The following is a 144,179-nucleotide window of genomic DNA, read 5'->3' on the forward strand; positions in this document are numbered from 1 at the left end:
CTTAATTCCTTATATTACAGGGCAAACATTTTTCAATTAATCTAGTCCCTGCCTCCTGGGGCCAGTAATTTAAATTTTTGTTACCTTGCTGAGTATACTTTTAAACATAAATTCTAGGATATGTGATCTTCATTACATACATTGCAGGGCAAGCATTTCATCTAAGCCAATCACTGAACTCTTTTTAGACACTGTAAAAGCTAAAATATTTCTACTTTTACAAATACCTTCTAAAGATGCCAAATAACCTTTTAATTGGTATATTAAATAATTTTCATTTTTGCTGCAATTTTTAAATGTTATTCTAATTTACTATGAATGAATTTTAAGTTATGAGCTTTTAAAAATTATTCTTGCAACTGAAATTATTATCTTGCCTTAAAGTATCCTTGATCAATTATACACATGGATGTGAAATGGGCTTATATGTTAACTAGGGAAACAAAATTGGAAGTATAATTTTGATCTTCCTGTTAGCTTACCAAAACTAGATATATCCAAATGAAACCACAGACTTTAAAGATCCCCCATGGACTGCCTCACCCTTCCTGGGGAACAGATAGGAAATGGGATAAGGGGTCAATGGAGGGTAGGGGGGGAGTGGACCAAGAGGGAACTGGGATTGATAAGAAAACCAAGCTTGTTTCTAATTTAAATTAAAAAAGAAAAAACTAGATATAATGCATTTGCTAACCACAAAACACTCATGAATTTATATAGTGCAATGCTTCTCAAAAAAGTCAACATTAAAGATTTTAGAGTATGTTGATAAAATCATTTATTTGATGTCAAAATAAGAATGGAAACAATGTAGGAGAAGCATGTGTAGGTATAGCATTTGGAGAATAATGAATTTACACACTTTAATTAGCAGAACATTTTAACAGTCTTCCAAGCGACTTGCATATGAATACAGCATCCCTTTTCTTAACTCCTACTGCTTCATTCCTTTTCTTTATTGAACATTATAGCAAGATGCTTGAATTTAGAGAAAATTCCAGCTGATTTTTAAAGTATTATTTATGGATACTATTTCTCCTCTTCATTTGTGAAGGAGATATTCATTGGACAGGCAGTAGAGGGCCTGACAACTCTCTGAATAGTTTCACACTCAAGAGACAAGAAGGATGCTAATGACTCAACTGTGGACAACTGAGACTTATATACACAGAAGGAGCGACAGGTCCTGTCCCCAGTAGAGTAGAGACTACTCTTAGCAACATAATAAGTCCTTAAAGACTTGTGAAAGCCAGGTCTTTTATAGCAGATGGGTAGTTCACTGGAGCTTTGATAACCTGTAAGTAAGGAAGAGCTATTTCTATTTCAAGATTTTGATATTTTGTTATTTCCTGAACACTAACTGAAGCTCACTGCAAATTATCCAAGTGTAGTATCACAATCAACAATTTAGAATATTATAAATTATGGGTTATATATCTTTCAATATAACACATGTAATAGTCAATAGAATTATTTATATGATGCTTACAAATTTACACTATGATTATATTAATTTTTTTTGTATAAGGAAAGTCAAGTATGTCTTTATTAAATACTATGTTCATATAGCACCTTATAGATATTTTCTACACTTACGCAAATTTAAAAACTAAAATATTTTAGAATTGTAAATATTATATAATACATATGATTTTCCATTATAATAAAACAATAGTACCTTAAAACAATTTAGAGTTATATTTCTTTAAGGATTTTAATAGAGAATTTTAATAATTATTTTATGTTTTGCTTCCATTTGTTTTCCATGCTTATGCATGTTTGTATCTTAAGTTCTGATTTTAACAGTGCTAGCCTTAGCAGTTCAATCCTTCACTATGACATGCTGATTTTAAAGTAGAATATCTAATTGGTAGTTTTGTCTCATGTGCTTTGTGCTATTGATGTTGATTGCAGTGTTTAAATATAGTTTTATTCTAAGTGTCAAATTTAATAATTCCATAAATGTTTTGTGATATTTTGCTTCATTTGTCTTTAATTTTTTAAATTACAAACTAGCTAATGAGTACTGTCTTAAAGTATATGTGCATCTATAAACATAATTTGAATAATTTTGAATATATATAGAACATTTCCTTTACAATAATATAGCATTTTATTCATGACTAAAACATTAACAATACATTAATAATACATACATGTATTCATTTAAATTCAATTCCTTTTAAAGGTTTTTTTCTTCTCTCATATATGACATACCCAATGACAGTTCGTCCTGTTCCCTCCTGCTCCACCTCTCCTCTCACTGCTGCCTATCCTTTCAGAAAAGGGCAGTCCTCCAAGGTATATCAACCAAACATGACATATTGAGTTGCAATGAAACTAAGTACCTTCCCTCATATTAAGGCTGGAAGAGACCATCCAAGTAGGAGAAAATGGTTCCTAAGAGCAGAAAAAAAAGAGTCCAAAACAGTCCCCATTGCCACTCTTAGGAGTTCCACAAGAAGACCATACTACACAACCATAACATATATGCAGAGGGCATAGGTCATAACCATGCAATCTCCCTGGTTGTTGGGTCAGTCTCTGGGAGCCACTATGGCTCCAGGTTAGTTGATCCTGTGGTTTATTTTGTGTTGTTCTTGACCCTGTTGGCTCACACAATCCTTCTTCAAACTCTTCTGCAGAATTTCCAAAGCTCCACCTGATCTTTGGCTGTGGATCTCTGCATCTGTTTCCATCAGTTGCTGGATGAAACCTCTCTGATAACAATTATGTGAGGTTCCTGTCTACAAGTATAGCAGAATATCATTAGGAATTATTTCATTGACATTTTTTCCTATTGTGGTTGATTTGTCATAGGTCTTTGGGCTATCCAGCCTCTGTTGTCTGACCCTCCAGACAATGCCAGAGGTGGGGTCCCTCTTGTGACATGAGTATCTTTGAGGTGATGTGTTTCTTTTCTTGAACATCTCTTTGCTGTGTATGAAGTTAGCAAATATTTGATAATTATTAACTCATTTGATATGCTTTTGTTGAATTTCTTTTTCAAGTATGATAAAAACATTTAAAAATTCTAAGTACTCTCATTTTATATCTGTTCATTGATGACCATTCATTATGATTGCTGTCCTGGGATCATGATATGACTTCAGAAGAGTTTTCTATTCATTTGAACAGGTTGATATGTGATGATACATAAACCTCATTATATGGAGGAAGCAAAATAAAATCTGAATGTCTTGAGGAATAACAGTTTTTTGAGGGCAGAATACTTACAGTAGTTAGTATTGTAAATCAGCCTCTTATTTCCATCTGGATAGCAATCATAAGTGCAGAAAAAGAGTGAATTTAATCTCTAATACACTTATATTAAAGTTACAACTCTAACATCATAGATGTGAAGCATATGTTAACAAGAGATGGTACTTTTCTGTATTTATCTTTTTCTACTGTGTGCTTGGTGAATAAGACCACAAATGTAACTGAATCTTACTTTCATCACACTTGTTTCTATCCTTTCCTTTCCTCATCCATTTGATCACCAGTGAAATCATGATTTAAGCACAATTTGAAAACCCAGAGACAATAAAACTGGCCATCAATTTATATATTTCCATTAAATTGGAACATTATGCAAACTCTGATATTTTAGATCTATATTTGGAGGTATTGTTCCAGGCAAATTTTGTAGCTTTTCAAAAGAGGGAGTGTAAATTTATATAGATTGAATAGGTTGTATATATGTTTTTAGGAAAATATTTATTTGGGCATATCTAACAAATATGAATATAATGACAATCAATGAAAAGAGAAACCACGGATTTGAAAAATAGCAAACATGAGTATGTAGGAGAGTTTGGAGGGAGTAAGGGAAGAGGAAATGATGAAATTACATTGTAATATTAAAAATTAAGAAATATTTTTTAAAAATAATGGATGATTTCAAATGGACATGTCCTTTGAATGCTAAAGAGATTGTAAAATACTGTACTCAATTAGTATTTATGTTGCATAAAAACCAGAGGGTTATGTTAACATAAAATTCAATATACAAGTAAATTAGATCAGTGATAGAAAAGAGAACAAGATTCACTTTATGTAAAACTACTTCTGTGTAATCAATAAAAATGTAAAATGCTAAAATGAAAGTGGTGAAAAATAGTAAATACTTTAGTAAGACTGAAATGTAGAATTCATGTACTGTGATATCTCATAAAAATATTTTGCCCATCTCACTGACAGTTTTCAACCACATTTCAGTGGCCACAGAAATCAATATATGTTATTCTTGAGCATTCACTTTTGATTTTCTTAACATTTAGGAATATTTAGAAGACTTACTATCACAAGCAATTCTATCCTTACGTTTTGAATATGCTACATACTTTTCTTGGTACACTCTTTTTTACAAACCCACATTATCTGTTTAAACTACTTGATCATTTTATACTGATAGTGAAATTTATATAGAGTCCTTCACTGAACATCTCACATGAAACAGACTGAATGACCACTCCTAGTGCTACTTAAATCTGAATCTCTGCATCCATAATATTACCTATTATGGGACAACAGAATGTTCTCACGTAAATCAGAATAGACCATGAGAGACAAATAATACCTTAGATTATGGAAGAAGGAACTACATGTATTTCAAGTGCTCTTTCACCTGAGAAAGAAGGAAGCCACAGTGATGAAATATAAAAGTACTACATTACTGTATTAGGAAAAAAGGATCAGATCCTGTAGGCTCACAAGGGGTCGTTGGATGACAAAGCGCTTCCTCTCTTAAAGCTTCTATTAGGAATGTGACCTCGTACCTGTGTTGATTCCACCCAGAAATTCAGATACTGTCATTCTTCTGACTTGCAAACTGTAAGTGAATGAATCTTAATCATTTTAAGTCACCAAATTTTCAGTAAATTGTTTTAGTAACTGCATTAGAAATGGGAAATTAATTCCATCTATACTACAGCAATAACCATTTCCTCGTATTCTCTGTCCTACTTTAATTTTTATATGCTAGTTATAATAGTTGCTTATATCAACTAACAGGACATCATCTGCTTGGAAACATCAAGTAGCTGATTTAAGTGATTTTCCATTTCAAAAGAAACATACAGGCTCATAATTGTAAGTGATAAATATTTGTAATCTGTGTTACAAAGAATGTATATAATTTAATTCTGTGATATTTAACTTAACTATTACTAAATAGAAAAAGTATCTTTCAAAAGAAATTAAGTGAAATTATCACTCATCATTTTGTAAAGAAAATATGTGGACAATTTCAGCTTTAATATTTCTCAAAGTTCATTTCTTTTTAGTGAATATTCTGCATTTTTAATTATTTTTAAAACTGAGAACAACACTAATAGAATGCAAATAGAAATTTAAAAAATGTGAAGGCAAAAATTGTCATTTAAAATGACACTTGTAATACTTAAATAAATCTTAAAGCAAAAAACAGATGAAAACTTTTATCTTCCTTTATGCCCTAGCTCAGATTCCCTGTGCAAAATGGCATTGATCCAGTATTTCAGAGATCCATGCTGAAGGTAAGAACATATTTGAGGTGAGGTATTTGGAAAGGAGGGTGGGGGATAGTACTGAATGAAGTAGGTATTTTTAGGTAACTGGTAGTCAAATACTTTCAAATGGCTATTAACAGGATGTTGAAATTTCCCTTGTGACAAGATTGAAGCAAGGTTATATCAATCTATGCAGAAGTGTGATGAATATTAGAGAATAGCACAGGGGTTGGGTACCACCCTCTAAATTTCACACTCAGTTCTATGAACTGATAGCTTTGTAGAATATGAGAGTTTTTCTTATAAATTCCTGTTCTGTGATAATTGATATCATGAAATAAACCATTGTGAGTTGCCGTCATTTGACTCTCAGTGTACAGACATTGTAGCACTCTTATGGGCTATTGCTAAGGTTTCTTCTTCTTTTTCTTTTTTTTTTTTTTCTTCATATACCACAGGTTGACCTCTCAGTGTCTTACACCATGATGGCTATCAGATCCTGGAGGAAATCCTTTTGTTTATTTTTTATTCATTTAAAACTCATGATACTGTTTTTGTAAAAAGGAGCTATAGACTACTGAACAATGGCAATTTGGAATCATACACGTGTGAAGGAATTCATACTGGTCGGCTTAACAGAAAATCCTAATTGGGAGGTTCCCCTATTCTTGCTTTTTAGTCTAATCTATCTTGTTATTCTTGTGGGTAATTGGGGGATGATTATCTTGATCTGGCTGAATGCCCAACTTCATACTCCAATGTACTTCTTCCTTAGTAATCTTTCTTTCTGTGACATCTGCTACTCTACTGTCTTTGCTCCTAAGATGTTGGTCAATTTCTTATCAGAATGCAAATCTAGTACATTCCTTGCTTGTGTCCTGCAGAGTTTCTTTTTTGCGGTTTATGTAACTACAGAAGGCATCCTCCTATCTATGATGGCTTATGATCGATATGTGGCAATCACAAACCCCTTAATGTACACAGTTATTATGACTCACAGTATCTGCACTCAGATGGTTCTCGCATGTTACTTGGGTGGCCTCATTAATTCCCTGACTCACACAATAGGTCTACTCAGACTGGACTTCTGTGGTCCAAACATTGTGAATCACTTCTTCTGTGACATCCCTCCTCTTTTAAAGCTTTCATGCTCTGATGCACACATCAATGAGATGCTGCTTTTGATCTTCTCAGGAGTGATTGCTATTTTCACTTTCATCATTATCATTGTGTCCTATAGCCATATTATCATTGCCATTCTGAGAATCCGCTCAGTAGAAGGGAGGCACAAAGCCTTCTCTACTTGTGCCTCACACCTGACAGCTGTGACATTATTTTATGGTTCAGTAGCTTTTAGCTATATCCAGCCAAGCTCACAGTACTCCATGGAACAGGAGAAAGTCTCTGCTGTGTTTTACACCTTGATCATCCCCATGCTGAACCCTCTGATTTATAGCTTGAGGAACAAAGATGTGAAGGAAGCAGCAAAGAGGTCAATTTGTATGTCGAGGAGCACCTCTTGACCCTGTCCTTTCTTGGATTCTGGAAAATTGATGTGAATTTTCAGACTTATGGAAATTATTATTCATTTATAGAGTCAGATAAAGTTTTACACCAAAATATTTTAGTGGTTTTTATTAATGTATACTGTATTATCTCAGAGAAGACATTAAAATGTCCCTAATGGCAAGACTTTCATGAATCCTTTCAGATGGATCTTTACAAAATCTCTGTAAATGCAGAAATGATTATCTCCCATTTTGTATACAATTTTAATAGTATTTTAAATGGCTGAATAAAAATGTAGTTGATGACTTAATATTTTAAATAATCAAACTTATATGAATTACCTGCATTGTGACAATTCGTGTGGCTTGTAAATTTAATTGAAGAATTGAAACTAAATTATTAGACAAGGAAGGAAGGAAAGAATTCCTCAGCATGAGAAAATTTAGAAGTTTGGCTATTAAATGTGGCTTTTATAAAAAATTCAACTGATGGCATGACACTGCCTACTTGGCCAAGCATATGAGACTGGATAGCACAGTGGCCTAGTGCAAAAACAATACTAATTATCTATTAAAAGAATGTGGAAGAAACATGCTTCCTAATGACATGTTGCTATACTCATAGATGACCAGCTTCTTGCTCAGACATCATCAGAGAACTTTCCTTCTGAAGTAGATGGGAACAAATACAGAGGCTCACAGATAAACAATATGTAGACAAAGGAAACCTTTGAAAACTCAGCCTTAAACAATATGTCTACATCAAATACCTCCCTTCAGGGATAAAGAAACCCTGAAGAAGAGGAAACTAAAAGAGTGTAAAAGCCAGAGGGTACTGAGGACATACAAAAATAAGGCCCTCTATATCAACAAGACAGATACTCATGAACTCAGAGTCTGAACCAAATGGAGTCTTACAGTTGAAAAAAGAACTAGACACATGTCCCCATCCCTAACCCCAAAATACATCCAATTGATAACCATTTGGAAATGAAAATTGAGTATTCTCCAAGGAAGTCTCAATGGCAAAATCTACTACTCTTAAGGGTATGCCACATGTCAAGGGGGAGATGTCCAATAGAAAACAAACTCAACTCATAAGTTCCTTGTCTCATAATTTTATGTCAGGGCATTTTTTTTTGTTTTGGTTTGAAATAAGGTAATCTATTTTAGAGTTGGTGACATTAGAGTGAATTGAATAGTGAAAAGAAATGTAAGAAGTTATGAAATTATAATTCAATCAAATTAATTAAACATAAAATAATAATTTGTCAAAGAAAATAGTTTAAACTTAAAAATGGAAATTAAAATTGGAAAAGACAATCTTATACTTGAGAAAGTGAAAGTATGCTATAAAAGTTCCATGAATTAAACAGTAGATACATAAATATTTTATAAAAATTTCATCTATAGACTGTGTTGGTTTCACAGTTTGGAGGAGTGCTGGGAGAGTCTCATGAAGAAAACAGCAGCTTGAATTGTAGATAGGTCTTCTATATCCCTTTAATTCTAGTGCTTCTTTTTAGTATTCAATAAAAATGTAATTATGAAAGCATAAAGAGGTATTATAAAAGGAAATTGGTTGAATTATGCCAGTGGCATTTGCGTTTGGTGGATAGGCATGTTACAATTTTTGTTTTGTTTGTTTTGGTTTCTCCAGAAAGTTTTTTTTTTTTTTTTCTGTGTAACAGTCTTGGCTCTTTTGGAACTCACTTTGTACACTATGCTGGCCATAAAATCTCTAAGATCACTTCCTTCCTCCTCTGCCTGCCCAACCTCTCCTGAGGTGAATGTACCCTCTACCCCTGTCCTACTCCTACTCAAGGCCCCAATTATGTCAGGATCTCTCTGGCAAGTGCCTGCAGAGAGTCAACCTGCCCAGACAGGGAGAACCTCCCTGAGTCTGGAAATGTCTCATTCTTCCTTCCCCCTACTGGCCTGGCCTCTCTTGAGTGAGGAGACTACCAGGAGAGGCAAAACCAACCTGAGATGCAGACATTGATGTCTTGGTCCACACACACTCCCGGGTGACAAGAGAAGATAGAGAGACCCCACCTACACCCACTGGAAGAAGAGATGGGAAGAAGGCAGAATAAGAACACACTCAACAACATAAAGAGCAACATGACACCACCAGAATCTAGGGACTCCACACCAACAAGATCTGAAAAGCACAAAACAGAGGAAGAAGAGATAGCTGAAAAATCTACTTTATGAAGATGTTCGAGACACTTAAAGAGGAAACAAGAAAATCTCTTAAAGAAATAGAATATAAAACAAACAAAATTCAAGAAATAACTAATTCTCTTAAAGAATCTAAAAAAAAAAAAAAAACCAAACAAACAAATGAAGGAAGTACTCGAAACAGTTCAAGGCATGAAAGCTAAAATGAAACACTGAAGAACACACAGAATGAGTGGATGCTGGAAATAGAAAGGCTGGATGAACGATCAGGATCTAAGGATGTGAGTATAACCAATAGAATACAAAGGATGGAAGACAGAATGTCAGTTGTTGAAGACTTGCTAGAGGATATACAGTCATCTATCAAAGAAAATTTCAAGTCCAACAAATCCTTAACACAACATATCCAGGAAATATGGGAAACCATGAAAAGGCCAAACCTAAGAATAATAGGTATAGAAGAAAGTGAAGAAATACAGCTCAAAGGAACAGAAAACATATCCAACAGAATCATAGAAGAAAATTTCCCCAACCTACAGAAGAACAAGCCTATGAAAGTACAAGAAGCTTACAGAGCCCAAAACAGACTGGGCCACAAAAAGAAGTCCCCCTACACATAATAATAAAAACACCTAACCTACAGAATAAAGAGTAAATATTAAGAGCAGCAAAGGAAAAAGTCCAAGTAACATATAAAGGCAGACCTATCACATCAGAAATCACATCAGACTTCTCAAAGGAAACTTTGAAAGACAGAAGGTCCTGGATAGATATCCTACAAACACTAAGGGAGCATGGATGCCAACCCAGACTACTGTACCCAGCAAAGCTTTCACTCACTATAGATGGAGATAACAATATGTTCCATGACAAAAACAGACTTAAACAATACATATCGACAAATCCAGCACTACAGAAAGTTCTGGAAGGGAAACTCCAACCCAATGAAGATAACTACACTCACAAAAACATAGGCAATTGTTAAGATAAATCTTTCTGCCAAAAGCTGCCCAAGCCCTACCACCATGTGGGCAGTCTCTGCCATCCATCCGAGTTCTGCGCACCGAGTTAGGGCCCAAATTAATGCACAGAGACTTATGTACAAATGCTGCATGGCCAATGACCTGGATTCTCATTTGTTAGCTCCGTCTTAATTATCATAAATCTATATAGTTTATAAGACTTATCTTTTGGATGCCTTCCATTGGCGTCCCCCCTTGCTGGAGGATTACATCATGCCACTGGAGGAAGAGCAGAGGGGAAAAAATGAGACGCTTCCTGTTTGTCCTTGCTTAAATGAGTCTCCCTGCTATGTAACTTCCTGCCTGGATCACCACTTCTTACTTCATTTCCCAGAATCCTCCTTGACTCCTAGTCCTGCCTAACTTGCTGCCTCATTGGCCAAACAGTACTTTAGTTATCCAGTAAGACAAATACATACACAGAAGCACTTCCCCCATCAGGCAATAGATAATCCAAGTTTACCAAACAGGAAAAGAAACAGGAGGGTCACACAATGACACCACCAACAATAAATCCAAAACAAACAAGAAGCAACAATCAATGGACATTAATATCCCTCAATGTCAATGGTCTTCACATGCCTATAAAGAGATACAGGCTAACAGGATGGATAGCAAGACAGAATCCATCCTTCTGCAGTAAACAAGAAACACACCTCAACTTCAAAGACAGGTGTTACCTCAGAGTAAAGGGTTGGAAAAATATTTTCAATCAAATGGACCCAAGAAATAAGCTGGTATAGCAATCATAATACTTAACAAATTAGACTTCAAACTAAAAGCAATCAAAAGAGATGAAGAAGGGCATTTCATACTCATCACTAGAAAAGTCCATCAAGATGAAGTCTCAATCATGAACAGTTATGCTGCAAATACGAAGCCACCCACATTTGTAAAAGAAAAATTACTAAAGCCCAAACCACAAATTAAAACTCCACACACTTATAGTAGAAGACTTCAACACTCCACTTTCACTACTAGACAGGACCACCAGACAGAAACTTAACAAAGAAACAAAGGATCTAACAGAAGTTACAACCCAATTTGGATTAATAGACATCTATAGAACATTCCATCCAAACACTAAAGAATATTCCTTGTTCTCAATGCCACAGGGAACCTTCTCTAAAATTGATCATATACTTGGCAACATAGCAAACCTCCACACATACAAAAAAAATTGAAATAACCCCCTGTATCATATCAGGCCACCAGCTTTAAGATTAGAATTCAACAGCAGTTCAAATTGCATAAAACCTACAAACTTGTGGAAATTGAATAACACCCAACTGCACCAGTCCTGGGTTGAGGAAGAAATAAAAAAAAAGAAAGTAAATACTTGCTAAAATTTAACAAGAATATAGACATAACATACCCAAACTTATGGGAAATTCTTAAGGCAGTGATAAGAGGAAAGTTCATAGCACTAACTGCTCACATGAAGAAACTGGAGAATAGCCACACTAGAGAATTGACAGAAAAACTGAAGCTTTAGAGCAAAAAGAAGCAAACTCACCATGGAGGAGTAGATGCCAGTTAATAATCAAAATGAGGGCTGAAAACAATAAAGTAGAAACTAGGAAAACATTACAAAGAATCAGTGAAACAAAGAGTTGGTTCTTTGAGAAGATTCTCAAGATAGACAATGTTCTATCCAAACTAACCAAAAGTCAGAGAGAGCATGACAATTAAAAAAATCAGAAACAAAAGGGGGAATATAACAACAGACACTGAGGAAATCCAGAGAATGAGGTCTTGTACTCCACAAAATTCGAAAATCTAAAGGAAGGACAATTTTCTGGATAGATATCACTTACCAAAATTAAACCAAGAACAGATAAGCAGTTTAAATCAACCTATAACCCCTAGTGAAATACAAGGAGTCATCAAAAGCCTCCCAACCAAAAAAAGCCCAGGACCAGATGGCTTCACTGAAGAATTCAACTGGAAATTAAAATCAGAGCTAATACCAGTACTCCTCAAATAGAATCAGAAGGAACATTGCCAAACTCTCTTACGAAGCTACAATCAATTTGATACCCAAGCCACACAAAGTTACAACTAAAAGAGAGAACTATGAACCTCAAGAACATTCATGCAAAAATACTCAACAAAATATTAAGAAATCAAATCCAAGAACACATCAGAAAAATCATCCACTCTAATAAAATAGTCTTCATCCCAGGGATGAAGGAAACTTCTACATACAAAAATCCATCAATGTAATCCACCATATAAACAAACTGAAAAGAAAAAAACACATTATTATCTCACTAGATGCTGAAAAAGCCTTTGACAAAATCCAATATCCCTTCATGATGAAGATCTTGGAGAGAACATGAATAACAGGAACATGTCTAAACATGATAAATGCAATATACACCAAACCAACAGCCAACATCAAACTAAATGGAGAGAAACCCAAAGCGATTCCTCTACATTTCAGAACAAGACAAGGCTGTCCACTCTCTCCATATCTCTTCAGTGTTGTACTTGAAGTTCTAGCTAGAGCAATAAAACAAAAAGGGGATCAAAGGGATACAAATTGGAAGGGAAGAAGTCAACTTTCACTATTTGCAGATGATATGATATTCTACATAAGTGATCCAAAAAATTCTACTATGGAACTACTGCAGCTGGTAAACACCTTCAGCAAAGTAGCAGGATTCAAAATTAACTCAAAAAAATCAGTAGCCCTACTATATACAGATGATAAATGCAATGAGAGAGAAATCAGAGTAACATCACACTTCACAATATCCACAAACAACATAAAATATCTTGGCATAATTCTAACCAAACAAGTGAAAGACCTGTACAGTAAGAACTTGGAGTCTATAAAAAAAGGAAATTAAAGAAGATACCAGAAAATGGTAAGATCTCCCATGTTCTTGGATAGGTAGGATCAATGTAGTAAAATGGCAATCTTGCCAAAATCGATCTATAGATTAAATGCAATACCCATCAAAATGCCAACACAGTTCTTCACAGACCTTGAAAAAATAATATTCAGCTTTATATGGAAAAACAAAAAACCCAGGATTACCAAAACAACCCTGTACAATAAAGGAACTTCTGGAGGCATCACCATTCCTGACTTCAAACTCTATTATAGAGCCATAGTACTGAAAACAGTTTGGTAATGGCACAAAAAAATGACAGACTAATAATGGAACTGTATTGAAAATCCTGATAATAACTCATACACCTATGAACACCTGATTTTTGACAAAGAAGCTAAGATATACAATGGAAAAAATAAAGCATTTTAAACAAATGATGCTGGCAAACTGGATTCAGACATGCAGAAGATTTGAGATAGATCCATATCTATCACCAAGGACAAAACTTAAGTCCAAATGGATCAAATATCTCAACATAAATCCAACCACACTGAACCTTCTAAAAGGGAAAGTGGGAGATACCTTTGAGCACATTGGGGACAGGAGATTGCTTCCTGAACATAACACCAGTAGCACAGACATTGAGATCTATAATTAATAAATGGGACTTCCTGAAACTGATAGAGAAGCTTCTGTAAGGCAAAGGACACAGTCATTAAAGCAAATGACACCCCACAGAATGGGAAAAGATTTTCACCAACCCCACTGCTGACAGAGGGCTGATTTACAAAAAATAAAATGAACTCAAGAAACAAGCCAGCAAAACACCAATCAATGAAATTAAAATGTGGGGTGCAGAACTAAATAGTGAATTCTCAAAGGAAGAATTTAAAATGGTAAGAATGTGCCAAAATCCTTGGCCATCAGAGAAACACCACTCAAAACATCTCTGAGATACCATCTTACACCGGGCAGAATGGCTAAAATCAAAAACACCAATGACAATCTATTTTGGAGAGGCTGTGAAGAAAAAGGAACACTCCTCCATTGCTGGTGGGAGTGCAAACTTTTAAGACCACTTTGGAAATCAGTATGGTGGTTGCTTGGGAAAATGGGAATCAGTCTACCTCAAGATCCAGCAATTCCTCTCTTGGGTATATGCCCAAATAATGCACGTTCATACAACAAGGACATATGTTCAACCATGTTCATAGCAGCATTATTTGTAATAGCCAAAACCTGGAAGCAACCTAGATGCCCCTCAACTGAAGAATGGTTAGAGAAAATGTGGTACATTTACACAATGGAGTACTACTCAGCGGGAAAAAAGCAATGGAATCTTGAAATTCGCAGGCCAATGGATGGAACTAGAAGAAACCATCCTGAGTGTGGTACCCTAGTCACGAAAAGACAAACATGGTATGTACTCATTCATATATGAATTTTATACATACAGCAAATGATTACTATCTTACAATCCTCTTCACCAAAGGAACTAGGAAACAAGGACTCTAAGAGAAAAATGCATGGACACTGGAGAACAGGAAGGGGCAGGTCTCCTGAGCTAATTGGGAGCATGAGGGTAGGGGAGAGGGAACTGGCAGAATGAGAGGAGGAGGAGGGGAGATGAAGAAATGGAGGAGCAGAAAGATTGAGTTGAGAGAAGAATAGAAGAGAGCTGGATGAGAGATAACATAAGGATGAAATCAATATAGGTCCAAGGAGAGATCTGCCACTAGGGAGATTTCCAGAGATCTGCAAGTAGGACAACTACTGACAATTTAGGCAATGGTGGCTACCCTAAATGCCCTTCCTCTATAATGAGACTGATGACTACTTTATATGCCTCCCTAGAGTCCTCATCCAGTGGCTGATGGAAGCAGAGTAAGACACCCACAGCTATACACTGAACTGAACTCTGGAATCCAGTTGCAGAGAGGGAGGAATAAAGTTCAAAGGGGTCAGGACCAAGCTGGTGAATACCACATAAACAGCTGGCCTGAACAAGGGGGAGAACATAGAGCCCATACTGCTCTCTGGGAGGCCAGCAAGGGACTGATTCAGACCTCTGAATGTAGATGTCAATTGGGAGGCCATGACACTCTATGGGGGCCCTGGTATTGGATTAGTATTCTTCCCTGGTGTATGATGGGACTTTGAGAGCACATCCCATGTGAAGGGATACTCTCTCTGCCTGGACACAAGGGAGAGGGCATAGGCCCGGCCCAGGATGATGTTGTGAATTTTGGAAAGCCCCTGTGGAGGGCCCTACCCCCCATGGGGAGCAGAGGGGAAAGGGGGGAGGGGCTGGTGGGGTGTTGTGGGGAAGGCGAGGGAGAGGGAGAAGGGATTGACATGTGAAGCAAGCTTGTTCCTAATTTGAACTAATAAAAAAAAATTTTAAAAATCTCTAAGATCTACCTGCCTTTGACTTCTTAGTGTGGGGAGTAAAGGCCTGCTCTACCACCACCTGACTCAGGCATGTTACTTTTATCCACATTGAAGAGTAGATTGATATAAGCTCATTTTCCACTACATAGAAGTCATATGATCCAACTTGTAATCAGCTGTCCTTCCCATAATGAAAATAAATATTGCACAAATGATACCGCTATCTCTGGCTATAGCTGTGTTATTCAAACACATTTTCTAGAAGACTTTTAATGTCAATGTGTGTATCAGAACTGTAGCTTTCCAGAGTTACACCAAAACACTTATAAGTTGAGAAAAATCCGCTTATTGCTTATCTTTTAACCAAGCCCAAGGCCTGTAGATGCTTTCTTTAAAAGCCTCAATGTCTTTCTCACATTCACAGTGCAGGAGACAGAGTTTAGTTGAAGGTATTCAGTCTTTACTGAGTACTGCAATATGTGGCAAGGCCTGCAATTTATCACTTAAGAATTTTCCAAGACTTATTTTTTAATAATGAGATATATCTGTTTCCTCTAAAAGTTAAAAAAACACTTTATATCTAATTGTTTTTGAGAGCCAAAGGGGCAGTTCATATTTTCTTGGAGACAGTCTCTTCTAAAACAACAATAACACTAACTAACAAAATTAAGATACAATGTGGGGGTATTTGGCAGAAGTTAGAAAAAGGAATTTGAAATGAATATGGCATGATACTTTATATGAAATTATATTACAACAAATTAATATTATGCAATTTAATAAATCTTTTAAAAAAGACTTAAGCCTTATTAAATTGTCCTTTCCTACAATATTGAGAAAAAGTAAATTTGCTTTGATATTTTACATTAAACATTAATAATTTTATTTATAATTCTCAATATATATTCACAGACGCTATGTCTACTATCACATTGCTACACAAAGTCATTTTGTTTTAGAGCTAGCCCAAGTAGGGTTGTGTACCCTACTAACATTTCTGCTTGTATTCCATAGCTTTCTTCGATTTTTATGGGATTAACATTAATTTTTCTGTAACATGCAGTTTTAGTAAATACTCACAAATGTTCATATATCAATTCAGTCTTTCATACTGTATAATTACCACAGATGGCTTTTGTTGTGCTGCATAATAATATATGTTCTATGCCTCAGTGACTCATGAGCTTATGGTGTAGTCACATTGCAATGGTATTTAAAGGCAGTGAGAAATTTACAAGGTAGGACTGTGGCATGTGCAAAGGTCATTATAATCTTTTAATAGTACAAAGACACATGGAAGGGGATATTTCTGTATCTCATATTGTATGAAAGCAGATTTTTGTAAAAGAAGGATCTTTACCACCCTCCAATTTCTTTCCTTTGTCCTGTGACACACTCCCCATCATATGATATTGCTGAAGGTGTGTACTTCATAAAGATGACAAGTTGTTGTTATCTTATAGGTTTAGATGCCCAAGGAGACAGTGACAGGAGCTTCCAAATTTAACTATAAAATTATGGACTATAATAGGGGAAGTATCAATTTTTATTTGAGTATTACACAGCTCAGTATATCAGAACCCAAGACATACTAATGTATTAGTATCGAAGTTTAAAATATTTTGGCTACTTTTTCTCAAACTATAGATAACTGAAAATTGCTTGAATCATTCATGCAAAAAGTAAATTTCAAATTATATGACAAGTTAATATCTGTTTAATGTGTACAAAATCCCTGACTGTGCTGTTTATAAATTTTTCAGTACAGTGAAAAAGGAATACTAAGGCATGATCCATACATCTATGATGTCTACTAGACTTTAGAAGAAATGTGAATATGCACAAAAGTTAACTAAAATATCATAAATTACAGTTAATTCTCTATTTTTTCCTTCCCGAGTATTTTATCCAAAACCCCTATTGAGTAGCTGAATAGTAAATATTTTATATTATGACAATATATATTGCTTATGTTGGGTGCAGAGTGTACATATCATGTAGGTATCATGTGAATGTTGACATTAAAAAATGTAGGGTTTTCTTAGGGGGGGATTGAGACATGATTTCTCTTTGTAACAGCCCTGGCTGTCCAGGAACTAGCTAGGCTGGCCTCGAACTCAAAGAGATTCACCTGCCTCTGCCTCCCAAGTGCTGGGATTAAAAACATGTGCCACCACTGCCTGGCAAACATTTATTTTTAAATTGTGAACATTTTCCAGGGTGGCACACATGCAACTAGAATCTGTCAGCTCCTGCCAAGTGACTCAACTGAGGACAATTGTGGACCATTGCAGCCCATGCATGACTGACTCAGTCTCCACAAGAATAGATCAGCACAGAGGGGGAGGAGGTATTGTAGGAGCCAGAGGGGTGAAGGTCACTGTGAGACAACAGCAAGCAGAATCAAGTAAGCAGCTTTCATGGGAGATCACAGAGACTGAAGTGACAATTGCAGAGCCTGCATGTGTCTGCATTTGTAGACCTCTGTATATATGTTATGGTTGTGTAGACTGGTGACTGTGTGGGACTACAGAACGTGGAAATGGGGATGTCTCTGAAAATTTTGCCTTCTCATGGGACACTTATACTCCTACTAGATTGACTTATTCAGCCTTAATATGGGGGCGTGTGCATTGTATCCATTAGGAGTGGACTCTTAATCTCTTAATGGACTCAGATTAAGAGTCCATTTGTTTTGGTTTTCCCCAGTGGTTTCCATCTGTGGCAGGAAAATTTTCCTAGATGCGGGATGAGAACTGCACTTATCTGTGTTTATTAGGACAAGTATTTATAGAATGAGAGTTTAGTAAAGTAATGATTGTAGGTGTTCCTAATAATATCAGAACATATTTTCTCCCTAACATGACTACCCAGTCATGCACTCAATAAGAACAACACCAATGGACACACCAAATTGGCACATAGAAAAGTGCATGGGGCCTCATCCCTATGCAAGGGCTGTAGACATCAGAGAAAAGCTGGGAAAGAGAGAAGTGGTTTTCCACAGAGAAAGCACAGGAATTTATTGTCCAGTGGCAAATGGTCAGCCCATGAAACATAGCTACAAGGAACTATATACGGACTAAGCCAGTCATATTTAAAAAGGGGAAAAAAGGCCACTAATTTGAAGGAAAGCAGGGAGGGCTACATGGGAGGATTTGAAGGGAGAAAAGTTATAGTTATATATCTTAAATATAATTTAAAAAGTAGTTACCCCAAAGAGAAAAAAAAATATTGCTACACAACTTTTAGTACTTTTGATACAAATGTTTTTCTCTTCTCATCAAAGATACATTAACAGTTTTGTTTGTGTTTGTTTTCCATTTCTGACACTGACACAAGGAATGAATTCTAATTAAATTCTAGAGCAACAATAAGACGTTTCAGCCCACTTTGCTGCTTCCGTTTCATAAATCACATGTTGTATTTTACCATACTCCCTTCCTATTTACTTATATTCATTATAATATCCCTCAAATGGAATGCCTTAGGGGAGATATTAACCTTTTGAGAATTTCTTCTTCCCTTGAGAAACAAGAACAACTTTTAATAGTATGCATATTACATCATTTGCATCAGAGATTAACTCTAGGAAATATATTCCCTTTGAACCAAAGCATATAAATACACGAATCAGTCACCTGCATGTTATGATTATCTCACATGTATTTTCATATATGCTTTTGACTTTCCTTTATGTAAGCATAAGTTTGAATTTCAACCCTGCTGTCTATGGTACAGTCTTTGAATTTACACAACATTTCAAAAGTAAGACCCTTGGACTGTTCTGATTTTGTTTGGTAACATTATAGAGAATGACAACTATATACATGGTGGTCACTATATCTCTTAGAGGCTGATGCTGAATATCTTTTCTTTCCATGAATAAGATAAATTTGTTTATTTTATCCTTCCATTCACACATTGTTCAAATCAGTTACTTTTTCATGAGCAAGTATATTTTTCATTTTTGAAATTACTGCATTTACATCATTTCTCCCTTAGCTTTGCCCCCTCTGAACCTTCCTATATAACCTTCTTTCAAAAGGATTTAAGCTTGATAGATTCATCAAGTTGCAGAAATGGGGATAGCTTGTGCTTAATGATCAGTTTATGCCTCTTAGCCTATATTTCAATTTCTTCTTATACATGTAAGTACAACTTCAAAAACCAATGTGTTAGTTCAAAAGGATATTCTTTCTCAAGAAATAGTTGTAATCTAAATAATCAGTGTTTATATCTATTATTCAATTGTTGCTATAAATAACCTAAATGTAATATTTCTGTCTTCTTGTTGCCATATAAATCATCTAACATTAGGTTTCTTTTCCTAAGTTTTACACACTGTATAAAGGGATCCCAGAAGTAAAGGATATTCAATCTAACAATAAAATCAATTAATTTATCAGTTAGAAATTACACTGCCACTAATATGTTTAAAATATGTATTCACATTCTACCTGGTTAATATAGAACAAGAGGCAATTAATTAAGTGGGTCCTTCATGGAAAATCCTTCGCTCTCCTGGAAAAGTTGGAAGAGGAAATGTCTACCAACAGAAAGATATTTATAATTAAGTAGATACCATTTACTCTAAAATCTGCATTGAAGAATGAATGCAAAGATATTATGTGTTTGTTTTACAGGTTTGTTTTATTTTATGTGATTATATTTTTTTAAAACAATACAGATTAGACATAATATTCCTAAGATTAAACAAATTATTTTTATCAAATGTTAAATGCTAATTATGTGTTAATTTGGATGATTCTTTGCTGTTGAAGGTCAAAGCATCCTTTGATACTGTTCACAGGATGGGAAGGTCTCAGAACTCAATGCCTCTGATTATCCTCTAAGAACCAGTTTGGGGGTGTTCTCTTCTAATTGTCTGCTTTCTATCACACTTGGAAGACAAAAACAATGTGTCTCATTCGTTAAGCACTTGCCTATCATGAATGAGGTCTTGTATACAATTCCCACACCATTGGATAGACATGTAGAATGGTAACTAATTTTGACATTTGTGGGATATATCTAAAATACTATGCTATTGTTTATTATTTATGTATGTTCTGCATATTACAACTAGTGTCATTAGCAATTGCTACTTTGTTGAGTTACATCCCCAATAAATAGTTTTATTTCTTAAAAGAAACAATATTTGATATATTAGGTTTCTTGATATTCTAAATTACATGTTATTATAGTAAAACTAAGTAGAATTAAGGACAATTTGAGTGAAAATACCTGTTAAATTTTTGAATTTAATACTTAGAGGTTAATAAATAAGGATTTACCTGTTGCAACCAAGAAGTTAAATTTTGTTTCCTGTGCACCTACAAAATTCCATTTAAATGGATCGCTCAGCTATTAATCTAACAATTTTTTTTAATCTATGAAAACAATTGAGTAGAAGAGGCAAATACTGTGTTTTAGGCAATTATAGATGCCTTAGTTAAACACTTCTATGTTTCTCAACAGGATAACCAGAGAGAGAATTCTCCAGTACAGATAACATATCTAGATTGGAATTCCTAAGATATTTATGTTCTACTATTACTGCCAATTTATCCAAATCTCTTGTTATTGATAGACACCAGGGCTCAAAATACATGGCAGATGTCAATTTCACATTTGTTACTGAGTTTATCCTTATGGGACTAACATATCATGAAGAACTCAAAGTGGTTCTCTTCATCTTGTTCCTATTGATCTATGTCATCTCCTTGGTGGGGAATTTAGGAATGTTCTTTCTGATCTACATAACTCCTAAACTCCACACACCAATGTACCACTTCCTTAGGTCTCTATCATTTGTGGATGCATGGTATTCCTCAGTATTTGCACCCATAATGCTGATGAACTTCTTTGTTGAGAAAGAGACTATCTCATTATCTGCATGCATTGTACAATATTTTTTGTTTGCACTGTTGGTTACCACAGAAGGATTTTTGCTGGCTGCAATGGCTTATGACCGTTATGTGGCCATTGTAAACCCTTTAATTTATACAGTGGCCATGACTAAAATGGTTTGTGTTGGGCTGGTGCTTGCTTCATTCCTAGGAGGTCTAATCAACTCATTGACACATACAATTGGATTAATGAAGCTGTCCTTTTGTGGTCCAAATGTCATCAACCACTTCTTCTGTGACCTTCCTCCCTTGTTGAAGCTGTCCTGTTCTGATGCCTCAATGAATGAATTCTTGCTTTTGATCTTCTCTGGAGTCATTGCCATGACTACACTCTTAATTGTGCTAGTCTCCTACTTCTTCATTGTTGTTGCTATCCTGAGGATCCGCTCAGCAGCTGGGAGACACAAGGCTTTCTCCACCTGTGCTTCACATCTGACAGCTGTGACTTTATTATATGGCTCAGTAAGCTTCAGTTATATTCAGCCAAGCTCTCAATACTCCTTAGAACAAGAGAAGGTTGTATCTGTATTTTACACCCTGGTGGTCCCCATGTTAAATCCACTGATTTATAGCTTAAGGAACAAAGAAGTCAAAGATGCTGTGAAAAGGGCCATGCAGATGAAATGCTTCCCTTGTTGATTTCAGGATGTTTGATAAGAAAAAGGCATGAAAACATTGAATTGTTTGAAAAATTTACAAAGACATATTGCATTTTATTTCATTAAATCAGCAGGGATTATTGAGTCCTGTATTTTACAATGATGCAAAGGAGTATATTCTATAAACATTCATAGACTTCAGTAAACTGAGCATAAAATAAAATATAGAAAGAGAAACTACTCAAAAGTAAAAGCTGCTTTTTTCGCAGTTTATCAATACATGTAAGTAATACAAAAATAATGGTACCCACTGATTCTACACAATATGTAGGTTTGCATTTACTATTCCTTTCTATAATGAAGCTTTCCTTAAGGGTAGATTTAATATCATCCTATTTACAGGAATTTTTACATTTAATCAGAAAAAAAGAAAAGCTTAGTAATATTGTTTTCCAACAGAATCAATCCTATGTTTAATTTTGAATTTTTCAATGATAGAAAATTTTAATACAGTAAATGTGGAAAAGGAGTTAATGTAATTATGTAATGCTTCTTTCTTTTCTTTTCTTCGCCCCCTCTCCTGTTCTTTTAAGCCATTAAGTCTAACAGTGCCATGAATTTTCAGTCATGTGGCACCTCTTCCTTCCCTCCATATGCCTTCGGAACTCAGCTTGCACAGTTCATTCTTATGTTATTTCTTTAAACGCAGCATTCTTTTTCTACTTCTACTTCTGCTCAAATTATCAGTGTCACTCTACTAGCCAAGACCTCACTGGGCTCCATATGGCCTTCCTTCTTTCTCAGAATCAGTAGGACTTTCTTCATCCATATTTAACAGTTCAATGGCTTACTTACATTTTATTTATTGTGAACATGGTCTGGTAGAAATGTACATATATGATAAATGAGTGATTCATTCCTTCATATCCCCTAGCTGAGACATATGAGCACAGTCAGGGTGAATTGTTTTTAAAGCAAGCACATGGGGGGTATGGATATGTCATTCAAGAAGAATGATCACTTCTAATACACTGTATAGAAATTTGTAGATTTGATAACAGTCTTTTGGAGAATAGTAAAATGCAATAATGAAATTCTGGTTTTACCATATATTCATCTTTAGTTCTTCTTTTGATGGTAGGGCCATGAGATGAAAGTACATTAGTCATCAAATAATATTGTCACTACTCTAAATCTATGAGTTATTTTTCCAGCCCCAAACAACATTTTTTAATGATTTGGCAAGATAGTAATTGAAAAGAAAAGAATGAAATATAATTCTAGGATATTTTTATTAAACTAATCAATACATGGTGATAAGAAACAAATTTTATACAAAATATTTTCATAAATTCTTGAAATGTTTGTTATTTGAGAAATAAAAAAGAAGCAATTTCAAAATTAAATTGCATGTACATTTTCTGTATCTGTGGCCATGAAATCTTATTTCTAACACTGTGAGGTTAAAAAATTTTTACTTCAGAAAAAAGGAATTTTTATATGTATACAATATTGGTCCATGGACAATAAACTTCATTAAGCCTCTTGTTATTGCTTTTTCTTGTTCACTATAATTAGGTAGAAAGACCCCTGCTGCTGAAGACACCAAATATTTGCTTATAAGATATTTAGAAATCAATCTCAAACTGATCAGGAAAGTTTCTCCATGCAGCTTGGCTTTCATAGTATAGAATTTTCTATGCACACTGCTGGGGAAGAGAAGATATCAATGATTTATCCAGAAGCTGACTCTGTATGCTACATATCTAACCCACCATGAAAGATGTGCCCACTGTTACAAAAGTGGTAAGATTCTTTAAAGTATAAATAACCCATGTCTGTACAAATCAGATGCCTGGTTCATAGAAGACCTATACTATGAAGTGGAAAAAAAAAAAAACAAACATAGCTTGGAAGGCCATGGCCTGAAAGAAGAATATACTGTTTTTGTTTTTCTCAATGATAATATTGTTAAGCTGCATTATATATACACTTCTGTTGGCAGAAACAGATATGTTGTTCTCAATCTTGGTCAAAAATGCTTCTTCTTACAGTAAGTAGCAGTGAATGCAGAGATTAATAACTTATCAAAGTTCTGAGATTAAGCAACTAGGACTGATAATCCATACATGGAACATCTTCATCAATGTGTCTTTCAAATCAAAACATTCAGAAACCATCATTAATCAGAATCAGAAATAACATTGAGAAACTGGAAGCTGTGAAATACTATTGTCTGCACATTACAGGCCTGGTACACACATGATTTTATAGCAGCCATGATTAACTTTAGAAGATTTGCACTAGCACAAGCCAATTAATTTCCCACTATGGATGGCTGAGGAGACCCTTAGGCTCCCTCCTAGATTAGCAGCTATTGGCAGTTATTCTGAGGGAATGAGAATCATTTCTTTAGGGGGTAGTGCTTCTGTATGTATTCCTGATTGTCCTTGAACTAAGAAACTAACAGGCTAGCCTTGAATTCATTGGGAAACATGAGTTTATTTCTCTCAGTTCTAGGGTTAAAGAAAGCAACACTGAAACTCCATATATTATTCTGTGGAGTAGAATAGGAAGGAATTCTTCAAACTATTTTGATTTAGCCAGGAAATGATAGACCAATCTACCTGATTCACATAGACACAACTATTCTCAACAAGCTATCAATTAAATTTGAGAATGCATCAAAAAGATTCTCCATCATGATCAAGTTTGTTTCATCTAGAGATGCAATGATGGCTCAACATATGTTAATCAATAAAGGTAACCTATCACACATAAATAGACTCTAGATCAGAAATCAAATGACTATCTTCTTATGTGCAGAAAATACCTTTAACAAAACAAAACTATCCATTTGTCATGGAACTTTGATATTCTTAAGATATAGGGAAGCATATCTCTATCCATTAAAAGTAACATTCAAAAATATCATGTTAAGAAGAGAATAAAACCAAAGTATGGCAGTGCATGCCATTAAGACCAGGACTCAGGTGGCAGTGGCAGGCAGATCTCTGAGTTCAAGTCTAGCTTGGTCTATAAAGTGAGTTCGAGGACAGCCAGGAATAGACAAAATAACCATGTCTCAAGGGAAAAATCCAAACAAATTAACAAAAATAGATAAACTATCATGAAAAAGATAAGATACCGATTCTTTCCTGTTGAACATACTACTCTACATTTTAATCTATAACAATAGGAGAAAATAAAATAATTATCCTTATTTGTAGATGACATGTTGTTTTACACAAAAGCCTCTAAACTCTCCACTAGAAAATTCCATTATTTATTTATTTATTTTCTCAAATATGTATTTATTCATTTCTCATGTATTACATCCTAGCCAATTTACCATTCTCAGCCTTCCCAGAATAGAGCTTTGTTTTGAGATGAGTTAAGTATTTGAAATTTGGCCCAGGTACTCTACCAAAGTTACTATGTCCATTTAAGTATATACATTTCAAAGCAATAAAATTAGATAAAAGACCTGATTTGTATGTCTTGAGTGTAATAATTTTGATGTGTTTTTGTTTGTTTGCTTATTAAAATTTTGGTTGCTTGTTTATTTTTTATTTTTTTCTTTTGAGACAGTATTTTTTGTTTTTGTTTTTGTTTTTGTTTTTGTTTTTGTTTTTGTTTTTGTTTTTGTATAGCTCTTGCTGTCCTAAAACTAACATTGTGGAAGAGGCTGGCTGACCTCAAATTCACAAACATCTGCCTGCCTCTGCCTCCTGAGTCCTGGGACTAAAGGCATGTGCCACCTCCCGGAGACTATTTTGATGTTCTTATCAATAAAAAAGCCTAATATGAAGACAATTGTAAAGTTTTGGGAAATTATTTACCTTCAATATACTACTTACTAAAGAGAACATATAACATTGTTCTGATAAATGTAACTTCATTTTTAGCATTTATGTTATGATTAAATTACATTTCATAAAACTCAGAACACCATGCATATCTCTCTTAGGTTCCTCCCTGTCTCCTATCTTTGCTTGTGGTGGGGACTGTAGGCTGTTAATCCTTTGCTCTATGTTTAAAATCATATATGAGTGAGTACATACCATGTTTGTCTTTTTGTAACCGGGTTACCTCACTCAGGATGGTTCTAGTTCTGTTAACCTGCCTGTGAATTTCAAGATTCCACTGTTGTTTTTCCACTGAGTAGTACTCCATTGTGTAAATGTACCAACATTTTCTCCATCCATTCTTCAGTTGAGAGGAATCTAGGTTGCTTCCAGTTTCTGGCTATTATAAATAATGCTGCTATGAACACGGTTGGACAGATGTTCTTGTTGTGTGTATGGGCATCTTTTGGGTATATGTCTAATAGTGGAAGTGCTAGATCTTGCAGTGTTGATTCCCATTTCCCTGAGCAACCTACCTCAGACAAGGGGAAAGGGACAAAATCTCCTGAACTAACTGGGAGAATAGGGGGAGGAGAGAAGGAGTTAAGAGAAGAGAAGAGAAGAGAAGAGGAGAGGAGAGGAGAGAAGGGGAGAGAAGGGGAGAGAAGGGGAGAGGAGGACATGAGAGAGCAAGAAGATAAGATCAAGTTAGGGGAAGAATAGAGGAGAGAAAGAAAAGAGATACCCTAATAGAGGGAGCCATTATATGTTTAAAGAGAAATCTGGCACTAGGGAAATGTCCAGAGATCTAGAAGGTTGACCCCAACTATCAATCTAAGAAATAGTTGAGAGGCTACCTTAAATGTCCTTCTCCGATAATGAGATTGATGACTACCTTATATGCCATCCAAGAGCCTTCATACAATAGCTGACAGAAGCAGAAGCAGATACCACAGCTAAACACTGAGCTGAACTCTGGAATCCAGTTTCAGTGAGGGAGGAGTGATGAGCAAAGGGGTCAAGACTAGGTTGGATAATTCCACAGAGACAGCTGACCTGAACAAGGGAAATCTCATGGACCCCAGACTAATGCCTGGAAAGCAGCATAGGACTGTTCCAGACTCCTTGAGTAAGGATGTCAATTTGGACGCCCTGTTAATCCCTGGGTTCTCTAGTAGTGGATCAGTATTTATCCCTGTAAGAATGGATTTTGGGGGCCCATTCCACATAGAGGGATACTCTCTCATCCTAGATACATGGGGGAGGGCCTAGGCCCTGCTCCAAATGATATGACAGACTTTGATGATCTCCCATGGAAGGCCTCACCCTCCCTGGGGAGCTGGAAGGGGATGGGAATGGAGGTCCCTGAGTGTGGGCAGGGAAGTAGGGGAGGAAGAGTTAATTGGGATTGACATGTAAAGCAGGCTTGTTTCTAATTTAAATAAAAAAAATTTACAAACCAAAATGCACAAAACACCTCATTTACTAAGAGGATTCTACAAAGAGAATGAATGATATTCTTTCTGACTTACATAAAAATATTGCCAGAGTTCATTGCCTACAATTTGCCAATAGTGTTTGTTTATTTGTTTCCCAGGGAAGATCCCACTTCACATACTTGGTTTTCTAGGATACAGAGACAACCTTCTGTCTCATATTTCCTATTGTCCATATCTGTACTTACAGGTATAAGATACTACCCATTACTATTTTTTACAATATATTAAAAATAAAATTAACAGGACATTAAATTTTATTTTTTAGAAATAGATTCACGAACATAAGCAACCAAAAACACTACTTCTAGATTCCCTCTTGAAGTAATTTAAAGTGAGTAAATGACCACAAAATCCTGCATAAGCAGATACATGCTTGATAAGGAATACACTAAAGCAACTAACCGAGTGGCTGTGCTTTTACTGGATGTGATTTGTGTCATCCAATAAAGTTAAGACATATATGTACTTTGTCATATCCTGCAATGCAGTTGATACCTAAGGGTCCATAAATACTTTTGTTAATTTGATTATTTTCTATTTGTAATTTAGGCTCATGATTACATGGTTTTTCAGAGCTTATATGTTATGAGTCCTTTAACTATACTTTTAATCAGTACAAATTCGAAGACATGGAATGTCTTTAGGGAGTCATTAAGTGCTTAAGAGTTTGTTAAATCCTTAGAGAAACATAACAATGAGCACAAATACAGCCTTTGAATCAGAAGTTTCCTCCAGGGATGGCTTCTTTGCATCAAGATATATATGTAACAGGATTTCTTATATCAATGTGTCTTCTGACACAAATTTAACGATTTCACTCATATTGCAAGGGCTCTGTGCCTTTTATCCTCCTATATGTATGCAGAAGGTCCTATTTCACCCTTCCTATTTGTCACTATTGTCATTTGCTGAAAGTGTGCATCATTTTAAAAGTAAGAAATCTTAATCTTCTGCTTTATTTTTATTCAGTGAATTATAGAGAATGCAGCCAAGGAAAGCATGGTCATAAGGCTCCTAAACGTGGGAAGTGTATATTTTATTTCTTAATAAGCTAAATAACCTTATTTGATAATTACATATATATCTTTATTATTATTATTATTATTATTATTATTGACTTACTGGTTTAGTGATTGAGAAAATATGTTAAATTTTTATCTGATAAACTGTCAACAGAAATAGAGAAAATAAGTTATATTTTACCAATTTATTCCATTCTCTTTTGCTACATAAATATTATTTGTTTTATAACTTCCACTGCTAATACAAAGAAGTCATCTTCCTAAATGATTGAAACCCAAATCCCTTAGGTTTAAAACCATCATTCAAATATCACTAAATTCTAGATGTGAAATACTCACCTTCCATTTTTAAAAATTGCACTGATTTTACAAAGCAGTGCATTTTCTGAGCTTTACACATACTATATGTTGCAGTGTTTCAAAATAAAGAAATAATGAAGCCAAAGGGAGCAAGAGGCAGTTAGTTCACTGAGTCCCTTATGAAACATGCTCTTTATTCTGGAAAGTACTGATGAGAGTTTATGAGTTTGTTGCCATGACATAGTTACAAACTATGTTCTGTCTATTCATCTTAATGGACAGGTGGCATGTGTCTTTTATACTTTCATGGCTCTATTTCTAAAATAATTGAGATAAGGACAATATCAAATAATTTAAATTTTCACAATATTTTTAGGCATGGAAGCCAGTTCCATAAATAAAGACACACATGTTCTGAATGACACAGAAGAATTAGGGCATGAAGGGCAGGTTCATTTTAATATAGTTTAAGGAAGTTACTCTACATAAAACTGGGAACAAATATGTACAGAAAGATTTAGAATAAGTCAGAATGGCATGTTCATTTCATCTTCAAATTGTACATAATACTGATGATAGGAATCTTAATGCCAGCAAAGAGAGGGAAACTCATTTCTTATAATGCAAAGCTAATGTGTATTTTGTGGGTTTTTTTTATTGATTTACAATGTAAATATGACAGATGGTTTAAGGTTTCACAGAAATACATTTATTATGTGGAGAAAACTCTTCTTACTGTAAAATCCGGATTGGGTCATGGTAGCAAAGACAGGTTGGTAAGAATTATGTATATACCTTAAATGTTTGTTTGACTTTAGTCATTGAAACTGAAGCCACTACCACATGATCCAGAAGGCTAAGAGAAGTAATTGTGTTTGAATGCAAACAACAGTTTTAAGTGATTTTCACAATGCTTTGTATTTCACATTAAATGCCCTTAATGAGGTTCCCTTAGAGTGTACCTCTGAAACTGTTTTCTAAGGCTTATTATAAAACTTTTTGATCCTAGGTACTAGGATTTTGTGTTGGTTTGGGTTTGTTTGTTTGTTTTCTTTTCAAGTGCTTTGTGATTAAACGCACATGCTTCCACTGCCAGGTACTAGCAGAAACACACACACACACACACACACACACACACACACACACAAGCATGCAATGCCTAAATATACACTCAAACAAACAAACATAGCATTCAGATGGTTCAGTAGTACATGCCATAAATATCATCCACAGAATGTTCAATAGCTAGAAAATACACATGAATTCACACTCACATACACTGGTAGAGTAGTTGCTTACCTTACATTCTTAAATATAATGTGGGTAAATTACAATACTGTGTGTGTGTGTGTTTGTATGTTTGTGTGTGTGTGTGTGTGTATGTGTGTGTGTGTGTGTGTGTATGAGCTCTTGGGCAGGCTACAAATGATCTGCTGAAGTATATCCCCATGACTTATGGAGGGCATCATATTTTATGTATTGTATGTCTTGATAAGTTTCACACTGGCTGTTTTAACATGATCAATACGTGTAAAAGAATGCTTCAACAGAGACATATATTGTATTTCCACCATTAGTTCTTATGATTTCATAAATTACATTTGCCCTCCTTGTGTTTTTTTTTTTTTTTTTTAACAAGGATGTAGTTTAGCTTTTTGTTTACCTTAGATGCTGTACTTAAATGTAACAGTCTGCAAATAATTCAGCATTTTCTTTGTGGAAATTTTTATGAAAAATCAAATGAGCAGTGTTTCAAAAAATACAGACTTTTAAATTGTATGTTTATAAGCAGGAGAACCAGGATGGAGAATTCCACAATTCTGTAGTTACTGATATCCCTCCACTGCAGCAAATTTTATCTTAATTTTCTATCATTAACAGGTACCAGGACACACTATTACATGGCAGATGTGAACTGCACATTTGTTACTGAGTTTATCCTTCTAGGACTGACAGATCGTGGTGACCTCAAGGTGTTTCTTTTCATCTTGTTCCTTTTTATCTATGTCATCTCCTTGGTGGGCAATCTGGGAATGTTCTTTCTGATCCACATAACTCCCAAACTTCACACACCCATGTACCACTTCCTTCGCTCTCTGTCATTTGTTGATGCCTGCTATTCATCAGTATTTGCACCCACATTGCTAATGAACTTCTTTGTTGAAAGAGAGACCATCTCATTCTCTGCATGCATTCTACAATACTTTTTATTTGCATCACTGCTTACCACTGAGGGCTTTCTGCTGGCTGCAATGGCGTACGACCGCTATGTGGCGATTGTAAACCCTCTAACTTATACAGTGGCTATGACAAAGTTAATATGTGTTCTGCTGGTGCTGTGTTCTTGCATAGGAGGTACGATCACCTCATTGACACATACAATTGGCTTAATGAAGCTGTCCTTCTGTGGGCCAAATGTCATCAGTCACTTCTTCTGTGACCTTCCTCCCCTGTTGAAGTTGGCCTGTTCTGACACCTCCATGAATGAACTGTTGCTTTTGGTCTTCTCTGGAGTCATTGCCATGACAACACTCTTGACTGTGGTGATCTCCTACCTCTTCATTGTTGCTGCTATCTTGAGGATCCGCTCAGCAGCAGGAAGACACAAAGCCTTCTCCACCTGTGCTTCCCATCTGACAGCTGTGACTTTGTTCTATGGCTCCATCAGCTTCAGTTACATTCAGCCAAGCTCACAGTACTCCTTAGAACAAGAGAAGGTGGTGTCTGTATTTTACACCCTGGTGATTCCCATGTTGAACCCATTGATTTACAGTTTAAGGAACAAGGAAGTAAAGGATGCTGTGAAAAGAGTCATGGAGATGAAACATTTCCTTCATTGAATTAAGATTGTATGTTTCTGAGAAAACAACATAAGACACTGAATCATGTAATAATGTTTGTGATGATCGAATAAAGATTCAATCTACTGGAATCATGGTGTTTGTTCAGTTTGAGTATTAGGTCCTATTATGATTAAAAAAGGCATTGAATAATTATGTGGAATGATTCCCAATATTGTATTGGATTTTCTAGCTTATCCCTAGACTAAATCCTAAGAAAATAACTAAGACAATTGGTAATATTTTCAATGCCTTATGTGAATTAAATTTTAATTTAAATGTATTATATACTAAATATATAATTGATGTTTAATATATATACAAATATATAAATATATCTGCAGAAACATATGGAGCTATCTATGATTTTTATATACACAATAAGGACAGAATAAATTAAAATATTCAAAGATAAAACTCACAAAAATGATTTGCTTGTTGCTCTATTGAGCAATATAGACAAGTAAAGTGTTTTCCAACACAAAAATATCTGTGACTGGTATATTCAGCAAATTGAAAACATTGTGTTTCCTTCCTATGTTGAAGAAACCTGATAAAGTAGGTTTATTTTATGAATTTCTGCACTAAATCAGAAAAATAATTCCATAAAATATTTTCTTGCTGACTCTAAAATGTCTTCTATTAAAATAATTTTTATATCTGTATAGTTTGATATTTCTAATATGCAAATTATGATTTTAGAAATCTAATGGGTTCATGAGCTTATGTGTGGTTATTGTAAATGCACCTGAGTATCCACAAAAGCTACAAAACACCATTGGATACCTCACAACTGAAATTATGTTTATAAAATTTATGAATAAATATGTCCTGGGAGTACTAGAAGGATTGGTAAGGTAAACATGGAATATGTCTGAAATAATAATATATCTTGAAGCACATGCTAGAAATTTTCTATGAAACAAGTTACCAGTTCTGATTGTGTGACAATACATAAAACAAATTTCAATTATGTTATATTAAAGTAAAACGTCCCATTTAACAACATCCTGAAATATGTTAAATATTTATGAAAAACAGGACAGCAGTTTTCAATCATTTACTGGGAGTAACAGTAACTGGGCATGGCTGATGAGAATAGTTTCACTTTTTTTTATACTAATGGAGAAAAGTTCAGTGTCAATGGGTTGGAAAATTTCTGTCTTCATCCTATTTACCATAGAATTAAAGAAGTGGATCCATGTGGAATAGGCTCCCAAAGTCCACACATATGCTAGGGATAAGTATAGAGGGATAATCCCTGAGGCAAGACACACGGGGGTGGGCCTAGGCCTTATCCCAAAGGATGTGATAGACTCTGATGACCCCTGTGGAAGGCCTCACCCTCCATGGGGAGCAGAAAGGATATGTGATAGGTAGGGTTTTAGTTGGGGGGGGTGTAGGGGAAGAGGGGAGGCAAAGGGACCTGGGATTGACATGTAAAACAATCTTGTTTCTATTTCAAATTAAAAAAAAAATCTGCAAAAAACAGAACGAAATGAAAAAAAAAAAAAAGAACTGAACCTATACAAACTTATCCCCATATAGTTATTACTATTTTACTCCATTTTCTTGAGGTCATATAAAGACTGCAAAATCCACACATTTGGATAGTAGAGATCAATGAAAATAGCACCAATAACAACTCACACAAGTATTAATAATGGATTATTACCAACACATTAATGGATAGTGTGTATCCAGATGTAGAGGATCAGACACAGGATAGTTTACCACAGTCTTTGATTTGTGCACCAGCAGATTTAGTCAAATTTAGATTTAGATAGTTTCAAAATAAAACATCTCATTAAAACTGTAGTCACCCACAGATTATAATTTCCATCCTTCTTTCTTTAACACTGCAACTACATATGTGTAATGACTCTATGTTAGGCATCATTACTACTCTGAAATAATCAATAAAAATAAAAGGATATATGTGAGCAATGTTTTCTGCTTTGCATAAGGAACAGAATAATCTATGGATTTTCTTTTCTGTAGGAAATCAGGAAGCCAGTTTACCACTGATACTCAAGGAAGGGTAATATAAATAAATTCTAGTAAACAAACCTCATATAAAAGAGTGTGAAATGGAAAATAAATTCTTTGAAGTTTAAGAATGGAATTGGGATTTCTTGGATGGATCAGAATGGATTTGATGGTTTCACAGAAATGGCCTGTTTCATACTGGCAATGATTGTTTGAGAATACAGATTTTACAAAACTTATAAAAGTACATAGAAAAAAAAAACATTAGAAACTAAGGGAACATATGCTAATCACATTGTTTGTGAGACTGAATCTTACCAAGTTGCCTTGTAAATAGTACTATTAGTTTAGTTTTTATGGATTTTTAATTTATTTGTTTCCAAGATGTAACTCTATATGCCATGTTCACTTGAATCCCAAGTAGCCCAAAGTATTCTAGAACCCATAGAGGCCTTTCTCTGTCAGCATCCTTACTGCTTACTTTGGGAATTACAGGCATGATAAGTCACCCCGGGCTAGTTTTTATTTTAGAAAATAAAACTTACACTTCAGAGGAAATTAGCTCTAGCTCTGAAAATGAGAATAATTTTACTTAATTATAGATATAGAGAGCATTTTGCAACACTGCTGCAAATTTCCCTCCAGACATGATTTAAGGGGAAGCAAGTAATCAGAAATTCTGTAACAGCTGATACACCCTAGATGAAGAAAACAGTAAGCAACTATGTGTGTGGCATTGTTTCCTAAAGTAGAGTCCACTAGTATTTCCAGTTCATTTGCTTGTTTTTTCTGTTTGTGATTTAAGCCAAAGTCCCATGCTAAAGTACTAAGCAAAGATCTGTGTTGGTTCTGTTGCTAGGATTTTGCAAATTTATACCATCTACTTCCTTTGACTATGCATTTTGTTTTTTATTACAACACTCAGGAAATGGAATGCCTTTGGGGCGTCATTAAGTTCCTAAGAGTTTCTCAAATCCCTGAAGAAGCACAGAGAAACTTCGAGCAACATGTATATCACAACCTTTGAGTCAGAGATTTACTCCAGGGATGGTTCCGTTTGAACCAAGGCAAATATATAACAGAGTACCTTATCTCAACTTGTCTTCCAGCATGATATTAATGATCATATTTTCATTTCAATGGTTCTGTGACATTGATTCTCCCATATGTGCGGACAGATTTCAATCTCACCCCTGCTGTTTGAAACTTTTGTCATTTGCTGAATTTGCACATCATTTTAAAAGTAAGAATTTTAGTGTTTCTTTTTAATTTTTGTTTGAAAAGATGAAGAAGTAACCAGGGTGTAGATAGTCACTAGGTCCTTAAATGGACTGTGATATTGAATATTTTTTTTATTTGTAAACTAAAGTAACTTATTTAATTATTGCATAAATAATGCTGTAATTTAGCTACTGTTTTAATGATTAAAATCATATGTTGAGATTTTTAATCTGACTGACTTGCCCAATTACACAGTTATAATTTGCCTTTTACTTCTTTGCTTTAAGTATATTTCTTTTTCCTCAGGAATATCAGGTAGTGTTTACGTCTTTTCAATATTTATACATACACACATACACACACACATACACACACACAGAGATAGGTAGACAGAAAGACAGACAGACATACACACACACTCAAAATATATTAATCTAAATGTTTTTGAGCTCACTTTACATTACAAAAGAAGAACTACAGTTCAAAAATACTTATGTCTATCCTTTAAACGTTGTAATATAAATGTGATATTATTTTCTTCTTTTTATTATTTAATACCCATAAACCATGGCACTTTTCTATGTTTTAATCACAATATAAAGGAAAAGAACCCCCAATTAACATGTGATAACACTGATGTTCACAATTAATTAATTTTTAGAAAATGATACCTGTTATCTAGTTTTCAGGAGGACTACGATCCAATGAAGCTCACCAGTCACTTATGAAATATAAACTCTGCTCCAGAAGGAATTGGTGAGAGCAACTGGGTTGGTCTCCAGCTGTAATTATAATTTTATCATTTTTAAAATAAGTAAGAAAAGGAAGCTACCTTTATCTGGTACTCTATTTTGAAATAAATTGAACCCAGTGTACTAAAAAAGGCATGTGTTTTGAATTCTGCAGAAAAAATAAGAAGTAATAAATTATAAATAATATGATACATACAACAATAATTAATAACTAGTAATAAATTTTATACCTGAGTTGATATTAAGTCAGTTATGCACTCTTCTATTTGGGGCTCAATAGTTTGGAATGTGATTTAGAATGAGTCAGACTGCATGTTCATTTGAATCTTCAAATTGTTCATGGTACTTCAGACAACAAGCTGGACCATGATAGTAGAAGTCTTAGCAAATATATACACACATATATTACTTACAATACACAGCTAATATGTATTTTATATTTATTTATGATGTATATGTGAAAAATTAAGTTTCAGAGAAACACTGCACTAACAGAAATACATTTGTAAAATTTAATAAATAAGTTTTGCCTACGATAAAAATTGGGTTACACGATGAAAACTAATAAAATTTGCAAAGAATTGTCTTAATATTTTAAATACCTGCTTTTTTAAGGGCATTTACTATGAGATGAAATGTGAAAGCTAGTAACCAACAGAGCCCTGAGTCACAGAATAAGGGTTCTCAGAGTATGGTCTTGAATGCCTGGTCTATGCTTATTGACACAATTAAAAAGACAATGAACAGATACAAGGGATTTGTAGGTTTTAAATATCATGCACAAGGCCTTGCATTTTTTATCCTAAAACATACACACAAACACACAGTCATATACACATACTCATATGCACAAACATGCACACAATACAAGTGCATGCATGCATAAACACACACACACACATGCACGCACACCCCACACACACTCATACACACACACACACACACACACACACACACACACACACACACACACACATGCACACACTGTAGGAAATAATGTTGAAGGCATTGAGTGAGTATACTTATAGGGAATACACCAATACATTTGAGTTCATGACCATAATAAGCACATGTTGTACCACTGAGGTTAAGCCTGACCAAATTATCTAGACTTTTTCAAATGCACTATGTGTTGATATATTTTCATTACTGCTATTAATGTCAATTAAAATAATAAAAGAGGAATACAAAATGGAGACACCAGTCAAAATCCAGCATAAGTGTTTATGTTTTATAAAGGAGGCATTTACTGTCCTTAGAAGGAACTTCTGTTTAGCTCTTTGTGAACCTTATGTATTGCAATTAATATATATATATATATATATATATATATATGAATATAGCATTAGTTTTATCTAATCATGCACATGATCACTAAAAAGCAACAGAACAATGTATCAAAAAATTATAGATGGTTTACTTAAATGCTTCTATGTTTATTAAACAGAAGCACTAGAGGGGAGAGAGAATTGCATATTACCAATAATGTAGCTGGTTTGGAAATCTTAAGATATTGTTATTCTAATATTACTGCCAGTTTATCTAAGTCTATCATTAACAGGTACCAAGACAAACAAGTGCATGGCTGATGTCAATGTCACATTTGTTACTGACTTTATCCTTTTGGGACTGACAGATCGTGATGAACTCAAGGTGTTTCTCTTTATATTGTTCCTGTTGATTTATGCCATTTCTTTGGTGGGGAATGTAGGAATGTTCTTTCTAATCCACATAACACCTAAGCTCCACACACCCATGTACCACTTTCTTAGCTGTTTGTCATTTGTGGATGCATGGTATTCTTCCATATTTGCACCCAAAATGCTTCTGAACTTCTTTGTTGAAAGAGAGATCATCTCATTCTCTGCGTGTATTCTGCAGTATTTTTTGTTTGTATCACTTCTTACAACAGAGGGCTTCCTCCTGGCTGCAATGGCTTATGACCGATATGTAGCCATTGTGAACCCATTGCTATATACAGTGGCTATGACTAAAATGGTTTGTATTGGGCTGGTGTTGGGCTCATGCATAGGAGGTTTAATAAATTCAGTGACACATACAATTGGCTTAATGAAGCTGTCCTTCTGTGGGCCAAATGTCATCAGTCACTTCTTCTGTGACCTTCCTCCCCTGTTGAAGTTGGCCTGTTCTGACACCTCCATGAATGAACTGTTGCTTTTGGTGTTCACCACTGTCATTGCGATGATTACCTTCTTGACTGTGATGATCTCCTACATCTTCATTGTTGCTGCTATCCTGAGGATCCGCTCAGCAGCAGGAAGACACAAAGCCTTCTCCACCTGTGCTTCTCATCTGACAGCTGTGACTTTGTTCTATGGTTCTATCAGCTTCAGCTACATTCAGCCAAGCTCACAGTACTCCTTAGAACAAGAGAAGGTGGTGTCTGTATTTTACACCCTGGTGATTCCCATGTTGAACCCACTGATTTACAGTTTAAGGAATAAGGAAGTGAAGGATGCTGTGAAAAGGCTCATGGAGATGAAACATTTCTCTTGTTGACTTAAGACAAAGATACACAAAAATATTGACTTAAGAAATATTGTTTATAAAAATACAATAAAGGTTAAAAATAACTGGAATTACAGTGTCCCTTTGAGTTGAACATTATGTTATACAGTGCTAAAAATGCATTCAATAGTATTACTTCATGGGTGGTATTTTGTTATTTACTCTAAATCCTAGACTCTGACCTAGGGTAGTAAATGCAGAAATGCATGAGTGGTGTTTTGTTTTTTAACCTAAACCCTGGACTTGGACCTAGGGTAGTTATCTGATATAATTGTTAATATTTTCATTCCCTCCTATGAAATGAAATTCACAAAAATATGTGTTTTTTGATATAGATATACATATTTAAAATATAGATCTTCAGACACACTAGTAAGACAAAAGACAAAAAGATAAAGTTTACAACATTAGAGACACATTTTAGCTTATTCATTTTTGAGCAATAGAAATAATTTTCCACATCACAATGTTGGTACTCGCCTCAGTTGAATGTAGCCTGTCATATTTTTAAAATATTTTCTTGGTAACATCTAGTTAATGCATTAAAGTGAATGTCCTTCTTTAAAATCAGCTTGAAGATCTCACCTCTAGCCAAGATGCTGCTTGCAATTAATCCATGCTGGAAAGAGGAAAAATCATTTTTCTCCAGTAAATTGTCACTGAATATCTCAACCACACTCCAGAAAAGGACCAAAGTTCAGCAGTGTTTACACAAAACAAATGAACTCAGTGGTTTTTCATTTGATTTTTTTTTTGCCTTATTGGCTTTTGTTGTTTTAACTGTTGTTGGATTTTGCTTTTTTTTCCTTCAGTTTTGATTTTTGTTTATCTACTCTTTGGACAATTATTTGATAGAGAGAGAGTGAACACAAAGTTGGGTACGTAGGGAAGATCTGAGAAAAGTTGGAAGAAAGGAAGATATTTTCAAAAACTATTATATAAATATTTATTCAAAAGAAATTTTTTTTGAAAAAATAACTTTTTGGCAGATCACATTTCCATCCATGGGGTGATATGAGTAGTTCCAATCCCCGGACTTGTGTCCTACTTCCAAATGTGGTATCTGACATAGAGTAAGAGCTTATTGTTGAACTTCCTCCATATTAATGGTTTGCTAAAGCAATCAAGCAAGTTAAACATCCCACAAACATTCATGAAGTTGATTAGGTCAATGTTTAAAGTTTGTTTTTTAAAAATTCACCAATTACATTGACCTAATCTATGACAGCAATTTTACTTGCCCCTGTGCAAACATGGCCTGTATTCAAATTCAACTCCCAAACTCCTGGATATCCAAAGACTATAATCTTAATCTCTAGCATAACAAGGCTACACCACCAAAATATTCTATATTAGGACTGAAGCTAATTCTCAGTTCTTAGATTATTTGCTTAGCCTGAAAGGAGCCCTGGCTTCAATCCCTAGCAATGCATACAATAAACATGATGAAAAACTCATGGAATCCCAAAATTATATAACTGGTTACAGGAATACTCTAAGTTTAATATCCCCAATTTTAATATATATATTCAAGGCCAGCCTGACTACAGAAGACAGTGTTTCTAAAAATCAAATAAAAACAAATATGCCTTTGTCTGAATTAAATATTGACATTTTAAACTTAAAGAACATGTTTTTCATTAGAACTTATAATAATTTTATGAAATACATATTCTCATTCTTCATCCCTAGGAAATTTATGTATTTTTAAGTCTGATACCTAATATATTTTGTATGAAAATTTAGATAATTTCTATATAAGTTTGGGGTCATCTGTAATGTGAATTATATGAAGTCAATTTTTATGTGAGAAGGGTAAAGAAGAATATCAAGATGCAATTGATCTAATACAGGAAAAAAGAGGAGCAGAGTCTCCTAAGAGAAGCAGAATTGAAGTAAAGATAGGTAAAAGAGGGGTATAGGAAAGATAAACAGTATGGATGACTGAAAAAAGCATATGGAATCATATTACTATTTACAAAAAATTAAATGAATAAAAGATACACAAAAACTGCAGGTCAGATAATTCAATGTATAAATGTACAGACATAATTTCATTGAACTTTTTCATCTGGGCTGATGATGCTCCCTCTAAGACCAATGCTACCTAATAAAAATTGCATCAGTCCTGAGAAGCCTTCTTTTAAGTTCTTGGCCAGAGTTTAATAAAAGATAGGCAAAACATAAAGCCATTGCTGTTGCCCTTGATTACTCCACAGAAGTGAAAAGTAACTCTCTATTTCTGAAGACACTGTGTACTTCAGGAACAGGAACATGAGAGTCCTAAATCATAGCTGACTTGACTGCCTATTCCCAGTGAAGTAGCTTCTTCTGATCAAAGGTACTCTGCAGGTATCCAAATGATGAAGGTAACTCACAGTCTCACACAACTATGATGCCTATAAACCACAACAACATCTAGCATGCTATGATAATGCTGTGGGTACAATAGTAGCACATACACCTTGCTGGTAACCAACAACTGTGCAGTTGGACTCAATGACTGCTTGGTACTGAAAACACAGATAACTATGCAGTGATGGTAAAATCATGGTTATTAGAAAAGAATATACAAGCACTACTTTTTAAAACCAACACAATCACTATCAGCAATTAATATAAAAGGTGAGTGCAATCTTTACCTCTCATCAAGGAAACTACTCTTAGTAACAGAGGGAGACAGCTAGAGAACAATATAGTTAATCAATAAGTAGAAGCCAAGACCCAATGGAAATATGTACATAGCAGTCCAATACCTAAGGCTCAGAGAGCACTGTGTAAGTGGGGACAGAAAGATTATAGTATCAGGAGATTAAGGAAGTTTCTTGGGAGATTGAGTCCCCTAGGCACGTCAGAAGCTGTACCTACATAGTCTTTCTAGCATGACTGCTTAAATATGACCTGGACAAGGACAATACCAATGGACATCCCAAACTGGTCTTCAAAAAGCTTTTGAGGCCTCAAAACTAGACAGAGCCACAAGCATCTAGGAAAAATTCAGAGAGGGAGATATTCTCTTCCTAGATGTTCTCTTCCCAAGGGATGAGGACATCAATCAGTTGTCTGGTGCCAAATGGTCAGCCTCGACACATACATACAACAGGCTACATTTGGGAATATGTATGTATATAGAAAAACATATGTATGCAATAGCAACTAATGGAAAAAGAGGCCATGAGTTTGAAGGACAGCAAGGAGGGGTATATGCAAAGCATTTTTGTTTGAAATGAGGAAACAGAAGGAAGAAATATTGTAATTTCAATATATAAACAAACAAAAAATATAGAAATGAAATTATGTGTTGAACAAAACACTGCTGTATGTGCCAGAATATATCAGCATTTAGTGAATAGAAATTCTTTCTGACCTGTCTTTTAACCTGAAAAAAATAATGATTTTAGCAAAACTGATTATACTATTCACATTATATTAGTGTGTTTAAATTATTGTAAATACTGAAGTCATTATTCTAAGTTCACTGCCTCTTTTGCAAGCCATTGTTTATTTATTTAATTGTTTTGGATTTCAATCACATATTAGTGACTTAATTATGCACATTAATCTTCAATTAATATTTACAATACCATTTAAGCTGAATTGAACTTTGTAAATATTTTTAATCCACTATTCAATTTTTCTACTTAGTGTTCTAATACGACAAAAATGTTGATTAAGAATTATATCCAACTGTCATAATAGTCTATATTACCAATATCACATGTTATCTAGTATATGAAAATAGTAAAATACAACTATATAAACACACTTCAAATTAAATCACATGCAAGGCCTTTGTGTTTCCATATTTAATATATGTCTGTATAGATTATATGTGTTACACACATATAAAATAGGTAAATAAATTATAATTTCAAAGTAGAATAATTTTTCTCCTTTATCTTGTTTTGTAGTGCTACATTTTTGGGAAGATAGCAAAATTCTTAACTTCCTCAGGTTTACTTGAGCATTTTTAATGAATCCCAGTGTTTACTGTGCCCTGGGGATTTCACCCTCCAAAGAAAAAGACCCAAATATAAACTCAACAGTAAGGAAATTTAGAAACAGATGTATTCTGCTTCTTCACACCAGGTATGTGTCCTGCTTATTTATTACAGCCCAGAATTTATAAATACTTTCACAGGTTTTTCAAGATAAGCAATGTACCCAACACATGAATGTATAGTGATGCAAAGTCGCATGATTTTAATGCTAATTAAGAAGTTCAGGAAATGGAGTCAGGGAAATACCATTCAATGGTTGCTCTTTATACTCACTGTAGGCATATTCTACATTTCCTCAGATAGCTGGGTTTAGTGCTTTATTGTTTGCAAGTTCAAAAGAGAATTGGGTGAAGAAATTATTTCATATCTAGAAGGATTCCTATAAACTGTTGGTTTGTTAATTTGAGTAAAGAAAGATAAACTATTTTTTCCTTCATTGTCAGAAAAAAAAGTTTTAGAATCTAATATAAATTTGATGAAATATAACTTATTTTAAGCAAGAGAGAAAAAAAATTCCAGACAAAATTGCAATTAGATAAATTAAAATATCAGTTATAAAATCACTGAATTAAACAAAAACATAGGAAATATCATAAATTCAGTTTTCTTAAAATAAGGTTTATTAATGGAAATGTTGAGCACTCTTAAACCAAAACTTATTTTCAAAATAGACTAATCCAAAATATAATCATGAAGCTCCTCAAAACAACCTTACTTTGTCTTTATTTTCTGTCCCTGTTACTCATATATCAACAAGGAATAGCTGAGTACTCTAGGTTAGGTCTGAAAATTTTCCAGAAGTTTCTAGATGATATGGACAACGTCCAATTGTGATAAATTTGTAGATAGTGCTCTGAAAAAAATCAAGCCATTATTTAGCTTGTATTTTCAATGAAGTATAGAAATTTAATGCTAATTTGCAATATTTGCCTTTTTATTTAATAGCTGGAGAGAAATTTGAGCCTCTACTTTAGCAACTTTTACTTTATTATAAAAGTCCTAGAAATTTGGGTAAAATCATATTTGTGAATTTTCAGCTAAAATATTTCCTGTCAAATTTATATGAAATATGCACTAAATTTTTGACTAAAACTCTTGTACCCCAGCACATTATATATTCCTAAAACTTCTACAGTAAGAATTTCTCATAAACATAATTTTCTCACTTACTTGCTAAGTATGTTAGAAATCAACAAATGATATTATTTATTTGAAATTATATAATAAAATCAAATTAATCTAATAATTTAATAATAAGGCTATATCTGTAGGTCATCAAATGAGTCATAGAAATATACATTCTTTCTTAAAATAGCTATGTCTCCTTGACCTCAGGGATTAAGAGATAAAATTAAAACCTTAAACATTTAAAAAAAAAGTCTGATGTTATCCACACTGAAGAATAAACACTGCAGAAAACATGAGAATCTGTGGTAAGTGCTATTTACTGCTTCAAATACTAATTTTGTGGAACAGTAGAACAAGTTAATTGAAAGAAATAAATCTCATTATGATAGTTTTGTTTTCATTTCAAAATCTAGACTCAGAGTCTCATTTTCCTTTATTATACACTTTACATTAAATTATATTATTATATGTGTCTGTTATAGTTATTTAATAACTATATTTAAATAATTATAACCAAAATGTGATGGAGAACATTTTTTAGATATTTTAACCTACATGGTAAATATTGAGAAAACTTTTGCTTGCTTGCTTCTTTGATTCTTCCATAGTCGGTATTTACTCTAGGAAGGTGAAGGTCATCTTTTTCATTCTGGAAACTTAGAATATTCTGTTACCCATGACCCATTGACAGAACTCTCTACTGGGAAAAAAAGGAAAGACTTGATTCATAGTGGGTCTTCCAAAGTGTATTGCAGTTTTTCCCTAAGTCTTCCTTCATATGACACATAATGCTAGTTTTAATTCGTTGATGAGAGTCAAAGAAAATGTTTTTTAAAAGATAACTTTTCATCCTTGTCTAATTTAAATTTAATTTGGAGTATTATAGTTGATATTGAAAACTTTGAAATTCTGAACAGATGGTAACAGTGTGATTTTATGACTATAATCTACTCTATAGTCATGTCTTTTCTCTCCTGGTTCTTTGCAGATCCCCCATGAAGGAATCACATCAATGGCTGACACAAATTTGAGTGCGATAACAGAATTTATTCTCTTAGGACTGACTGATGACCCTGTGCTGAATGCTGGACTCTCGGTGCTGTTTCTCTTAATCTATGTCATTACTGTTGTAGGCAATTTGTGGATTATCGCAGTAATTTTAGCTACATCCCAGCTTCATTCCCCCAAGTACTTTTTCCTCAGCCATTTGGCTTTTCTGGATTTCTGCTATTCATCAGTCTTTCTTCCCAAAATGTTGATAAACTACATACTAGGTCAAAAAACCATCTCATACCACGGATGCCTACTACAGTATTCTTTTGTCAACATGTTTCTGACTGCAGAATGCTTCCTCTTGGCTGCAATGGCCTATGATCGGTATCTTGCCATTTGCAGTCCTCTTCGCTACAGAGGTCTCATGACTCCCACGTTTTCCATCTCTCTTGTTTCTACCTCTTACTTGCTGGGCTGTGCCAACTCACTCACCCACCTGAGGAGCCTTCTCAATCTGACTTTCTGTGGGCCCAATGCCATTGACCACTATTTCTGTGATATTCCTTTGCTCTTTCAGCTCTCCTGCTCTGATACCCGCCACAGTGAGGTTTTATTCATTGTTCTTTCTGGGGCTACATCCATAACTACATTTTTGATAGTAGTTAGCTCCTATCTAGGGATTCTCATCACTGTCCTAAAAAGACATTCTGCCAGGGGAAGTTATAAGGCTTTGTCCACATGTGCCTCCCACCTAACTGTAGTAACACTCTTCTATGGAACAGTCATATCTACTTACCTGGGAACCAGCTCAAGCTTTCCACAGGAAACAGAAAAAATTGTATCTGTGTTTTACACGCTTTTGCTGCCAGTGCTGAATCTTTTAATATATAGTGTGAGAAACAAAGAGGCCAAAGAAGCCATGAGAAGAGTGATTAAGCGAAAAGTTTTTTCTCAGTGAATATGTGTTTCCACATATAGATGTTTAAGGCACACTTCTTGATTCTATAGACTAAGGTGTGGTTAAATTCCTACAGTGTTTCAAGAAGGGACAAGTAAGAAATTTTGAAAGTAGTATTTGTTCAGACACATATTCATGGTAGGCTTTTAATATTTAATGCATTTATTAGCTTTAACTATTATTCATCATGTTTATCATCCCATATATATGACATATATACATGTGTATATATATATGCATAATATAAATATAATAAGATTGCCCTTTGCCAATACCACAGAACCATCCTTTTCCCAGATAGCCCTCTTCTGTTTTCAAGTTTGTTTTTGGGAGATGTGAGTAGCTCAAGAATTGCATTGAGGTTACTGATGGGAAATAGATGAAGGCTTATTTCTGTATTAATTTGAAACTCATAAAATATTCACTTTCTCAACAATTATATGTGTAAGTCTGTATACCTAGTTTAATAGTGGAAAGGAAGACAGGAGAAGTTTTTGTGTGAAAAATCAAATGATATATAGTGCAAAACTGAAAGAAGACTGGAAGCTTTCACGGTGTTTGTTTTATGCCACAACAAGTGAGCTTGTCTGTCTTGTTCTCTAACGACAGTAAAAACCCACATAGAAAGGATGCACTGTTTTTCTTTCTGTGTCTGAAGATGCCACAAAGAATGGATCATTGCCATAACTGCTTTCACAAACGTCTGCCTTTAGTACAGAAAAGTACATTTGGACAGTTTTTCCTTGCAGAATCTCAGAAGTCTCTTAAATAATTTCATGTCACTGATATCTACTTTTTCATTTTCAAATGATGGTTCTGAAAATTCTAACGTTCTCCATAATTGATTCACTCAATTTCTCATCATTGGCTATTTTAAAATAGGATTGTCACTTTTCTTCAAGAACATAGGGGAAGACAAGAAAAAAATCATATAAATATTCCCAATTAAAGAGAAGAACTGATTGCAGAAGCAAACAGTATCCACATTTCTTCATTACTGCAGCTTGTGGCTACACAATTTTACAGATAAAGCGACTCAAGTCAAAGGATGTGAGCACAGACCACAGGTCAGATATGACAGAGGTCTGAGAGATGAAAATCAGAGACACGCTTTGTATGTTTATCAATAAGCATTCTCCCATTTCAAATTTATAAATAGCTCTTATTTTATTTTTTCCTATGCCATCTTTCATTTATATCAATGAAATTGGAATATTTAGAAAACAGGAGTTTTTTCCATGCCCCCGTCCATGGAAATATTATACCCTTCAATTGAATAGAAGTATAGCACATCAATATAAATATCTTCACTTATCTCAGACTATACTTAAATTCACCAAAAATCAGAATTTAGCATCTTCCTCAAAACAATATAATCTTCTGAAATTCTATTTTATTTTAAAAACAAGTTGGTCCACAGAACTATGTGTTGTTTATAGTCATATGTCCTCTTTTTAGCTTGCTTGAAAGTGCACTTGAGTCTTTGTTACCCATTGTTTCTATGTGTATACAACTCTAGAGGACAACAGAGAAAATCAGGTCAACACCAACCTTCACATATTTGTAATACATGATGAGTGATGATTGTAAGCTTGTAAAAATAAACAAACAACAAAAACCCCACAACTGTGTTCAAGTTTCTAGAATAATAAATAGCTCAAATATTAGTGTATACAGATAAGTACACATGAAACTTTAAATATGCCTATGAATTTTAATTTCTTCAACTGCCTATGTTTATTAGAATTTCTTAGAATTTCTGTCTACTGGTATTGTTACTCTTCCACAACACTATTGTGGATTCCAATGTAATTGATGACTTTTTTCTCTCCTCTGTAGTCATTGTTTCCAATGAAAAACTTCAAGGATATTTATTTTTCTGATAAAATCATTGCTAATGTTGTTGAATTTATTGCATGCATTCTTGCATTTCTTCAAGGATATTATTTTCCATCTTATTTTTAACAGCTTAATGTAGTCATGGATCTTGGAGAAGAACCTACATTAATCACTTTATTAAACCAGAATAATTTAAATACATTCCAAATATTTGTCCATGTACAACGAAGATACAAGTCTCATACAACATTTTTTTTGGAATTTAGACATTTGAACATTAGATATTAAAAAGAAAATAAATTGTAAAATTTATTTATTTTACAATCTATTAAACCAAACATGGCTGACAAAAATAAGAAAGATAAAAAGAAGAAGCAAACCAAGGAATAAAGAAAATTGAATGATCTCTAATGATGTTCTGATATACTTGTAAGTCAGTGCCTAGCCCATTAGTCATCAGATACTCTTCCACTAGGAGCTTGTGAGAAAGGATGCAGAGACCTATGGTCAAACAATAGGCAGAGAAAGATCACAGGATAGAGTTCTCCATCTGAGATCTTCCTCGGAGCTGGAGCTCAGTGAATCCCATGGAAAGGAGGGAGGAGTAATTGTGGGACACCGAGGGGTTAGGTACACCAGGAGAGCATGGCCTGCCAATTCAACTAAACAGGACTTACATGGACTCACATAGACTGAAGCAGCAATTGTGATACTTTCACATGTCTACGATAGGCCCTCTGCAAATGTTATGGGTTTTGGCTTGGTGTTTTGGGAAGAGTCCTGACAGTGCAAGTGGGGGTGTCTCAGATTCCTTTGCCTGTTCTTGGAACCTCTTTCCTATTACCAGTTTCCCACTCCCTGCCTTGAGATGAGGGTTTATACCCCGGGGTTTTGTATATTGTTCTGCTGTGTTCATTTGCTGTCCCTGGAAGCCCTGGTCTTTACTGGGTTCAAGGGGGTGGAAAAGGGGAGGTATGGAGGAACTGGGAGGAGTAAAGGGAGGGAAATCATAGGTGAGATGTACAATGACAGAATAATTTTTTAAATGTAAAATTAGCCATTTTATGAAAAGAATATTTGCAACATTTTTTTGGTTATCAATGCATCTATATTATACAGAGATATTGGGAAATGTTCTTCAGACACAGTAAGAAAAATAAGAACGATGCCTTGAGCTCTGTGTAATATGGGACTGAATTCTCTATATGGTATAGTAAATGTAGTCTTGGTTTTAAGGAAATTTTTTGGAGAAAAACTGATAATAAAATCTTCTCCACTCACTTGTAGTGATATGCAATAGAAAATCATATCTTTAGGTCTTAAAGCATTACTTCTGTTATTTAGTTAAAAAAGAAATCATTTTTAAATCTTTTCATGAATTTCTTTTATAATTGACAGAAACTGATTTTTTTCATAATTGTGAATACCACACTGGGGAAAGGAGCATAATAAATATTTATACATAAATACCAAACATTTTATAAATAATTTTGATAAAGACTAGAAAAGGAAAGTCATGCAATATCTGTTTTAGTGTCCACATTGTGCTAGATACCTTCTTAATGATATATCATTGCCATGGGACAATCATAGACACTAAGGATCAGAGAAGTTAAGCCATATTCACATGGGCACACAACTAATGCATACCTATGGACATGCCCACAGAATGATGTTTTCTAAATATTTACATTATTTGTATCACCAATCGAAAAATTACGAAAAAATGTGAATTTTGGAATATAACTGACATATTCTAAAAATAAAATAAAAAAGCCTACCGTGGTGACATTATAGTGTTGCTTACATACCACAAGCAAAAAAAAAAATCTCATTTTGTGATAATGTCTCCATTGGAGATATTTCCTTCAATTTAGGTTCAGACCTGAGAGTACAATTAAAACACAAATCTCAAGAGATCAAATGTGACAACTGACAAGCTCTTTATTGTGTGAGCTTAAGAGTTGGAAGAGGCCGATATATAAGAAGTCTCCACAGTACTGATTGCTTTAGATAGTCCTTTCTTCTGTAACCTTTTTAGAAATTTGCTATGAGCAAATCATTTTTAGTATGAATACAGGTTTGAGAAAAATTAAGGACTGTTAATTTGCAGGAAGTCATATAACATAAGTGACAGTTAACTTAGCTTTTATCTCAAATTTATCAGGGAAGAATCATATTATCAAAGGCACTAACAGTTGTCAGTATTGTGACATGTATAAGGGCTCACAATAGATGAAAATAACTTTTTGCTAAATAATCTATCAGCAGCAAACCAAAACCAATTATCACAGAACCAAAGTGTTGCATCAGTGAGTCATGGAACTCAGAGCATCAGAGGAGGTAAATATATATATATTTATATAGATATCTATATCTATCTATCTATCTATCTATATATATATATATATATATACAGATATATATATATATATATATATATATATATATATATATAGATTGGTGCAGAAAGAGAAGTAGATTTTCTGTGCAGGACTATGTAAGCATCATAATTTTCCACTATTCTTGTGAAGTATGTCTGTAGATATAACAATAAATATTATGCCTCTGCTTTTCATACTAGATTACTTGTTACATTTACAAATTTGTATGTTTCAGTCGGGCTTATGAATGTTATTTAAGTGAGAGACAAGTGAAGATGCTGTCATTGCACAACTTTATACTAAATAAGCAAATAAATACATAGGAACACTTGCAGACATGAGGCACATTAAATGATTATAAAGAAAATAGAATTCAAATTCCTTTGGCATTATGTGCTAAATATAAAAAAAATTTGCTTTAACTGTGCATGCTACGATTAGTTTTACTTACATATCTGTCAGTGAATTAAAAAAAGTAACATCCTGTTTTCATGAGACCACCTTATAATACCTTTGCTTAAATATTTGTTTTTAGATTTTTCAGCACAACTTTGGGAACTATTCTCAAACAAAGAACTTGTTACCTCCTGATGTCATGTGTGCTGTAAGTTGGACATCGTAATGTTCTTTACCTTCTCAGGTGAAAGAATTGAAACTATGTTATACATTAAAGTCTGCAGCATCTGAAATCATCAACAGGAAGGATAAGTGACGGAAAATAGATAAGCATGAATAACTTTTTATGAAAATAAAATGTCAACTTCATGTTTATATTTTTCTAACATGAAAAGTAACTGAAATATACTGAGTCTAAGACAATATTACATGTATTCATCTTGTTTATAACTTGTAACTTAGATCCTAAAAAATTATGAAACCAATATGAAATTATAATTAAATACATGAATTACAGTTTCTTTTTTAAAGTAGGGCTTTATGTTTTCTACGACTTCAGCAAATAAATATATTGAGTGATTGATTTCAATAAACAAATTGAGAGGGGTAAATCTCTGTGCCAGTGTTAGATTTGGTAGATGACAGAGTAACTTAGTAGGAGTGTCTTGTAACTATTATGGATATAATATCTTAAAACATTTACACTTCTACGTAATCATTCATTTGGATATCCATGTCATGTAATTTCAATTCCCACATTTCTAACAGCCCCTTCTGGTCTCTACAGGTACCTACATTAAGTTACATTCAAAAATACACACAAATAAAGAATGAATTTTAAAAAACCATATAATCCTTCAGAATTCATTATCTATTCATTTTGCTCTCAATGCTGGAGGCCAATTGGACACTGATTCTTGAAACTTTTTTTTCTTGAGTGTTTTTTTAACTTTTCTTAGTGTTTATTCAAGGTTAAATCAATGGTTGAGTTATCAAAAATGGCAGAGAATAATTTTACAGAAATTACCTTCTTCGTGCTCAGTGGATTTTCTGATCAGCCAGAATTACAAGTCAGTCTGTTCTTAATATTCCTTTGTATCTATCTATTCACTGTGTTGGGCAATCTTGGGCTAATCATGTTAATCAGAATTGACTCTCAGCTCCACACACCTATGTACTTTTTCCTCAGCAATTTAGCATTCATTGATATATTTTATTCCTCCACTGTAACACCCAAAGCACTAGTCGATTTCCAGTCCACACAAAAATCAATTTCCTTTGTAGGTTGCTTTGTTCAAATGTACTTCTTTGTTGGTTTGGTATGTAGTGAGTGTTTCCTTCTGGGATCCATGGCCTATGATCGTTATGCAGCAATCTGCAATCCCTTGCTATATTCTGTGATTATGTCTCAGAAGGTGTGTAACTGCCTAGGAGTAATTCCCTATGTGATTGGATTCACCAATTCTCTGGTATCCATCTGTGTGATAAGCAGCTTGGCCTTCTGTGATTCCTACATCAATCACTTCTTTTGTGACACCACAGCTCTTTTAGCCCTGTCCTGTGTAGATGCTTTCAGGACAGAGCTGGTGATCTTTGCTCTAGCTGGGTTCACACTCCTCAGTTCTCTCCTCATCATCACTTCCACTTACATCATCATCATCTCAGCCATCCTAAGAATCCAGTCAGCAGATGGAAGGTGGAAGGCCTTTTCTACCTGTGCCTCTCACCTCATAGGGGTCACTGTCTTCTATGGCTCCTTGATTTTCACCTATTTGACACCTGATAACACATCATCCCTCACCCAGGCACAGGTGGCTTCTGTGTTCTACACCATTGTCATTCCAATGCTGAACCCTTTAATCTATAGTTTGAGGAACAAAGATGTAAAAAATGCTCTCCTAAGAGTCCTCCACAGGAAACATTTTCTGTGACAAACCATACACATTGCAAATAAAAAAATACCTGGGTAATTTCAAATATTTAATTACTTCAATTGCCAGGAAATTGTACAGTACCTTAAAGAGATATAACACAAACTTATTGAGAACATAGCTTCTTAGAATTTAAGGTATTAATCCTTATTTTATTCAGTTATGGGACATACAAAATTCATTAGGTGGTCATTTCAAATAATAAATTGTTCATATAATAAAATTGTATATGGTATTTAGAATACAAGTACATATTTCAATGAACACAAAATCACTCTAAGGCATAAAACCTTCTTTTTTATACATTTTTATTTTGTGTGAGTCTTTTCCCTATATAAATATAAGAACACTACCATGTGTATGCCTCGTGCACATGGAGGCCAGAAGTGGACATCCTGTCTCCTGGCACTGGAGTTACAAATGGTTGTGAGCTACTATATGGGTGCTGGAAAACAACCTGTGTACTGCAAGAACAGGATTTTGATGCATTTGAACATAACAGTCACAGTTTTGCTCCATTTAGCTGTAAAATATACTTGTGTCTTAGAGTCACAGACTTATGCTCAGATGACTTGCAACATTTTAGTAACACTCTACCTATATTTAATTTTACATTTATTTGTCATTAGAAAAGACATAATTACAGAATTCAATAACATAAAGTGTGTTAAAGCTACATTTCTAGACTATTCTTGAAATATTTTGTTGATACATTGTATCTGGCATAATTCTATATAAATATATTCCTTCTGTTATTGTAACTTCAGTTTGTTTTTCTTTTGTGAATGCATATGATAAGGGATTGAGGGCACAGAAAGGTATATGTTATGTTTATGATCTTACCTAATTATAGATATCTGGCTTGCAGTTATCACATCTTTATATTTCAAATAAGCACCTCATAATGAGATTTCATCTTCATTCTTGTAGAGATAGATATTGCAATTCATATGTGTATTATTGAATTATATGCAAATAATTTCAAATATTAATGTTATGTTTTATTAATAAATTCTTGTCAACTAACCTGCTTCTTATGATTGATATTGCATCACCTGTCTATACATAGAAGTGAAAGCTAGAGTTCTTTTATTTCTCTTCATGAGAGCAGCAAGTTTAAATTTACAAAATTATATTTAAATACCTATACATACTCTTTTTTTCTTTGGGCACTTTCCATGCATTTTTCTTTTACTTCTGTACCATGTTGTACTGACTTCCACAAGTGTGTCTGTTTCTATTATTCAGTCATTTCTTTTGCTTTACTACTCCATATTTGATGGCTAAGGTAACAATCTTTATACTGTGTACAACAGCAGTAGGATGCTTGAGATCTTCTGGTTGTTGAAAAGTGAGAAAAGACATTCAATTACTATTTGTTGTATCAAACTGTAAAACAATACACTTCCACCCAGTGTGCCAGTTGTAGAGTAGCTTAGTGACATTGCTGTTAGTCATAGATATTCTTGAAGGTTACATTTTCACCATCTTTAAAGTATGATTTTATATAAAGTGAAAAGTATGAACTTTTAAATTTACTTTAATTCAAGAAAATAGTTCAGGCATTACAGAGGAAACCAATTTGTCAATGAAAATATATTCAATGAAAATTCTTCTGATCATATACATTTATGTTCATTGTTGTACTCTATATTTCTATTAAAAACTTATCAAATGCAAAAATTTAAATATAATTTGAGGACATATTGAAATGGTAAAAGTATAAGACTATTTTCCCTGAGCTGGTTACTGGCTACTATATAAATTACTATATAAACATTACCATATGAATACTATATAGATTACTCCCTACTGTATAAATAAATTTATACTTCACTTCATATATATGCCCAAATAATCTGTACTATTCCAAAACTCATTATAACATTTATTAATTTCTTTTTGCAATTTTTAATCTAAATTGAGGTTGTAATATTGACTATAGTATAATAAATTAAGCAAATAGACAGACGGTGACACATGCCTTAAATTCCAACACTCAGGACAGAGAAGCAGGCAATTTCTGTGAGTTCTAGGCCAACCTGATCTACAAAGAAGATGCCAGGACAGCCAGGACTGTTACACAGAGAAAACCCTCTCTCCAAAAAAAGTAAATATATAAATGTATGCTCAAGTAAGTATATGTACACACAAGGAGAAAATAATTGAGACAAATTAAAATTGTTAGCAAAATATCAAGAATGAATTTCAGTTTCTTTCATTAACTCATTTGCAATCTGTTGTACTTTAACTTTTTTTCCTTATTAAAGTGTCTATTCTTGAGAGGGGAAAATGGCTTTCAAATATTCACAATAAAGGATTATTTTCAGCTTTTGTGAAATGAGGCTTAAAATACTTGTTTCTAGGAACATTTCTTCTCACCCCAAAGAAAGACCTCATATGATCATTATGCAATGTAAAGCTCTGTATTTATTAGGTCAGTTTAAAAGCAAACAGTTAGTTTTCATGCAAAGTATCAGGAAAGAAGATCAAATGAGGATCTGGTTCATGGTAGAGATTGTAAGAGAACAAGACATTGCTCCTTTGCCCTTGAACTTTTGACCTTGGAAGTGTTCCAAGTATATTCCCCTGGAAACTGATCCCTAAGGACAGTCTCACATTGTAAGACCTTCAGTGTTGATTATATGAGAGGCGCTTTCCTCAACAGGATGAGCTGCAATGAACTACACTGCTCTGAGGAATTTAAGTATTTGCCATACTTTGGAGACTGAATTTCTTATTATAATTTTCATTTGACCAGACTAAAGTTTTTGTTGTAGATTGTTTTCATTGATAATTTATAAAAAAATGAATGCACAAAAATCTAAAAATAACCACCCCAATGAAAACAAACATTATATAGAGATCTACAAGTCATTTAAAAGCTTTTATAACCTATATGCTAGGAATTTAATGTTGAAACATTTCTAGACTGTAGATGAGGAAGAAGTATCCTGACAATCCATGGCTCACGGTCAGTATCCTCAAGTTTAGAAGGTTTTAGACCATTTTATTTGGGTCGTATCATGAACATTGTTGGTACTTGCAGAAATAAAAATGTAGTGTTGACAAAGTCAGGGTCTACATTCAATACATAAATGTATTGAAGTATATTTTATTAGGTTTAGATTGATCAAGTATCGTAATATCTATAATTCTAGTTTACCACAATAATGTGACTTAATATTGAAATTTATAAATGATGTGTTAAATAATTTTGAGCCTAAAGGGGAACTAAATGATAAGTTGTAAATGTTCCCTAATATTGTTGAGTAGTTATAAAGCCTGATTATGATTTGATTAAAATGCTGTAAATTCTGAGATTCTTGGAAGAATCACAATGCTTTAATTGTTCTTCCTTCAAGCAACTTTTCTTAGATCCTTTTTTTTTTAAATGAAATACGTAATTGACTGCAATGCCTGTGGTCTCACATACTCATGAATTTTAAAGGTGTTTAGGGAGGAAAGCACTGCGAACAATAACTTCCTTCTAATTCTAAAATATATTGATTTGCAATCCAAAATGCTTAATTCAAACTGTTAATTGAGGCTCCATATAGGTGCTTAATAAGATTTTAATTAAGGAGATAACAATGATTTAGTGCTAAAGAACTTTGGTTGTTCTTCTAGAGAACTTGGGATCAAATCAGTTCATGTACCTAGGAGATCCTAACTACCTAACTACAGTTTCAAAAGATCTGACACCCTCCTGTCTTCTACACCCACTGTGTGGACTTGGTGCACAAACACACATACAGGCAAAACGCTCATAAACATAAAGCAGTAATAAAGGCCTTAATTAATATCCCACGTTGACAAAAATAATATGCCCTATATTAAATGTCTACAGACATAGTCCTTTGTGATTGATTTTCTTTTAAGACCTCACATTTCTCAGCTTTATAATGAGAAAAATTAAAGTTTCCCCTCATAGTCATGAGGTTGCTACAAGGAATGAGCAAGAAGAGAGGGCATTTATAAATTCACTAGGTGAACAGTTATAAGCTATAGCATTTTCAATTTTGCTCCAATTTAAATTATAATTTTAACTGTAAGGAGCTGGAATAAGGATGATAAAGTGATATGTCATCTTCTCTCATATCATGCTCAAAATAAATATTAAATATTGATATTTTCTATCAAACATTGTAAAATTTGTGTTTGTGACAAATGTAAATCCTTTATCTTCTTTACCTTATAGACAATAATGCTAATGTTCTACCTTCCCCTGACACGCGCTGTAAAACCTGTGTGTACAGAAAGGCCCTATTATATTCTAGGAATTTTTAAGTAGCCAAGCCCTCCTTGATTTCCTTCATTTTCTTGGGAAGGATTTCCCTGAAACCTAAGAAATCTTTAAAGACTGTGATGTCAGAACCCTGGCAATGGGGGGACTATCAGATGCCACCTCCTTAGACCAAGCTCATTTTCTAACTTGGAATGCTTTGTCCTTCTGAGTACAGCCTTTTGATAAGCGCAAAGCTCTTCTTGTTCAGAGACATTTTTTGGAGTAGGGGTCTCTTTCTTTGTGACCATGGGTGTGTTTCTAACATTCCCAATTGCTAATCTACATCTGCATCAATATCTGATGATTTACATTTTAATTTTTTATAAATTGTCTCTTTCATGGGAAAACAATTCTAAATATATTACAGAGGTACTTGTAATTCTTAGTGTAAACACAGTTATTACTGAAATCACTTTTGATTCCTCATTCATTTAGGACCATTCAGTATGAACACCTGGAATCACACAGATGTGCCTGACTTCTCCCTCATGGGATTAACAGATTCCAAGGAGATCAAGCTGGTCCTCTCTGTGCTGTTTCTCCTGATATACATGGTCACTGTGCTGGGGAACATGGGCATGATACTGATCATTCGTCTAGATGTCCAGCTTCACACTCCAATGTATTTCTTCCTCACTCACCTGTCATTCCTTGATCTCAGTTACTCAACTGTCATCACACCTAAAACTTTAGAGAACCTGCTGACTTCCATCAAGAATATTTCTTCCATGGGTTGCTTCACCCAGTTGTACTTTTTTGTCTTGTTTGGTGGTGCTGAATGTTTTCTTCTTTCCTCCATGGCCTATGACCGCTATGTAGCTATATGCAACCCTCTTCACTACCCAGTTGTTATGTCCACAAGACGCTGCCATGCCCTTCTCACGTGTTCCTACATGATGGGCGCTATTGATTCCTCTGTCAATATGCTTTGCCTAAGCAAGTTGAATTTCTGCAGCTCTCATGTCATCAATCACTTTTTCTGTGACACCCCTGCAATTCTAGCCCTGTCCTGCAGTGACACATATGTCATTGAAATGATAATAATCATTGTCTCTGGGTCAACTCTAATGGTGTCCCTTTTTACCATATCAATGTCTTATACATCCATTCTCTCTGCCATCTTGAAAATCAGTTCTAATTCAGGAAAGCGAAAAGCCTTCTCCACTTGTGCCTCTCATCTGCTGGCAGTCACTATATTTTATAGCACTATGATCTTCACTTACTTAAAACCAAAGAAGTCCTACTCTTTGGGAAAGGATCAAGTGGCTTCTGTCTTCTACACCATTGTGATTCCCATGCTGAACCCACTTATTTATAGTCTCAGAAACAAAGAAGTGAAAAGTGCTGTCAGTAGAATTATAAAGAAGAGGGAGGACCCCAGGTAGTTAAGATAACACTGGTGCTCAGCGCTTAGACTCTGCATTTTTCCTGTTAGGTCTTTTCTTGGTCTTTATTGAAAACTTATTATATGCTTTATTTAAATTTGTGTGGTGCTTTCTTTACATAATAAACTTGATGCTAGATATTACTAAGAAAATATTTTAGAAATCTACATTATAATAATGTGAAATATATACTAAATCAGTGGTATAAATATGTGTGTTTTAAAGACACCTGGTGGGAAAAATTAGAAACAACAATCTTCATTCTTAAAATTATGTTTTGTGATATTCTACATATTCTGCTGCAATTTTAGAGAATTATGAAGCCATAACTTTTATATAATGAGAATGAAGCATTTGTTTTTTATCTCAGGAAGGAATAAACAGAATGGTTACATGCTCTTGTTTTAAACAAAGGATTATGAATTTGGGACTCTCGATTTAGTATGTTTTAGATTTTAATCATTAGGATGCTAAAGTGCAAAGCTGTTTCTTCTCTGGCACGATGCTCAGCCACTAAAATCATGTGTTGCTATGGTAAAAGACCCAAGATCAGTTTCCAGTCTCCACATCTGGTGGCTTACAACCCAACCTGCTATAATTCCAGCTCCAGAGGATCCAATCCCTGCTTTTCCTGATCTCTAATGCCCTCACCTACACACAGAGACACACATGTACACACAAACACAAGTACATGCACAAACATACACAAACACACACACAAAGACACAGAAAAACAAATGGCATCTATAGAAGCCGATTTAAGTTTATTCTTTTAGTCTATACTTGAATTTCCATGGCTAATATAAAGAAATCTCAGTAACATCACTAAATACTATCAGTTATGTTTTGAGTTTTTATTCAATCTCTATGATTGAAGAGTTGAAAAGAAAGACTTTATAGAAACAAACCTTTGATTTAAAGTCAACAGCACCAAATAATGTACATAAGATGAGTTTGATATATATAAGAAAATGTTGTGCCATTGCAGCAAAATTTCACAGGAAGACAAAAGAAAGAGAAATTAAGTTAATGCTGTATTTTGATAATCAATATGAGAAATTGCAAACCAAATATCCCTAATGTAAATAATATCTGTCATATCCAGCAAAGGTGGTATTATTTGAAAACTGTAATAGGATTTTATGTAAATCTATAATTGTTATATTTCAATTTAAACATAGTACAGATATGTAAATTATATGATAGCATTCCTACATTTTATTTTAAAAATTAATTAATGCTTTTTTGGTGCAATGTTAGGTTTAAGGTACAGTATATTCATATATGATGTAAATGTAAGCTAATGTTAATTTTAACTTACTCAACTGAGTTTTTAAAATGTATTGTTTTTCATGAAGCAATTTCTCTTGAGTGGCTTTCTCATTGCCTCTTCTACTTCTTTGTTTCTCTAACTATAGATGACAGGATTTAGCATGGGAATTACAATGGTGTACAATGGTGACACTACCATGTCATGTTTGAGGGTATAGTAGGAACTTGGTCTCACATACATGAAGATGATTGTCCCATGGAAAATGTGCACTCCTTTTAGGTGATCTGTACATATAGAAAATACTTTTCCCTTCTGCTGCATTAATCTTCAGAATGTTGATCATTCTGAAGATTAAGAGACAAGGACATTGAAGATGGTGACTAGCTCAATGGAGCCTGCAGAGTAAAAGAGAAGAAGTTGATGTAACTGAGTGTCAGAACAAGAAAGTGCAAGTAAGTGATGGAAGAATAGCACATAAGATTTGCCTATTTCATTGGACCCACAGAAAGAAAGGCTAAAAGTAGTCATTGTGTATATAGTAGCATGTAAAATTCCAAGATTATATGAAGCAGTAATGAGTGGCACATAGACGATAGGTGACATCCTTCCTGCACATAGAAGTGGCCTGTAGATTACATGTAACTGTCATATGTCATTGCTGCCAAAGCAAATCGTCTGAGGTTCCAAATGTAATAAAGAGAAGCATTTGTGTTGCACATACATCAAGTGAATTCGACTTATTTTTTTGAAAGAAAATTTACCAACATCTTGGGAGTCAGTACTGTAGAAGAGCAAGCATAGGTGTGGATTTTGGGAGCCCATTTCACATAGAGGGATACTCCCTGAGCCAAGACACACTGGAGGTGGGCCAAGGCCCTATCCCAAAAGATATGATAGATTCTGATGACCCCTATTGAAGGCCTCACTCGTCCTAGGGAGCAGAAAGGATATGTGATAGGTAGGGTTTTTGTTGGGAGGGGTGGTAGGAGAGGAGGGAGAGGGAACTGGGATTAACATATAAAACAATCTTGTTTCTAATTTAAAAAAAATAAAAGAAAGAAATGCAAGCAGCCAACAATGACAGCATTCAGAAAATTGTACATGGGAATGTGGAGCCATGAATCCTCAATGACCAATACAACCAGTACCAGATTTCCAATCAGAGTTATAAGGTATATTGCAAGAAATAATATAAATAAGAATATATTCATGTCAAAATCATCTATGAATCCCAGTACTATAAACACTATGATTTCAGTCTCATAGTTTATCTGATTTTTTCCTGCATTCTTATGTGAGGGAGTCCTTGTCATTTCTGGGTTTACTTGCAGATTTTAAAGATAACACCCTATATACTTAAAGTCATACACTCATGCACATACTCTGAAAAGCCATTTGTCATTGATGAGATTGTCAGTAAATAAAAGAGTCTGAGTAGATATGTTACTCTGTTTAAATAAATCAAAGAAAAGCTATTTTGTGTTGATGAATGCATTTATGAGGTTAAAAAAATAACCAGTGCAGTTTTGTTAAGTCCAGCTGCCCCCATCATTCAGACACCTTCGTTGTTATATTAAAATTCTTAGCGTATAAACCATATATGGCCAATAGAGGGAATTTTCTTAATATTGTTTTTTGTGAAAGGTATTCATATTTATATCAAAGCAATGAGTTGAGATTAACTGAGAAAATCAAATGAGAATGATTCAGTAACTGTTCTCAGTTAACTAGTAACTTAGTATATGTTCCATTTCTGCAGTTTGTGTCATGTTTTCTTACTAAAGCATCTGCACTCCTACTTTCAGACACTTATCCCTTCTCTTCAGCATGGAAGGCTCAGAGATAGACAGCGTTCAACTTCTGGAGAATGCAGATATAGTTTTATTGTTGTTGCTTATCACATTTTATTCTTAAAGTAACCATCATCAAATATTAATATGTGGACTCTTGCCGATTTTTCTTTTTCTTGTACTTTTCTGTCTTTCAAGTTAATACTAATGACAGATTTAATAGTTCATATACTTTTTATTAATGGAAAGCCCTTGAAATAATTTGTTTAAATTAATTCATATCCACATCATGAAAATATTATGGCTCTGATTGGGTTTCTGAAATAACATGAATAATCTTTTACCCAATAAATATCAAGAAAACTATTTGCACAGTAATTTGTTATTGAAGAAAGAAGACCACAATACATGGCACAAATTTGTTACAAGCAAAATGTTAATCACTGTCCTTTGCAAAGAATATTCCTGTTGTTAGAATGAAAATATTAAATGTCCATCGTTTTCTTTTTTCTCCATTTCTTAATTTAAATTGAAAACAAGATTGTTTTACATGTCAATCCCAGTTCCCTCTCCCTTCCCTCTTCCCCTGCCTCCCACTAACATCCTACCTATCCCATACCCTTTCTGCTCCCCTGGGAGGGTGAGGCCTGCTATAGGCAGTCTTCAAGTTTGTCATATCCTTTGGGATAGGGCCTAGGCCATCCCTAGTGTGTCTATGATGAGGGAGTATCCCTCTATGTGAAATGCCCCATCATTTTCAAGAAGACTTTCAAATGAAGGGTGACAATGCTGTCCATGGTAAAGTGCTCAACCAGCATTAAAGACGCCCAGATTCAGGTCCTAGTGTAATTACCCTGGCAAAAAGAAGTGTTCTAAAGAGATGTTTATGTTTCTCAATCTATCTGTTTAGTAAAACCAATGTACCTCAAAAAAAATTCATGAGAATTTCCCTGTGAGGCTGGTTCCAGGAGAAGGAAATTGTACCAGCCAGAGCAAGGACATGTCACCATGAAACAATCTCCTAAAGCTCCAACAATGTGTCAGAACACTGTGTGTGATGAGCCTGCAGCTCTATCAGTGATGGGACCACAGGACAAATGTATGGACCTCTGGCCCTCTGTTTAACCTATCTCAGGACTCTGAAGAAGGAAGGGGAGGGTTCACAGGATTTCTTTTTTCTTCTTCCCATGGTGGCCACATTGAATGCATTTCATTTTTCTGCATTGTTTTATTAATTCCCCTCTCTAGAATGGATGGCAGAACTTGTCTTCTTTGGATACATGCTGTGACACCAAATTTGTGACACCAGTTCTGAAAAAGGAAAATCAAATATGAAAAATCATAAAATGTTCATCAGTTGGGAGACTTTTTCAGTAAGACTTGTACCAACCTACATTTATCAAAGGAAAATATCTACTCTGTCATGGGTTCAGCTAAATGATGTTCATTCAGCATAAAACATACTGTATTTTGCCACACAAAAGCTTCAAATGGAAATAAGACTAAAGTGGGAAATTACCAATATGGAGCCAAGTAGAAATACAAGGGTATTTAATAGGGAAAAGCCTTACTTACAGAGTGACCTAGCCAGCTGGCACAGCAGCAGTCTGTACAACAAACCGAAAGCAGGTGGAACCGAAAATGCCCAGCCACCTGACCACCTCTCACTCTACATCACCCTGACCATGCCCTTCCAGGTGTGGTCAGACACAACTGTAGCCAGCCCCTAAGTAGGCGTGGCTACAGCTTTTTCTACAATTCCCCTTTTAGTCTAAAGAGGATTAAGACGTAACAGTGTAAAGTATCCAAAATTAACAATCATAAAGGTGAAATATAAGAAGACATAACCATCTGCTTATATCACATCCTAACTATCTATTTTAACTAAACCCTAAAGTCATCTGAAAGAGGTGTCCAAGCCTGAACGTCTCCTTCCAATCCCAACCATAAACAATAGGAAGCTATCCCTAACTTGGTATATATACTATCCTAAATGACAACAATGGGGAAAACAAAGGGGGTGTAGCATCCTCCAAGTTACTTCCTGATGAATGGGACAATGATATCCTTGTAGACTACAGGAGTAGAAAAAATGTTAGTGTAGTGAAGTCTTGAATAGATTGTATCCAGTCCATGTTAGATGGGATTCGCTTGGTTGAATATCTCGATTGAAATCCTCAACTTGATTGAAGTCAGTACCCAAAGCTCTGGCGGGAGTGTGAGTTGAAATGGAGCAAGTTGGATCCAGTGCAGTTGAGGAGGTGTGCCCGATTTTCTGTCTGGGGTGACCAGGGATTGCTGTTAGGCAGGTCTTCATTGGTTGTTTGGGACTCAAACATAAACAGTTAGCAGAGATATGTTTGCTTGTGTATGTACACCTACTGGGGAAGGCAACCATGGGAGCATAACAATTATGAGAGGGTGCACACCTTGAAAGAAAGATTCAAGAAAAGACAAAGACAGTCCCCAAATTCTTCTTTTATTCTGTATTACATCAATTGGCTTCTTGATAAAATACAGAAACTCTAAAGTTTAGTTAAATAATGTGCTTGGATTTTAGAGGAGGAAAGCCAAATCCACCTCTAAATCCAGCATTGGTTTAATTGAATAGGGACTAGGAAATAAAGAGAAATAGAGTTCTCTGAGAGACAGCTGTAAAGTTTACCATACCATATGTTCCTTTTGTTTGATGGTTATAGCAACCTTCTCTTCTTAAGTATCTACCCATGCAGTGTCCTTTGCCTTCTGGAGATGAGTTTTCCTGTGAAGATAAAAGCAAAACACTTCCCTTTCCTTTGGGAGATTTCCATTTAGTTTATGAGATATACATTAATAGAATACCTGTCATTTGTCCTCGCCGAGAGGTTTTTCCTTTTCAACTCGAAACTTCATAAACTTTGATGGTATCCAAAGTTTTTCTTCTCCTGTGGAAACCCATGCAAAACCCCTACCCCAACGTAACACATATCCTGGTTTCCATACAGAGCTTAGTACATCTTTGAAGTATACCGGCTGATTCAGTTCAGCATTTTTTTCCATAGTTCAGTGTCTTTCCACAGCTGTTTGTCCTTTTTCATTGGCATTAAGAAAGTTTAGTGCTAATAAAGCATTATACAACCTATGTTTGGGGGTTTAATCTTCCAAGCTTGTTTGTTGAGCATCTCCTTTAGTGTCCTATTAGATCTCTCAACCACTGCTTGTCCTGTAGGATTGTGGTATACCGATGACATGCTTTATGTTATAATATTTGAAAAATTGTTCCAATTTTGTAGAGACATATGCTGGAGCATTGTCAGTTTTTATTTGTGCAGGTATACCCATAAATGTCATCACCTCTAGCAGGTGTGTAATAACAGAATCAGCTTTTTCAGAATTAAGAGCAATAGCCCATTGGAACATTGAGAATGTGTCTATAATATGATGCACATATTTCAAATTTCCAAATTCTGCAAAGTGAAAGACATCCATTTGCCAAATATCATTTCTCCGAATGCCCTCAGGATTACAACCTGCTGGCAATGGATTTTGGTTAAAAAAGGAACAAGTAGGACAGTTTCTCACTATCTCCTTGGCTTGTTGCCAAGTGATGGAGAAGTCCTTTTACAAATCTTTGCTATTTACATGATGTTTTTATGAAATTCTGAGGCTTCTAGCACACTTCCAATTAATAAATGATCACTCTCACCATTGCCTTGTGCTAGTGGGCCTGGCAGACCTGTATGTGCTCTGATATGTGTAATGTATATAGGATTACTTCTGTTTCTGATTGTTTCCTGTAATTGTAAAAACAGAGAAGTTAATTCTGTATTATCAGGAACAAATTCTGTAGTCTCAATGTGTAACACGACTCTCTGCATATTGAGAATCAGTAAGTATATTAAGAGGTTCTGTAAAATCCTTAAGTACAATGAGAATTGCATATAATTCTGCCTTCTGTACAGATGTATATGGACTTTGAACTACTTTACTTACCTCACCTGCTTTATAACCTGCCTTACCTGATTTGTTGGCATCAGTGTAGAAGGTAAGAACTCCAGAAATGGGAGTTTGTCTTACAATACATGGAAGAATCCAGACTGTCTTTTTTATGAATTTAATTCTGTCAGTTTTGGGATAATTGTTGCTAATCATTCCCAAAAAGTCAGTAAGAACTATTTGCCAATATTCATTATCCTTCCACAAGGAGATTTCTTCATTAGTTAAAGGTAATATAATTTCTGCTGGATCTTTTCCAGTCAGTTGACGAAGTCTTAATTTACCATTTAAAATCAAATCAGAAATCTTTTCTATATATGTCTTTAGCTTTTTATTAAGTTTATGTGGCAGAAATATCTACTCCAATATAGTGTCTTCCCTCTGCATCAGAATTCCAGAAGGGTATTCTCTGGATGGTAAGATAACCAGAATACAGTCTAAATCAAGGTTTATCTGATCTACATGTGCATCCAATATTCTGTTTTCTACCCTTTGTAACTCTTTTTCTGCCTCAGCAGATAATATTCTCGCACTGTTTAGGTCCTTATCACCTAAAGGCCATTTTTAAATGTTTTAAGTCATGTCAATTATTCTTTGCTTCTAAACAAGACAGGCTGGCCTAAAAGTCACAGAGATCCATCTACTTCTACCTCCTGAGTGCTGGGATTAAAGTTGTGTGCCACCACCACTCAAATGAAGAAAGTTTTTGTGTGTGTATGTGTGTGTGTGCCTCTCTGTATGTGTATGTGTAATATTTTTCCAACACATGGAATCAATACATGTATAAGTTTGGGGTTATAAAGAAACACATAAAACACTAATTATTTCTCCTAGATTTCCATGGTTCTTAACTTTAAAATGTAAACAAAATTCCAATTTCATGGTAAATTAAGACAACCCATGAATTATACATAGGCATATATAGGAATATAATTTTTCCAACTAAATGGATATATGTATATACATGTACCTATATACATATGCAGTTAATTTTTTTTTAAATTTTATTATATGTGTCTGTGGTAGGATGTACCACATTTGGATTGGCAGACAGGGTAGCCAGAGTTAGATCTCTTGGAGCTGTAGGTGGTGTGTGTGTTAACTGATGTTGTTACTGTGAATTGAACTTGAATCTTCTAGAATATCAATAAGGAATTTTTAAGTTGGAACCATCTTTCTAGCACCTGAATGCCTGTATCAATAAAGACATTTACATGACATCAATTAAATATATATATCTCTGTGTGCATGCATATGTGTGTATCTATTTGAAAGACCAATATAATAATTGCATTTATTCTTAATAGTTTATACTTCCTTACACCACAGTTTAAAAATTGTGAAATATATAATGCTTTTTGGAGAATACAGAATAAAATATGAATTAGGTAAATAAAATTACTTGAAAATATAAATTATGCATGCTTTTTAAACTATCCTTCAGTTGATAGGTGACTAACTGGTGAGAATTTTATAAAATATTTTTGAACATGATTGATATAAAAAGGAGAAATTGCTATATCAGCAATCTTTAATGTCTTTACTTTTAAGAGAAGTAACTATTATGAAAACTGTCTTGTAACAAATAATGCAATGGAGGGAGGAATGATAATAATTGAGTTCAGATACCTTTTCCAATGTCCTCTAAACACAAAGTTTCCACCAAATATCTTAGGAAACTAGAACGTGTGTGTGTGTGTGTGTGTGTGTGTGTGTGTGTGTGTGTGTGTGTGTGTGTATGTGTGCGTGTGTGATTGACATTTGAGAGGTGGTATGATAATAAAATTTTTAGAGAATTTTTTACTAAATATAATAAATTAGAAAACATAAAACTCTAGACATAAGACAGTATTCCTATGGTAGATTGCAAGAGAGAGATTAGTCATGACAGCAACTACTGTCACTAAGGAAACGACAGGCAATGTTCATTTTCTTATGTATTCTTTATAGCCATGTAAAGTAATGCTAAATAAATTATTCCATCACCTTTAATGGATGAGAAAAATTTGACTGACTTAGTAACAGAACCTGATAAGATCACACAATTCATAGCAAAGCCTGGAATCGTGTCCTTCTTTTTTCTGTGACCACACTTAAACCTAAAATAGCATAGGAATATTATTTCACTAGAAACAACATAGAATCCCACTTCCACATATTCAAATTATTGCACAAATCAGTCTTTGATTTGTATGAATTTCCTAACAGTACAAAAGATTCAAACTTGATTCAAATCCCCAATAAAAAACATAATATTAAAAACCGGAAAGGCAAGCAACCAAAGACTGGTTTGTAGTTTTTCAAAATTGTATATCTTTTAATGTTTTACTCTTGTTTTGCTTTATTTTCTCAATTGTATTAAAGGAAATCCCTAACTGGTATCTCTGGTAATAATGTATGTGGGGTATCCTGCTTCTCTTCTTGGTTGTGCTCATATTGCATCCTATCAATATTTCAATGATAGCACACATACTTCAAATTTAAATGAAAGCTTATGTCTTCTAAATAGTTCACATGCAATAGGGAACTTTTTTTTTCTTACCTTCTGAAAATAATTTCTCAGTCAAGGGAGGCAAGGTATAAACACTACACATTCACTGCTTATGTCAGGCCCTTGAGCACCTCTCAAGTCCTCAGGGACTCCCCAAGGAAGAATGCACTGAAAATCATTAGGGACAAAACAGTACTCAAGTGCCCTCATTGTTTCCCCAACAGTAAGCAAGTACGTAACTTTCAAAATGAAATTTCATTATAAAAGGATACAAGTAGTTATGAGAATGCAAATTAGGCCTTGATACCAGTTAATTCTCAATATAAAAGCATGTGCTTTGGACTGAAAGGTAAATTTAATGATTTAAAATATAATTATAACTCTGATTCTGAGTCACAGACTTAATAACTATTCAAAAATCCAACTTCCACTCTTGCAATGGAGTATTGATCTCTCATTATCTTATAAACATGTACAAAGACATAATATCAACATAGTTTATGAGAGAATGTACAACCATTCAATAAAGATTGAATAAGTAAATTTAAAGAGGTAAATTTAAAAATATTATACTTCTAAGTCATATGAGATATAGTTATTTTTATTTTCTTTTTATCCTGCTTTTTTTAAGGCTCGGCATTCTTTTCCTGTTACTCTTGGCTTCTCAGGATCTACCCTTCATCTACTTAAACAACTACTTAAAATGGTAATATCTTCATTTGTTCATTTTAATATACAAAGGGTATTTATTTTATATATTAATGAAATAATTAGAGGAAAAATCTACTAGGACGAGCATATTATCCCTCTATGACACCTTTTGCGGTGTAACCAGTATTTATTCCTAGTGCATGAATAGAATTTGAGAGTTAATACCCCATGGAGGGATACTCTCCCAAAATGGGAGTTTACATTGGACAGAATGGAGTGTAACAGACCTAATGACTCTTCTGGACTTTGAAAGGTTTGCGATTACCTTTTACTGCAGTGTATCATAATCACTGACTATAGAAACAGCCTAGACCATGATCATTTTCATGAAACTTGAATTATAGCTCACCAACAGAGAGGTGTTATAAGACTTTTGTCTGGTATTTTAAGATTTCTTATCCATATTAAAAATACTTATTTTCCTAATAATTATTTTTGACGAAAATGTCTTTATGTTTTATAACTTCTCTGCATGTGTTGCATTGTTTTCTACCCACTTGTTTTTTTCTATTGATAAGTTATCCCATTGCATACTAAAATAGAAGATAATTCTCCACCCAGTAGAATTTCCTGTGGCTGCACCACAAACTCAGCAGATATAAATGATCTCAATAAACCATATTTGTTGTGTAATTAAACCTGTAATTGATCTTCTACAGGTAAGGTTCATTTTTAGGCTTAGACATAGAACATTTTAGGAGACCTAAAATTCAATATAAACTGTATTATTTTGTACTAAAGAGATTCATTTTTAAACATGGAGAATAAATGTTAATTATCACCTATTGAAAAGGTGACTATGATATAGCAACTGAAATCTTGTTTGCATACAACCCTACTTAAGTCAATGTAACCACATGTAGGAAACCAACAAGGAAAATTTCTTAAAAGTATGATTCATGGTTGCAATGGCAAATAGGATGTGTACCTCATTTTCACAATGAAGAGCGAAGGCCATTTTGAGGCATAAACAATAAGAAATTTGTGAAGAGAGGAGAAAACACAGGAGAAAAGGTTTTAGGACACAGTATTTTATATAATGTGAAAAATGTGATGATTTTATAGTTAGATACAGTTTTGAAGTCACCCATATCATGGCCAATTTCATGCTTTGTTTCATTTTACTTCTGTAGAATGTGTTGGAAGTCTCCATTTTAAAGGAAGGTATGGACTCGGGTCAGTCAATGAAAAATTGCCAAAGGTAATGTAATACATGGGAATAAACCTAGCCTCTTGCTCTTGGCTCTTAGAATGCCATTATAGAGCCCATTCCTGTACAAAGTGCTTAAAAACTCACTCAGTTTTCACAACTCACTGAGCAAACTCAGTGAGTTAGCATCTCACACTCTGGCAGGTGGATTTATGCTCATTGTAGAGGGGCTGGCTCAAAAAGTAATGACACAAACCAAAATCAGAGAAATAAAAATATTTTGCGGTTTCTGTATCAATTCAAAGTATGTTTATATAGGAATTTATATCTGTTTTAAAATTTTATCTGATAATGATATTTTCTTTGTAAATATTGTCATTTTCTATTCAATAGTAAGTCATTTTACTATAGACAAATGTGTAATTTATTACAGACAGAACCTATCCTCTCCTGGGACCATCTAGTGGTATCAAAAGGAAAAGAAAATGGATTTGAAATTAGAAGAGCAATCATAAGAATTTTGGAAGGTTAGGTGATGGAAGGCTGAATTTGATTAATGTTCATAATATATATATATGTTGAATATATATACAATTTCATATGAATTGAAATCCTTAATACCAGAGGACCTTTACATAAGAAAAGATAAAAACCACTAAAATAGAGAAATATATATATTATATATATATATATATATATATATATATATATATATATAAAATTTGGCATTAACAGAGGATAAAATTTTCAAAACTTTATTCTTTGCATTATAATTGGGAAACATAATGGCTGGGAGGAGAATATTATAATATAGTCAAGGGCTAGAAATGGCTCAGTGGATAAAAGTGTTTACTACCAAAATTGACAAATTTATTTCAATCTCTGTGACCCATGTGTTATACAACTGGCCCAGTGACATCTCCCTGCATGTACCACAAACACACAGAATTAAATAAATAAATGTAATTAAAATAAATACCATCAAGGTATTACAGTGCCAATTGAAATAAGATATGAACGGACATATTTTGGACTGGCTACAATACAAATATTTTCCATGTAGATAAAGATGAAAAGAGTAGTTGATGGAGAAGCAGCTTAGTTTTGCAGAGCAGATGCTTAGCATGTACAAAGCTGTGCACTACGGTAAGCGCAAAATTTTAAAAAATACACATTTAAAGTTCTGTTCATATACATTTTAAATTTTTGATATATTACAAGTATCATGACCCAATATTTTCAAATGAAAATTTTCATGAAAAATTCTTGATTCACTACTGATCTTAATACTAAAGCACCAACTGTCATGTTAAAATAAATTATAGTGTGTATTTTTGTCTTTGTAATTGCTCCACCTGGATATATTCATGATGATGCTTCTTATTCAGTCAAATGTACTTTTATTTTAATGAGGAAAACTCTTCAGGGAGAAATTCTAAGAGCACACAGGTTATTTAATAAGACTGTATGATTCTTGCACAGTGTTAGATTTAAAATTCAGTTTCATATCTGGAACTTAAAGTATCATGTTATGTTTCTGAGGCATGATTCATTTGGGCTCAATTTTCTCCATGGAAATCATAATCACATTAAAAAGTGAATCCATTTCATTTTACTGAACAATGATTTGTTTCTTTTCATTCTGTTTTCACAAAGAATGTTACATAGGAATATAACTGATTTCCCTATTTGTATTATTTTATATTTAATTAATGTTTACCACTGAAATTCATGTTTTGTGAAGCTGAAACTTGTATAATCCTTGTTCTTCTTGTTGAAAATGGCCCTGGTCCTGTCAATTTCAATTTTTAAAAAGAGATAATACTGTCTTCATCACTATTCACATGCAATTTGTCATTTAGTTACACATGTAGCCATTACATGTTCATATTATTATTATCAAATATTTTAAATGACTTACTACCACATATTGTACCTCTTAGCTTATTTTGGCCTCATGCATGATAATTTCTTAAATTATATTTTGTTCCATGGATCCGTAGATTATTAACATAATATTTTTCAGGGCCTACAAATTCATACAGCTCAACACCATGGTAGGAATGTTTGCTTTACTTATAATTTGTGAATTGACTATTTTAGACTATTCCTGATAAATTTTTATAATTTTTTTAACTTACCTCGTTCAGCACACCACTAAGTTACAGGTAATCTGTATGCACTGATCAAGGAAGGCATTTTTATTGCCAGTTCTCTATACTTAAATATTCTCTATTTTTATGTGCAGTTTCAGTTTACTATTTTTCAAACTCCAAACAAAAATGAGAATATTTAAAGAGGTGAGTAGTTTTTGATAATTAATTTGAGTGTATTATTTCTAAAAATGCTACCACAATATTTTTTCATGTTATTGACTACTTTTTTTTATACAAACTGGAATTTTGCCTCAGAGATTATTAATATATGGCTTCATTCTTAATTACTCATTAGTTCAATTCCCAAAATCCTTTTCTGGAATGGATGACACCAATATCTTGAAATAACCTTTGGTAAATATAATTAATTTATTGATTACTAACAGATAATGCACCAAGAATTTAAGAGATTTGATATATTGTCATGTAATCATGGTGTTCCGTCTTCACCCTCAATTATTTTTCAATTTTATTAATCAATTCATTTACATAAAATAGATGCATTTTCTTGTCTATTTAGAAGAATATCTCACATCTATGTCAAAGCATGCTAGTGGAGCTTATAGGACAACTTGAAGTGCGTGCTTCTCTCTTTCCTCATAGCAATTTCCAGGGTTTTTTTCTCAGGATGTCAGGTTGGCAGCAAGGAATTTAGCCCATGAGCCATCTCACCAGCCACAAATTTTATTAAAACATTTAATAAGATCTAACAGAGTTAGAATTGTTGAAAATACCTCATATATATTATAATGCATGAAGATTTTATTCTGTACCATCAACTTATTTCAGCATGTTGTATATCCAAAATAGTTTAGTAGAACCATACTATTATTACGATGTTTTTCCTCAATGTTTATACTTATCTTGTAAAATTATTTCACATTCTACAGGAGAAAAGATTGTAACCAGTCATGTTACCCAATTAGTGAAATTATTTCCATCCTGTTTGCTGACAGTAATTGAAAGTTTGACTGTATGGAATGTCAGAGAAACTTTACCTGTTCAAACTGTTTAACTTGTTTGTTTTAAGCCCCTTGTGTACTTCAAGCTAGCCTCACTCTTGTGAGGATGACTTTCAGTTTCTGACAGACATACCTCCAATTCCCAATCCAATACTGCCACTCTTGATTCTCAACTTGGATTTTAATAGCATTTAAACTGGAAAAAGTATTGAATGCAGAGATGAATTGATTAGCTGCACTCATTGTTTTATACACAACATAAGTCACCAGGTCGCTGGATTCTGTATTCGTGCCTGGGCATTTAACACCATCAGCTAAATGAAAGAAGAAAGGACTAATTCTTGACTCCAAGAAGATATTATTATTGTCTTAGTACTGTGAATGATTACATTCTGAATGAATTTAAGAAGGCTGTCAGAGATGTCAGCATGGAGAATGTGACTGAAGAGTCTCTATTCATCCTGAGGGGCCTAACAGACAATGCTGAGCTTCAGATTATTCTCTTCTTCCTGTTTCTAGTTATTTACCTTTTCACACTAACGGGGAACCTAGGACTGATTGCAGTAGTCATTGGGGACTCCCAGCTCCACAACCCAATGTACTATTTTCTGAGTGTTTTATCATTCATAGATGCCTGTTTTTCTACCATTATCACCCCAAAAATGTTAATAGATTTTATTTCACAGAAAAAAGTCATATCATTCCTTGGATGTGCAATCCAGATGTTTCTTGCTGTCAGTTGGGGAACCACGGAATGCTTTCTCTTGGCAGCAATGGCTTATGACCGCTATGTAGCTATCTACAATCCACTTCTATATGCAGTGAGCATGTCACCCAGAGTCTACATGTCACTCATCATTGCTTCCTACATTGGTGGAATTCTGCATGCTTCTATCCATACAGGAGCCACTTCTAGCCTATCCTTTTGTAGATCCAATGAAATTAGGCATTTTTTCTGTGATATTCCTCCTTTACTGGCTATTTCTTGTTCTGACACTAAAGTGAATGAGCTTCTACTCTTTGTCTTTGTGAGCTCCATTGAGGTATTCACGATCTTAATTATCATCATCTCTTATAGTTTCATCCTTTTTGCTATTCTGAAGATGCATTCTCCTGAAGGGAGGCAAAAAGTGTTCTCTACATGTGGCTCTCACCTCACTGGAGTGTCCATCTATTATGGAACAATCTTCTTCATGTATATGAGACCAAGTTCCAGTTATGCCTTGGAACATGACATGATAGTTTCCACATTTTATGCCATTGTGATTCCCATGCTGAATCCTATCATATATAGTCTCAGGAACAAAGATGTAAAAGATGCAATGAGAAGACTTTTAGGGAAAAAATTATGACCACACAATGTTTTTCTATTTACTTGAAACCCCCAATAAAATAAAGATTAATTTTCAGTGCTTCCTTATCACACAGTTAGAAATTTCTTATTGAATTTCAATTTGTTTTCTATTCTTAGTTGAAATATTAAAGATCAAAATTCAAGTCCAAGTGGATCAAAGATCTCATAAAACAAGATACACTTAATATAAATGAGAAAGTGGGGAGCAGCCATGAATACATTGATGCAGGAGACAACTTTCTGGACAGAATACCAATAACACAAATGCTAAGATCAACAATTCATAACTGGGACCTCATGAAACTGAAAAGCTTCTGTAAGGCAATGTGACTTGAACAGAGCAGCAACCTACAGAATGTGGAAAGATTTTATCAGCTCTACATCTGATAGGGACTAATATCCAAAATATATAGAGAAGTCTAGAAACTAGGTGTCAAAACCCCCAAAAATCCAATTTTAAAATGGGGTACAAATCTAAACAGAGTATTCTCAATAGAAGAAACTCAAATAGCCTAGGAGCACTAAAAGAAATGTTCAACATGCTCAGCCATCAGGGAAATGCAAAGAAAAAACTACTTTGAGATTCTATTTTAAACCTTTCAGAATGATGATGACCACTTATGCAAGTGTCTACTCTTGTTGGCAAGGATGTGGAACAATGAAGCAATCCTCCATTGTTGGTTGTAATGGAAAGTTATACAGCAAATATGGAAACCAGTATGGCAGTTCCTCAGAAAATTGTCAATCAATGTACCTCAAGACCCAGTTATACCACTCTTCAGCATTTGCCCAAATGACACTTGGGCATAACTGTCTTGCAACAGGACTCTTGTTTAACTATGTTCATTGCAGCATTATTCATAGTATCCAAAAATTATAAACAATCTTGATATCCTTCAACCAACAAATAGATAATAAAAATGCAGTACATTTATATTTATACAGTGGAGAATTGCTCAGCTGCTGCAAACTGATGTCATGAAATTTGTAGTCAAACTTATGCAATTAGAAAACATCATGCTGAATGAGGTAACCAAGACCCCCCAAAAAACAAATATGGTATGTATTCACTTATACATGGATATTTACTATTAAGTAAATAATAGTCAAGCTGTATTCCTCTGACCTAAAGAGGTTAAGTAAAGATGAGAGTTTTGAGGAACATGAATGAATCTCCCTGGGAAGGGGAAATAGATTAGATTTTACAGGTTGATTGGGAACTGGTGGGGGTAGGAGTAGGAGGGATTGGGTTGGGGCGGGTAAAAGAATGTGTAGAGAGATACAGCAGGAATTGTTCAGTATTTGAGGAATGGTGTGGCAATCTAGTGGGATGGAAACTTCCTAAAGCATAGAGTGCTACCCTAGTAAGGCCTCATAATATTAGAGGATAAGGAGACTGAACCAGCATGTCTTGCAGCTAGCGAGGCTAAGCTTCCAATGGCTGGACTGGATTGCATTCAGTTGAGTTGTCCACTGGTGTCCCGTGGAGATGCCTAAGCAAGCTAGGCTGATGCTAAGACAGGGTTGCTCTCAAAAAACGGACAGCTGGACCCCATTGGTAAGGACAAAATGCACTGAATGTAGAGAAGTCGAGCTGGTGCCTCCATGGAGCTTTCACTTCTAACTTCCTGGGATGAAGCCTACTTGACCATAGTGGATGATTTCTCTGATATGATCTTGTATTCAATTTGCCATGTTTTTATTGAGAATTTTTGCATCAATCCAAACTAACCAAAAGGCAGAGAGAGATCATGTAAATTAACAAAATCAGAAATGAAAAGGGGGACATAACAACAGACACTGAGGAAATCCAGAAAATCTTCAGGGCATACTTTGAAAACCTGTACTCCACAAAATTTGAAAATTTAAATGAAATGGACAATTTTCTGGACAGTTACCACTTACCAAAATTGAATCAAGAACATATAAGCACCTTAAACAGACCTATAACCTCTAAGGGAATAGAAGCAGTCATCAAAAGTCTCCGTACCAAAAAAAAAAGCCAGGGGCCAGATGGATTCACTGCAGAATTCTACCAGAAATTCAAAGAAGTGCTAATACCAAAGAAGAGCAATACTCCTCAAATTGTTCCACAAAATAGAAGCAGAAGGGACATTGCCAAACCCTTTTTATGAGGCTACAATAACCTTGATACATAAGCCACACAAAAGCACAACTAAGAAAGAGAACTACAGACCAATATCCCTCACGACATTTCATTTTTACACATGAAAAAAAAGAATTCCCTATTTCTGTCTTATTCGGTTCATATACTCATATTCATCCATATACAAATATTCATGCACATACTAATGTTAATTATATTTATTTGCTGTTTGCTCTAAGTGAATGTCATATAAAAAACTACTTAAAGAATAGAACTATATTTCCCACACTTCTGTAGGCTAGACATGTCAAACTGGGGTGTGTAATTTGATTTCTTCCAAGGCTTTTCTCCTAGGTTTACAATACCAAATCATTCTACTCTCTCAATATATTGTTCTTTATAAATTTCTATAACTTCATCTCACCTTATGCGGATACCAAAAAATTAAATAAAGTCTTAGATAGACATCCTCATTTTATCTCATTGCTTCTTTAAGTAAGGTGATTCTGAATAGAGCCACTTTCAGGGGAAAACCATAGTGATTATAAAAATATGAATATATTTATATAATTTGCACACATATGTGCACACACAGATGCACACATTTATTCAAACTTTAAAAATGTGTAGTTCTATATAACTATAAAATCCAAATTTTATAAAACACATAATTGTAATATATATTATAGCATGTTTATTTATCATACTAATCACATATTATGGAATTAATAGGAAAATATATAAGAACACAATCTAGCTTATATTACTTAGTCAATGGTGTTCAATTTTGGGTGAAAGCTATCCCTTGCTTCATTATATCTATAAATTATCAGTATAGTAAATAAAAATGGATATTCTGGAACCTCATATTAAGTGCTCACATATCCAAGTTCTATTATCATTGTGCTAATTTGGGGAGACTTATTTCTTATGATTTACTTCATAATCCACTGTACTGAAATGAGAAACATTGCTGAGCCAGACAAGGAACATGCCTGTATTCTCATCGCTTAGGAGGCTGATGCAAGAGAATCTTTAGTAGAAGGCCAATATGTTCTACATGATTAAACCATGTTAATGACAATAAATAAAACAAAAATCTTGAATTCTGCACACAAAGTAGTGGCATTTAAATATGTTTTATTTAAATCACACACACACACACACACACACACACAGAGAGAGAGAGAGAGAGAGAGAGAGAGAGAGAGAGAGAGAGAGAGAGAAGTTCTAAAATAAGATGCAGTGAACTGGAAGTAACAGCCCTTTCTAAGTTTGAGGCTACTTTCATTTTTATGAGAATCTCCAAAGTCTGGATACCCCTCACCTCTCAGCCTTTATTTTGACATCTGACACCCTATAGTGTTAATGTACATGCCACCATCCCTTGAGGTCCAAGCCAAAGGAGTTATTTTAACCTATTCAAGAATATTGATTTCATCATGAATTAAGACAAACCTATAAGAATCTTTCACTCCGATTCTTACTGAATACTTTCTTTTCCAGCAAAATTTCTTAAATAAAATATTTAGATATTTTAAAATTTAAAATTTAAAATTTTTCATAGTCTAGTGTTTTATTGAATACATTTTACATTTAAGAAAAGAATCATACTTTTAAATTTAAATTTTCTGTCCATAGAAATCCACCACTTTATAGTTGAGGCTGTCACTGATAAATAACTTACAAAGTGCATATATATGTATGAATGATAATGTTGTTATGCTCTATAGTAGTGAGAAATTATCCTGTGTAGACATTGTACTACCTAAACAATATACATCAAAAATCCATACATTCTTGTAATTATAAACTGTTAGTTTAAAATGTGTGTTCAAAAGTTAGCCCTTAAAAATAAAATCAGAAACATTGAACATATTTATCTTTTTCATCAGGCTCCTTGGGAGAAACCAAAACCTTGAACTTTGGTCTTTGAAAGCATGCCAAGTAATATTGCTAGAAAATTGGTCCCTGAGAAAGACCACGTGGTAGGTGATATTCAATGTCCTTAGATACTGCCAGAGAGAAAAGTCCTTTACTACTCCCCTTATGCTCACAGTAGCACCCTGAGATGCTTTTAAAGCATATCTGCCTGAGAAAATTTCCCTTTTGTCAATATCCAAGAATATTTTCCAGGGTGACTTAACTCCCTCTTAAACAAATGAATGGACAAATATACAGAAGTATTCAGTACATGGAAAACAAATGCTGCAGAACAGAAGTGTTCATGCCTTTAATTGTATTTCACATATTATTGACAAGATATATTGACAATTAGCATAATTTTAAATGTATGATATTAAAAGCTTTACTCATTTACTTTTGTTGGTGTTTTCCACTCAAAAAATTTGGCTCACTGTAAGTATTGTTAAAATTGGCAATGTTTGGATCTATTATAATAAAATAAGGGCTTTATGGAAGAAACAAGTAAGTACTTAACATTTATGCCTTATCCAAGTAAATATCAAGAATTGTGCAAAGTGAGATAGTTGACAGAATAAAAGTCTATGAATGATGAATGTAATTTTAGGAGATAATTGTTGAATTGAGAAGAGAGAAAGAATCCAATCTATATTAGTGTTTATATGTTTTCAAGTGTGCTATTGAAATCTATGAATATAAAATCTATTTGAAGTTGGTTTTAACTGACATCAAAAATAAAAGATAATCTCTGAGTTGTTTTCTCTTCTCATAGTATATAGTAATTAGAGTTTAATGACTAGTCATATACAGGATACACTATCATATTCATGTTCCTCTGAGCCAAACTCTACAGAAAAAACAAAAGAGGCAGCATCATTTAAACCAAATACTTGCAAATTATTTGACCTTTCTAGATTCTTCATTTAAAGTGAATGCATGCCAATACTATCTAAAAACAAATATTCTATATTAATTAAATGATATAAAAATAAATAATCTCGAATACTACATGGTAATTGAAATATATATTATGCCACCTTTTTATCATATTGTTGTCAAATATGAATTGTTACCTCTATCTTCCTGTCAATTTTATCCTTAGAATGTAGAAGAAATACCCCCAGGTGTTGGTCGCGCATGCCTTTAATCCCAGCACTTGGGAGGTAGAGGCAGGTGGATCTCTGTGAGTTCGAGACCAGTCCGGTCTACAAGAGCTAGTTCAAGGACAGTCTCCAAGGCCACAGACAAACCTTGTCTCAGAAAAAAAAAGAATGTAGAAGAAATATCAATATTTAGCCAACCACTACTATAAAACTACCAGCATGTAATTTAAACAGAACTCTTTTTAAAGTGGTTCAAGCTGATATCACCTTTGATTTCTCATCTGTTTTAGGGTCGTTCATTATGAACACTTGGAATTACACAAATGAGACTGACTTCATCCTCATGGGGTTAACAGATGCCAAGGAGATCCAGCTGGTCCTCTTTGTGCTGTTTCTCCTGATATACATGGTCACTGTGCTGGGGAACCTAGCCATGATCCTGATCATTCGTCTAGATACCCAACTACACACTCCAATGTATTTCTTCCTAACCCACCTATCATTCCTTGACCTCAGTTACTCAACTGTCATCACACCTAAAACTTTAGAAAATCTGCTTACTTCCACCAAGATTATTTCCTTTACTGGCTGCCTTACTCAGATGTATGTTTTTGTCCTCTTAGCTGCTGCTGAATGTTTCCTTCTTGCTTCAATGGCCTATGATAGATATGTAGCGATCTGCAACCCTCTACAATACCCAGTTATCATGTCCAAAAGAGTCTGCAGTGCCCTGCTGTCTTGTTCCTATATGATTGGAACTATGGACTCCACTGTGAATATGCTTTGTATGAGCACCATACATTTTTGCAGATCCAAGGTAATCCACCACTTCTTTTGTGACACATCTCCAATTTTAGCACTGTCTTGCAATGACACACATAACATTGAACTCATTATATTCATCTTTGCTGGTTTCACCTTAATGGTGTCTCTTATCACAATATCTGCATCCTATGTGTCCATTCTCTCTACTATTTTGAAGATCAATTCCACTTCAGGAAAGCACAAAGCCTTCTCTACCTGTGCCTCTCATCTCTTGGGAGTCACTATCTTCTATGGGGCTTTAATATTTACTTATTTGAAACCAAGTAAGTCCTACTCCTTGGGAAAGGACCAAGTGGCTTCTGTTTTCTATACTATTGTGATCCCCATGCTGAACCCTCTCATTTATAGTCTCAGAAACAAAGAAGTGAAAAGTGCTGTCAGAAGAGTCATCAAGAAGTGGGGGGTTCAAGGCAGTTAAATTCACATTGGCGCCAAGTGATTAAATGATTGTTTTACTTTATATTAAGATCTCCCTTGTTCTGTCTCTCTAAGTATACCTGACACTAACAGCCTGATTTCAATATATGTGTAGCTTCCCTTACACAAACCTTGTATTGGCCATTCATAGGAATATGGTTTCCAAACTTTATCATATTTGGGAGTCAGGATACACATTAATCATTGTTGAAATAAATACATGTTTTTGAAGGCACGCAGTGTAGAAATAAAAAATATGTAATTCTAAGCCTTTCTTAAACAGAAACTCACCATACTAAATTTTAGTTATGCCATTGAGAAGATGATATTGACACAATATCAATAGTTTATGAGTCGTTCTTGTGTAGTATATGAATTAACTAGCTATCTTTGAAATGAATAATGAGTCTCTGAGTGTTTAAGCTTCACTTTCCTAATATGCTGAATATACCTAGTAACTTTATGTACACGTGATAGAACATTCTATGAAATATAAGCAAATATAAGTATAGAAAACACAATACTATTAATTATCATTAATACTTAATTTCTAATATTTTATATTCATGATACCTTTTCTTGGATAATATCTACTTGTGTTTTGCAAATAATTTTCCAATTATCTCAGAAAATACAATTAGATAAGAAGGAATATACAATCAGTAATTAATCAAACTGATTTTCTAACATACATTTTATTGGTAAATGGTCAAGTACTGCTTGTTCTCACTGAGGTTGGCTTTGAAAGTGGTCTAACTCTGTATTATTTTCCAGCCAAGCATATTTTTCTCAAAGTATCTGACACAATCCCAAAAGATAGTCTTGCTCTCATAAAACTGTAACATGGATGGAAGAAAAGAGCAAATAGCTATGTTGTGTCCTTGAGAACCACTAGAAGGTTAACCATTTCCAACAGACATTATTCCTGTTTATACCATGAAATAAATGTGCTTATATTTGGGACAAAAGCTAAAAGCTCATGCCTGGAGAGAAATTTCAATTAGGAACAGCAGATGACTACCTCAGTTTATCTAGTTTCTGATTGATAATGTGTATTTCCAAGGTGATAATGTTATATTCTTCAGTTGATAACTGTATTTTAATTGGAAGTCTCACTCAACAGGACAATTTACTATCTCTATTGGGAGCTCTATCTGGATTCCTTACAGATATTATTCTAGTTGCTTTTGACTGGCTACTTTGAGGTCTGGATCTGATGATGTGTTCTATCTGTCTGTCTACATCTATATAACATCAACATCTATAATGGATCTGTTATTTACTGTTTTACTGAGTCTTGATGTGTACTAAATAAATTCACTCATTCCAACAAAATATGTCTATCAAAGATCATTCTCTGGAATAAATTTTTATAGCACAAATTTAAAGTAAGATATCAAAGAGAATTAAGTTAACAAAATTCGATATGCTAGTTTTGTGACAATTTGGAAAATAAAGTTTTTAAGGAGTAGACACAATGTAAAAATTTTAGAAAACCAAATTCAAGCTCTTCATATCATTTACACATAGGGGAAAAAGTCATGTCATTTCCTATGTATTCCTTTGATGCATTCCACATTCATTTAAAAGTCTTATATTCCCATTACCTTCTAAGGGATGAACAGATTTTAGGTATATGAAAAAAAATCAAGTCTGTGATGTAGTATTATTCCATAAGTAATAAAATACATTACAAATTTATCCATTATGCAAAACACGCCATACATTTGGAAGTCATGTAATTCTTAGACATATTAATTACCTATGGCATACTACCATACTGTCTTTTATCTTGTTACTTTAAGGTTCTTAGCTGAAAATTAAAATCTTAACTAAAAGATCTATATGCTTTTATAGATTTTATTTGAATTAGAAACAATCATATTTTATATATCAATCCCAGTTCCCTCTCTCTCCCATCCTCCCATGCCCCCTAACGACCCCCATCCCAAACCCAATATATCCGCCAGGGAGAGTGAAGCCTTCCATGAGGGGTCATAAAAATCTGTCAAGTCATTTGGGGCAGAGCCTAGGCCCTCCCCTGCGTTATCTAGGCTAAGAGAGTATCCCTCCGTGGGAAATGAGAAATGGGTGAGAAATGGGTAGGAAGTCTGTTCCTCCTCTAGGGATACATCCCGATTTACTGCCAGAGGCCCCATAGACTGCCCAATGCTCCTAGCTGATAAGCACATCCAGGAAGCCTTCTTTGGTCCTATATTGGTTCCCCAGCTGTCAGACTGGAGTCCAAAAGTTTCCACTTGCTCAGGTAAGCTGTTTCTGTGGGTTTTCCCAGCATGGTCTTGACTCCTTCATTCGTCACTCCTCCCTCTCTGAAACTCGATTCTAGGAGTTTCTCTCAGTGCTTAGCTGTGGATCTCTGCTTCTGCTTCTATCAACTACTGGACGAAGGCTCTAGAATGGCATTTAGGATTTTATTATTACATTTTACAAAAGATGCATATGAAAGCAAATGATTGATAAGTGTTTTGTTGTGCATTTTCTGGAATGTACAGCACAAATTTGAGAAAGCTGATAAAGAGAATTGAGTTAACAAAACTCTATGTGCTAGTTTTTGTGAAAATTTCAAAAATACTTAGATAATAAGGAATAGAAACAATGTCAAGAATTAGAGACATCCATGTGTAAGCTCTTCAAATTCAATGACGGTACATATTCTGTAAGTGCAGTTCAAATTGTCTTCCTTCTATTTAACATATAGTCTGCTTCCCAGCTATTTAATTTGGTTCCAAAATATTTTTCTTTTTTTTTAGATAGTGTATATGCACAATAGTTTATTCAACTCCTTACCTATTTTTATTCCCCCCCATTTCTTCAAACTAGTATGCTATAATAGATTTTTAAATTTAACCTATTTTGGCTAATTATGGTTGCTTATGTGAACATAAATGACAGATAATTTTCTAGAACATGGGCAAATCAGCTGTGTCTATATCAATGAAAAGAAAATGGCAGACTGCTCCTGGCCATCATGAAATGACCACAATCATGGGAATTCAGAGAAACCACTGTGGTGAGATTTGGTTTACAATTTTATTAAAGGTTGCCTGAAGAATCAGAAAACAAAATTAGCCACAGGCCATAGAAGCTAGGTACACACCTTTAAACCCAGTAGTCAGAAGCTAGGAGATGGTGCTACATACATTAAATCCTAGAACTGAGGATAGGAGGATCTCTGAGTAAAAGGTCACCCAGATTTACACAAGAGTAACTCTGTTTAAAAGAGAATTATAGCTCACATGTTTAATCCCAACATTAGGGAAATGTATAAGACAGAAGCAAGGTCTCAGAGAGGCTTTTCATTCTCCAGCCACACTGAGGAGAGACAGCAGTTTGAGACTTGATGAAGAGCTAGTTCATGGATCAGTCCTTTCAGCCTGAGCTGGAGATGAGAGCAAGTGGCTGGCTGATTTGCTTTTCTGATATTCATCTTGAAGCTTGAACCCCAATATCAGTCTCGGGGTCATTTATTTTTACATATTACATATTGATGCTCAACATGGAACATGAACCCAGGACCCTGAGATTAAGAGTCTCATGTTCTACCAGATGGAAGATGCTCTTCTGTATCCTGTGTATGCATGTTTCTCTTATTGGTTGATGAATATTCAGTGAATGGCCAGTATCCAGGCAGAAAGTACAGGCAGGGTTACCAGACTAGGAGAATGCTGAGAAGAGTAAAGGCAGGGAAAGAGTCATGAGTGAGAAGTTATGTAGTTACCAGGGAAGATAGGATGCTGGGCATTCTCCAGTAAGCCAGGATATCATGGAGATACTTAGAATAAAAGAAATTGGTTAATAATGATGAGGGTGCTAGCCAGTAAGAAGCCTGAGCCATTGGCAAACAGTTAATAATTAATATGAACCTCTGTGTGTTTATTTGGGAGTAAACACATGTGGGACCAGGTAGAACAGAAACTTTGTCCTCAAATAACACCTCAGCAACTATGTCCACATAAATCCTGAGAGAGCTTGGGAAAGGATTCTAAACACAGAATAACAGGGGCAAACATAGTTTCTTGGTAGCAGCATTTTCTTGAGTGGGCTCCATTTGCTAGAGGTAAGCAGAGGCTCCTAACTCCTTTAAGAGAGGCTTACTGACTCAGTGTTAGTGGTAAAAACTGCATGAGTCTTAAACTCTGCCATGAAGCCAAGACTCCCAAATCATAGACATTTGACCAGATATAGGACAAAGTATAATTTCCAAAAGAAGGTCTCAAATATAGTAGAAGTCTTGCTTATTACTCATGAAATATCCATGTCACTATTGAAAGAGTGGACATAACTTCCCTTACAGTTGGGTATTGTAGCATACAGTGTCCACAGCTGGGTAAAATTATTGATGATTTTTCTATCCCAAGCAGCCTGAACAGTCCTGCCCAGCTCTGTGTACAGTAACCAGCAGCAAGGAATAAGCTCCTGCTATATTTTCCAGTTTGATTTCTCTTTGTCCTGTAAGTAAAATGCATACAATCTTCAGTAATAGTGTTTTATTACATGATTCAATCCAGAAATCCAAAGCAATGGTAACAATTCATATTATTCTCTAAGGACTCTGTAGCTAAATTATGTGATTAATTCCTTTAATATTTAGTACTGAAGTTATTTAAATTAAGCAGACATGATTACATAAATATTTATTAGCTGAGATATATAAACCTTATATTGCAAACTGTTTTTAGTTATTTTTCTTAAAATTCCTGAGTTCTTAAAAACATCTTTAGGATAGGGCTCTGGAAGACAGACAAAGCTGGTCTTGGCAGGATTTCAGGCTCCAAACAGGCAGGCTTCCAGGCTCAGAGCATCTCTCCCCAGAGGAACACATGTTAGGCATTGCTGTTTTTCAGATGTCCTAACAGACTGCAACAACATAAATGGCAAGAATGGTATCCACCTCAAAACTCCAGGACTGGATGTAGAAGACCACCACATAGGCAAACAGCTAAATATGATGGATCATATTTAGAGTACCTCCTCCCCTAATGAAGGAATTTCAACCCCAAGAATCTGACATTTTGCTTTTGACACCTTTTCCCTATAACCAGTCTTTCTCTGTTTTTTTCCTGCCAGCTCCAAATTAATCATCTGGGGACTTCTTATTAATTATGAATGTTTGGCTTTAGCTTGTTTCTAACTAGTTCTTATAACTTAAATTCATCCATATCATTTAATTGATGTTCTTTTATGTCACTTGGTTACCTGTACTGCCTATCCTGCTTCCTCTCTGTCTGGTGACTGTCTTTCTTCCTCCCAGAGACTTCTTTATCCCAGGAGTGTCAGGACCCATAAAAATGGCTCTGCTTCATCATGACTTGATGTCAGAGAGGTCAAAACTATCATTATTCTTCCAAGATAAAGGTCATGATACCTAAAGTTCTAAGGTGTGGCTATTGAAGGATGTTTCATGTAAGGCATGGATGTCTTAACTAAATAATAAGACACTTGGTTTAAGGTCTGGTTATTCTTAATCCTCAAGGTCAGATAGCAAGAGATTTAGTCTAAGATGTTACTACTGAATGTTTGGAGAATAAAGGAAGTAAGTCTGTTTGTTCCTTGTATCATGGTAAAGATGAAAGGCCTGTACAATAAGAATTTTGATATTCTAAAGAAAGAAATTAAAGAAGATACCAGAAAATGGAAAGCTCTAACATGCTCTTGGACAGGTAGGATCAACATAGTAAAAATGACAATATAGCCAAAAGCAATCTACAGATTGAATGCAATCCTCAAAAAAATGCCAACACAATTCTTCACAGACCTTGAAAGAACAATTCTCAACTGTATATGGAGAAACAAAAGAGGCAGGATAGCCAAAACAACCCGTACAATAGAGGAACTTCTGGAGGCATCACCATCCCTGACTTCAACCTCTATTACAGAGCTATAGTCCTGAAAACAGCTTGGTATTGGCAAAAATAGGCAGGTAGACCAATGGAGTAGAATTGAAAACCCTAATATTATCCCACACACCTACAAACACCTGATTTTTTATAAACAATGGAAATTTATACGTTGGAATAAAGAGAACATCTTCAACAAATGGTGCTGGCATAACTGGTTGCAGACATGTAGAAGACTGCAGTAGGACCCAAGCCTATTGCCTTGCACAAAACTTAAGTCAAAATGGATCAAAGATCTCAAAATAAGCCCAACTACACTGAACCTATTAGAAGACAAAGTGGGAAATACTCTTGAATTAATTGGTACAGGAGACTGCTTCCTGAACATCACACCAGTAGCCAGAAAATGAGATCAACTATTGATAAATGGGACCTCCTGAAACTGAAAAGCTTCTGTAAGACAAAGGACACAGTCAGCAAGACAAAACGGCAGCCCACACAATGGGAAAAGCTATTCACCAACCCCACATCTGACAGAGGGCTGATCTCCAAAATATACAAAGAACTCAAGAAGCTAGTCTCCAAAACACCAAACAACCCAATTAAAAATGGGGTACAGGACTAAATAGATAATTCTCAATAGAGGAAACTAAAATGGCTGAAAGGCACATAAGAAAGTGTTCAACATCCTAAGCCATCAGAGAAATGAAAATCATTACAACTCTGAGATACCATCTTACTCCTGTCAGAATGGCCAAAATCAAAAAAAAAAAAAAATGACAGTTCATGTTGGAGAGGATGTGGAGAAAGGGGAACACTTCTCCACTGCTGGTGGAAATGACAACTTGTACAGCCACTTTGGAATTCTTATGGCGACTCCTCAAGAAAATGGGAATGAGTCTACCACAAGATCCAGCAATTCCACTCCTAGGTATATACCCCCCAAAAAAAGCACATTCATACAACAAGGACATCAGTTCAACAGTGTTCATAGCAGCACTATTTGTAATAGCCAGAAACTGGAAACAGCCTAGATGCCCTCAACCAAAGAATAGATAGAGAAAATTTGGTACATTTACACAATGGAGTACTAACCTGCGGGAAAAAAACAATGTAAACTTGAAATTTGCAGGAAAATGGATGGAACTAGAAAAAAACATTCTGAGTGAGGTAACCCAGTCGTAAAAAGAAAAACATGGTATGTACTCACTCATATGCGGATTTTAGACATTGAGTAAGGGATTACTAGCCTACAATCCACACTGCCAGAGAAGCTAATGAACAAGTAGGATCCTAAGAAAGACATACATTTTCCCCTGGAGAAGGGGAAAGGGTCAAGATCTGATGAGCAAATTGGGAACATGGGAATAGGGGGAGGGAGGTAGGAGAATGAGAAGGGTAGAAGAGGAGGCATGCAGAGGACATGGGGGAGCAGAAAGCTCGACTCAGAGGAAGAATAGATGATACCAAGAATGGAGATATCATAATAGAGGGAGATATTTTTGGTTTACAGAGAAATCAAGCACTAGAGAAATGTCTGTAGATCTACAAAGATGGCACCAGCTAACAATCTAAGCAACAGAGGAGAGGCTACCTTAAATGCCCTCCCCTGATAATGAGATTGATGACTAACTTATATGCCAACCTATAGCCTTCATCCAGCAGCTGGTGGAAGTAGAAGCAGACACCCACAAATAATCACTGAAGTGAACTGGAACCCAGATTCAGAAAAGCACGAGTGAAGAGCACAGGCCTCCAGACCAGGCTGGTGAAACCCACAGAAACAGCTGACCTGAACATCCGGGAACTCTTGCTCCCCAGACTGATAGCTGGAATACCAGCATGGGACTGATACAGACCCCAGGAACATGGGTTTCTGTGAAGACATCTTAGAAATCTACTGGACCCCCTGTTCAGTACTTATCCCTAGCATAGGTGTGGAATTTGGGAGCCCATTCCATATAGAGGAATACTCCCTGAGCCAATACACACGGGGGTGGGCCTAGGCTCTATCCCAAAGTATACAATAGACTCTTATGACACCCTATGGAAGGCCTCACCATCCAGGTGGAGCCGAAGGCTATGTGATAGATAGGGTTTTTGTTGGAGGGGGGGTCGTTTTTAGGGGAGGAGGGGTGGGAGAAGGGAACTGGGATTGTCATTTAAATCAATCCTGTTACTTATTCAAAAAAAAAAAAGTTAAAAAAAAAAAAAAAACAAACAACGTCTCCATAAGCCCTGCTGAGCAAGGAAGAAGCAGAAATCCACAGCACAAATGCAGAGCGACAAGAGACTAGGAAACAGTGGGCAACCACAAGGAAAAGAGTTTTTACACAGTATTTCCTGATAGTTTTGTGCACACTATTACTGGTGGGTTCACGGGTTCAGAAAACTTTGGGCCAAACATCCATGGAAAGAAAACCATGGAAGGACTGGAAGAGGTTTTGTCAGAGAAGTTGAGCAGATACCTACAGGACTTCAAGGGAATGTACTCCTAACTGCCAGGGAGCCTTTGCCTAAAGAGAAGCCTCGGGTTTCCATGCAATTTAGTGAGAAAATAAAGCCAAACTTCTGGAGCTTCCTCAATATTACTTCAGGACAAGGACCCATCCCACCACCACTTTTTAATGGGACCAGTCAACATAAAGCCTCCAAAATTTCTACTAAATTGAAATTCATGCTCCGTTAAAACCAGCACCCACAGCTTACTAACTTTGGTACCAATTGTAGATTAATTTTTATTAAATTTCTTTAAGTTAGCATGTAAAAAAAAAGAAGTATTTTGCCTTTCCCCTGCTTTTGATTTGGGTATATTAGAATATTGAGTATTAAACTTGGGGTATTCAGTATTCACCCTCCTGACTCAAAAAAATTTTTTTCAGAGATAATTAGTAATTGTTTACAAATTCAAAATTGCCTACTGATTTATCCAGTCTTTAACATATGTATTTTATTTCCTTAATTTTTTAACTTGTTGGATGCATCCTATGTAAATATAACAGAAAAGTATTAAGTTGATTTTTGCACTGGTATTGGTATTGTCTAGAATCTGCAAATATTAGTATTTCAATTTGTGTGTGTTTGCAACTAGCGAAACAAAAGTGTTTATAGTTCTCTGATTTCCTGTTTTGACTCATCAACGATATTGAATATACCTTAAAGCATTTTATGTTTGTTTGTGTTTTTCTAATCCTTTTTAAGACATCCTGTCTTGCTTTTACTTATGTTTATTTCTAAGATTTATTTAATTATATTTTTGAGTTAGAAATGAAGGGCAACAAAATCTGTAAGGTGACATCTGAATTTATATAGTTTTAAAATTCTATTTAAATGTGACACTATCAAATTTTATCTAAAATATATCCCAAAATGCCTTTTTACAATGTCACTCTATAGTTACAATTTTATTCAATAATATAAAATGTTTGTACCTGTATAGATCTACAATTTGTATAGCTCTGTAATTTCATTTTTATAACCAATAGGTATTATATATCCATGTATTAGGTCTATCATAACTTAGAGTAACTCTTCATTACAGAAAGCGACGTGATGTGATCTCATTTAGAGTATATATATATATATATATATATATATATATATATATATTTCAAATGTACTGCTCCTGGAATTAATTATTTCATAGTATAATACTTGAAATCATGACATCATTAAAAAAAGCTGTATAATATTTGCAATGAAGGGAGAGATCTGTTTTTGTTTCACAGTAATTTATTGAATATGTTGGCGTGATGATACACTACCTATAATCTCTTCAGGCAGAAGGCTAAACCAAGGTGATTGGCACACATGAATATACTTTGGGGTGTATACTATTTGTTCAACTAGTTCAACATGTTATATATAAAAATACAAGGCTTCAAAATAATTATATTACAATTTGATTTGACAAATTCAGTCTTTTATTTCTTGATTTGTTTGTCTTTATCATTTTTATTGAGTGTTTTTATTTATTTTATGAGAATTTTATACAATACTTTTTTGTCATCCTCATTTTCCCCCAATTCCTATCAAAGCATCACTTTTTATTATTACTAAATGTGTTCTTGCTCTCTCTTAAAAGAAAACAAATGAAAGTAAGTATTCAAGAAGCTATTCATAAATTACACTTGCTGAGAGAGGGAAAATGAGTTTTTTGTTTTTCTGAAGTGGAATGAGACTATGTAAATTCATCGCATTCAATGCAGGTAGGCCCCATGCTAAGGAGAATATTTAAACTGTGTTTTGATACAGGTCCCTTTAGATGAGTGTGGTCTCCAAATTGTGCTGCCAAGATTCCAACCTTGGAATCTTCATATTTGGTCCTTCATCTCCAAAATTCTGGGTTTGCAGGATTTTGTAAACAAAAACAGCTGGTCAAACTGTCTTGAGAATCTTATTGAAATTTTATTGTATCAAACAATTTTTTAATCATTCTATGAGTTTATGTTGATTTTACCTGAAGAATAAATTTGGATTCTGCTTTATACTTTCTTAACAAAATATGGAATTCTTTTGTTCAAATGTAGAGTAACACTCTAATCTTTACAATTGATAGTCAGTAAAATATGATATCCTAACCCTTAAAATCATCAATTAAATGGGTTATGCTTCTTAGCTTTGATAGCATGGAGTCCTGTGGGTTTCCCTTTAAAAGTTACTCAATAAGCCTGGTCTACAAGCTACACAGAGAAACCCTATCTCAAAAAAAGTTATTAATTATATTTATTGAATATTTTATTTCTTTATTGAATATTTTTATCTGTTTTTAATGAAATCATCCTTCCTTGGTGTATTTGAAGTAATATCTGTTTACATCCTTCTCTTGTGATTTATTTCTATTTCACAGAAGTCATTAGCTGTATTGTTTGTATGTCATATGTTTATTGTTTTGTTTATTTTAACATGATTAAGTAAGTGACCATTAGAATTATTCTCCCAGCTCAGTGTAGCAGTTCATTAATTGTACTTAGTGGACCTGTTATACTGATGAGTCATCTTCATACAGAGAATAAATAATATCATCATCATTAAAATACTAGTTACAAAATATCTTGGATTTTAATTCTAGCATATTGACATTAGTATTTTTTTATTAGTTCAAGTAAGGAACAAGCTTGCTTCACACATCAATCCTTTCTCCCTCTCCCTCTCCCTCCCCTCCCCCAACCCCTCACCAGCTCCCCACTCCATCCCTCCTCCACTCCCCAGGGAGGGAAAGGCTCTCCATGGGGACTCCCCAAAGTCCACCACATCATCCTGAGCCAGGCCTGGCCCTTCCCACATGTGTCCAGGCCGAGAGCACTCCTTCATGTGGAATGGGCTTTCAAAGTCCCTTCTTACACCAGGGAAAAATACTGATCCACTACCAGGGGGCCCATAGAGTGCCGAGGCTTCCTCATTGACATCCATGTCCAAGGGTCTGGATCATTCCAGTGCTGGCCTTCCAGACAGTAGTCTGGGGTACATTTGCTCCCCCTTGTTCAGTCTAGCTATTTTTGTGGGTTTCACCAGCCTGGTCCTGACCCCTTTGATCTTCATTCCTCCCTCTCTGCAACTTGATTCCAGAGTTCAATTCAGTGTAGAGCTGTGGGTGTCTGTCTCTGCTTCCATCAGCCACTGGATGAGGGCTCCTCATGCACCCAATTAGCTCAGGAGATCCTGCCCTTTCCCATTCTCCAGTGTCCATGCATTTTTCTCTTAGAGTACTTCATGTTTTCTAGTTCCCTTGGTGATGAGGATTTCTTGGTGCAGGCGGGTAATCCTTGCTCTATGTCAAAAATTCATATTTGAGTGAGTGCATACCATGTTTTCCTTTTTGTGACTGGGTTACCTCACTCAGGATTTTTTTTTTCTAGTTCCATCCATTTGCCTGCAAATTTCAAGATTCCATTGATTTTTTTCCGCTGAGTAGTAATCCATTGTGCAATTGTACCACATTTTCTCTATCCATTCTTCAGTTGAGGGGCATCTAGGTTGCTTCTAGATTCTGGCTATTACAAAGAATGCTGCTATGAACATGGTTGAACATATGTCCTTGTTGTATGAATGTGCATTATTTGGGTATATGTCCAAGACAGGAATTTCTGGATCTTGAGGTAGATTGATTCCCATGTTCCTGAGCAGCTGCCATACTGATTTCCAAAGTGGTCTTTCAAGTTTGTACTCCAAAATGCAATGGAAGAGTGTTCCTTTTACTTCACATCCTCTCCAGCGTAGACTGTCATTGCTGTTTTTGATTTTAGCCATTATGCCTGCTGTAAGATGGTATCTCAGAGTTGTTTTGAGTTTCATTTCTCTTATGGCTAAGGATTTTGAGGACTCTTAAATGTCTTTCAGCCATTTCAGATTCCTCTGTTGAGAATTCTCTATTTAGTTCTGCACACCAGTTTTTAATTTCATTGATTGGTGTTTTGGTGGTTAGCTTCTTGAGTTCATTGTATATTTTGGAAGACAGTCCTCTGTCAGCTGTGGGGTTGGTGAACATCTTTTCCCAGTCTGTGGGCTGTTGTTTTGTCTTACTGTCTGTGTCCTTTGCCTTACAGAAGCTTCTCAGTTTCAGGAGGACCCATTTATTAATTGTAGATCTCAATGGCTGTGCTACTGGTGTTATGTTCAGGAAGCAGTCTCCTGTACCAATTTGCTCAAGGGTATCACCCACCTTCTCTTCTAGTAGGATCAGTGTGGCTGGATTTATGTTGAGATATTTGATCCATTTGGACTTAAGTTTTGTCCTTGGTGATAGATATGGATCTATCTTCAATCTTTTTCTGCATTTCCGAATCCAGTACTGCCAGCACCATTTGTTTAAGATGCTTTCTTTTTTCCATTGTATATCTTCAGGTTCTTTGTCAAAAATCAGGTGTGTGGGTTAATATCAGGATTTTCAATTTGGTTCCATTAGTACATCTGTCAATTTTTGTGCCAATATCAAGTTGTTTTCAGTACTATGGTTCTATAATAGAGCTTTAAGTCAGGGATGGTGATGCCTCCTCCAGATGTCCCTTTATTGTACAGGGTTGTTTTGGCTATCCTAGGTTTTTTTGTTTTCCCATATAAAGCTGAGTCTTATTCTTTCAAGGTCTGTGAAGAACTGTGTTGGTATTTTGATGGGTATTGTGTTGAATCTGTAGATTGCTTTTAGTAAGATTGTCATTTTTACTATGTTGATCCTACCTATCCAAGAACATGAGAGAACTTTCTATTTTCTGGTATCTTCTTTAATTTCTTTCTTTAAAGACTCCAAGTTCTTACTGTACAGGTCTTTCACTTGTTTGGTTAAAATTACGCCAAGATATTTTATGTTGTTTGTGGATTGAGAAGAGTGATGTTTCTCTGATTTCTCTCTCATTGCATTTATCATCTGTGTATAGTAGGGCTACTGATTTTTTTGAGTTAATTTTGTATCCTTCTACTTTCCTGAAAGTGTTTATCAGCTGTAGGAGTTCCCTGGTAGAGTTTTTTGGGTCACTTATTTAGACTATCTTATCATCTGCAAATAGTGAAAGTTTACTTCTTCCTTTCCAATTTGTATCCCTTTGATTGCCTTTTCTTGTCTCATTGCTTTAGCTAGAACTTCAAGTACAATATTGAAGAGATATGGAGAGTGTGGACAGCCTTGTCTTGTTCCTGATTTTAGAGGAATCGCTTGATTTTCCCTCCTTTAGTTTGATGTTGGCTGTTGGTTTGGTGTATATTGCTTTTATCATGTTTAGACATTTTCCTGTTATTCCTGTTCTCTGCAAGATCTTTATCATGAAAGGATGTTGGGTTTTGTCAAAGGCTTTTTTAGCATCTAGTGAGATGATCATGTCCTTTTTTCTTTTTCAGTTTGTATATATGCTGGATTTCATTGATGGGTTTTTGTATGTTAAACCATCCTTTCATACCTGGGATGAAGCCTACTTGATCATGTTGTGTGATTTTTCTGATGTGTTCTTGGATTCAATTCACCAATATTTTGTTGAATATTTTTGCATTGATGTTCATGAGGGACATTGGATTGTAGTTCTCTTTTTTAGTTGTATCTTTGTGTGGCTTCTGTATCAAAGAAATTGTAGTCTTGTAAAAAGAGTTGGCAATGTCCCTTCTGCTTCTATTGTGTGGAACAATTTGAGGATTACTGGTATTAACTCTTGTTTGAATTTCTGGTAGAATTCTGCTGTGAAGCCGTGTATCACAGATACATCATGTAGCTTTCATGGACATGATCATGCACTTATCGACAAATTGGTTTCCTCTTACCATAAATTTTAAAAACAGAAGCCATTTAGAAGTCTGTATTACTGCTAAATATTCTCTAGAGCTGCTGACAATAGCTAGTGTGATATTCAGAGTAACGTATTAGATGTCTTAAATATAAATAAATACACAGGGACTTTCTCATATATAGAAAAGTGAACATGGTAAAGGAAAAGAGAAAGTCATAAGACAGCATTATTCAGGAGATGGGATTTGTGCTAGGGAATGAGCTTTAAGAGTACACCAAAGAGGGCCAGAAAGAAATTGGCTCAATAATGTCAATAAATGACATATATATCATTTGATGTAGCTCACAGGTTTGTTTTATCCTTATTTCTCCTGAATTGACTGAACTGTGAGTCACAGATATTTGCAGCTGTTGGTATTGTTCTGATTTTCTAGATGGTATCTTCTTCATGTTTAAAGAGAGTCCATTCAACATCCTGTCATATTTCAGTCTGTGCAAAACTGAATTTCTTATCATCAAAAATGCCTCTTTTTGTTGTTTGTGTTTTTACAGTAGACAGTTTTAATTACTTAAGGATCCAAATAAATAGGAGACTATTTACATTAATTATTTTTTCTATTGTATGCTTAAAGAATGTACCCTTTATGTAACTATAAAAGGAATCAGAAACATGTATAATGTTTTCTAATATGTGCCTGTTTGCAAAGACCAATAGTGGCATTCTTTATTTGATTCCTGGCATCAGAAATGCTTATTTTCTGTTAATAGTAGTGATGTATGTTACAGACTACAGTATTATGCAGTGAGAGTTCACTGCATACTTCAGTGGTCTTCCAATCATAGAGGAATATTTCATGGAGTCTTAGATATCATTTAGCAAGGTTATGAGGATTATTGTCATCAGAGATGGACATTGATGGAGACACCTTATTTAGCAAAGTGATAATGTACACTGCCTTCTGAATGTGTGAATGTGTCTGTACTTGGTGCAGATTTCTTGTGTGAAGAGCTCTTTCTCTCACATTACAGCTTGGGGATTCTTCCCATAGTACTGTAGTGTGTTGATTGTTTACTGGGCACATATTCTGTGGATGGCTTGGAAGATGACTTTTTATTTAGCTGTATATATATTTTATATATAGAATATGTACTGGGACATGCTTCATAACTCTTTGTCCCACAAGTACTGTGGACTCTTAACAGCTTGCCTTGTTCTCTTGCTCAACATAGTACACACAATTTCAAACTAAACTAAAGGTTTTTTGTAAAAATGAAAACTTTACAGCCTGCACAATGTCAGAGTCATAGATGTCTAGCAAGGTTATGAAGAAAAGCATGCCAATTCTTCACTTGCTATTCTACTAACAATAGATGTCTGTCTTGAAGTTGTCATCAGACACTGTTGTAGCTCCTGCAGCATTATGGGATGGTCCTAGGTTCCCCAGGTAAGACATCCCCCACTCTCCACTAAACCACTCTAAGTCCACCCAAAGTCACATTTGTTAATACTGATATTCATAATAGATCAAAGTGTTGAGACTAAATGTCTATAATTCTTCAGTCCTAAATGAGACATCTATATTCCATATTTTAAGGCTAAAGAAATATCCTGGAAAAGGTTGAAAATAAAAAAAACAGAATATAGAGAGAAGTGTTATGAAATTCCTTCCTCTGGATATGATAAATGCATTGCAATTATATACTCACAGAAGCTCTGGCTAACTTGTTAAGAAATCCATAAAACTGAGACCATCATCATTCCATCATTGATAGATAAAGAGATTCATATTGTATTGAATTTAAAATTCCTTCAAAAATTAATGTGTTTTCTGAAATCCAAAACAGTGTTTGACATACCTTGCTGCTTATTAACTACTTAAGAAATGAAAATTTGTACAGTTACTTATCACACTGTTATTTATTAAAAATAAGATACATGAATAACATTTTAGTTTGCATATTGACACTTTCTGATTTCCTTATATAATTATTTCTGGGAATTTAATAATATTTTATTTTTCCTTGCCAGTACATTAAATGTAGGTTCTTTCCTTGCTTTATGAATACTTATCTCCAATGAACAGTGACAAAATACCAACAAGACCCTAAAATTAAACAACAAAATAGTTCATTTGAATTTGACAGCTATCTATAGTATATTCATCTCATCTAACATCTAATAAAACATTTTTCTTAGCATTTTATGAAACCTCCAAATATCTATGAAACAATTCTTAGCAGATAGAAAAATATAAAATAACTCATTATTTTTAACAGACCATACCATATGAAAGCATAAGTCAACAACAAAATAAACTAAAGAAAATTTATGAAAGTATGGTGATTAAACAAAGCTCTTTCAAATTATTAAGGAGCCATAGAATAAATCAGTGTGAGTATAAAAACATCCTAGAATAAACGCAAATGAAAATACACCTTCCAGAAAATTTGGGATACACTAAGTACAATTCTAAAAACAAATACTATAGCTATGTGTGTTTCTATTAATACAAATCTTCCTGAGTAATCTTTGTGCTTAAAGTGGAACATTATTAAATCAGAGACTCATAGCACAGAAAACAGAATATGTGAGTTTTAAGACTTGACACCTAAATACTTTTTTATGTTATGCCCTTCAAGGTTCAGGGAATATTATGGAAGAAGGAGTAAATTGTAAGAGTCAGAAAATAGGAAGCAATGGTATGAAAACCTGAATATGACATAACTTTTGCACTTATAAACTCACTCCACCCATGATTACCTACACAAGACTGGACTTGTTAACATCTCATCATGGAGGTGGGGAAATACTGATAAAACCCTACCCTTTGCTGAGGAGCATGAGAAAGTTTATGTTTGCTGTTGAACCACATCCACTTTCATAAATGCAATCCTAATTAAATCTAGTGGGTCACAAAAGAATAAACAAGAAATGCATGCAAAATGGGAAAAAAGGCTAATAAGAAGAAATGCTTTTTGAGAATGAGAAGAGAGAGTATAATAGGGGATAATATAATCAAATACATTTTGTGTATGTGCATGTAATAAAATTGTAAAGCAATTCATGTAGAAAGCCAATCATACCTTCTCAGTTACCTGAAATCATCAAGGTCACCTGTTTTTTAAAAAGTTGGATGATGGTTTCTATAAACTACCTTGTCTAGTTAGTAACAGTTAAGATTCATTTAACAAATGGCAATGGTCACAAAGTCCATCAAAGATATAATACATGCAAAAAAGACTCCATCCATAATAGTAAAATATCTTCTAAATTCTTTACATGTAATGATTTTTATTTCACCACGAATTTATGACAGATGAAACAGAGTCTTTTACTCCAATTCTCTCAGTGTAAATTGACTTATTCTCCTTTTCATTCTCTGGGAAAATATTCTTCAAAAAAGTATTTATCTTTATTTAAGTCATAGTTTATATAAGTTTATTCTCATTTAAGAAATTGTATAATCTGACTCAACACAAATGAAGTAAGCTTTTCACCACTATGTGTTTTTTAATGGCTAGTATTTTCTTTTAATTTTGTGTCTCATGTTTAATGAAATATAAATAAATAATAAGAAGGCTGTGGAAGTGAGCCATGCTGATATTTTATTGTAGCTATTATTGTTTTTAATGAACACAGCTCATTTTATATAATTATTCTTTTCAAATTTAAAATATATCTCATTGAAGACTTCATAAATTCAAATTTGAGAATACCACGGATAAACACATGCATCTGTGAATGTCTTCTCTCTTCTGAAGTAAAAAGAAATTGGTGCACATGACCACTCTGCATTGCAAATGCATGATTAGAGGGAAGACTTGGTCATTCTATCCACTGTGGGACTTCTAGAAAATAAAATGGAAACTTTGGTTCAATTACTCCTTGCAATTTGGTTCTTAAAAGCATGCCAATCTTGCTGAAAAATTGGCCCCTGAGGATGACCACATGTTAAGTGATGCTCAGCACTCTTTCACACATTTCTGTACCATTATTAGGTAGAGAGAATGGACATAGAATGCTCTATTGAGACTCATCAGACAGAGCTCCTAGCACTCATTTGTCTAAGAGCTACTGTGAATGCTCTAGTTTAACGAGATCTGAATAAAACTGTTTGGCTGACTTCCCTTGCCTTTTAAGAAAATGAAAACACAGATATTTGGAAATCTCAAGGAAAACATTGAAAATTGTCAAAATTTTAGGCATAAGATATTGAAAGGTCTGTCTGTGGTTGTTGTTTCCTAACAATTTGGCTCACAGTAAGTATTCTTAAATTTAGAAGAACTTAGAAGAGTTAAAATAAAATAAGGTGTTTACTGTAAGACTGTTTATACACAATAAGACTGAGATTTTCACAAGGACTGTCAGGTTTTCTGGCAAAAAAAATAGTGTTAATGAGATGAGGTTCTAAAAGTCAGCCTCATATTTTGAAACTTTACTGTTAGTAGAACTTGGATTTTGCATTGCTTTGGAAGATTATATTTTCATAAATGTTACATGTCAATACAGCCAACAAGACTTTTGTAAAAAGGATAAAAATGACTTATTAATAATGAAAGGCAATTCATATATCAAGAAAACAAAGTTTTCTACCTTTGTCTATTGTATAGTCAGAGTTTTGTTTAGGTTTCAAAAATGAAGTGTAAAGAAAAATCCAGAATGACATGCAAGAGACATGTCAAGAGATATTTGAACGGAATCCTCAGTCATTATTTTATATTCTTCACTTAGATCTTTTTGCAAATGGTGGTTAAGTTCCATCGAAACTATAAGGAAGTATATTATCTTTATTATGCAATAAACAAATATCTTGCTTCTCTTATTGGCAGTCCTTTCTGTAAAAACACCGTAAAAGGCTATTTCAAATTTGAGGCAACAGATATCAATTATGAAAATAGCAAAACACACATATGCTATTGTATTATGATTCATTCAACATAAGTCCTTTTATTTCTAAACAGTTTAGGGTAGCTCACAATGAACACCTTGAATTATACAAATCAACCTGACTTCATCCTCATGGGACTGACAGATTCTAAAGAGATCCAGTTGGTCCTCTCTGTGCTGTTTCTCCTGATATACATGGTCACTGTGCTGGGAAACCTAGGCATGATACTGATCATTCGTCTAGATGTCCAGCTTCACACTCCAATGTATTTCTTCCTCACTCACCTGTCATTCCTTGATCTCAGTTACTCTACTGTCATCACACCTAAAACCATAGAGAACCTGCTTACTTCTACAAAGAACATTTCCTACAGGGGTTGCTTCACTCAAATGTTCTTTTTTGTCCTTTTGGCTGGTACTGAGTGTTTCCTTCTGTCTTCAATGGCCTATGATCGGTATGTAGCTATCTGTAACCCACTACACTATTCAGTTGTTATGTCCAGCAAACTCTGCAGTGCCCTTCTTACTGGGTCATATGTGTTAGGAACTGTGGATTCCACTGTCAATATGTTATGCATGGGTACATTGGATTTCTGCAATGCTAATGTCATCCATGATTTTTTTTGTGACACATCCCCACTTATAGCGCTGTCTTGCAGCAACACACATGATATTGAATTAATTATATTTGTTTTTGCTGGTTCCACCCTACTGTTGTCCCTTATCACAATATCTGCATCTTACATGTCCATTCTTTCTACTATCTTGAAGATCAATTCTACTTCAGGAAAAAAAAAGGCCTTCTCAACTTGTGCCTCTCATATCCTGGCAGTCACTATATATTATGGTACCATGATTTTTACTCATTTAAAGTCAAATAAGTCCTTCTCTTTGGGAAAGGACCAAGTGGCTTCTGTGTTTTACACCATTGTGATCCCCATGCTGAATCCACTCATTTATAGTCTTAGAAACAAAGAAGTAAAATATGCTGTCATTAGAGTTATAAAGAAGAGAGAGAGCTCTGGACAACTAAGATAGCAATAATGCTAAGAATTTAACTTTCCTTTATTCACATTATCCCCTTCACCTCTTCATGTAAAAATAAGCAAAAACTTTTATTTTCCTGTTTTTATGAAGTTTCCATTGTACAAAAATTTCTTGGCAACTTCTAGGAATGTGTTCTGAAAAGTACATTTTGTACCAGAAAATGAAACACTTGTTATACAAATGGTTTAATTATCTTTTCAATAGCCAACCAATATGAAAAATTAGAAGCTGTGTTTACAATTCTTAAAACTATGCCATGCTCAAATCTTATTATAACTTATGAGTAAGACAATTTTAAAGTGACCAGAGAGTCAGATATATGAACTAGAAAATTTCAGTGTTTAATACTTAATTTTATTAGCAACAGAGAGAATAATTGCAAAGTTTTAAGATGATATATGAAATCTATTTGAGGAAATAATCACAAATGACAGCTATTAACATTATAATAATATTGGTTTACATAAAGCAATTTTGCTTGTATATGAAGACTATTGACTTATGTTTTAAAAATTATTTTTAGTTATGCTGAACTATATGTTTCTGATGAATTCACAAAGAGGAAGAGCCATTGCCTTAAATTTAATACAAATTTACAAACCTACAAAGCTCTTATGTATAGCTGCAATGACAATGATTAAAATAAATTTCTCACAAAACAGAAACAAATGCCATGACTGGCAGTGAAGAGAAAGATGGAGCTGGGAGAGGATTGTGGAAAGATAGCTAAATCAGAATATATATATGCATATATTTGCCAAAGAACAATTTTTTTCAATTTTAAAAATCTGAAATTAAAAATAATGTAATTCAATGATTAACACCTTTAATTTCCTTTAGTAATAATAGATTGGTTTTTAACATAGAATTGATAATGAATTTATATTCTGTTACATGCTATAAATATTTTCCAATACAGGACTAACATTTCCTTTTTATTATAGTTCTTCATTATATCTTACAACCATAGTCAGAATTGTCTTTCTTCTACGTAAAATTTATTTTAGAAAATATATTTGTATTTTTCAAGTTTTTTATTTTGTTTGTAAGCTCGGGTATTGAATACTTTAAACCTGTTTTGCAACACTTTTAAAACCATCTGATATTACTCATGAATTATTAATTTATAACGTAGATTATCAATGTAAAGCTGTATTTAGCTATTTTCCAAATTGTTTTGTTTTAAACCAAGTGCAAATGGTCTACTTTAGAAGAAGACAATTTTATAATTGTTTATGTATTCAAAATGCCACTGAATTTAGTCAAATCTAAATATTTATATATTACTCTACCTTACTTAACACTTTTAAATTCTGGATTTACCTTATAGAAATCCATAGAAAAATTATTCGTATTTATTTTTTCTTTGGTGTCTTTGTTGCCCAGGATGTACACATATTCTTTTTCTATTATTTTATGTTTATAACTAGAAATAAGAATAATCATTTATACTTACTTATTACTTTGGCCTATCTCTAATAATTAATGTGATATCTTCCCTTATACTTTCCATGTTATCTTTTGAGACATGTTGTCTCACTGAACCTGAAACTCACCAGTATGACTAGACTACCAGGCCATCAATCAACAGCTTTCTTCACATCTTTTGTGTCACTAAAATGTGCATAACATGCATATGCTCAGCACAATATTTTACATGGGTCTTTCATGCTTATGTGGGAAGCAATTCACAGGCTGCCATCTTACACTCTTTCATATATGCTATCTATAGACAATCATTACTTAGTTGTCAAAATTTATGAAATTTATGCTATCCATTTCTGTTTTAAATATCAAAAACAAAAATCTCTAATTTGTAGAATAATTTCTAATGCCAGTTCATTGTTACATTCTAGTGGAAATAAGACTTTTTAACTGATTCATAATATATGAAAAGTATTTTATATTGTGGTCATTATAATTGCTGCTAAATTTTGCAGTACTTGTATTTGTCCGTAATTGCGTTATTAGACTTTTACATACTCTGCTTATTTTCAAATGCTGAGATAGTCTCAGTACAAGAGTTCATATCATGAAGGGATGACAAAATGTTTGTATAATATGAACATGATATTTAGAAAGACTGTAATATATCTAGGAAAAATACTGTTCTTGTTTCTGAATAATCCCTATGCAAGTTGTATGTGGTGTGACATGTTTTTAATCCTAGCAGTCATATTTCTGAGGCAGAAGGATTGTCACTCATATGATGGCGTGCTAGACAATATAAAGAGAAATAGGATAGCCAAGTACAGAGATAGAACATGTTTAAAATAATGAATAGTACTATCAATAAAATAATACCAAAAGCAAGATAAAAAATTAATTCTGTGGGCCAGGTGTTGGTGGTGCATGCCTTTAATCCCAGTACTCGGGAGGCAGAGGCAGGCAGATCTCTATGAGTTCAAGGCCAGCCTGGTCTCCAGAGCGAGTGCCAGGATAGGCTCCAAAGCTATACAGAGAAACCCTGTCTCGAAAAAACCAAAAGAAAAAAAATTCTGTGATTAGAGCGCCATTTTAAAATATATTTATTGGGTTGTCAAGATGGCTCAGAAGGTAAAAATGTTTATCACAAGCCTGACATCAAGTATGACACTCCTAACTCATATGGAGAAGTCACACTGCCACATGTCATGCTTTAACTGTCCTATGCATGTAGTAGTTTCGTCCTGTACATCTTCTTCCACACACTCACTGAAACAGCAAAAATTTCTAGCATGAATATGGGAGTAAGGATCATTATATATTGCTAATGGGAGCATAAATATAGCCACAACTGGAATATGGATTTAAATTTTAAAAGAAACAATTGGTCATCAAACACCTTAGCCAAGAACAGAACCAGAATAGAATTGGATGAAGAAAATCTGCTATAAACATCCTGAGAAGAAGTATTTTGCAGACATTAGATGAACCAAATCTCATTGTTTTCTACAAAGGGATGTAAGGAGGCATAAATATATAAATGCCACATGGTATATAGATTTTCATTGTAAAGTGACTGTAAAATAATATATAGTGTATCAGTAAAAATACATGAGAGTACAGAAAACATTTTCTTCACAGAAAGATTTGGTTTTAGATAATAAAATGTTGACAAGGGTTTAAAATCACTTTCATTTGCTTATTTGATCTTTGAATTTATTCTACTTTTCAATGAAGACGTTTGACAGAATCACGTTTTGATTTATTTTTTTTTCTTTTTCATTTATTCTTCTTTCATACATTACATCCAGACAGCAGTTTCCCTTTCTTCAATCGTCTCAGTCCTCCTCCCCATGTCTGCTCTCTCCAGATCCACTCCTCCAGCATTCCCATCACTACCAAAAAAGAGCAGGGCTCCCAGGAGTATAGAACAAACATGTCATGAATTGTACAGTAAGACTAGGCACAAACACTCATTTCCTCTTCCATTTTATATTGTTACTGCAAAAGTAGCAATATTTCTATCTAAAAAAATCCCTCTCTTCCACATTAGTTCAAAATATCCTCAGTTGATCAGCATGTAGCCTTAAAATTATACTCCATATATTCTTTCAGCTGCTGTTAATATATATTATGTGTCAATTTAGCACACCAGAAAAGACAACACTTTGATCGTGTACTTTATTTTCCAGCTCCCATAAAAAAAAGAAAAAAAATGAAAACAAAACTCAGAATTAACCCTTAAAGTCTGGTCTTTGAAATCATGCTAAATCATCTTGCTTAGAAATTGGCTGCTGAAAATGACTAAATGTTTCATGATACTGTGGTTGGTATGTAAATTAAATGAAAAAAAATGAAGTCTGTGACATTATTGGAAATCAGGACGTGCATATTAAACCCATGCTCTAAATATTTGTAAATAGGGCAAATAGTATGTAATGGAAAACATATATTTGTGATTCTTAAGCTCATATAGTATTTAATATATTATTATATGTCAGATATTTGTGTTAGGAAACATAATATTGACAGATTCACAATTTCAAAAGTCATTCTCTTTATAATATGAATGAGTTTATTATAGGTCCTATCCATATTAAGTAAGTGAAATTTTAATTTTCAGTTTTCTAAGATGCACAAAGTACATAGTAATCCCATGTCAATGTGATAACAAAATGGATATAGCACATTGAAGAAAATGAAAATCTTTGTTATAATTTAAAGACATTACTAAATTTTCATGCATAGGGTTTGAAGAATATTCACAAATATTTTTTGAAAATTAAATTAATTTTATTAGAGTTATATAACTATCTAGACAGAAATAAAATTAATAGTTATGAATTTGGTTTTGTGTTAAATTACTGAAATAACATTACATGAGAGGATAAAGTTATGTTGTAATATTGAAAAGATATGAAAAATATTTGAAGTTATTGATGAAAAGAAACACTGTACAAATTATTGACATGTACACCCATGTTCTCATTAATTGTGAAAGCTCATTCTACAGCTTAGGCTTCTTCCTGATTAGACCTTATAAATAAAATATACCCATTTATATTAATTTACATTCTATCACATGGCATTAAGTTTCTTCTATCTTGTACTTCCAGTTTCATCTCCATGTCTCCTGACATCTTCCTCCCCTCAATTCCTCCTCCTATTCCTTTCTCTCCTTGAAAATCCCAATTATACCTCCTGCTTAGCTATTAAACGTTCAGGTCTTTATTAAACCAACCACAGCAATATGTCTTCGTACAGTATACAAATATCACAGAACACAGATCACTTGGGATATAGGAATTTGAGTTGTTGTTGAATTCTAACTTTAAAGCACAATGGTCTGATAAGATACAGGGGGTTATTTTATTTATTTTTTGTACTGTTGAGTTTTGCTATATTGCCAAGTATGTGGTCAATTTTAGAGAAGGTTCCATGTGGCTCTGAGAAGAAGTTATAGTCTTTTGTATCTGGATGGAATGTTCTATAGATGTCTGTTAAACACAATTGGGTCATAACTTCTATTAGTTCCTTTGTTTCTTTGTTAAGTTTCTGTCTGGTGTTCCTGTTTAGTGGTGAGAGGGGCGTGTTGAAGTCTCCCACTATAAGTGTGTGAGGTTTTATGTGTGATTTGAGGTTTAGTAATGTTTCTTTTACAAATGTGGATGTCTTTGTATTTGGGGCATAAATGTTCAGAATTGAGACTTCATCTTGAAGGATTTCTCCTGTGATGAGTAGGAAGTGACCGCCTTCATCTCTTTTGATTGATTTTAATTTAAAGTGCAATTTGTTGGATATTAGGATTGCTACCCCTGCTTGTTTCTTGGGTCCATTTGATTGGAAAATCTTTTCCCAACCCTTAACTCTTAGATACTGTCTGTCTTTGAAGTTGAGGTATGTTTCTTGTATACAACAAAAGGATAGATTCTGTCTTCTTATCCATTCTGCTAGCTTGTGTCTTTTTATAGGAAAGTTAAGACCATTAATATTGAGGGATATTAATGAACATTGATTGTTGTGGTGGTGGTGAAATTATTTGTGGGATTCTATCCCCTTTTCCTTTTAGCTGTTGGTAAAGTGGGATTATCTATTGCCTATACTTTTCTGGTTGTAGTTAACTTCCTTGGGTTGCAGTTTTCCTTCCAGAACTTTCTGTAGGGCTGAATTGGTGGAGATGTATTTTTTGAATCTGGTTTTGTCATGGACTATCTCATTTCCTCCATCTATATTGATTGAAAGATTTGATGGATATAGTAGTCTGGACAGGCATCTTTGTTCTCTTAGTGTAGGTAGAATATCTATCCAGGACCTTCTGGCTTTCAGGGTTTCCATGGAAAAGTCAGGTATAATTCTGATAGGTTTGCCTTCATATGTTACTTGTCCTTTTTCCTTTGCAGCTCTTAATATTCTTTCTTTATTCTCTGTTTTAACACACACACACACACACACACACACACACACACACACACACACACACACACACACACACTCTTTTCATCTGGCTGAAAATACTACCCCAACAGCCATGGACCCTCTATCAAAACCACAACATTGAACACAAGAAGTACACATTTGACTTGATGATCAGTGTTGCCTAAGAGACCACAGAATATTAAAGGCTATTACTATTGTCACTGGTTTCTTTTAGAAGTGAGAAGTTATTGTTGTTGAAGACACCATGCACTTCAGACACAGGAACCAGAGGTCCTTTAGCAGAAATCAACCTGAAAAGTTTCTCACTGAGGACTAGGTTTCATGTACCTGAAGGTCCACAAACTTTCCAATAAAAGGAAGCCACCAACAGTCCTACATAGCTATGATGTCTATGAACCATAGAAGGTAACAGAATGACAAAATTAAACAAAACAAAATGAAACAAACAAACAAAAACCCAAAGAATACATTACTGGCAAACATATCTTGACAGAAAGCATTAGCTCTTAAATAGGATTTAAAATTGGATTGGTTTAACAATAAAGAACCTATTCCTGGTACTGGACATCTGGACAGCTACTCAGGTCTAGTGACGTCCTGTGTTTTGGAGAAGAACCTACTACTGAAACTGTAATAAACCAGCATAATTCCTAACCACATCCTAATTATTTTTCTTATACAATCAGATACATGTAGAACTCAACCCTCATTATGCATCCTTCTCTTTCCAACAGTCATAGATCATTCAAACAATGAAACAAAACATATAAAAGCAATATCAACAAGCAGGTATCTGGAACCCAAGGGCCATGCAGTTACTAAGAGTTGCATAGGCAACTTTGACATCCCACAATTGAGAGGTTTTTGAAGGCTACAAAAGCACCCTGGAAACAGTCTACAGAAGACCTACTAGTCAATATAGTCCCAGGCAACATAAGTCAGAAGACCAGAGAGTAAACAGAAACCAAGGGAACAAAATATAACCATCCAACAAAGACAAACTCAGGAACCCCCCCACCGAGACCTACAATTATCCCATATCCAGATGCCTAGAAGTCAGTATAAGAATACAATCATGAACAGAAAGAACAATGTGGCACCACCAGATTCCAGCTTTCCTATAACATCAAGACCTGTACTAATCAACACAGCACAGGAAGAGGATCTTAAAGCCAACTTTATGAAGATGATACAATTCCTTGAAGAGGAAAAAACAATCCTTAAAAAAATGGAGGAAAATACAAGAAAAAAAGTAGAAGAAATCAACAAATCTCTTAAAGAATGCCAAGAAAAATAAAAAAAAAATAGGAATAACAAAAAACTCAGGATAGGTAATACAATCCTGAATAATAAAGGAATTTCTGGAGGGATCAGCATCTATGATCTCAGCCTGAATTACAGAGCTTTACTAATAAAACCATTTGGTATTGGCATAAAAATAGGTTAATCAAGAGAATGAAATAAAATGCCAAGACATAAATCCACATACCTCTGGACACTTAATTTTTGATGAGAAATCCAAAAATATGTTATGAAAAAAAAGAATTCATCTCCAACAAATGGTGCTGGCATAATTTAATGTTGCTACATATGATGTCTGTAAAGTGCCTGTTTTTATTATGTTAATCCTATCAATCTATGATCTTGGGAGATCTTTCTATCTTCTTATTTCTATTTCAATTTAATGTTTATATATATATATATATATATATATATATATATAGTGATGCAAATGAATATATATCTATCACCTTACACAAAACTCAAGTCCAAGTGGATCAAAGAGGTCTTAGGAAATTAATTATTGTAAAGAGGCACCATGAACACAGCAACTGTTATAAGAAAAACATGTAATTGGGGGGTGCACTTACTGTTTTTAAGGATCAGTTCATTATCATCATAGTGAGGAATATGGTGGCATGTAGGCAAAGCAAGTCTAAAACCAGCTGGATAAACTCTAAACTCTGCATCTCCATGTCTAATTTCAAGATACTCTTCAGATTTCCAATTTCTTTTAACTTTATCCACTGCCACACCGTTCTTTCTCTTGGGCCAGTTCTACTCCCTATTAACACCTCTCCTTGGCAGGTATCCCATGGCTCTGACATGTCCAACATTTTGGAATCTCCAAGGCAGTCCAGGCTTCAAATTTACAAGATCATACAATGATCTTTCCAGGCCTCTATTTGGGGACACCCCTGATATATTCCCAGCCACAGCAGCTTTCCTTAATCTTGGGGACAAATTCCATAGTCCCTTTTTTATATCCTTGACTGCAGAACCATGTGGACAAAGCTGCCAAGTTCTGCTACTTACTTGGGCTGGACCATGACCCCCGTTGTTCAGTTACATCTTCACCAGCATCCTGTCCTTCACAACTTAAGCTTGACTCTCCTGCCACTGGATCTCTAGACCAGGCTGTCCTGAAACTCAGAGATCGAGCAGCCTCTGCCTCCTAAGTACTGTGATTAAAGATGCGGACCATCACTAAAATTTTCTTTTGTTACTTTTCCAAAGCTGGAAATCTACCAGTGTACGGTCTTGCCAAGGTCACCACTCCGAATGTTCCATTTCTTAATCTACTTATCTCCTTGAACACATGATTTAGATCTATTCCACTTCCTTGTGCACCTTTTCTGGAAATGATCAGTTTGTATTTTTATTTGCTCAGATTGCTCCTTTTTTTTTCTGGTGGGGGGTGTTTTGAGATAGGATTTCTTTGCTGCTTTGGAGGCTGTCCTGGAACTAGCTCTTGTAGACCAGGCTGGTCTCAAACTCACCAGGATCTGCCTGACTCTGCCCCCTGAGTGCTGGGATTGAAGGCATGTGCCACCACCACCCAGCCCAGATTGTTCTGTTTTATTATAAATCTACATTAGACTTAACAATAATAGCCACACAACAGATTCTATACTAAGCTCTTTTGAGATTTCATCTGTAGATAAAAATTAATCCACAACTCTTCACTTTAGTGTCAGGTAGACTCTACAATTAAAGGCAAAAAGCAACCACATTGTTCACCATATTATTACAAAAAAAATCTCTAGTCAACATAATAATATTATTCTTCTCTGAAACAGTTTGAGCCAGCCCCTGGCAATTCAAATAACTCCTAGAATGACTGTCTTCCATTGTCCAACTAGTATGGCCTGTTAAGCAGTAATTAAAGCATTCCCCTGATCTCCTAACCCCAAGTAACAAAATACAAATTCCTTCCAACAAATACATATTCAAATCTATCACTGAAATACCCCAGTCCTTGTTATCAACTTCTGTCTTAGTTTTTTATTGCTGTGAATAGACACCATGACCACAGCATCTCTTATGAGGAAAACATTCAATTGTGGTGGCTCACTTACAGTTTTAGAGGTCTAGTCAATTACCATCATGTTGGAGAGCATGGCAGCATACAGGTAGATATGGTGCTGGAGGGATAACTGAGGTTCTTACATCTTGCAGGCAACAGGAAATTGACTGAGGCACTGGGCAGAATTCTGAACATAGGAAACTCCAAAGCCAATCCCTACAGCGACCCACTTACTATAACATGCTCCAAAAAAACAAGACATTATCATAGTGACACTTCCTATGAGTTTATTGGGCCAATTACATCCAAACACCCCCAAAAGTCCTGAACATACACTGAACCTGACAGAAGATAAAGTGGGAGATCTCCTTGAATGCATTAGCACAGAAGACAACTTCCTGAAAAGAATACCAGTAGCACACACTCTAGGATCAACAATACATGGGACCTCATGAGTCTGAAAAGCTTCTGTAAGACAAAGAACACCTTCAAAGCATCCTGGTAGAACACAGGCAGACACAATTTCCTTATCCTCTTCCTCAGGCCTATCAGGACCTCTGTGCCCATAATGACCACATTCTAAGATGATTCATTGACCACAACAGGATTATCCATATCTCCTGCAGTTTATCACTTTATTAAAGGGATGATTGGGACAATAAGCCTAGTAAGTGTGATTGGTCCCTGTAGAGTTAACACAGACAGCATAGCAAGGAACTAAGTCATAGAATTTAAAGATTCCCTAGCCAGCTGAATGAACTATAGCTCCTCCTTTTTCAGTTAATTTCTTAAGATGTCCTCATGTAGGAGTTTCAGATATCTGCCTCAAAGGTTTTCTGGTTCTCATAGTTGTGCTATCTGTCTTGTCAACAGACAAGACATCAAACAACTTCTCTTGTTCATGTCAAAATTTATTGATTTCAATATTATCTACAATGTCTTGTGCCCCATAGAAACATAAGCAAAGCCTTTAGTCAGACATAAAACCTTCACTGATTTCCATTCTGACTTCAAAACATCCTTGTTGTACACAGGCTGCCCAGCTTCTATAGCTAACTAGTGGGGTTGATAGAATTAAGTGTGTGTATCGCCACTGCCTGGCTCTATGTCTGAGGCTAACTTTGCATTTTTCTCCAGGGGATTTATTAAATCATAAAAAATATCATCACAGGGCAGGATCTCTCCAAATATATCACTGACATTAGCAGACTGATGGTCAGATGATTTCTGAGAACCTTGTCTTACTTTATCATGATGTTACCTTTGTCTCTATGGAGTTGAATAAGCATAAGCCTGATTTTGGCAGGGAGTAGCCCCATTTTCGACATGATTTTGAAGAGATGTCTGGGAAATGGACAATGCTTTATCATCCTTCATCTGCTTGAGAACACTCAGCAGACTTTTTCCTCTGCCAATAGATTCATTCTGCAGACCATGATATAAGAAATATTTGAGGTCCTAAGTCAAGAGAAGAAACAAGAGAGAAAAAGTAATGTCTTCTGAAAATATTAGAGCTAGAAATTGCTCAGTGTTAAAGTACTGCTCTTGCAGAAGGCTGTGTATAACTCTCAGCACACACCTGACAGATCAAAACCATCCATGATTCTAGTTCCAGGACATCTGACTTGCTCTTATCTCCCTGAGTTACAGGCCTGTATTCTACACACATATATGTAGGCAAAACACTCATATTTTAAAAAACGACAAATGTGTGTTCAGCCTCTTTTTTTCAGGCCCCAAATTCAGCTACTCAGAAAGGTAAGGGGAATAAAATCTCAAGTCAAGCTGAGGCAACTGATCATATTTTTGGAATAAAAGAGAAAATGTTCAGGTATATAGGTCAAAGGCAAAGTATTTTCCACATGCTCAAGACCCTGTGTTCAATCTCTCTTTCTTTTTTTTTTTTTTTTTTTTTTGATTTTTAGAGACAGGGTTTCCCTGTGGCTTTGGAGGCTGTCCAGGAACTAGCTCTTGTAGACCAGGCTGAACTCAAACTCACAGAGATCCGCCTGCCTCTGCCTCCTGAGTGCTGGGATTAAAGGCGTGCGCCACCGCCCGGTTGTGTTCAATCTCTTATATAGAAAAATGACAAAATAAAATTACATTTCCAAAATTTCATGTTACATGAAAACATAGCACAAATACAAGCAAAGGAAAACTAGGTCTATATCATATTAAGGGCCATATTTGAAGTTATTTCACAGTTGAGTGTTGGGGTATGTACCTTGAATCACAGACCTTAGGAAGCACAGGCATGATAAGCCGGGTGGTGATGCTGCACACCCTTAGTCCCAGGCAGGTGGATTTCTGTGAGTATGCGACCTGCCTAGTCCACAACAGAGTGTTCCAGGACAGCCTCCAAGGCCACAGATAAACCCTGTCTCGAAACCTCCCCCCACCAAAAAAAGAAAAGAAGCTGGTGAATTCACCTAATATGATTTTATTTGTGAATTTTATTTGATATATACATTTTTTTTCATCTTACCTACAAACCTGTTTCCCTCCCTTCCCCTTTTTCGACTTCCCCAACCTCCCCCCATCCACTCCTTAAAGGGGGTAAGGCCTCTCTTGGGAAGTCAACAAAGTCTGGCATACCAAGTTGAGCCAGGACTAGGCCCTCCCCCTGCATCAAGGTTGAACAAGGTATCCCCCACCACCTTAGGGAACAGGCTCCAAAGAGCCAGATCATGTACCCAGGATAAGTTCTGGCTCCACTGCCAAGGGCTGGGCAAACAGATCCAGCCACACAACTGTCACCCACATTCAGAGTGCCTAGTTTGGTCATATGCAGTTTCCTCAGCTGTCAGTTCCCTGAGCTCCCTCTACATCTGAATAGCTGCCTCTGAGGTTTTCCCCATCATGATCTTGACCCCTACACCTTGCTCATATGATCCCTTCTCCCTCTCTTCAACTAAACTCCAGAAACTCAGCTTAGTGCTTCGCTGTGGATCACTTCATCTGCTTCCATCAGCTACTGCACATAGGTTCTATGATGACAAGGCAGTCACTAATCTGACCACAGGGGCAGGCCAGTTTAGACACCCCCACCACTATTGCTGGGAGTCTTAGCTGGGGTCATCCTTGTGGGTTCCTGGGAATTTCTGCAGCACCAGATTTCTCCCTAACCCCATAAAGGCTCCCTCTATGAAGATATGCCATTCACTGCTCTCCATCTCTGTCCCTCCCCCATCTCTGCCATCTTGGTTCCTCATGTCACCATCCCTATCCACTCCCTTCTACCCACTCACTGCCAGTTTACCCAGGAAATCTTAATTATTTCCCTTCTTGAGGCCCTTTGTGCTATATTTTTAAATTTTCTATATTAGCATCATGACCCAAGAAACTATCATTTGAATTTCTGTCTTCCTAGCTTTTATCTTTCTTACAAAACATGAAATCAAACTCGAGACCTAATGTCCTTGTTTTTTACCTGAGTTTACTGTGTTTTTGATCATCCTTATTGAAATAACTAAGTTATACAAGGCAAGCATTAATATGAAAGATATAGTAATTGCATTAAGCAGAAAATCCAAACTATTTTATGTTGAATATAAATTTTCCTATGTAACCATATTATATAGATGTTTTAATCACTCAATCATTCATAATAAAGTAGATAAGGTAACTAAAATTGACTGATGTTCTCAGTTTTGATGTTGTCTACACTGTTACAGAGTTTTTTGTTTTTGTTTTTCGAGACAGGGTTTCTTTTTTATTCTTTTTTTATTTGAATTAGAAACAAGATTGTTTTACATGTCAATCCCAGTTCCCATTCCCTCCCCTCCTCCGCTACCACCATTCCCCCCCAACTAAAACCCTAGCTATCCTGTATGTGGATTGGGCTCCCAAAGTCCACACCTATGCTAGAGATAAATACTGAACAGGAGGTCCCATAGATTTCTGAAGTCTCCTCTCTGAAACACATGTTCCTGGGGTCTGGATCAGTCCCAGGATGGTATCCCAGCTATCAGGCTGGGGACCAAGAGCTCCCCGTTGTACAGGTCAGCTGTTTCTGTGGGTTTCATCAGCCTGGTCTGGACTCCTTTGCCCATAACTCATTCTTCTCTGCAACTGGATTCCAGTTCAGTTCAGTTATTAGTTGTGGGTTTCTGCTTCTAATTCCACCAGCTGCTGGATGAAGGCTATAGGATGGCATATAAAACAGTCATCAATCTCATAATCAGGGGAGGACATTTCCTCTTTTGCTTAGATTATAGTTGGTGTCATGTTTGTAGATCTCCAGACATTTCCCTAGTGTCTGATTTCTCTGTAAACCTAAAATTTCTCCCTCTATTATGGTATCTCCTTTCTTGTTTTCTTTTATTCTTGCCCCAAATCAACATTTCTGCTCCCTCATGTCCTCCTCACCCATCCTCTTCTCCTCTTTTCATTCTCCTAGCTCCCTCCTTCCTCCTCCCTTGTTCCCAATTTGGTCAGGAGATCTTGACCCTTTACCCTTCTCCAGAGGACCATGTATGTCTCTCTTAGGGTCCTCCTTGTTTACTAGCTTCACTGGCAATGTGGATTGTAGGTTACCATTCCTTTTCTTTGTGTCTAAAATCCACATATGTGTTAGTACATACCATGTTTGTCTTTTTGTGATTGGGTTAACTTGATCAGAATGGTTTCTTCTAGTACCATCTATTTTCCTGCAAAGTTTCCATTGTTTATTTTTCTGATGATTAGTACACCATTGTGTAAATGTACCACATTTTCCCTATCCATTCTTCAGTTGAGGGGCATCTAGGTTGCTTCCAGTTTCTGACTATTACAAATAGTGCTGATATGAACATCATTGAACAGATGTCCTTGTTGTATGAATGTGCTTCTATTGTGTATATGCCTAGGAGTGGAATTGATGGATCTTGTGGTAGACTCCTTCCCATTTTCTTGAGGAGTTGCCATACTGATTTCCAAAGAGGCCATGCAATTTGGCACTCAAACCAGCAGTGGAGAAGTATTTCCCTTTCTCCACATCCTCTACAGCATAAAATTTCATTGGTGTTTTTTATTTTAGCCATTCTAACTGGAGTGAGATGGTATCTCAGAGTTGTTTTGATTTGCATTTCCCTTATGGCTAAGGATGTTGAACACTTTCTTATGTGCCTTTCAGCCATTTTAGGTTCCTCTATTGAGAATTATCTATTTAGTCCTTTGCCCCATTTTTAATTGGATTGTTTGGTGTTTTGGAGACTCGCTTCTTGAGTTCTTTGTATATTTTGGATATCAGCCCTCTGTCAGATGTGGGTTTGAAGAATATCTTTTCCCAGTCTGCAGAATGCCATTTTACCTTGTTGACTTGTGTCCTTAGCCTTACAGTAGCTTCTCAGTTTCAGGAGGGCCCATTTATCAATTGTTGATCTCAGTGTCTGTGCTACTGGTGTAACGTTGAGGATGAGATTTCCTGTTCCAATTAGTTCAAGGTTATTTCCCACTTTGTCTTCTAATATATTTAGTGTGGCTGGATTTATGTTGAGATCTTTGATCCATTTGGACTTAAGTTTTGTGCATGGCGATAGACATGGTTCTATCATTCCAGATACAGTTATGCCATCACCATTTGTTGAAGATGCTTTCTTTATTCCATCATATAAATTTAGCTTCTTTATCAAAAATCAAGTGTTCATAGGTGTGAATTAATATTGGAGTTTTCAACTCTATTCCATTGGTCTGTCTATTTTTGTGCCAATACCAAGCTGTTTTCAGGACTATAGCTCTGTAATAGAGCTAGAAGTCATGGTTTCTCTGTGTAGCTTTGTAGACCAGGCTGGTCTCGACCTCACAGAGATCTGCCTGCTTCTGTCTCCCAAGTGCTGGGATTAAAGGCTTGAGCCACCAAGGCTGGCTAAATTACAGATTTTTTGACTACTATTGTTAACATAAAGAATGTAAGGTTACTAACCATAGAAATAGATAATATTTAATGTATATATTTGAAAGTTAAAATATGACTGGACAGCTGTCTTCTATATCTGTGTAACTACACATATAGATCAGTACTACTCATAGCTATAATAAAGAAGCTTCTCGTGTCAGTAACCATTGATGAAGACACTTTTACTGTACAAAATGAAGAAAAAGTGACAGGTGAGTACCGAGTATTAAATGAAACATTAATATCACCCTCTAACAAGACCCAGTTAACACTGCAGAAGACAGGCAGCTGAGGCATTGAGAAAAATAAAATGAAACATTGATTTCTTGGTCGTGTCATGTATGTCAGAATCATGAGCATTCAATAACTATGGCTACTTGCACAAGACCTAGAAAACCACAAACACATGTGCATGTGGGGATATGGCAGGAGTTAGGAGGAGCCAGCATGAATTTCAGGAAGATGAGGGAAAATAAGATGGTAATTATTACAGTGGCAAATGCAGTCACAATACCTTGTATGTAATATAAATGACCTCTTTAGGAATGAACTCTTAACAGTCACTTATTCTGTCCATTTACTATTGTCCCATTGAGAACAGAGACTTCTCTGACCAAATCTGAAAGCAGCACTAGTTCTATGGCTATAAATGTACATTGTATATATGAATAAAATTTGAAAAGATATTTTAGACTGAAAGCTGTAATGCCTCCACATTCCTATAAATATGTTACACTATGAACCACAGCATTAGATCTTCATGAATAGTAAATCAGTAAAATTTGTATTTAAAATTAAATGCATATCGATTACTAGTAATGAAATCATATAGGAAGACATATTCAGAATAAAAGATAAACAAAATAGGAAAAGGTTAACAGTAAATATTTATTCAGCTGTTATTAATAATCACAAACACAAGCCAATAGGAAAAAAACAATTTGAAATGCAGACACACAGTCACTGGTTCAAAAAATAGTTATGATAGTATCTGGAGTATTGATATAGTATAATGTCAGTCTATGAAAGAGAGTAAAACAGGGAAATGTCCACGTGTTTAATGTTAGTAAACTAAAGAGTTTTTGAAAATAAACATACTTGAATATATGTAATAAATCAATGTGATTCTAAATTAATAGCATGTATTTCATAAAGATAATATATAAAAGTATAATTCATTTCCATATAATTGTAAGAGATCAACAACAAAGCTAAACACTTAGTATAATTACATTATTTAGAAACAATGTTTATACCCATTTTTGAAGGATCCTACACACCTACAGTCCTGCCTCCATTGAAAGGACTAGATAGGCTTGGTGCTGTTTCCGGCCTGGCTTCCGCTGCCCTGCTCAGCGACACCTGAGGCCTGGGGAATGCTCATGGGATCCCATTTCCGGTACCCAACACACCCTAGAGGCTTCCAAGTCCCCAGTACCAGTCCTGCCTGCATCTATCAGACTAGGTAGGCTTGGGGTTGTTTCTGGCCTGGCTTCTGCTGCCCTGCTCAGGGACACCTGAGGCCTGGGGACTGCTCTTGAGAACCATTTCCAGGAGATTCAACAACATCCAGAGACTGCCAAGGTCATAGTACTAGTCTTGCCTCCATCCACAAGAAGAAGAGAGACGTCAGAGCATAGGATCTGTTTGCATCTGCCAGAAGGGAACCTTGGTCCAGTACCCACCAGTAGAGGAAGAGACTCCTGCTACACCAACTGGAAGAAAGGATGGGAAGAAGGCAATATAAAAGCACATTCAACAACAGAAAAACCAATATAACACCACCAAAGACTAGGGACCCTACAACATCAAGACCTGAACATCACAATGCAGATGAAGCAGAAGAGATTGTGCTTAAAAACATCTTCATGAAAATGATAGAGGGCTTCAAAGAAGATATGAAAAAATCCCTTAAAGAAATGTAAGAAAAAACAAACCAAAAAATACAAGATATCAACAAATCTCTCAAGGAAACAATTCAAGACGTAAAAACTGAAATAGAGACAATAAAGAAAGAACAATCTGAGGAAATGCTAGAAATAGAAAAGCTGGGTAAATGATCAGGAACTACAGATACAAGTACAACCAACAGAATACAAGAGATGGAAGGGAGAATCTCAGGAGTTGAAGTTACACTAGGAGAAATAGACTCATCAACCAAAGAAAATCTTAAGTCCAACAAATCCTTAACACAAAATATCCAAGAAATATGGGATACTGTGAAAAGACCAAACCTAAGAATAATAGGTATAGAAGAAGATGAAGAAACCAAACTCAAAGATGTAGAAAACATATTCAACAAAATCATAGAATAAAAAAACTTTACCCACCTAAAGAAATACATGCCAATGAAAGTACAAGAAGCCCATAGAACACGAAATAGAGTGGACTAGAAAAAAGTTACCTCCTCATATAATAATCAAAACATGATTGATCAACAAGTCCAATGAGTACTTCTTGTGTGCGATGTTGTGGTTTTCATAGATGGTCCATGGCTGTTGGGGGTAGTATTTTCAGCCAGATGAAAAAATGTTGATATATATATATATATATATATATATATATATATATTATATTATATGTGTGTGTGTGTGTGTGTGTGTTGTGTGTGTGTGTGTGTGTGTACATACATATACATACATATAATATATATATATATATATATATATATACATATATATACACAAGTTTGCATGATGTATATGTATTTTTAGGTAAATAGTTAAAAGTATGTTTTCTTATGGCATATTCGGAGTCCTTCCTGTTATTGGACCTTCCTATACTTCTTCTGTATTTATCTTCTTTGCTTCCCCAATTAGAGACTGTTTCCCCAATAGATCACTTGTACACTGCAATTTAATTCTCTATTGCTCCCTACTCCCTTAGACTCTAAAAGGTCCCTTTTCTCTTGCTTGCTTTTTTTTCAGTTACTCAAGTTAACATCTGATGATTTACAGTTGGGATATGAGAAAGAACATAAGGGATTTGTCATTCAGTGTCTCAGTTACCTTACTAAACATGATTTTTCCTAGGCTTGCATATTTTCCTGCAAGGGTTCTGATTTGATTTTCTTATATCTAAATGGTATTGCATTGTGAATATGTATCATGCTTTTTAACCCATTGTCAAGTGAAGAACATTTATGTTTTGTTTCTGGTTTATTTCACAAGAGTTGCCAATAGAGGTATAATGAACATGGCTGAGCAAGTGTCTATGTGGTATCATGTCAAGTCCTTATGATATGCATGCCAAGGAATGAATGTGCCTCTGTCTGTCCAAAATAGGATGTCTATTGTCATTATATTATTCAGCTCATGTTTAAGCAGTCACTTCAGTACAATTTTATGAGTGTAGCTACAGATATCTAAGGTGACATCATCTCACAGCGAAACCCCTTTTCCTCTGGCTCCTCCAACCTTTCTTCTCTCCCTTCTGAAATGATCCCTGAGCCATAGATGATGGAGTTGTTTTGAAAATGAATCAATTGGCCCTGGACTCCCCAACAGATCCACTTTATTGGTTGTAGTTTTCTGTTATGATATTTTTCTGCCGCAAAGGATAGTTCCTTGATGAGAAGAGAGAACCACACTTATCAGTGAGGATAGGGACACATGCTCTATTGTTTTTACTAGGCAGTTTTAACCACAGCAGAATAATTTCTTCAATTTAAAATTTTTATTTCTGAAAACTATACTATTCTATAAGCACAGTATCATTTCCAAAGTAAGCACCTTCAAATTAAAAATAATGCCTTTGAGCTATACTACTTTAGAATGCCCTGATGTGAACAGATTGTTATTTAAATACTTCATACACTTAATGTATTAATGAGTATATGAATTCATGTAGTGCATCAGAAAAATAGCACATTTATTGCATTCTTCTTTATAGGGTTTCCAAGGGAAAAGTAAACCCTTTGCTGAATTAGTCCTTTGACCTCAGTTATTGAATGCTTGCCAAGAAATCCATCTTTGAAAATACCCCCTGAGAATGACCCTGTTACGTGATGCTCATGATGTTACCTGATTTGTCCTGGAGTCATGAAATACAGACAAAAAGCAGATACTGCTCTACTCATATTCACACTAGCTCATTGAATAAATTTGTACCATAACTTCCTTTAAAAGTTGATTTTGACAAAGATCTGAAGAATCTGAAAGTACCAAGAATAACTTATTTTTGAAGTTTGTAAAAAAATGACTTTACAAAAAAATATAAACAATAATCAAAAGGAATACAAAATCTCTAGGCTTGACATATTCAAATCCTCAATTAGATTTACTCGTTCGTTTGTGAGAAAATTTGGGAGTTGAATATTTTCAATCAAATGATATCAGAAGTATTTTGCCTCCATTTTTTCTACCAACCTTGGCAGAGTAAGTATTTTTAGAATTGTTAAGGTTTGAAGCAATTAAAACAAAGAAAATATTAAAAATGCAAGTGCATGTGTCATTTGGCACTTAAAAAAGTAATTCAAGATTGTGACAAACTTATAATTGGTAGAAGGATATTATACCAGTGAGGATTTATAGTTCAATTAAATAATTTTACATAAAAATTGTTTTGAATTTTCCAAAGAAATAACCCATCTTTATTAATAGTTATTTATCTTAACATAGCCTATTACAATTCAGTAAAAAGTAATTAGGGTTAATTGATATTGATAAAAGCAGGAAATGATGCATTAAAGTTGTTTTCTATTTTGTTCATTAAATGTGCAGCATTTCATTTAGACTTACTGAAATAAGAGTGTGACTAATATCTGTGGTATCTGACATTTTTAGCATGATCTTAGAGTCTACATGAGTTTGTGCTGAGTTCACATAAATTAACTCAATTCTATGCATCTTATATTTCTGTAAAATAAGGGGATGCTATTACCATGTACATGGTAACATTTAATATGGGTTCAATTCATGAAATTAAATTATTTAAACTTGCAACAATTTTTGAAATTATTCCACACATTATCACTTATAATAACACAATTAAATGTCATTTTGTACTTCTCATTGGTAATCAAATTATTTACTGCTGTATAGTATAGTTATAAAAGTAGAGTTACAAAGATGCACAAGAATAAATTGCATCATAAAACCTTTGATTTCTCATTATTTAGGGTCATTCACTATGAACACCTTTAATCACACAAATAAACCTGACTTCATCCTCATGGGACTAACAGACTCCAAAGAGATCCAGTTGGTCCTCTTTGTGCTGTTTCTTCTGATATACGTGGTCACTGTGCTGGGAAACCTAGGCATGATACTGATCATTCGTCTAGATGTCCAGCTTCACACTCCAATGTATTTCTTTCTCATCCATCTCTCATTCCTTGACCTCAGTTACTCGACTGCCATCACACCTAAAACCTTACAGAACCTGCTGACTTTGAACAGGAGCATTTCTTTCATAAGTTGTTTTACCCAATTGTACATTTTCATCCTCTTGGCAGCTACTGAATGTTTTCTGCTTTCCTCAATGGCCTATGACCGCTACATTGCTATCTGCAAACCTTTACATTATCCAGTTATTATGTCTTCACGATGCTGCCTTGCCCTGCTCACTGGGTCCTACATGACTGGAGCTGTGGATTCCTCTGTTACTGTGTTTGTCATGATTACACTGCATTTCTGCAAGTCCAATGTTATCCATCATTTTTATTGTGACACATCTCCACTTTTATCTCTGTCCTGCAGTGACACACATATAGTTGAAATAATTATATTCATTTTTGCAGGCTCCACCATTCTTGGGTCCCTTATTACAGTATCTGTATCCTATGTGTCCATTCTTTCTACTATTTTAAAGATCAATTCCACTTCAGGAAAGCAAAAAGCTTTCTCCACTTGTGCCTCTCACCTCCTTGGAGTTACTGTGTTTTACAGTACTCTGATCTTTACCTATTTAAAGCCAAGTGAATCCTACTCATTGGGAAAGGATCAAGTAGCTTCTATTTTTTATACCATTTTGATCCCCATGCTAAACCCACTCATTTATAGCCTCAGAAACAAGGAAGTGAAAGGTGCTGTTGTTAGATTAGTGAAGAAGAGACAAGGAAACAGGGAGTTAAGATAAGAGTGATAGAAACAGTCACCTTGTTTCCATTTGCATGCTATCTTACTGACTGTCTAAAACAATTACAATTAATTTTACTGTTTGTATTTCTCTGGGTCTTTCCCCATATAAACATGTATTGGGAATTCCCCAAATGTGGTTTTAGATTTCAGTTTCCCTGGCTGAATTTCAGGGAGCAAATATTAAACACATGTGTTTTTTATTTTTAAGTAATAGTAATTTACAACATAAAAAACCTGTTTGACATTCTTAAAACTGTATCATCTCATGTCTATAATTCCAGAAATCAATCATAGTATACTATGTAATATATTATTTGTTAATTCTTGACAATGAACTAAATTTACTATTCAGTTTCTTTAGCAGTACACAACAAATAATATTTCCAGGTACATGTAATAAAATGGTGGAAGTAATGTTCATAAGGAACTAATACAATCCTGTTTATTATTAGGGAGGAATTCTGTTTCTGATGTATTTGAAATAGTGTCATTTCTTGAAGAATATTCACTGGTATTTTATAAATTACTTACAGACAATTTAATTCACAGACATGCAATTACATTAAAAAGAGTACATTCAGTTGTTTCAAAATTTGAGTTTTACATAAGAGTCTGAAGCAGCTTGGCTGTGGTGACACACGTCTTTAATCCCAGCTCTTGGGAGTCAGAGGTAGGGGGATCTCTGTGAGTTCGAGACCAGCCTGGTCTACAAGGGCTAGTTCCAGGATAGCCTCCAAAGCCACAGAAAAATCCTGTCTTGAAAAACCAAAATAAGAGAGAGAGACTGGAGCAGTAAAAGTTATATGATATTCATGTTCTGCAGGAGTCATGATGTGACAATTTTGAAAATATTTAAAGTTCATAAAGAAGGGAAACTAAATTATTGACACTTAGAAACAATTTTCTCTCAGTAAATAATGAGTATTTGTCAGTGAATGTCATAAAGACACAAAATTATCTCTGACCTTTTTATAGCATTATTTATTCACTTCAAAGCTTACCACAGTAAACTGAGATGACTGTCTCCTCAGTGGCTGGTACAAATAAGTACTAACATCTTAAGTTGCTTTAGACATGATGATATACTATCAATCTATCAAGTTCAAAATCTGCATGAAGTAATGTTTGCTTTTGTGTATACCTATTAACCCTTTGAAACTCATATAATCCTTAAACTTAATTACTTGCAATACCTAATGTTTTATACTGTATATTATTTTATACTGTAAATTATGCATGTACAATTGTTTTAAAATAAATTCTTTAATTAAATAGCCAACATTTATTTTATTATGTTTTGTCCGTGTGAATGCATGCCTGTCTCCTATATCAATGTTCACATCATGTATATGTGTTTGTGTTTGTTTGGTTGCATGTATGCCTGAGGGTTCGTGGGAAGGGGAAGACCAGAGGTTGATGTCAGTTTTCCTCATATATTTTTCTCCACATACGTTTTTGAGACAGGTTTCTTACTGAACTTAGTACTCAGCTTATGAAGATGCATAAGTCTCTCTGCTAGCCAACACTAGGCTTTCAGATATGTGACTATTTTCTAGCATCCTTATGTTGATATGAACTCACATACTTAGGCTTGTGTGGCAAGATTTACGAACTGAGAAAGTCTCTATTTTTATATTTAAAACACATAACACACCAAGGCATATATTTATCAATTAATTTCAATTTTCATGAACAACATGAGCTTTGCCAGACACAGGATTAACATTTTCTTTATTTAAAATCTTCTAAAATGTATGCAATCCCCCTATTTTCATAACCTAGACCACATACTGTCTATATTCTATATAAGTACTATAGGAGCTTATGGTTTATTTTTCTTCTGGTATCTGTGCTGTCTAGAATCTGTTTTTAATATTCTTGTTAGTTTAATTTTGTAATTAGGAATAATAACTTAAAAGAATTTATTGTTTATACCTTTATTAGTTTTTGTCATTTTTGTCCCTGAATCTCTCATATACTATTTCAGGTTTATGGGCTACTTTTTTGTTTTCCATTCCTTTAACTTGTAATTTTACCTTTCTTTCATGTACATTTGTTTCTTCAAATCAGAAAACTTATAGTACTTGATTGTGTTTGCGACACAGGTGAACAGTTCTATAATATTGTAGGTGAGATCTGAACTGAAAAGAATCTTATATTTTAATTAAAATAAATACAAAACTACCTATGTTCTCCACAGCACAGGTCACAACAGGTTATGTGTTGTTACATAATTGAAACTTCAAATCAATATAAAATGTTTGCCTTTTTAATAAACTTTGATCATATCTTTATATACTATACTTCAAATAAGTCAATATGTGAAATACTTTAAGCAATAATACCCCAGATAAATATGTCATACCTATATCTGTTTGTGTACTGACATAAAAATGCTTTTTATTGAAAACAATTTTCATACAGTATATTCTAAATAGGGTTTTCTAACTTCCCATTCCTAAAAATGACTTTTAAAGATGGCACTACACCATGCAAAATATTGTTCTTGTTGTAAAATAAATTAACCTATGATTGGACACCACACAAATCATTATCAATCATAAGGACACACTTTAATGTTAGACAATCCAACAAACCGTATGTACAATTTTTTATTCATTTTTGTGTGATTGAAAAGCTTATGTTCTTTACATTGAAAGTAATTTTTATAAAATATATGCTTATTATTTTCCCACTCCAAATCCTCTTATATCCTCCCCTCTTCACCGCCCACCCAAATCCAAACTCTTTCCTTACAACCACAACAAATAGAGAATAGAACACAAATATTTTAAAATGGCCTAAAACACAATAAACACATACAGAAACAGAGACAAACATATTCATTCACATAGAAAATCACAAAAAACACAATACATAGGCAAAAGACTAGTAATGTAAAAAACAAAAATGCCCAGACAAAACATCATGAGACGAAATTTCTAAATACAAAGTTGTTTTCAGGTAGGCATGGAACAGATTTATAAGTATGGTTTGTATGCCAATGGAAATCCCATTAAAGAAGTTTAATTTTTTCTTTGTCAACGGTTACTAATTGGAGATAGGATCTGATTCTAGAATGAAGGCTTGTGACCATTTACCCTCTCAGATTTAGGGCTGTATCTGGCTTAAACATTTCTAGGCTCTCTGCATCCTGCAACTCCCTCTGTAAGTTAATAAGTACATCCGTTCTGCTGTATCTACAGGGCCTTGTTTACTTGATGTCTTCCATCACCATTGTCTCTTACAATCATTCTGCCCCCACTTCCATAAAGTTCTCTGAACCCTGGGGGAGGGGTCCTGTATGACTAAGAGGGACAAATCATACTTAGTATACGTATATTCCTAATCCCTCAATTAATATATGAGTAAGTTGGGGAGACATGGATATTCCTGTGCTGGTCAATGAATCTTCTTGTCTTCCTGATCCTTATGACTATTGTGGCCCACTAACCCAGCAAGAAGTGTAAGGAAATTTTAAATTATACTCTGCAAGTAAAAGAAATTCCTACTTGACTGGGTGATGGAATTCACTGTTTAAATATACCTTCTGAGATTTAGCTTTCTATAATTGAAGATAGTCCAACTCAGAATTCTTATGGAAAACTTCTTATGTTTGGTGAATGTGCATTTAAGGGACAAAAGATTAATGCCACTATTTCTATAAATTTATCATCTTACAAATTGTGAATCACTAACAGGAAATGTGATTGGATATATAGGCAGCAATGTACAGTTGAGAATTTCCAGGTGCTTATTAATATCTCGCAAGGAGAAGTCATTGATTTGAGCCCTTATGGCTCCTCTCAAGGACTGTATTCTCACTCAGAATTGATATGACAATGGTCCAATTGAAATAAAACTATGGAAGTTGTCTCCACTTTTAGAGAATGTTTTGAGTGGCATGAAGTTGAAACGTCAAACCCTTGATTACAATTTGGTAATTCTATTCAGACTAATTTTTGGATATTGGCAAGTACTTTTCACCCACTTTATGCATGGAACAGAAAGTCAAAATTTAACAATGACAATTTCATTTGTTTTTTTTTTTATTTAAACCAAGTTTATACATTTATGGCTTGTGTAGGGACCTTATTTATTAGTGAAAGACCTGTCAATGACACCGTAATAACTACAGTATCATTTGTATATGCTGTACTCTTCACACCTGTGTCAATGCTAGTATGTTTTTTAGATGTTGCTCTTGTGTTCTCAGTACAAGCCCAGCTATCTGGATGCCTGTAAAGTTGTTGAGACCATGACAAGATGCATCTCCGAGGATGATAGTATAGAAGATGATGTAAGAATATTAAGAAAAACCCAACAGATGGTGGAATTGATAATTACTTAATTGATGTAGTCCTGGGAATCATTGCATTAACAGTTACTACTACCACAGCTAGAGCTATTCTTCATAAAGAGATTCAAACCACTGAATTGGTTAGAACAATGTATACATTCTCCTGAACTTTGGACACAACAAAATAAGACACATATGGAAATACTTGATGAAATAGATGAAAAACTTATTGGAGATGAGTTGGAATTACTGACAGTACAAATGTAATTGAAACATGATTGTAATGTTTCTTCTCATTGCATTACACCTTCAAGAGTCACTTATAGCAAATATAATTGAGAAAATGTTAAAATGCATTTGTTGTGCCATCCTAATTCTTCTAAAAGATTTATGATATGCAGCAAGAAATTTTAAAAATATCTTTGTTGGGAGCCATACAGCTTGGTATAAACCTTTAGGCCAAACTTGGCAAGCCATGCGGTTATAGAACAGTCTTTTGATTATAAATGGTTTCTAGAAGCATGAGCACCTAGAAGGAACAACTTGACCCAGATGTCAATCCTTTATTCCAACCACAAGCCCATTTACCTAAGCAACCCTCCCTTGTCCCACAACTTACCTAGGTAAACCTCCCTTTCCTGACCACACTTTTTACCCCTAAGCTCTTAAAGACTGCTTTTTCACCATTCCCCTATACCCTGAGTAAAAGCCTTACTTTGCCTTTACTCATCCCCAGGTTAATTTCTAGGGCCTTATGCCTCAATACCAGTGGAAGGTTTTGCCTTCAGGACATGGCCAACAGCCCCCTCTTATGCTAAAAAATTGTTGCTGTCAGTCCCATTAGAAAAAAGTAGCCTTCTGTTTACATTTTTGGCTACTTCCCAGAAGAAGCAGCAACTTCCAGCCTAACTCAAAAAGAGCTCCAAATAATACCTGATAAAATTCAAACTGCTAAACAATATATGTATTTGGGGTATGAAGTACATAATCAACAGATGCTAACCCCACAGAATTAAACTACCCACCTTCCTCATTTTTAACTGGAAATACAGAGAGGCAATGAGCTAATGGTGGAGTTCAACAAGGGCCAGGAGACTTTAAGGATTTAGCCAAATTACTCTCACAAAGGATAAGAAATTTACAGCCACAGCAAGCAGCCACAGATCATTTACAACAGGTCAGACCAAGCCCAGAGGGCAAAGGGCAAGGGAGGCCAGGGCCAAAACCAAAACATTTGCAGCCTTTGGGAGCTACTCCCTTCTCTATCTCACTGATGACCAATCAAATATATGGAAATTACTATTCATGCAGCCAGTCAAAAAACTGTTTTAAGACCTTATGGAAAAAGAAAGACAGCATAGAAAAATTTAGATATGTTCAAATTTTGGATGCTCATAATTCAAGAATTGGCTATAACTGCTATGTTACAAGAGACTTCAACTAGGGATTTTTTTTCATTTTTTTGTTTCAACAGACTGGTCATAGCCTAGGCAAAAGGAGAGATGAAAAATATTTGCTTGCTCTATGTGTACTGTGTGGCCACACTGAATGAATGATATGTGATTGTGAATACATAAATGCTGACAAAAAAACTGCTTAAAGTGCCTTAGATAGATTTACAAATGTATGTATGTATTTAAAATTACTTCAGATATAGTTTAAAAACTACCTAAATTGCCTTGAATATGATTAAAAAGAGCATCCAATCAGCTCCATGGACTTCTGGGCAGAAGATCTATAAGTACAATTCTATGAAATTTGGCAGAGGAGAGGATACAAAAATCTTCCTAAATTTTTAATGTCAGCTACTAAAATGTTTAACAAGATGGATTAGAAAAGGCTGCTCAAAAACCTTTAAGGAAAATTTCAAAAATTTTTTGGGACATATGCTAAGTTCTATGGAATTTAAGGCTTAAAGATAAAAAAAATTATGTTACTTACATCAAGCAACAAGTTGATTGGTAATTTCTAAATAATGATTTATTGGGCAATTGTATTTGCTAAATTTTCAGGGAACATTGATAATCAATTACAGCTCATAAGCTGTTACAGTTTATACTAACACATTTCCCCCCAAAAATAGTAAGAAACAATCTCATAAAATACTATGTCAATTTTTGCTAACGGTTCTTCTAATATGAAGACAGCTAATATTATAAATGGTAAAAAATATATAAAACAGACTGCTCCAACCACATCTCAGTTCAACAAGCTGTTACAATGGTCTTTCAGCTTCTAATAAAATGATCATTTAATTTGTATACTAATAATCATGTTTTTAAGGCTCTTTAAGTAATAGAGATAATTCTCTACATAAAACTATAATTATCACGTTAAAATGTTATTTAAACAAATTCAAAATACTATTCACCTACAAGAATTGCCATGTTTCATGGGTCACATTAGGGAGCACATTCAGGACTTTCCCTATCTACTGGCTAAAGGGAACTTATACCGATCGATTAATAAAATTGGTTGATTTGTCTTAGAGAGAACTCTACAGTCTCATAGCTTTCAACATTAAAATAACAAAAGCTCTAAAAGAACAATTTGGTTTAACTAGAGAGACTTCTTGCCAAAATTGCCAAATAATAAGGTCTACCCACAATGTTTATCTGTAACTAATTTAGGAATAAACCCTAGAGGTCCACTTCCTAATCATCCATGGCAAATGGAGGTTACTCATATTGCAAAATTTGACAAATTAAAATATATAGTGTAAAATCCCCGGAAACTCAGGTATCCAGGATCTTTTCCCAGGACCACGGCCACCCCAGTCACCATGGGGAGGCATAAACTTGATGCAAACAGCAAGAAGCTTTAATGAAAGATGATGTTTGTACAAACGGGCTCTCTCAGCATGCAGGCTAGAGAGCAGCCTTGTCCCCCAGGCACAGGCATTTTTAAAGGTGAAAACCACAAGCTTAGGGAGGGGTCTCAACTCTCTGTCCTTTGAGTAAGTGACCAGAGTCATGGGTTCCTAGGAGGCCCTTTGTCTTGAGGGGAGGGCTGGGAATCAGATGGCCTCCTGACCCACCAGTTGTAAAACCTGCAGACCTCAGGGTGTGCTGCCCTCAGAGGGGAATGTTGTTTTTACATTAATCGTTCAGAAGTCATTAAAGATAGCATGGCCAGAGTCAGAGAGGGCTTAGAAAAACACCAAATGGCAAGAGAACAACAGGAAGCCTGGTACCAAAACTGATTCTCCACTTCCTCATAGCTTAGCACCCTCCTACCTTCCCTCCTGGGACCCCTTGTGGGACTTCTGCTATTGTTATTCTTTGGCCCTTGGGCCTTCAACCAACTAGTGGCCGTTATCAAACAGCAAGTAGATTCTGCCACTAGGCCTATTCAGGTTAATTACCATAAACTCTACTCCAAGGAGGATGACTTGGCTGCCCCAACACCACTCACATTGGGATGTTATCCCCAAAATGGAACTCATGACCCCCATGGCCAGCTTCAGAGGTGCAGACCCAGATAGTACTGCAGAAAGATTAAGATCACATCTTTCTGGAAAATGCCTGAGTGCAATGGGATGGATGTTCTATCTCCCCTCCCCCACAAAAGAACATCAGGCTATAAAATCCCCAGGATGGACCCTGTTCTGAGGGGCATGAGAGTCTACCCTGACCAATCTGCTAGGGGACCAGGCCTCTATCCCCCTCTGCTGCAAAACTTGGCCTTTTTCATTAATACAAGGAAGGGGGAATATGTTGGGAGCCAAACAGCTTGGCATGAACCTTTAGGCCAAACTTGGCAGGCCATGCGGTTATAGAACAGTCTTTTGATTATAAATGGTTCCTAGAAGCATGAGCACCTAGAAGGAACAACATGACCCAGACCTCAATCCTTTATTCCAACCACAGGCCCATTTACCTAAGCAACCCTCCCTTGTCCCACAACTTACCTAGGTAACCCTCCCTTTCCTCACCACCCATGAACTTTTTACCCTGCTAATATCCTCCTTCTATAGTTTCTAACATCCTGCTTGAAATAACATCTGGCTCTTGGCCTCTTCTCCCCCTCCCCTTTGCCCCATACTACTGACTATATAAGCTGGCCTAGAAAAAATAAAATTTGCCACTTGATCAGAATCCTGTCTTGTGGTCATTCTCTCATGTCTCTTGTCCCCATTCCCCTCCCTGGACTTCTTGCTCTAGGTTGCTGTCCTGTGGGTTGGGATAACTACACATCTTCAAAGGGGCTGCCTGATGTAACAATGGTGGACATTATAGAATGTCTTGCAGATGTTGCAGGTTTATTTAATCCCATGGCTCATTTTGATAAATTCCTTGCTGTTTTGACTTTTATGATTCTCTTTGTTAATATAGCTTTACTGGCTTCAAAAATAGGATGATTTAATTGCACAAATACTGCTAGACAACTAAACAAAAGCCCATATTTACTGTACAACTTAATAGACTCAAATATAGTTGTTATCCCTAAAACTTCTGCTTAAAACACAAAGGGCGAAGATGCATTGATATGTAAAGTAAAGCCTTCAAGCTTTAAGTGAAATGTAAAGTCTTCCTGTCTAGTTTGAGTGAAATGCTTCAGCAAATCCTTTTAAAATGTTTGGAGGCTGACAAACTGTTTTGTGACTGGTTGAACCTTGAAGTAATGTTTTCTCTCCTGAGCATTTGCACTTGGTGCTATGTAAGAGCTTTCAGCTGCACTGACTGGTCCTTAGACACTCATGGAAAACCTGGAGCTCTTACCTTTAATTATGGCTGTCATTGTTATTCTTTTGTTTAATCTACAGCTGCTGATATAAAGAAAGGAAAAATGGAAGAACAACCCACATGGAGTTCATTTACCAGAAATGGGGGGAGAGGAGGATGGGTGTGGCGTCCACCCTTGACCAGCAAGAACAACGCAACACCGAGGAATCTTCTTCAACACAGTTTAATCGGGAACCTCTTTGCTTTACAGTGTAAATGACGGCGGCCCTGAGTCGAGCAAGACGGGGCCTGATATAGTCTACATCTACTAATCACCTAACCCTACATGGTGCACCAGGATTGGTTGTCTCCAAGTAGAATTAAGAGGATACATGATCTTTACCAAATTAGGAGTTGTTTACCACAGAGAGCGCTCGCTGTCTGCCTGGCGGAGGGTGGAAACCGGTGCCATCTTTTGGGCGTGGTATTTTGCAGCTCCCTACAGATGGGTAGTCAGCCAACCCAAGTGGAGCCAAAAGGAAGGGAGAAGAGATGGGCAGCAGGACCTTTTAAAAGGGAAGGTGCATATGTGGACTGGGGTTTTGCACCTGTGCTAGAGTCCTCACAGGTAGCAATGCATGGCGGGTGCATGCCCGTTTTTAGGGGGTGGGGTCATCAGGTGTATTGTTCTTACAGTCATAATCAAAAGGGACTGAGATTTGTATGCTCTCAAGAAAAGCAAGAGCAAGTTGACTTTTGTAGTTGGAACCTTTCCCAACTTTAAATAACCTTGTATATTTGAATAAAGTAACTGGAGTGAGCGAGCTGGGTATCAGCCTTTTCCAAAAGGGAAGAATTACTCTGTTCCTTCAGAAAATGAAGACTTTAGCATCTTGGTGACCTTCCATCTCTACTGTGGCACTTATGACTGACTTCAAGTAATAGGCTTCTATGAATACATCCCATTTAGAACTGAATTCCAACATCTTTTATTCTCTGGGCATTGTTCAGTTGTGAGTCTCTGTATTTGTTACCACCTGCTGTAGGAGGAAGAGTCTCTGATGGTGAATTAAAAGAAACTAATCTGTAAGTATAGTGGGATTTCACTAGGAGTCATTTTTATTGCTCTGTTCCTCAGAACAACAATGTATTTCAGGTTCTCCTAGCTCCCTGGTCTATCAACTGTCAAGATCTTGGATGCTGGAGAAGTACCAAGAATGGGTTCCATCACATGGAGTAGTCTTTAAATCCAATCAGTGAGTGGTTATGCCTACAACTTTTATGCTACTATTACACTGCAAGTTACCATTGTAAATAAAAGGGTCTGCAGCTTAATTGGTGCTTACTATTCTCCTCTGGGAGCATGCAGAGTACATTAAAGTACCATAAACACTAGACAGTAGGAGCAAAGTCTCTAGATGGTAACTAGTTTGACTTCTCTGTTTCAATACTTGTTCTCTTCATCAATGTGGCCTTACCATCATTTCATGGAGAGTAACCAATAGTCTTGGCAATAGCTTGAGTTATTTGGAGGTTTCCATGTGGCCTCTTAGGCCAACAACTTGAATAGATGTAACTCATTCTTGATATTGGAAGTTTTACTTATTTGTGAGAGATGTTTAATTTGGGATTTCTCTCTTCTGTCATTTGATGATCCCATTTATATATGTATACATGTCATGAAGCTTCTAATATAGTTTTCTACATGACTCATCAAATCTTCGTTTAGTTTAGGTATCTCTCCCTGTACTCTGTCCTGTATCCATACTTCCCTCATCCTTTCAGTTTATTCTTCCTATTCCAGCCCCCACATCCCTGTCAATGCATAACTATATATTATATGTCCATTTCATCAGGAAATTATGTTCTTTCAACTTTTAGAATTTCATGGCACTATTTTTCTAATGATTCCCTCTTCACTGTTAGTCATTTTAATGTAAGATTTACCTTTATTTCTTTTGATATTGTGACTAAGGGATCTTTCAGTTTCATTCTAATAGTGACTGAGAAAAATATGTGCCGTTTGGTCTTCTGGTAGAATGTTTCAGATATCTGTTAGGTCCATTTGAAATAGAATATTATTTATCTCTAATGTTTGTTTAATTTTTGCCTGAATGACCTACTGTGGGTGAGAGTGGTGTGTGAATCCCCTCCCCAACAATACTGCATTGTGGGGTTTTTTTGTGGTTTTAGGTCTACTAATATTTCTTGTATGAAATTTATTATACCTATATTTGATGCATACATGCTTTGAATTGTAATATTTTGAAGTATTTCCTTTAATGAATGTGAATTGTTCCTCTCTATCTCTTCTCACTAGTTTAGAATGGAGGCTAGTTTTGTCAGATATTACAATAGTCATTCCATTTTGTTACAATGTTCCATATGTTTGAATATCTTTTTCCATCCTTTTACCCTAACGTGGTATGTATAATTGATTATGAAGTGATTCTTTGAATGCACAGAAAGGTACATCCTATTTTCTCATCCAGCATGTTTCCTGAATCTCTTAAAATAGGGAATAGAGGCAATTCATATTAAGAGATATTGTTGAACAATATATACTGATTTTTGACATTTGTTGTTGTGTGATCATTTCATATACATGTTTTGATTAACTGTTCCAAAATTATTTATTTATTCCTCATACTATTTTGTGTATTTAATATTTTCTTCAGACCCAAGTATTCCTTTTTGTATCTTTTGAAGGTTTGGTATATCTATCATGAATTATTTTAATCTGGATAGAAAGGTTTTAGGTTTTTTTTTCTTTGATTATTAGGCAGTTTATATTATATTTTGTGTTGGCATGTGTGATCTTTCATAACTTGAAAAACACTGATCCAAGTCCTTATGGCTTTTAAATTGCCAATCCACAAATCAGATGTTACCCTGATGGTTCTGACTTTATATAAAACCAGTTTCTATAATTTATTTGTATTTCGATAATTTCTTGGTATTTCTATTAAATACCGACTTATATGATTTTTTTGTACATTTAATATTTTGAGTGTTATGTGATGTGGTGAGTATTTTCTTTAGTCTATATTCTTTGTATTTTGTATGCTTCTTGCACCTAAATACAAATTTTAGACTTGGGATTTTTTTTTATAGTATTTAAGTTATTTTTGTAAGTTTGATGTTTCTTTTCCTATTATATTTTTCTATGATATGATCTATGATATTTAGATTTTGTATTTTTTATATTTTCACCGAATCCATTGCTGTTCCTTTTATGGCCTTTAAAAATTGAATGTTTTCTTTGATTGAATGATGTAAATTCTTTATCGTGAGTTCAAAAACTAATGGTTTCTTTTCTACTTTATTTAGGTACTGGTCATTATTTCTAATGTGCTTCTTATTTGACTCACCAAATTTTTCTTTCTGAGTTTCAGGTTTGCTTTTCTTAAGAATATCTGTTTATTAAATTTTATTTTAATAGTCTGCATTATTTTCATTACTTCTTTTAACAATTTTTGTCTTTGTTATCATTTATCCATGCCTTTGAGGAGTTCTTTGAAAATATTTATAACTGCAATTTGAAAAATATTATCTTGTGTGTCATCTAAATTAACATTTCTGTGGGGGTATTAATTTTAGAGTTAATTCACATTTTCTTTAGTAATTCTTATTGTTTTGGTACTGATACCCAGGCACTAGGACTTTCATTGTCAGTACTGTTTCTCAGTATAGAAATCTGGTCTCAACTTTATGGAGTGATTGCTTGGTTCTCCATTTAATTTTACTTACCTTGTCAGATCATGGCTCTCCTCATGATGTTTGGGTTTAGTCTTCAGAGGCCTAAGTGTTGATGCATGAAATGGGTGTGAGAAGTGGTCCCAGGGCTTATAAAATTAGATGAAGATTCCATTCTGTTTTCTCCACCAACTTCAAAATTTCAGGTCTTGCATACAAGTCTTTGATACATATAGGCTTTGCATTTTATTAAGGGTGAAATATAAGGATTTAATTTTATATAAAGGTATAGATTTAACAGAACAAACCTTCAAGTTATTTAAAAACACACCTTTGAAGACAGAGGAAGTCACAGAATTGTCATAGGAAAAAGGAACTGAGATGAGGGGAAAGAATAAAATTTTATTAATAGTAATGTATTGACTGGGACAAACAGAAAACCAAACAGCAAGCCATCCCAATTACTCATGAGGTCATATGGTCTCTGAAAAACTGATGTAAAGAAAAGCAAAATATGAAAAGCATATAATTGTTACTTTGTTGAAAAGTGACTGAGTCTCTGTTCTTCATGGATTTGCTACAAATTTAAATATATATTTCATTAAAAATAAAATCAGTATAATTCTTCAGGTTCATCTTTTCTTTCCTTGTTAATGGCTATGCTTGTTTATATGAAACAACAATAAAACCCTGGAAAACTTTAAATGCAGTTATATTTTGATACTATTTTTTTTTTAAAAAATTATTAGTTCAAGTTAGGGAACAAGCTTGTTTCACATGTAAGTCCTTTCTCCCTCTCCCTCCTCTCACCCTCATCCTTCCTATACCATCCCATCCACCCACCACTCCCCACACAGGGTAGGGCGCTCAATGGGGGCTCTGCAAAGTCCACCAAATCTTCCAGTGCTGGGCCTGGGCCCTTCCCCATGTGTCCAGGGCCAGAGTGTTTCCCTTCACATGAGATGGGCTCTCAAAGTCCTTTCTTTTTTCTTTTTTTCTTTTCTTTTTTTTTTTTTTGGTTTTTTGAGTAGGATTTCTCTGTGGCTTTGGAGCCTGTCTTAGAACTAGCTCTTGTAGACCAAGCTCGTCTTGAATTCACAGAGATCTGCCAGCCTCTGCCTCCCAAGTGCTGGGATTAAAGGCTTGTGCCACCACAGCCCAGCTCAAAGTCTCTTCTTGCACCAGGGAAAAATACTAATCCACTACCAGAGGCTCCCTGGAGTGCAGAGGCCTCCTTATTGACATCCATGTTCAGGGGTGTGGATCAGTCTTGTACTGGCCTCCCAGACAGCATCTGGGGTTGATGTGCTCTCCCTTGTTCAGGCCAACTGTTTCTGTGGGTTTCTCCAACCTGGTACAGACTCCTTCGATCTTCATTCCTCCGTCTCTTTAACTAAATTCCAGATTTCAGCTCAGTGTATATCTGTGGATGTCTGTCTCTGCTTCCATCAGACATTGGATGAGGACTCTAGGATGGTATAAAGAATAGTCATCAATCTCATTTTAGGGGAAGGGTTTTTAGGTTATCCTATACACCATTGCCTGGATTGTCAGATCGTGTCATCCTTGTAGGTCTCTGGAGATCTCCCTAGTTCCAGATCTCTTCTTGGACCTATAGTGGCTCCATCTGATATGGTATCTCTCATCCTGCTCTCTGTCCTCTATTCTTCCCCTACTCAATATCTCTGCTCCTCCATTTCCTCTCCTCTACTCCTCTTCTCCTGCTCTTATTGTGGCAGCTCCCTCTCCCCTACCCTCATGCTCCCAATTAGCTCAGGAGTTCATGCCACTTCCATTCCTGGGGTCCATTTTTCCCTTACAGTCCTTTATGTTTCCTAGTCTCTTTGGTGAAGAGGATTATAGGCTGGTAATAATTTGCTCTATGTCTAAAATTCATATATGAGTGAGTACATACCATGTTTGTCTTTTTGTGACTGGGTTACCTCACTCAGGATGGTTTTTTTTAATTCCATCCATTTGTCTGTGAATTTCAAGATTCCGTATTTTTTTCTGTTGAATATAAATGTACCACATTTTCTCAATCCATTCTTCAGTTGAGGGGCATCTAGGTTGCTTCAAGGTTCTGGCTATTACAAACAATGCTGCTATGAAAATGTTTCAGCATATATCCTTGTTGTATGAACATGCACTATTTGGATATATATCCAAGAAATGAATGGCTGGATCTTGAGGTAGACTGATCCGCCATACTGATTTCCAGAGTGGTCTTACAAGTTCACACTCCCACCAGCAATGGAGGAGTGTTCCTTTTTCTCCACATCCTCTCCAGCATAGATTGTCATTGGTATTTTTTTATTTTAGCAATTCTGACAGGTGTGAGGTGGTATCTCATAGTTGTTTTGAGTTGCATTTGTCTGATGGCCAACAATTTTGAGCATATTTTAAGTGTCTTTCAGCTATTTCAGATTCCTCTGTTGAGAATTCTCTATTTAGTTCTGCACCCCACTTTTTACTTTCAAGGTTTGGTGTTTTGGTGGCTAGCTTCTTGAGCTTCTTATATATTTGGAAATCGGTCTGCTGTCAGATGTGGGATCGGTGAAGAACTTTTCCAATTGTGTGGGTGGTCGTTTTGTCTTACTGCTGTGTCCTTTGCCTTGCAGAAGCTTCTCAGTTTCAGGAGGTCCCATTTATTAATTGCAGACCTCAATGTCTGTGCTACTAGCGTAATGTTCAGGAAGCAGTCTCCAGTGCCAATTTGTTGAAGGGTAATTGCCATTTTCTCTTCTAGAAGATTCAGTGTGACTGGATTTATGGTGAGATCTTTGATCCATTTGCACTTAAGTTTTGTGCATGATGACAGGTATGGATCTATCTGCAATCTTCTGCATGTCCGAATCCAATTGTGGCAGCACCATTTTTCCATTGTATAGATTTAGCACCTTTGTCAAAAATACAGTGTTCATAGGTGCGTGGCTTAATATCAGGGTTTTCAATTCTATTCCATTGGTCTATCTGTCTATTTTTATGCCAATACCAAGCTGTTTTCAGAACTATGTCTCTATAATAGAGCTTGAAGTCAGGGATGGTGATGTCTCCAGAAGATGCTTTATTGTAAAGAGTTGTTTTGGCTATCCTGGGATTTTTTCCATATAAAGTTGAGTATTGTTCTTTCAATGTCCGTGAAAAACTGTGCTGGGATTTTGATGGGGATTGCATTGAATCTGTAGATTGCTTTTGGTAGGATTGCCATTATTACTATGTTAATTCTACCTAGCCAAGAGCATGGGAGATCTTTCCATTTTCTGGTATTTTCTTCAATTTCTTTCTCTAACATCTCAAAGTTCTTATTGTACAGGTCTTTCACTTTTTTAGTGTTACCCCCAGATAATTTATGTTGCTTGTGGATATTGTGAAAGTTGATGTTTCCATGATTTCTTTCTCATTGGGTTTACCATCTGTATACAGTAGGGCTACAGATTAATTTTATGTCCTGCTACCTTGCTGAAGGTGTTTATCAGCTGTAGGAATTCCCTGGTAGAGTTTTTCGAGTCACTAATGTCATCTGTAAATAGTGAAAGTTTGACTTCTTTTTTTTCAATTTGTATCCCTTTGATCCCCTTTTCTTGTCTTATTTCTCTAGTTAGAACTTCGAGGACAATTTTGAAGAGATATTGATAGAGTGGACAGCCTTGTCTTGTTCCTGATATTAGAGGAAACACTTTGAGTTTCTCTCCATTTAGTTTGATGTTGGCTATTGGTTTGGTATATATTGTGTTTATCATGTTTAGATATGTTCCTGTTATTCCTGTTCTAGATCTTTATCATGAAGAGATGTTGGATTTTGTCAAAGGCTTTTTCAGCATCTAGTGAGAAGATCATGTGGTTTTTCTTTTTCAGTTTGTTTAAATGGTGGATTACTTGATGGTTTTTCGTATATTGAACCATCCTTGCATCCCTGGGATGAAGCCCACTTGATCGTGGTGGATGTTTTTTCTGATATGTTCTTGGATTCGATTAGCCAATATTTTATTGAGTATTTTAGCATCAATGTTCATGAGAGATATTGGTCTGTATTTCTCTTTCTTATTCTTATCTTTGTGTGGCTTGGGTATCAAAGTGATTGTAGCCTCATAGAAGGAGTTTGGCAATATCCCATCTGATTCTATTGTGCGGAACAGTTTGAGGAGTATTGGTATCAGCTCTTGTTTGAATTTCTGGTAGAATTCTGCAGTGAAGCCATCTGGTCCTGGCTTTTTTTGGTTGGGAGGCTTTTGATGACTGCTTCTATTTCATTAGGGGTTATGGGTCGATTTAAATTGTTTATCTGATCTTGGTTTAATTTTGGTAAGTGATATTTATCCAGAAAACTGTCCATTTCCATTAGATTTTCGAATTTTGTGGAGTTCAGGTTTTCAAAGTATGATTCTCTGGATTTCCACAGTGTCCTTTGTTATATCCCCCTTTTAGTTTCTGATTTTAGCATGCTCTCTGCCTTTTGGTTAGTTTGGCTAGAGGGTTATCTATCTTGTTGATCTTCTCAAAGAACCAACTCTTTGTTTCATTGATTCTTTGTGATGTTTTCCTAGTTTCTACTTTATTGATTTCAGCTCTCAGGTTGATTATTTCCTGGCATCTACTCCTCCTTGGTGAGTTTGCTTCATTTTTGCTCTAATGCTTTCAGTTCTGTCAATTCTCTAATGTGACTTTTCTCCAGTTTCTTCATGTGTGCACATAGTGCTTGAACGTTCCTCTTCGCACTGCTTTCAGAGTGTCCCATAAGTTTGGGTATGTTGTGTCTACATTCTCATTAAATTCTAGGATGTCTTTAATTTCTTTTTTTATTTCTTCCTCAACCCAGGAATGGTGCAATTGGGTGTTATTCATTTTCCAAGAGTATGTAGGTTTTCTGCAATTTGTATTGCTGTTGAATTCTATCTTTAATGCATGGTGGTCTGATAAGATACAGGGGGTTATTTCAATACTTTTGTAACTGTGGAGGTTTGCTTTGCTGCCAACTATGTGGTCATTTTTTGAGAAGGTTCCATGTGGCATTGAGAAGAAGATATATTCTTTTGTGTTTGGATGGAATGTTCTATAGATATCTGTTAAACCCAGTTGTGTCATAACTTCTTTCAGATCCTTTGTTTCTTTGTTAAGTTTCTGTCTAGAGGTTCTGTCCAATGGTGTAAGGGGGGTGTTGAAGTCTCCTACTATAAGTGTGTGTGGTTTTATATGTGGTTTGAGCTTTAGTAATGTTTCTTTTACAAATGTGGGTGCTTTCGTATTAGAGGCATAGATGTTCAGGATTGAGACTTCATCTTGATGGATTTTTCCCTGTGATGAGTATAAAATGCCCTTCTTCATCTCCTTTGATTGCTTTCGGTTTAAAGTCTAATTTGTTAGATATTAGGATTACTACCCCAGCTTGTTTCTTGAGCCCATTTGATTGGAAAATCTTTCCCATCCTTTTACTCTGAGGTATCGCCTGTCTTTGAAGTTGAGGTGTGTTTCTTGTAAACAGCAGAAGGATGGATTCTGTCCTTGTACCCATTCTGTTAGCCTATATCTTTTTATGGGTAAGTTAAGACCATTGACATTCAGGGATATTAATGTCCATTGTTCATTGGTTCTTGTTTGTTTTGGATTTATTTTGGTGGTGTCATTGTGTGTGGATTTTGCCCTCCTGCTTCTTTTTGTGTTTGGCAAAATTAGATTATCTATTGCCTATGTTTTTGTGAGTTTAGTTATGTTCGTTGGGTTGGAGATTTCCTTCCAGAACCTTCTGTAGTGCTGGATTTGTGGATATGTATTGTTTAAATCTGTTTTTGTCATGGAATATCCTGTTTTCTCCATCTATAGTGATTGAAATTTTTGCTGGGTACAGTAGTCTGGGTTGACATCCATGCTCCCTTTCTGTTTGTAGGGTATCTATCTAAGACCTTCTGCCTTTCAAAGTTTCCATTGAGAAGTCGGGTGTGATTCTGATTGGTTTGCCTTTATATGTTACTTGGCCTTTTTGCTTTACTGCTCTTAATATTTTCTCTTTATTCTGTAGATTTGGTGTTTTAATTATTATGTGGCAGGGGGTACTTCTTTTTGTGGTCCAGTCTGTTTGGTGTCCTGTTAGCTTCTTGTACTTTCATAGGCATATCCTTCTATAGGTTGGGGAAGTTTTCTTCTATGATTTTTTGAATATGTTTTCTGTACTTTTGAGCAGTGTTTCTTCACCTTCTTCTATACATATTATTCTTAGGTTTGGTCTTTTCACAGTGTCCCATATTTCCTGGATATTTTGTGTTAGGGATTTGTTGGACTTGAGGTTTTCTTTGGTTGATGAATGTATATCATCTAGAGAGTCTTCAATAGCTGAGATTCTCTCTTCCATCTCTTGAATTCTATTAGTTATACTAACATCTTTAGTTCCGATCATTTATCCAGGCTTTCTATTTCCAGCATCACCTCATTCTGTGTTTTCTTTATTGTGTCTATTTCGTCTTTCATGCTTTGAACTGTTTCAAGAGCTTCCTTGACTTGTTTGGTTGTTTTCTCTTGGGTTTCTTTAAATTCTTTAAGAGATTTATTTATTTATTGAATGTTTTGATTTGTCTTTTCCTCCATTTCATGTAATTTTTGCTTGCTTGTTCTTCTATTTCTTTAATGGGTTTTTTCCTCTTTAAAGGTCTCTATCATCTTGCCGAGATAATTTTTGAGGTCCATCTCTTCTTCATGCTCTGTGTTGGGCTTTTCAGATCTTGCTGGAGTTTAGTCTTTAGATTCTGTTGGTGTCATATTGGTCTTTTTGTTCTTGAGTGAGTTCTTATTCTGTCTTCTTCCCATATCTTCTCCAGTGTGTGCTGGTGGGGTCTCTCTATCTTCTCTTGTGACCCAGTGGTGTGTGTGTGGGCCAGGAATTCAATGTCTGCAGCTCTGGATGGTCTTGCCTCTCCTGGTAGTCTCCTCACTCTGAAGGAGTTAGGCCTCTGAAGGCATCAGGGAGGCTGGGGCAGGGGATGGGAAGGAAGAGTGGGGTGTTTACAGACTCAGGGAGTTCCTCCTTGCCTGGGCAGTTCTACCCCAATCAGGCACAGCCTGGGAAGATTGGGGTGAATGAGGCTTTGGACAGGAGTTGGGTAAGAGCAGAGGATCACTCAACTCATTGTGGATCAGTAGGCGGAAAGGGAAGGACATATTTTGAAACTTTTTCATGGAATGCTAAACAAAATAACTCTCACAAACTACCAACATTTGAGTTTAGTAAAATAAGAATGCTAATATCACCAGGCATTGGTGGCACACACCTTTAATCCCAGTACTCAGGAGGCAGAGGAAGGCAGATCTCTGTGAGTTCGAGGCCAGCCTGGTCTCCAGAGCAAGTGCGAGGATAGACTCCAAAGTTACACAGAGATACCCTATCTCGAAAAAAAACAAAAAACAAAAACACAAAACAAAACCAAAAAAAAAAAAAAACAATGGTAATATTATATCTGAAGTAGGAAAGTCCTTTATTCCATAATGCTCACCTCAAAATGTCACAGCAGGAAAAATAATAGTGGTATGACTTCGAATACATTTCTTTTTTAATAAAACGAATTATTGTTTCAATGATGGTGTGTGCTGTGCCAATAAAAAAATAGCATCAAGAAGGGAAAATAATGGTACAAGAATGATAAAGTAGGACAGAGTTTGTGATGGTCAGGTGGATAAAAGAACATGAAGAGTTATACTTAACATTAATTTTTGAAAAAGCTACTATAGAAATCTGCCACTATAGGAACTTCTTAAAATACACTACACTACACACACACACACACACACACACACACACACACACACACACACGGTGTCCATGAATCACTTATTCATTATTGAAGATTTTAATTTCTAGTGTTCCATAAAATAAATGAACTCCGAATAAATCCATATGAAACTAAGGCAAGCATGCTGATAGAAGTAAATCCTTGAATAATGAATGATTCGTGGCTAGCCAGTTATGGTGGCTCACATTCTTAATGCAAGCACTCAGGAGGCAGATATAGGCAGATCTTTGTGAGTTTGAGGCAAGCTTCATCTACAAAGTGATTTCCACAGGATGCAGGGATATGTAGACTCTTAAATTAAACATGGCTAAAAACCCCCTTAGGTGATTAGTTTGTTATGAGTACGTTGGGATATAGAGTGAGCAATTTCTTTAATGTTAGGAATGAAGGGGATTGAAGAATGATGTATATAATTTAGCATAGGTAAAGAGAGCATATTATAACTTATAAAATTTAAAAGAATGGACTCCCAATGACCTAAATACTACAGAGAAATCAGAAGAAAGACAAAAATATATGTATTAATAGTATTTTAATAAACCTATGTTTTAATTTATACATGGCTGTATGTGATGGTATTCATTCTACCTTTGACAAGCAGAAACAGAGATCTTCTTAACCTTTAAAATTTTGGAGCATAGGATATTAACAAAAATCTCATGAGATATTTTTCCCCATATAATACAGACAAACATTGGGAATTATTTTGGGGGTTATTACATTTTAAAAATGTACTTTATTGATAAATGAATTTCTCCCAAACATTTTTTTCATTGCCTCTTTTACATCTTTGTTTCTCAGACTGTAGATGATGGGGTTTAACATTGGAATCACAATAGTGTAAAATATTGACACTATCATGTCATGTTCCAAAGCATAGTTGGAACTGGGTCTCACATACATGAAAAGAATGGTCCCATGATAAATGGACACTCCTGTGAGGTGAGAACCACATGTAGAGAAGATTTTTCTCCTCCCTTCAGCAGAACGAATTTTAAGAATTGCAAAGAGTATGAAACTGTAAGAAACCAGGACAATCAGGATGGTGATGATCTCAATGGAACCCACACAATAGAAGAGCAGAAGCTGGTTTATATGTGTGCTAGAACATGAAATAGCAAGCAATGGAGGAATATCACAGAAGACATGTCTAACTTCATTGGATCCACAGAAAGAAAGGCTGAAAGTAGCCACTGTGTGTATAGTAGCATGCATAATTCCACCTGCATAGGAAGCTATGATGAGAGGTAAGTAGACTCTAAGTGTCATGCTTACTGCATACAAAAGTGGGTTGTAGATGGCTACATAACGGTCATAAGCCATAGCTGCCAACAGGAAGCATTCTGTGCTTCCAAAAGTAACAAAGAGAAACATCTCCATCACACATCCAGTATATGAAATGGATTTATCTTTTGAAAGAAAATTGACCAACATCTTTGGGGTAACAACTGTGGAATAGCAAGCATCTAGGAATGATAAAACACTTAAGAAATAGTACATGGGTTTGTGGAGCCTGGAATCTCCAATGACTAACAAAACCAGTCCCAGATTACCTACAAGAGTAAAAAGATAGATGGCAAGAAACAAGAGAAATAAGAAAACTTGCAGGTCAGCATCATTGGTAAAGCCTGTTAGTATAAACATGGTGATGTGTGTCACATTGTTGACTGGAAGACTTCTTGACATTTCTAACATTCACCGGTTAGAAAGCAAATGTCCTTTAAGAACTATGATCATCCATCACATCCCTGGCTCATGTTTAAGAATTCATAACAAAGCCTTTCTTCTTCATGGCAGTAGCAGTCACACAGAGGTTGAGATCACGTAGAAGCATTATTCTGTTAAACATAAATTGAAAAATATTTTCATATTTTTGCTGTATTTTTCATATTCAGAATCACCTAATCTAAATGTCAAAATGTCTACGTTTGTCTGTTAATTTTTCTTGCCTACTTTCATACTACATTGTATTCATAATTATAAACCTCAGGTTCCACACAGGGTCTGTGCAATAATTTTTCTCAGTGTTTAAATATAAAAATTAGCATATATAGGTAGTGAGATAATTTGAATTTAAATGAGGAAAAGTGTATAAGTATCAATTAGTGCATATGAGATAATGGAGCATGGTATGAATTTGCCTTATATTTCAAACTCATTCAGGTTTGCCTTTATTTATTTTGACAATGTCTTGTTTCACTAATACACATTTTACTACAATGAGCAGAATAGCTGCATCCAGGCATAGATGAGTGGATTTTTTTTAAATGAAAAACAAAATATAAACAACAATGAATAAATTAGAAATGTATTTTTTAATGAAACATTACTATATAAGCATTTTAGACTTTTACTTTATTTTTTAAACAATTACAGTTTTTAAATTATTGACACAAGTATGATGGATCTCATTTTATATGACCATTATCTGTGCATATGAAAAAAATGTATCTTTGGGAAAGTCATGGTGGCACATGACTTTAATCTTAGTAGAAGCTAGGACTGAATTCCATGATTTTAGTTAGCTTGGTCCACATTGCCATGTCCAGACCATACAGGTGACCCTGTCTCAAAAAATTAAAAGATAAATCTTTGTATTTATTTTTAAATACATTTGTTTCAGAAATAATGCTTGGTCATGTCATTCTCTTGGTACCTGTGCCATGGAAGTGATATACTGTAAATATACTGTAAACTAAATATCTGTCAGAACAAAAGGCATTAGTTTTTACAGAGATATTCCTCAAAAGAAATGCAACATGGACCACAAACTTACAGCATCAGGAAATTCTGACAAGATTCCTCAATTATATGTGAAGCTTCCCTGGTTCAAACACAAATTTCAGATTTAGTGTAAGCAGGAAATGTTCAGTGTAAAGACCTTGCCATGTAGCCTGCTATCTGAGGGGACACTGGCCCACATTAGCATATGGTTCTGGCAGGCCTTGCCCATCTCCCTCATTCCTTCTGCCTTGCTAAAACCCACTAGATTATATTCTTGAAGCTAGCTCCCAAGGCCTATTCCCTTATTTGGTCACTTCCTCCTATTGAGGCTGATTACTGAGGTTCAGTTTTCAAAATATTGAAGTTCAGCCATAAAAAGCCACCTTTGGCTCACCTAATT

At 35.0% G+C, this 144,179-nt stretch overlaps 12 protein-coding genes and 1 pseudogene across 13 annotated transcripts; 11 read left to right on the forward strand and 2 right to left on the reverse strand.

The window, feature by feature from the left end:
* The first annotated feature begins 6,076 nt into the window (after positions 1 to 6,076).
* Positions 6,077 to 7,015, forward strand: LOC100755574 (olfactory receptor 1052). Its single transcript, XM_027421166.1, has one exon. It carries the CDS (start codon positions 6,077 to 6,079, stop codon positions 7,013 to 7,015), a length of 939 nt encoding a protein of 312 aa, XP_027276967.1.
* Positions 7,016 to 21,052: 14,037 nt separating this feature from the next.
* LOC100755868 (olfactory receptor 1052) lies at positions 21,053 to 21,991 on the forward strand. The gene has a single exon (XM_027421167.1). The coding sequence runs from the start codon at positions 21,053 to 21,055 to the stop codon at positions 21,989 to 21,991; it is 939 nt and encodes a 312-aa protein (XP_027276968.1).
* An 8,503-nt stretch (positions 21,992 to 30,494) lies between these two features.
* Positions 30,495 to 32,212, forward strand: LOC100767000 (olfactory receptor 1052). 2 transcript variants are annotated; one of them, XM_027421169.1, is made up of 2 exons: positions 30,522 to 31,430; positions 32,183 to 32,212. In XM_027421169.1, exons 1-2 carry the CDS (start codon positions 30,522 to 30,524, stop codon positions 32,210 to 32,212), a joined length of 939 nt encoding a protein of 312 aa, XP_027276970.1. The 2 variants fall into 2 exon arrangements, with proteins under 2 accessions (XP_027276971.1, XP_027276970.1); XM_027421170.1 differs by lacking the exon at positions 32,183 to 32,212 and having other exon boundaries at positions 30,495 to 31,460.
* A 4,758-nt stretch (positions 32,213 to 36,970) lies between these two features.
* On the forward strand, positions 36,971 to 37,942 carry LOC100767285 (olfactory receptor 1052). Its single transcript, XM_027421171.1, has one exon. It carries the CDS (start codon positions 37,004 to 37,006, stop codon positions 37,940 to 37,942), a length of 939 nt encoding a protein of 312 aa, XP_027276972.1. The 5' UTR covers positions 36,971 to 37,003.
* A 6,150-nt stretch (positions 37,943 to 44,092) lies between these two features.
* Positions 44,093 to 45,031, forward strand: LOC100767577 (olfactory receptor 1052-like). The gene has a single exon (XM_027421172.1). It carries the CDS (start codon positions 44,093 to 44,095, stop codon positions 45,029 to 45,031), a length of 939 nt encoding a protein of 312 aa, XP_027276973.1.
* A 5,617-nt stretch (positions 45,032 to 50,648) lies between these two features.
* LOC100768151 (olfactory receptor 8I2) lies at positions 50,649 to 51,581 on the forward strand. Its single transcript, XM_027421173.1, has one exon. It carries the CDS (start codon positions 50,649 to 50,651, stop codon positions 51,579 to 51,581), a length of 933 nt encoding a protein of 310 aa, XP_027276974.1.
* Positions 51,582 to 56,315: 4,734 nt separating this feature from the next.
* LOC100767861 (olfactory receptor 8H1) lies at positions 56,316 to 57,254 on the forward strand. The gene has a single exon (XM_027421174.1). It carries the CDS (start codon positions 56,316 to 56,318, stop codon positions 57,252 to 57,254), a length of 939 nt encoding a protein of 312 aa, XP_027276975.1.
* Positions 57,255 to 58,587: 1,333 nt separating this feature from the next.
* Positions 58,588 to 59,840, reverse strand: LOC107979278 (annotated as a pseudogene).
* A 9,995-nt stretch (positions 59,841 to 69,835) lies between these two features.
* On the forward strand, positions 69,836 to 73,114 carry LOC100756448 (olfactory receptor 141-like). The gene is made up of 2 exons (XM_027421175.1): positions 69,836 to 69,864; positions 72,190 to 73,114. The coding sequence occupies exon 2, from the start codon at positions 72,191 to 72,193 to the stop codon at positions 73,112 to 73,114; it is 924 nt and encodes a 307-aa protein (XP_027276976.1). The 5' UTR covers positions 69,836 to 69,864; position 72,190.
* A 5,436-nt stretch (positions 73,115 to 78,550) lies between these two features.
* LOC100756747 (olfactory receptor 8H3) lies at positions 78,551 to 79,492 on the forward strand. The gene has a single exon (XM_027420933.1). It carries the CDS (start codon positions 78,551 to 78,553, stop codon positions 79,490 to 79,492), a length of 942 nt encoding a protein of 313 aa, XP_027276734.1.
* A 19,044-nt stretch (positions 79,493 to 98,536) lies between these two features.
* LOC100757037 (olfactory receptor 8H1) lies at positions 98,537 to 99,484 on the forward strand. The gene has a single exon (XM_027421176.1). It carries the CDS (start codon positions 98,537 to 98,539, stop codon positions 99,482 to 99,484), a length of 948 nt encoding a protein of 315 aa, XP_027276977.1.
* Positions 99,485 to 119,667: 20,183 nt separating this feature from the next.
* LOC100768432 (olfactory receptor 8H1) lies at positions 119,668 to 120,615 on the forward strand. The gene has a single exon (XM_027421177.1). It carries the CDS (start codon positions 119,668 to 119,670, stop codon positions 120,613 to 120,615), a length of 948 nt encoding a protein of 315 aa, XP_027276978.1.
* A 21,163-nt stretch (positions 120,616 to 141,778) lies between these two features.
* On the reverse strand, positions 141,779 to 142,750 carry LOC100768722 (olfactory receptor 1094). Its single transcript, XM_027420934.1, has one exon. The coding sequence runs from the start codon at positions 142,748 to 142,750 to the stop codon at positions 141,779 to 141,781; it is 972 nt and encodes a 323-aa protein (XP_027276735.1).
* Between the last annotated feature and the right edge of the window lie 1,429 nt (positions 142,751 to 144,179).

This window comes from Cricetulus griseus, chromosome 6, assembly GCF_003668045.3.
Source record: "Cricetulus griseus strain 17A/GY chromosome 6, alternate assembly CriGri-PICRH-1.0, whole genome shotgun sequence".
In the NCBI taxonomy this organism is placed as follows: domain Eukaryota; kingdom Metazoa; phylum Chordata; class Mammalia; order Rodentia; family Cricetidae; genus Cricetulus; species Cricetulus griseus.

What these genes read in the sequence shown, in the direction of transcription:
- LOC100755868 (XM_027421167.1), top strand. Translation starts at nt 21,053, where the DNA reads ATGGCAGATGTCAATTTCACATTTGTTACTGAGTTTATCCTTATGGGA.
- LOC100767285 (XM_027421171.1), top strand. Translation starts at nt 37,004, where the DNA reads ATGGCTGATGTCAATGTCACATTTGTTACTGACTTTATCCTTTTGGGA.
- LOC100768722 (XM_027420934.1), bottom strand. Translation starts at nt 142,750, where the DNA reads ATGTTAGAAATGTCAAGAAGTCTTCCAGTCAACAATGTGACACACATC.
- LOC100768151 (XM_027421173.1), top strand. Translation starts at nt 50,649, where the DNA reads ATGGCAGAGAATAATTTTACAGAAATTACCTTCTTCGTGCTCAGTGGA.
- LOC100768432 (XM_027421177.1), top strand. Translation starts at nt 119,668, where the DNA reads ATGAACACCTTTAATCACACAAATAAACCTGACTTCATCCTCATGGGA.
- LOC100767861 (XM_027421174.1), top strand. Translation starts at nt 56,316, where the DNA reads ATGAACACCTGGAATCACACAGATGTGCCTGACTTCTCCCTCATGGGA.
- LOC100755574 (XM_027421166.1), top strand. Translation starts at nt 6,077, where the DNA reads ATGGCAATTTGGAATCATACACGTGTGAAGGAATTCATACTGGTCGGC.
- LOC100767577 (XM_027421172.1), top strand. Translation starts at nt 44,093, where the DNA reads ATGGCTGACACAAATTTGAGTGCGATAACAGAATTTATTCTCTTAGGA.
- LOC100767000 (XM_027421170.1), top strand. Translation starts at nt 30,522, where the DNA reads ATGGCAGATGTGAACTGCACATTTGTTACTGAGTTTATCCTTCTAGGA.
- LOC100757037 (XM_027421176.1), top strand. Translation starts at nt 98,537, where the DNA reads ATGAACACCTTGAATTATACAAATCAACCTGACTTCATCCTCATGGGA.
- LOC100756747 (XM_027420933.1), top strand. Translation starts at nt 78,551, where the DNA reads ATGAACACTTGGAATTACACAAATGAGACTGACTTCATCCTCATGGGG.
- LOC100756448 (XM_027421175.1), top strand. Translation starts at nt 72,191, where the DNA reads ATGGAGAATGTGACTGAAGAGTCTCTATTCATCCTGAGGGGCCTAACA.